Genomic DNA, 128,694 nt, shown 5'->3' with positions numbered 1-128,694 from the left:
GACTCGTAATCCGAGGGTCGCGGGTTCGCGCCCGTGTCGCGCTAAACATGCAACACCATCATTAATGATAAGTTCATTTAGATTGGACTTGTCGTTGTTGAGCACATATCTACAGAAAAGGTTATGTGTGATCTACCCACCAGAAGTATGAAAACCCGAATCTTAGAATCGTAAATTATTAATGAGTTACTGGGAGGTGGGGTAATAGGTTTGAAAAGTAACCCAAGAGGGATACCAAAGTGATTCATGCCAGTGATGGAGGCAATCTATTATAAGATACATGAGTATTTTGCAATATGTAATGGAAATATACGTATATTACAATATATATGTAGATAGGTAAATGTATTTTTGTGATTTTGCATGCTTAAAATAATTAAGGGGCATCATGTAACATGCAATAATGTATTACACAACACTAAGTAACGTGTACATATGGACAAAGGATTTGATATTCATGTTAAGACTGTAGTATAAAGCTAATTTAAAAACATAATGCACCTGTTATTTTCAGTAATGCTAGGAAAAGAGTGTTTAAATTTGGCCAGGTAGAGAATTTTATTTAAATATATAATAATAACAAAGAGTCTCACGCTGTGTCTGAAAGAAAGTTTTGTTTTAACTAGTGTTTCTCATAAAAAAAGTCGTGCAACTTGTTTCAGTTGTAGTGAATTAAGATATTCATGAGTGTGAAGTAGCTCGTTACATGTCCACACATAGTAAAACTAGAGACAGAGTTAGACTAGTGCACCATAGTTCATGATAAGGTAAAGTAAGTGAATTAAGCCAGGGTGAAACAAGATGGATATATTTGTGTTCAAAATTTCTATGGAGGACTATGCAGGAACCAAAAGCACTTCAGCATATGCAATAGAACTTTCAATCATAACTGGTAATTTGACTGCTGAATATAATACTGAATAGGTTGGATAACAACTAGAATAAACAAAGAGAAGATATTTTCAAAAAAGCCAGGTAGCACTGTATCCCGCTCTGTATGCGATAAAACTGTTGCTGTTGGACATTTCCAAGAAGATAAAGAATCATCATCAGCTTTTGTAAATGATGGTTTTGCTTATATAAAAATGGTTTAGAAAGGTTATCATCCAGTAAAATGTCTTACATACAACATGCTGCTGATCAGAGTGTATTTGCATCTGAAAAAAGAGAACATTCACGTAGCAAGTAAAAGACATGATGTATAACATGAAAATGATTCACTGACGAAAATAATAACTTTTTGAAGATTTTAGCTGCATAAGAAGTGATATTTCGTTTTTTTTTTAATTTCGCACAAAGCTACTCGAGGGCTATCTGTGCTAGCCGTCCCTAATTTAGCAGTGTAAGACTAGAGGGAAGGCAGCTAGTCATCCCCACCCACCGCCAATTCTTGGGCTACTCTTTTACGAACGAATAGTGGAATTGACCGTAACATTATAATGCCCCCACGGCTGGGAGGGCGAGCATGTTTTGTGCGACGGGGATGCGAACCCGCGACCCTCGGATTACGAGTCGCATGCCTTAACCCACCTGTCCATTCCAGGCCTGGATTTGTATCGAACCTACTATATTTGTAATGTAAATAATGTATGCTCATATATTAAGCGTTTCATATGAAATGTACGTTTTTCGCTTTGGCCAGGTTTAAGGCACTCGATTCGTAATCTGAGTGTCGCGGTTTCGAATCCTTGTCACACCAAACATGCTACCATTCAGCCGTTGTTGCGTTATATTATGACAGCCAATTCTACTATTCACTGGTAAAAAGAGTAGCCCAAGAGTTGGTAGTGGGTGATGATGACTAGCCGCCTTCCCTCTAGTTTTATACTTCCCAATTAGTGACGGCTAGCGCAGATAGCCCTCGTGTAGCTTTCCGTGAAATTAAAAATCAATCGATTGAAACCCCCATTGCCTTGCGAACACGAATTACAAATGAAAGCAAGGTTGTCAGTTGCTTTACTGCTATTAATTATGGCATTTCTACCACGTGAATAATTTAGATATTTATGTGTGTTTATGTTATAGCAAAGCTACATCGGGCTATTTGCTAAGCCCATCGAGGGGAATCGAATCCTTGATTTTAGCGTTGTAGACTTACCGCTGTACTAAGGGGGTTCAAATATTTATGAATTTCTGTTTTACACATAACATGCTCATTACTGTCATTAGTGAATTTCTTTAAATATGTATGTTATGCGTTTATAGATTATATCGTTCTTTTTGTTTAAAAGAAAGTAGGATTACTTCCTTTCAGTGAAGCCCCCAGTGGCACAGTGGTATGTCTGCGGACTTACACACTCAAACCCGAGTTTCGATACTCGTGGTGGGCAGAGCACAGATAGCCCATTGTGTAGCTTTGTGCTTAATTCAAAAACCAAAAACAACAATCCTTTCAATGAAACTTTATTATTTGATTAACTTATTTACGTATTATTTGTTTAGTGTGTAATCGCCACAATAATTCACTTTGATTTACTTACGCCTAGATTTCGCTACACCTGTCACCAGGCAACTTCCAACGTCATTACTTGGGTATCCCCGTAGTTTTTATAACCTTTCCAAACTGGCTAAATTCGTAGAAAGTAGGAGAACTTCTTTACAGTATGGTAGGGTGTGTGGTAAATTTATTGATTATGAAAGTAGCGTGCATTATACTTATAGTTTAAAATATATATATGTGTTAGATAAATACCTTAATTTTATTACAGCGGTTTCAAATTATTACAAAAATCTGTTCAACATAATGTAGGTTTGACTAAATACTTCGTTAGAAGTATAAATTGAACTTGAGGCTTAAGCCTTTACTTCAGTCTTAATCATTAAGTTTATATAACTGCCGCCATTTTGCCGACGGTAATCTGCAATTTTTTTAGATGTTAGTAGGAATGAACCCTCAAATAACATATCAGAGTATTGCATCTGAAGTGTATCGCGCTTCAGACTGCTTGTTGAAAAGTAGTGCTTAGTCATAATAAGTGATAGCACGGTACTCAAATACACGTAAATGCGAAGATGAACTTTGCAAATTAAGAAACTGCATAACAATTCTGAAACTTGACGTCATAACGATTTATTGAAGTGAAATTTCATATTAAAATATATAAAAGAAGTATTTTATTTTGTCCTTATATGTCTTGTTATGTTAAGGCGCCTTATTACATAATTTATTTCAGTTATCCAAAAGTATTTTAATACAAGTTACCGTCTTTTATTCAGTGTGCAAAATTTTAAACGCACTGTTTTTATCATCAGTGTTTTACAATTAATTGAAGATAACTGTATTATTGCGAGTTTATGTGCAATAAAAACAGCTCTATGCCATTATGACCACACACCAGGAAATAAACTGAAAATGAAACTAATATTGCAGTTTAGAATAATTAACAGTTGTCAATGTTAATTTAATGCAACTGGAAAATTTAAAATGCTGAGGGGTTTTAAAGTAGATTAGAAATTTCATTTTAGAGTGCACTTATTGAAATGCAAAGCTTTTAATAATACCTTCTGACATAATAGTTGAGAACATTTTAGTATGGTGTGACTTAGTATTTGAAAGGTTGAAACTGTTATATGAGAGTGGTTAAGGCATAAGTTTTTAATAATTACAACTTTATTTAAGAAATCATTATTTAAACTTATGCACTCCCTCCATGGAAAAATAAAAGAACAGTTTTGTTTTCCATTTGTATAAAGTAAGCTTTTAACAAAATATTTGATTGAAAACATACAACCTAGTAATTTTTATAAGGCATAATAATTGTCTTTAGTTGATGCCAATGTAATGTTAGGCAATAGACTTTTATGAAGTTTAAAAAGTTAGGACTAGATTATTTGGGAGGTATTTTTTCATTAGTATATTTCTGTCTTTATAGTCTCAGTATAAAATACTTGTAAAATGGATAAAGATGAAGTGGTGCAGCGAGCTAAACTCGCAGAGCAGGCTGAGAGGTATGACGATATGGCAGCAGCAATGAAACAAGTTACAGATATGGGTGTGGAATTAAGAATCGAAGAGAGAAATTTGTTGTCTGTTGCATATAAGAATGTTTTAGGGGTGAGAAAAAGGTTTTGGAAGGTTATTTCCGATATAGAACAGAAAACTGAAGGGAGTGAAAGAAAACAGCAAATGGCCAAAGAATACCGTGAAAGAGTTGAGAGAAATATGCTATGATGTTTTGGTAAGATTCAACATTCACTGAAGTTCATCATTGCTGTTTTCCCAATAACTGTTTCAAAACTAAAGTTCACCTTTTTATATATCAGGAAAGTAATCAGAATCCACGTTTTTGATAGTACTGTTTTGTATTATTCCAACTATTTAACTCTGGTGAGAATAATCAGTTAATTAAATGTTGTTAACTCTGTTGCCACAGGTAGGTAGGACAAAGTATGTCACAACTTTTTGAAAAGCTACATTCAAAATTGAATTAAACTACTATAATATGTATAATAGACTTGCGTACGTGCATAAACTTAGAATTGAAGCAAAGTTTATAGCTCAAATTTCAATATCTTAAGTTTTAATTTCATATTCAGTATACATGTGAATGCTAAGTTTCACTCTATTGTATGACACTTCTTCAGTCCATACTATTCATTTTAAAATTTCCCCTTTTTAAGCTAAACTGTTGTAAGGAAGCTGTTTCATGGAGATATAAACAATAACTCAAATGCTGTCCAGCATTCCTTACACAAAGCATCCTTTTTCATAGTGTTTGTAACTAATAGAAAACAAAGGTGTTAGTTAAGTGACAGCTGTGAAGTCTAAAGGCCTTGGGCTAAGCGATTGTGGAATTGCTCTTTCAATACTGCTACTGGTATGATTATTTTAAACCATTTCTGTTTTATTTAGAGTCAGATAAATTATGTAAATTTTAGGACATTCTATTTTATATATGCATGGAAATATATTGTGTTCTAAATTGAATAATTGAATTTTCTAAAAGTTTATATTCTGAGATCACATTATCATTGCATCAGGTTAGAAACTTGTTTTGACATTGACTTAATTGTATAAGTTCAAAATCTTAAATATTTTAATAAGTAAGTTGTAAAATATCTTTTGCTCATTTATTGTTATAAAATTAACTAAAATGTAATAATAAGAAACTTAAATTTTGCATTGAAAGCATGCACTGAGCTTGAGCACAGTTGTATAATTAAACATCAATGTTCTAACTATATCTATAGTTAACATGAAGCTGCCTGGCATAGTAAATTAATGTTGTATTTAGTGAGGGTCAGAGGTTAATTGCAAATAAAGTTAAAATATTAGTTTAGGCTTGTAAAAGTAAATAAGTAATTGTCTATTACAATGTGCACAAGTTTTAGAATGGGGAAAAAGTTTTTGACAGTTAGAAGGTTGGGCAAATTGACCAAATCTGTATAGAAAGTAGGTTGGAGAACATAAAATATTTTACTCAAAAAAAAAAAAAATGTTTAGAGGTTATGAAAATGAATAATAAAAATATTCATGTGCATAAAAGTATTTTTATTCTTAGCATGAAGGGCACTTTGCATGAGTATTTTAATTCCATACATTTGTGTACAACTCATAGTAAGAATACTAAATTAAAAACCTAGTTTTGTGTATGAAATTATTGTATTGTTAATTGAAAGCTTGCCCTGTTTTTGTGAGGATATGCATACCGACATAATGTGATTAGGCAGCATACCCATAGGTAATTACCTGAAAGCTGTATTTTGCCTTTAAGCTGGCAAGAGTACAATCATGGGTGTTATGACATCTTTGCCTAGTATAAAACAATTCAGTTTTCTGGTGATATATGTATGATTTTGTAATATTTTAAAGGTTGGACATTAGTGCCAAAAACAGTATTTTTACCCACCAGTTTTAAAAAAAAAATGCTCAAAACATTTCTGATGGATATAAGTAAAAACTGTAAAACAATTTGTGTGTGTTTTGTATCTTTAAATTTTGTTAGTGTTAATGCAATTTCAGGTATTTCTGCTGGAAGGGGTGGGATTCCAAATTATTAAAGGGAGTCCATAGTTGCAAAGTCTCTTATAAAAAGTTTTGTTTTTGGGTAACTGAAAGAAATGAAACGTTTTACCATAATAAAATAATACCTGGTTATAATCATTAGACTAAAGTTGGAGAACAGTTAGGGCTAGAGCTTTATTTTTGAATTTTTGATGAATTTTATAATTAAAACTGGAAAATTATAATTTACAAAGAAAACTCATCAACAACTTGTCAGAAGTAGTTACATTATGTACACATTGAGAGATGTACTCATACTGTTTCTAAAAGTGGTTATTTGGTTGAATAGGGTCAGACTTGTTGATTGGTATTTGTTGAAATTGTGGTACTTTCACAGTTATTGATTTTAGTAGAATTAAATAATTTGTCCACCTCTCTCTCTTTCCTTGGACAAGTGAGGCTATACACATTAAAACTCCATATTTATTTCAGGCCTCAACTGATCTTGGGCATCAGGTTATCAAGGTGACTAAAACTTCATCATGACAACTAATATTTTCTCCAGTTTGTGATCAGGACTGTGCTAAATTGCACTTAAAATTTTCAGTGTATTTAGGTTATGTTCCTAAGTTTTTTTTACTGTTGCTAATCAAATTATTGTAAAAAAGTGTGACATTCATAAAAGTCAAGTGTCAGTCTGTCATTCACTTTTGATTGTCTATTCCTGTTTTAGTTGAATTTAATTGAAAACATAGGCACGAGTAATCTAAAGTTTTGGCAGTTTTCTGCTATAGACATTGAAGTGTATTTGCACTCTATCAACACCTGTAAAAATAAGTAAAGAAATTAGTCCAAATCTATGCTTGGGAATTTTTATGAAAATGCCTTTTTTTAAAATGGTGAAGTGCTATGTTTTTAAACACTAATCAGATAGTCAGCAAAGTTAAATATTTTGTATTCCTGTCTTAACAGCCAAAAATAAAGGCAGTGTTAGGTTTAAACTGGCACTTGTAACATGGAAGTACACCAGATTGTGCACATGAAAGCCCCAGATGCCATGGAACATCTGAATATAGGCAAACAAATTTAATTTCTGTGGGGCATTTTCTCCAGAACATGTAAATGATAGTCTAGAATTTTAATAGCAGTTATTTTAGAAATTTTGTGGTAACAAGTAACTGAGGGTCAGGGATGCTGTGGACAGATAACTGAAATGGATTATTTTTTGCTCTGGTGCACTGCTACTTGCTAATCTGTTCTTTTCTGAATTTTAGTCGATGTTCTAGAAAAAATAAGTTATTTTTAAATTGGACTTGGTTTTATGGTTTAATAATCTTCAGTTAGTGATACGTGTCGTGCTATCATGTGTCATTCTTGAGAACTGTGACGTTACAACCTGCCGTTTGAATTATTGTGATGTGGGTTTTACTATAGGCCCTTAAGGGCTGTTTATAATTTTGTTTTATGGCTTTGTTCAAAACAGACCCTTTGTGACAGCTGAAAATTTATGGACTTGTTTTGTTTTGGAGAAAATCAAAATTCAACTATTTGCTATGTTCACTGCGGGGTAATTGAACGCTAGATTTTGGTATTTGCATAAAACCGAATAAATTTTTTTGTTTGATTTTTCGCCAATGTTTGTACAAAATTGATAAACAGTTTAAGTACTTCTAGTGCATGAAAAAACAGTCTTTCTGAATATATAATCATGAGGTAGATACCTTTCTTAAGGAATATATATAGTTCATCCATGTACACCTACAACACTTTGAAGACTTTTTTTTTCTTCATTTATTTAACTTTATAAAGGTGGTAGCATTTCTTTGTGCCACGTAGTAGAAATTAAAATACATATCGCTGTAATTTCCCGTCTTGAACTGCTCAGTTATATATGGCCATTAATTCATAAGATGTAGAAAACATGTATTCAGAACTTTTAAAGAATGCAGTCAAATTAACACTGCTCATTGGTCATGGGATAATTGGTTTATTATATTATAACTTGTAAAATACAGGTATTGTTATAATTGCACTCGAGTCAAACTATATAAAAGAAGCGTTCGTCGTGTTGTTTGGTGTGCACATTTCTAGGGTATATAAAGGGAAGAAAACTGTTTAAAAGTTTGAACAAACGTAGTGTTTAAGACGATTCAGGTGAAGCATGCAAGGATTTCGTCAAAGACATTTTGACACTTCAGCAATGTAGAAAGCAGAAAGCTGATTAAAGATTTGTAAAATAGTAACTTAAGAGTGGTCACAAGTCTTCTAGTGGTAAGAAGGATATGAACTGACTTTCAAACCACATGTATACAATTGGATAGTGAAAAACACTGCCGACATCTGATTTTATGACAAAATGGGCTCCATGCAACTAGTGTATCTGTTAACTGGATGATACGCTTCAGTGTGGAGTATGATTCTCCTGTGAACCAGACATACATTCACGTCATCTGACCACTTCATAAGACTATGGGATCCTTGAGATGGACCGTTTTATGACTATGTAAGAATTCAAACCACTAATCACCTCGCGTAAAGGCATGTTTACATATTGAGAAAGACTGGATCCAGATTCAACTATGATTTCAGGTTAAAAAGCATTAGGTGGCAATGGCGACATGCTGATTAGGGCAAGGATCATAATGATGGTTACACTAAAAAGTTTGCATTACTTTGTGAAGTACGATAAATATTGGTGTATGTAGGTTTGATTCAGTAAGTCGGATATTCATTAAACAAAGCGTTAAAAGACATCCCTGGTATGATCATATTGTAAGCAACTTTCTAGGAGTATAACCAATAAAGCAACAGCTCACTCTCTGGACTTGAATACAATTGAACATGTGCGAAATTCTTTGGGAAGATGTATGACTACGCACATGTTGTTCTGACGGAGGAATGCGCTTGGTCTTTCACTTTAACCGTATATATTACATGACTTGTATCAAGTGTCTGAAACGGTCAAACCATCTACTAAACATACAGAATACATAAAAGATAGTATACAGTGCAGCATACTGAGTGTTTTCTCTCCTTTATTTAGTGAAGTAAATACTTAATCATCTGAAAGTTTTCAAAATATTCCTACACGCACGTGCACGTAAGTTTAAAAGTAAAACAGCTCAGGATCATGGTTCAGTTCCTTTTGACTTAGTTACGTATTCTGCGCCATTACTCTGTGACAGTTTCCAAACATGGGGTGCAGTCTCAGAATGTTGCAAAACGTAATTTAAAAACAACATAAAGATAAATAGTGCAAACTTGTTTACCAGTGCGTAAATAGTTTCTCGCAGAATCTATTATTGTGCACTTTCATGTTGGAATTGTGATGTAGTGCAAGTTTTTAATATTTAGTAATAATGTGTGGATTTTATTTAACGATGTATTTGTCGGTGGAAGAAACAAGTATTACAGACAAGAGGGAAGATGCTAAAAATGTTTGAGAAAGGTTCCTTGTGGTATAATATGTATTCTGTCATGGAAAAATTAGTGTGAAGTTAAAAACTGAAAGCAGGTGGGTGATACCCAGAAATTCTAATTTTGTGGAATGACCACTAGTGACATTGTTAGCGCAAGCGTTGAAAAGAGTATAATATTGTAAAAATACTATGCTGTTGATAACTGTGCATTATTGCTTGATATTTATAAATGAGAAATAAGTTGCTTGTCTTTTTAATATGTGCAGCTACATTATTCTTAAGTAACATCTCGTATCCTGCATAAAAACAATCCTATTATTACTAAATCGTTTAAGAAATAAATTATCTATTGTTAAATGCATAAAGAGTAACATGAAAGAAATGTGTTAAAAACGTGCAACTATTGTAATGGGTTATTTTTAAAGAAAATACGTTCTATGTATAATCACACTAAGTTTTTAACAGAGTATGTTAACTATTTGAAGTTGTCGTGGAAACTATTTCTAAATGATTGTTTTGTAATCTGGGATCATTTTTTGAAAAACAAACTGATATTCGTTGATTAATCAATGGCCTAAATACTAATCATTCTTTTAAATGTGAAAGGAATGATAACCAGGTTCCATTTCTGGATATTTTTCTTGCTATATCAGAAAAGAAATTTTAACAGTAATGTATATTACAAACTCGTCACCGTTATACGTTTTTATAGTAACCATCCTAAACATATCCTTTACGTCTATCATTCTCTGTAATGAAGCTGAAAGGCTGGTATAATAAATTGTAAAGTGAGGTGCTTGGCTAGATGTACAGATTTTAAAATGAAAGTTTGAAAGTATAAGGAGCTGCTTTTGTGCTGTCAAAGAGAGCTCAATGTTTGGGGATGTGGGAGCATGCTTCGCCCCTATTAAAATTTAATTTGCCGTTGCTATAAACGTCAAATATGTTAAAGTGGGGGTGCTATAACGCTGACCGTTCCAAAGCCTCTCAACTGAAAGTTTATTTGCTTTCGTGTTTATCTTGTTGACTGCCAAGTATTTCAGCTGCTACAATACAACTCTGATGCTTCTTCATTTTGTAACTTTTTCGTGACGCCATTTTGGATCGAAAGTGAAACAATTTGTAAGTAGGTCAAATACATGTATGGTGCTGAAATGTAGCGTTGAAGTTGGATATTATTAAGAAAGAATTAACTCGTCCGTGGCACTGTTACCGATCGTCTTGGACGAGTTATCTCGTCTACGGCACTAAACAGGTTAATACTGTGTACAAGGAGATATCTAAAAATTAATACAATTCTCGTTAAAATACAATTGGTTGAAGTTTCAAAACTGCTGAAGAAAGGTTTAACAAAAAAACAAAAGCTCAGATAGAGGAAAGGCTCGTTCTCTTGTTACTATCCCGTGTTAAAACACGTACACATTTAATTTCTATTGAAAATAGCAATTGAAAGAACGTATTGATCCAATTTTGAAACAAAGAAATTCTGTAAATGCAAATTAATTTCATTTCTTAAAAATGGTCTAGAAGTTAATATATACTACTACTAAACATATTACTTTAAAAACACACGCATACTTGTGTTTGAACGATGCGGTTGTTATTTGTCAACAAAGTTTGCACTACGAAAGGAAAATGTATTTGCACACTGCTGATGAAATAACTGTTTATGTTAATGGCTAATGTAATTGTAATTCCAAACACGTTACATGCGTAGTTAAGTGAGTGACATATCAGAAAATAAATTTATTTTGGAGAAATTGGAAATTAAAGATTACGCATCAACTTGCATATGCAATCCAACAGTCGGACTCTTTAAGCAAGCAAACGTTTTCTAGATTGTATAAAACAATTTCGTAATGTAACACAATTGTTTTTCTAAATATTTACCGATTTTAGACAATACAAGAGAAAAATGTTTCATTTAGAAGTTTTAAAGACTAAATAATCAGAATACTAAATAATATAGAACGTACTCCTAGTGGATTATCTGCGCTTGAAAGATTATTGAAATTAGAAGTAACTCCAAACTTTTGCACAGACATAACAGAACGAAAGAAGTTTTCTAACTGCTCCTACTTTTACTTAAAACTGTATTTTCGTCTATAGATTTATTTAACATCATTTTTATATTAACATATCTTCATTTTATTCTTTACTAGCTTTACGTGAAGAGTGATAGATTTCGTTTTCACGTTTTGATAAAAAAAAGTTGTATCAGATGAAAAGGTGTTTCCACTAAAGACTAGAATGTTTTAAATTGTCAGTAACACATGAAAAAAATACTTCATGTTTTTAGAACTAATGACACTTTAAAACCGTAAAGGAAATATAATAAGATTGATATTAATAGATGATGATAAACTTTTGTAGAAAAGTTATCTGTTCGAAATTATCAAAAATATATAGTGATATTTTAAACAAACAGTAATTTCATTTAGTGGTAAATCAAACAATGCAGTGCTATCGTAACTGGTTTTTACGTATGTTAATTACGATAGATACCAAATCAATGTTTCATTTCCAATAGTTTATTAAACCGACAGTAGGAAGCAGCACCACCGTAATGATCGATCCTGAGGTTTTTAAATTGGTGTTAGCAATGCTATAAATATTTTAAATTATAGGTGAATAAAATATTACCCTTTTCTTTAAAAAAAAATATTTTACCAAAACCAAGCACAAACTGATTTAAATGTATATTACTTGGGCTAGTTAAAAAAAAAAACCCATCTGAAATAGGGTCAAAGCGACAATACAAATAAAGTAATGTTTTGATTTCAAAAATAGTAAACACCTGCAGTGTAACTAAACCGAAATTTTACTATATTTGAGTAAAAACTAAAGTGGTATATAATTATTTCTGCACATTTTATAAGCATGAACTAAACAAAGTGCCATATATCTTCAATTATGTAATGGAAAGTCTAAAACGTATACACCTATTTGACCTTGACCTAAACCTTGAGCATTTTAAAACTAACCTCATTGCAGGTTCGGGGTTTGTTTTTGTGTGTGTGTCCGTTACCTCAAAGACGGTTAGACAAGAGTATGCGTTGGGCACGTAAATTTTCATAAAAAATGTTTGGAATACGTTTATACGAAGTTTCTAAACGTATTACAAAGACGTTATTCGTGGAAAGACTAATATGAGTTTTTCATTTAAAATGGATGTAATCACCTTTTTAAAGAGAGCTTATAGTGGTATTTGAAATTTTGTTTTTGTAAATTCGCATAGAAAGAGACTTGAAGAAATAATGTTGATGTAAAATACGATTATTTGAATGAACTACAAGTAAAAGGTTAAAGTGCAAAACCAGTGTATGATAGGTATAAAACTGACAAACGTGTAACATACAAACTTGAACTGCTTTATTAATACAGTAATTTTACATCTCTGTTTTAAGTATTCAACCTTAATAAACGTATCTTTTATTAGGGCAAGCACCATTATACAACACACAAACCTCATTACTTCTTCTACTATCCGTTGTACCACAATATAATATATATAAATAACGTAAAGTAGTGTCTTTCCAAAGTAGTATAATAACTAAAGCAGTATAGGCGACGCGACTTAATCCAACAGCCTGGTCACAACTATAACGGAAAATAAAGGTTAAAGATGGATCGGTGTCAGTATCCATGGGAATGGATGAGTGTGGATCTAGTCATGCTACCAGAGTCACATGGACCAGACGCACAGCCATCCATCCACAATAGAACACAACAGGTAATCTTGACGGTTTCCTCTTGACTGTAGCTCCGCAACACCGCCGCCATTACTGATACTCAAAGTGAACTCTTCGCACTGTGAGGGTAAAAGACGGGATGGAGTTTAGTGATAACCACAGGACCTCATTGTTAATACGAGTCACGGAGAAACATGACACGTTGCCCCCGATGTGACCTACCATAGGTTTGGAAATACTTGAAGCTGGGTTTACTGTTTTGATAAGAATAAAATATTTATCAGTACAGATACGATACGCGAGACATCCGAAATCACACTTGTACCTCTGCCAATATGGCGCTACACGCGCACACGCGGGACAGGACGACCCTGAATGGCAACCGACACTACAAGCTTATTACGTGCAAACTGGGGACTAGAGAACCAATCCTAAGTCAGAGTTGCTACAGCGTAAATCCATGGCATGTTTCCCTAAGGCAATGACAGGGCCCTCCCCTGCACGTAAACAGGATTGTGGAGACTTGTGAAGGTCGTTTTCGACCGGCGACCCTATAAAATATACCACAGGACAAGCTAATGTGCTCGTCGCCTGACATAACAAACCGTAAATGCTCATTATCTTTAATTATTAGAATTATCTACCGCGCATGCGCAACACTGTAAAACTTCACAATTTTTCCCGCGCATTTCTCAAATTGAACAAGAAAAAAATAAAATATAGGTGTATTATTTCGGTAATGTAAAAATACCAATTAGAAATTTACAATACTCTTTAGAAGAAAAACGTGCAAATCATTATAATTACTTTTCGTGAAACATACCATGTAAACTATCAAAAATCATAATAGTAACAGGAACGTCCTCGTTCTCCCGGTAAGATAATTTTCTCAAAACATCGCTCATATAGACAATTTGGCTAATTGGGACATGCTTTGTCCATCGAAATGGCCTGTAGCGAGACTAGCTAACTTGTGTAAAACCGGTTCTAAGTACAGGTCATGGAAGGCTTCACGTATCACCTTCTCACAAAACTCGGAGCAGCGTCCTGTGGTGTACAGGCACGATTGATACGTGTTAAATAAACACTTGGAGATGTTTCTTTGTAAAGATGAAATATAAGTTTTCTAAAGACTTGTAGAGCTAAATTTATACATAATTATATATGTTTAAATATGAACAATATATATATATAGAACATACAGTCCACTTTTGACAATAAGATGGTTAGTTTTGCACTCAGTATTCGTGAGTAAAATTAAGCCAGTTGTCTACATAACTTTGAAACAGTGATAATATACAATTGGAATATTAACCAATCTACGGGGAATGATGAGTGTGAAACAATAGGATATAATTGTGAAGATGATCAAGAATGTTCACAATGAATAAATACTGATTCTACTTAATTGTATCTATTGATTTTTTTTACTCTTATTGTTCCTCTTATTGTTTCACTCATTTAATTGCATTTCAGAAGTAAAAAGAGCAGTAATCTAATGTTTATATACTGTTTCCGTGAGCTTATTTCACTTTGAACACGTGTTTAACGAACAAATAATCAGCAAGCTTGGAAACGAGTGAGGCAGTGCAACTATTAATATGGCTTACGATTTATACTCCCACCTATACGTTGTTTCATTCCGAAAGTCTGAAAAGGTGTTCACTAGCAATTAGTACGTTATGTTAACTTTACTTGCAGCCCGCCCACATTAAAATAATGTTTGGCTATATATACTGCAGGTTAACTCGGTGGCCCTCAAGAGGTATCGGGGAGAGTCACAGAACAAGATACAGTAAAATAGAAACATGTTTTCAGAATATTTATAAAATAAAGATCTTCAAATCTTTTTTTTTAACATAGAAAATAAAATCGAACCTATGAGGGCACGCACTACGTGCTAGATTTTACGAAGCATATTAGAACATTACCACCCGTCTTCTAATTCAAGCACGACAGGGTCCCCAAAACTATCTGCACACTCAGGTGAGTCGTGAGTTGGGAGAATTTGGGAACACCTGGACTAGAAATGTCTGAATTTCATCACCCTAACGAAAATGGTGGAAAGAAGTGTCACGTTTAAGTCAAATTATGGTTTATTCTACTTAACGCAGAATTTTCCATAGTATACAAAATGTGGTAACGATAGCTCAAACTTTATTTTTAATATAAATTTGTTCCTAACAACACGTCACAATACTGACAACTAAGACTATTGATATATTCTGTTTAATACAGATTTTTTCGTTTAACGCAAAGTTATATAATAATAACTTAACCATTTCTTACTATTTAATACGTATGGTTTCAGTGGCACATTCAATGCAGTGTTTTTTTATTTTTGTTTCTCGTACATAATGAGTTTCTTTTCTCAAAAGCACAATACGTGTCACGACGCAATAACTCACACGTAGTTATTCTGTTCAACAGTTTTATTTACAATAGAAAAAGTTATTACATTAGGCTAAGCTTTTTGCTTAATAAAGGTATGTTTAGTTCAGTATGTAGTAAAAGCAGTAACTCGCATTTCTCTTTATATTACGCTTGTAAGTGGCTGACCGACAAGTCTGTAGATTTACAACGTTAGTAACCATGTTTCCACAACGATGGTGGGCACAGCGCAGGTAAACGAAGTTGGTTTGCTTTTCATTTTACCAAAAGCTACACGAGAGCTGTCTGCGCTAACGATCCCTAATTAAGTAGCGAAAGACTACTTGGATTACTTGTTTATCAACGAATAATGGGATTGACAGTTTGTTTGAAGGCTTCTATGCCTCTATGGTTGATAGGTCGAGGGTGTTTGGTGGAACCGGGATTCGAACCCGTGATTAATATTAAACAAACAAAATCATTTATATTGTACACTATATTTTTCATTGCAGAACGTACAATGATGGTAATAAAGACAAAGGAAATTACACAAACAGAAAAAAGTAAAAGAAAGATACACATACATACATAAAGATGTACAAAGCAAACAGAACAGTAGGGTTTAATTACAGGTGTTGAACACTAATGGGAAGCCATTGATTAGTAAACTGTATTAATAACAGCTTAGTTATTAACTCAGTTGGTTTACATGGTTTCAATAACACTATGGAATACACATTTTTTTTCCTGGATAGTATGTGCTATTTCTAAATTGCTTATGTTGTAAAAGTACAGAAAATGGCTATTATTTACTTCAAACTTTGCTTTTGTGACCTGTATAATGAACTTTAGAAATTAACCTATTTTCTATGTAAAAACGGGCAATTTTGCACGTTTTCATTTACATAAGGTGTGAATAAAACAACATATGAATCAAGATTTACATGTATTTATACTAAAGTTATACAAAAATGTTTAGAAGTAAGTAGTTTTTCGAGATTTGCGACTGTAATGTAAATCACTTTCACGTATCAGTCCCCAAATATAGTCTCCCATTATCTTTTCGTTATACCCTTCCATGTCACAAAAGCAAAGTTTGAAGAAAAAATAGGTCTTTTCCATTTACTTTAGGCATAAGCAACTGGAAAGTAACACTTTCTACCCAGAAACAAGAAAAAGTAAAAACTTTGTTACATATTGTGTTTATTGGCTCAACTGTTATTGTTACTGTTTTCCAAAATACTTTTTGTCTTTTTTATCTGCTTGTGTAGATTTCTTTGTTCATTTTTTTGTTATTTTGCCCGTTGATTTTATTACATAGATTACCCACAGGGACCTAGCTCTTGCAAAATCGCTCACTGATCTTTTCAAGATAAAATCGAACTGCGTATATTGAATATTACCTAGGACGTAACACTATTCTATACAGTTAGAATAATGCATTGTTTTCACATTATTAAATATATTATTACACTTTTTTTTTTACTTACGTTACACAAAGATAACATATCTTTTAATAAAAGAAATTGCACCCTGACGTAAAATGTTTCCTTAAAATATATATATATGTTTACATTCATTTACTATTGACTCAAGATAGTACAAACATTTTTCTACAGAATCTATTCTAAAGAAGTTAAATTTGAGTCACATTGTGATGGTTCTTAATTTAACTGAATTTTTTGCTCAACTCCCATTCCCAGGTTCAGTCCATGAAAAAACCTGGGTAACGGTTTCACAATGAAGTCAGATATACAGTGGTATTTCTGGCTTTTTTGTCGTCGAAAACAGAAAACTTCTTGGTCAGAATTCTTTATCAGACATTTCACTTAAATTTTAACATAGACCACGATTACAGTTGGAAATAAGTGAGTAACTTTCAAGGGTATTAACTCTGTGCTATAGTAACGTGGGGAGGGGCACTGTTGAGGAACTCGTACTGTGATACGACTCTTCACACTTTCTACCTTTTGTAGTCGTTATTTTCCACTTTACGTGACTGCCTAAGGGCCAGAACAGAATGATGTCTCGTTCTGGTTAGTGGATCTTATAATTGTACCATGCAGGGAAAGACAGACAGAGTATAGGAAGAACCATCAAGCCATAGAGCGTTCTGTTATTCTGTGAAGTTTTTTTTGTATTTTCATTGTTATTAATGGTTTCAATCTGTGTAAGGTACATTACGTTTGTTTAAAGAAAGGGGTAAAATAATAATATTTTTTTGTTGGAAAGTTTAGATGGATTGTATTACTATAAGGCAGGTAATACCACACCATAACTACTTATTCACGAAATATAATTAGTGTTCATCTCTGTTGTAAACAAAACTGGTCGGTAAATATTTTATTTACGGAATATGAATATCTATTTTTGAAAATGTAGTAATCAAAAGAACTATTCAAGAATGTAGTGTTTTGTTGTTTTTTTTGTAAAAAACGAGAACAGTAATCACTCATTAATGAATTTTTGAAGGTAATAGACCTCAGTCGTAAAATTAATTACGTCTATATAAATGTTCCAACACTAACTCCTTTTGAAATTTCCATAATTCTAATATGAAATTAAGTCGCGGATAATACGTATCAAAGTTTGATAAACAACACAAGCTCTTCGAGGTTACGTATCTCTTTTTTTTTAAGTGTGATCAGTAATTCGCCCATTTTGTTATTGGGGTAAGATTGTTTAGCTTGTTTTGGATTTCGCGCAAAGCTACTTGAGGGATATCTGCGCTAGCCGTCCATAATTTAGTAGTGTAGGACTAGAGAGAAGGAAGCTAGTCATCATCACCCACCGCCTATTCTTGGGCTACTCATTTACCAACGAATAGTGGGATTGACCGTAACATTATAATGCCCCAACAGCTGAAAGGGTGAGCATGTTTGGTGCAACGGGAATTCGAACTCGCGACCCTCGGATTACGAGTCGAGTGCCTTAACCACCTGGCCACGCCGGGCCTTCGGATAGGAAATATTTTGCTTGTAGAAAGGTGACCATAACGTACACAACGATGTACCTTAAAAATGAAAGTGCTCATGAGTTGAAATTATGGGGGAATGACTGCTATGATACACGATACACAATGACACATACAATACTTTCCACCAGGTGGCGTACAACTGCTTTCCATTCGGCAGTGGTGTGGTTAAAGCTACTTTGTCCTGCAAATTCGTGTTTATTACCAAGTTTTCTGCACGAAATGCAAACAGTATTCTTAGCTTGAGATTTTAGCTCTATTTGGTGGCACTTTTATGTGTCGTAGTGTTTCGCATGTTATTACAGTCATACTCTGTGATTCGCAGCCAAGTCTGCACTATCATAAATCCTGGGTACTATCTAGCTACCCTCTATGTCAGCGGTTATACTAACTATGCTCACATATTATCATAAGCCACTTTAGTAAATACACTTTTTTTTCACAACAGTTCTATTTCTGAAACAAGATACTTTCAACTCTACCAAATCCATGGACTCTTTATTGTAACCAGTCTGTGTTCTACTTGAGTGACAAAAGAAATCCTGCGACACTACTTTTTTGGCCAGCGTATTTACTACTTACGTATGTACTACACCATAGTGTTTACTTCTAAAGCACTATTCTATTATACCAGTTCACGGCTCCTTTGTCAACTCCTTGCAAACCAAATCGATTGCTGAAACACTGTGCATTTTGTTTCTGCTAAACTTATTAATATTTGCCTTATCAAGGAAACAGTTGGCAAGCTAATTCTATCATCAAAGAACGTAGAAATAAATGCGAAGTGAGATTAGAGAATTAAATAAATATCACTTGATTCCAAATTAACATCAAAACTAATTAAAAAGACTAATCAATCTTAAATAGTACACTAACGATGGTTGTGATAATACAAACTACAGCACACTCACACCAAATAACACATGGATACACACTAACACAGAAGGAAACATTTGAAATATACTTTCAAAACATCTAACGAAAGCTACGTAGACAGCTCCTTCTGCAACAAAATAAACATCTGCTTTATAAAACAATGTGATATTTTACCCCTTCTGCTTTGCAGTAAATAATATTGATGAAAAAAGTACATGTCCAATTACACATCGTTGGCGGTGGGTGGTGATGACTATTCCCTCTAGTCTTACACTGCTAAATTAGGGACGGCTAGCACAGATAGCCATCGAGTAGCTTTGTGCGAAATTCTAGAAACAAACAAAACAAAATCACAAACTTTACTATAACAGTTAACATGATAAAAAACAAAGAATTTCGCCATGACCAAATAGAAATTAATTTTGTAAAAAAAAAGACATTCGGATATTGGTAGGTACATTTAAAAGCTTTTATTTTTTCAATCTTCTATTCGAACAAGTTTATCTACTTTACTCGTGGAAGCAAACCAATGTTATGTTTCACAAATAACGATTTTAGTTGTTTTTTTTATGTATGGGTTGGATTTTTTATAGTAGGTGTCTGTGACTTGTTGGCGATAAATTTCAAAAATAATCAAACAGTACACAGCTCACTTGTTTCAGAGTAATACACAAAAACAAATCAAGCATATGTACAAGTTCGTAATTACACTATTTGTTGTTACAGTTGTATCTAGAGCTTTAAATAAGCGTCTCCTTTGTGTCAATGTTCTCACAGACTGGTTTAGTTACTTTAGAACACAACTTCACAAGCCGACTTATTCTTCCTGCTCTGTTATTACAATATACAGTCTGTGGTATTTCACTTTAACATCACCAATATAACTATTGGTCACCATAGTTGTATCCAGAGCTTTAATATTTTTGTTCGTTAAAGTCTATACATGCTTGTTCAGTTAGCTTAGAACACGACTGACAAGATGAATTATTCATCTCTACTCCATTATTTCAAAACAATCTGTGATAATTTCGCGTTAAAACTCACCACTATATGCCCTTTATAGCTAAATTCACAATCTCACAATCTAGATTTATTTATTTAAATAACTAACTCGAACTACATTTTGGATGAGTATTTATCGCTCGACCGAGGCCTAGAACGTTCCTTGTCTACAAAATATTATGATGTAATAACAGTCAATTGAAACAATGAGAAAAACTTAAAAGGTTCTAGTAATATGACGCAATAATACAACAATCGTCAATTAACAACAACTGAACTACACAACCTATGACTTGGAAACAGTTACGTAAAAAACGTGGGGTAAACTGTCGCTTCTGAAAGTAACTATCCCCACAGTAGCACAGCGGTATGTCTGTGGACTCGCACCTATAAAAACCGGGTTTTGATACTCTTGGTGGACAGAGCACAGATAGCCTTTCGTGTAGCTTTATGCTTAATTTCAGATAATCAATCAATAAAAAAATAACTCATTTTAACACTTGCACTGTACTTAAATTTAAACAGTCGTGTTCATCTAAAAACGAAAGCCAACAGGTAAATCTGGTGACTATTGTTCTAAGCTATGTTCTTAATGTTGTAATTTGTTTGTTAGATAGAGAGAATTGTGGGTCTTAATAACAATGCAGTGATTTACAAATATGACGAGATATCTAAAAGAAGACTTAGATTTAAAAAAAAAAGATAGTGTGTATGTTTTGATATAATGAATAACTTCACGATAGCAGAGTGAATCGGTCAATGTATTAGCTATCGCGATTACTTTGTGCAAGTTAGTATGATTATTGTTAGTCCTAGTATTGTTAGAGGGTTTTGAATGTCTTTTTAACGTAGGCTTATAATAATCAACGACAAATACACGTTTTCAAGTCTGTAAGAGCATTAAATGAGGAAACACGTTAATTTGTGATTGTTACGTTGAATCAAGGCCGTATCAAGGGTAATGCGAGTAGGGCGCTCAACCATAACGCTGAACCATAGGGGGAGAGGGGAGTTTACATTTTTGAAGGCAAGGATTTTTTTGAGAACGGGCTCAAATTTTGCATCTCGCAAAGGGCGCCTTTAACAACCATAAGGCACTGGGTTGAATTATTTTCACCAGATAATAAAAAAAAACCAAAAACGCTGACACAAAACAATGTTATAACAATATTATGGTTTGTTTGTTTGTAATCAAGCACGAACAACACAATGGGCCATCTGTGCTCTGCCCACCACGGGTATCGAAACGTGATTAATAGCGTTGTAAAGTCCGCAGACGTGTTGATGTGCCTCTGAACAGCACAATATTATGGTGTAGGAAATTTCCCATGTATGTTGTTGTTTAAAGTTTAGGAAGTATTCTTGAAGAAAAGTTGGTAAATTATTTTTTAAAAACAATTTGAGCGTGTTGAATCTATCAATTTTGTGAATAAAAATCAAATTTCAGCTTTTTGGCCTCAAACTTGCAGATAAACAACAGCAATAAATAATAAAAAATTCTGAGCATCATATAAATTATCAACTTTCCGTAATTTGCAAATTAACAAAGATGGAGTCGTAATCTTATTATCTAATCCCATATTATTGTTACCTAGAAACACAACAAGGTGTTTCTATCGTAGTCATGAAAGGATACAAAAAAGAAAAACCTTACTGTATTGAAAAATACGGGAAAATTAGTTCTTAAATTGAAAATGGTAATACACTAAACAACTAAAAGTTTGTACAGTTCCTGTTCCCTTTTCAGGTATACTGTGAAACCATTTGTCAGCCTAAAGAGATCTATTTCTGTATCTCTTGAGCTATACATCATTTGTCAGGAGTCAAAATATTGTGTGTCTAATGCTACAACATGAGGTTTAGCTTCAGTATTTCAAATATAGTCGGCTGGGCATGGCCAAGCGAGTTAAAGCGTGCGACTCGTAATCTGAGGGTCGCGGGTTCGCATCCCCGTTGTGCCAAACATGTTCGCCCTTTCAGCCGTGGGGGCGTTATAATGTGACGGTCAATCCCACTATTCGGTGGTAAAAGTGTAGCCCAAGAGTTGGTGGTGGGTAGTGATGACTAGCTGCCTTCCCTCTAGTCTTACACTGCTAAATTAGGGACGGCTAGCACAGATAGCTTTGTGCGAAATTAAAAAAAAAACAAAAAAACAATCTTCAAATATAGTTATGTTATGAATAGAGTAACATCATCCTTTAAGCCAAGTTCATATTACTCACCAGCGCTTAAGTGCTATAGCACCTGTTGCACCAATTATCCATGTAAAGGTAAGTAAGGACATTACTGAAATGTGATGAAGGAAAACATATCCAAATACCCAAAATGGCTGCCTTACCTTCTTTCCATGTAATAACATGCAATGGTACTGTTCTCCACATTGTTGAGAACAGCAAGAAGATTTCTGGAAAATATCAAACACTGATTATCACCTCTTCACTGATCTGGAAAATGGTGAACTGGAAAATAATTGTCCAAAGTGGAAATCATTATGTTTTTAAGATGTACAACGTACCACAAGTAGGCAGCTGTGACAAATCACATGTGATATCATTTTTTAAATCCAAATCACTAGAAACTGTCTCTATCAAGTGATGCTTTACATTTATTTGTCCAAAGTATGCACTAAAAACTGTAATATGGAGTCACCCATCTACTCCGGTCCTGCTCAACTTGAACTAATCACTTGTGAGGACATGGTCTTGTGTGGATGCACATCTCAGAGATGGATAAAACTTTCATACACAGAAGTTTGTAAATGAACATAGCAGCACACACAGAAACCAACCAGACTAAAAATAACTATGTTGTGTCACCTATAGCTGAGTAAAGTTTCATTAATATTAACAAGAATAACTCAGAAAAAATAGTAAACAATGGAACATTCACAGAAGCTGTATATGTTTTTGGCAGTATTGATAATATTTTTGTACTGCACACTCATCCATCAGTTAGGACATATTCCTGTTTAACACAGTAACATGTTTTAGATTTAATAACAAACACCACTTAGTATTATATTCAAGGTTCAATAGTAAACATTACACAGTATTATGATGTAGACTTAATAGAAAACACTATAGAATACCATGTTTTGGGCTTAATAATAAACACAACACACTAACATCTTCTAGGTTTAATAATAAACACTGCACAGCAACATGTTCTGGGTTTAATAACAAACACTACAGAGTAGCATATTCTAGGTTTAATAATAAACACTACACAACACCATGTTCTGGGTTTAATAGCAAACACTACAGAGTAGCATATTCTAGGTTTAATAATAAACACTACACAGCAACATGTTCTGGGTTTAATAACAAATACTACAGAGTAGCATTTTCTAGGTTTATTAGTAAATACCACACAGTAGCATATTCTAGGTTTAATGATAAACACTGCACAGCAACATGTTCTGGGTTTAATAACAAACACTACAGAGTAGCATATTCTAGGTTTAATAATAAACACTACACAGCAACATGTTCTGGGTTTAATAACAAATACTACAGAATAGCATATTCTAGGTTTAATAATAAACACTACACAGCAATATGTTCTGGGTTTAATAACAAATACTACAGAGTAGCATATTCTAGGTTTAATAATAAACACTACAGAGTAGCATATTCTAGGTTTAATAATAAACACTACACATAAACATGTTATGAGTTTAATAATAAACACTAACTACACAGCAGCATGTTCTTAGGCATACAAAAAGCTTCCGACAGCGTACAGTATATAATGGTCTACTATTCCAGATGCAAAACAGGACAGTTAGGGTAAATATAAATAACATTTAACTCCAGAGGTGTGTGGTTAGTTCCATTTCATTTATCACGTATGTAAACAGTATGCTTCTGTTAGACAAAACTGTTTGCATTTTGTTTTCTTGATGTACAGGTGACGTGGCTATTTGGAAGACCTCTCTATACAGCCCTTTTCCTTCTAACAATCTCCAACCTATCTTAAGCTAAATATAAAAAAACATTGTTGTAATCTGTGAATTGAAATTATCTCCCCGAAAAGCTCAACTGGCCTTTTTTTTTCAAAGTTGCCAAAGTATTTTAAAAAACACCCTAAATTATATGTTTATGGAACCGTTCTTCGGATATCAACGTCAGCTTTCACTTATACATGGATCAGAAACAATAGATATAAGTTGGAAAATAAACTAAGTAACAAGTTCGGTTTGTTTGGAATTAAGCACAAAGCTACATCACGAGCTACCTGTGCTCTGCCCACCACAGATAATGAAATCAGGTTTCTAGCGGTGTGTGGCGGTAGACATACCGCTGTGCTACTGTGGGGCTAAGTAGTACGAAGTTTAGCTCCCAACAACAGATGTGCCGCAACTGAAAACACTCTAAAAATATATATCAGCTATAATTAATCAGTTATCAAATAAGCTTGTTAATTACGTTTAAATATAGCAAAACCAAATATTTCTAAATGAAAAGCAATTCAACATTTCATATTATGTGCAAGGCATGGCTAGGTGGTTAAGACGCTCGACTCGTAATCCGAAGGTTACGGGATCGAATCCCTGTCACACCAAACATGCTCATCCTTTCAGCCGTGAGGACGTTATAATGTTACAGTCAATACCACTATTCGTTAGTAAAAGAGTAGTCCAATAGTAGGCGGTAGTTGGTGATGACTAGCTGCCTTCCCTCTAGTCTTACACTGCTATATTAAGGACGGCTAGCGCAGATAGCCCTCGTGTAGCTTTGCACAAAATTTTAAAAAACAAAACATTATGTGCAGCTTCAAGAGATCTCATGAAACGTCATTAATTTCAGTTGTAATTATGCAAACTTCTTTATGCTCATAGACGGGCGTCACTGATGTTCAATTAATTATTGTAGACAAAGGGATGGAAGGTAGGCTATGGCCAAGTGGTTAAAGAGCTCGGATCCTATTGGCACAGCGGTATGTCTGTAGACTTAAAACGCCAAAAACCGGTTTTCGATATCCGTGGTGGGCAAAACAATGAAAACCCATTATGCAGTTTTGTGCTAAACTTCAAACAAACAAACAATAAAGCGCTCGACTACCTCACCCACCAAACATTATCGCCCTTTCAACTGTGGGAGCATTATAAGTAGGGTCAATCCCACTATTCATTCATAAAAGAGTAGCCAAAGAGATGGCGGTGAGTGTTATCGACCAGCTGCCTTCCATCTAGTCTTTCATTGCTAAATTAGGGACGGCTATCGCAGATAGCTTCCGTGTAGCTTTGCGCGAAATTCATAATAAACCAAGCAATATCAAGACAAGTGGTGCGCATGCGTGATTTTCATCATGTACAGAAACTTCGATTTTGTTCAATCATTTTCAGCACGCGCAGTACAAAAACTGTTCTTGCACCAATGTTTATAACATAAGGTTAAGTGTTTCTCGCTTCTTAATATTTAATTTCCTCAGGTTATGCCCGGTATGGCCATGTGGTTAATGCACATGACTCGTAATCAGAGGGGCGCGAGCTCGAATCTCTGTCGCACTACACATCCTCGCCCTTTCAGCCGTTATAATGGGGACGTTATAATGTGACTTGTCAATCCCACTATTTATTTGCAAAAGAGTAGCCTAGGAGTTAGTGTTGGATGGTGATGACTAGCTGCCTTTCCTCTAGTCTTACACTAAATTCGAAAAACATTTATAATTTATTAAAAAACAAGAAGCATTCACGTTTTTTCAAGTGTCATGTTTTTAAGAGTTTTAACAAAACTTATTGTCTGTTAAAACATTCTGAGGTAAAATAAATTATATTTTTATTAAACTATCTAAAATCACGGAACACGAAAGAGTGAATATTTTTAATAATTTGTAAATTATTAAATCTTGTGTTGATTTTTTAATAACATTTTGTCTACTAAGATGGGGAACGCCAACTTTGGGGATTTGTGAAAATTTTCTTACAATGGTTAGAAGCACTTGACAATGAAATATTTATTTTATGCTTATAACGTGTGTGATATAAAGTTACAGTTCGATCCAAAGCTAGGAGACATATGATTATATTTTCCCCCGAGAAATGTTAGAAAATGTCCACTTTTGGATCTCCGTTAGAATCACATCCTCTCCAAATAATATTTTATATGACGTTGACAAAGGATGATATATATAAACCCTTCAGAAGGAATTGTGATATCATATCCGAATCTCTATGGCATTGTGGGACTTTTGAAGTAACTTAAGCCTATTTCACCACACTTAAGCTGTAATTAGGATTTAAGTACCAGTATTCTACGATTTTTTTGCTTTGAAAAACAACGCAGTTTTCACACTAAGGTATTGTCTTTTGCAAAAGATGATCCTTCATTAAGTCAGTTCCACCGAGCAACCAAGGGTAAGTCTGTTTTGATACCCGCGTTGGACAGAACAAAAATAACCAATTGTGTAATTTTGTGCTCAACAAAAAAACTGGTCATTTAAGCAGGAAAAGCACAGAAACATTTTCACGTAATTCTGAACAATACTCGTGAAGTTTTGGGTCATAATATACGTTACTGATTCTGCTGTTTCAATCAGTGCTTCGCAACGTGATATTACGTAATTTAAATAAATAGAAAAATAGAGAAATATTCGCTATATCTGGATGCGTTCACGACACGATTATGAAGTCATAAATAACACAGCCTTGTTCTGCTGAATTGAAAAACAAATGGCACCGGTAACAACGGTACCACTAGCACAGTTAAGCCGAATAATATGACAGTACCGTTTATTCTCAAAAAGAAAAAAACAAAGCGTAGCTTCGTACTCGGTACTTTCCCCAAGTCTGTATTAATATTAATGCCGCTATTAGTATTAGGTTCCATTTACTCCAACTCTTCATTATCACAGGTGTCATTTGGCATTTTTACAGGGGCAACTATTGCCGGATACCTGTTTTACCCAGCAACTGAAATCGTCAATTCTAACAGTCTTCACGGAATTATCTAAGTTTTCTACATATTTCACTTCAAAAACTTGGAAATTTAAGCGATGTTCAAAGATTTCTTGTAAGACTTAACTAAAATAGAAGTATGGTTTCAAATACTTTTGTATTAAAGCTATGAATTGGATTTATTTTTACATATTTACATGACAACCTATAATTGAATATACGAGAAGACTTCATAAAAGACAGGGGTGATTATAAACGTTTAAGAGCGCTTGATAAACCAATAAGTATAAATCTCAACTTGTCCATTTACAAATGGTGACATTTATAAGTTAAGTGCACGGTATAGAAATTGTACGTTGAATTTAGCTAAAATTGTGAAATTACATTTGGTGCCTCATACAAAAAAAACTCACAAAATACATGAGTGTGTAATACACACACACACACATATATATATATACAAGAAATGACTTACAAGAATAAGTAAAATTAATGTTTTGTTGTTTTGAATTTTGTGAAAAGTTAGATCAGGGTTTCTTGCACTAGCCGTCCCTAATTTAGCAATGTAAAACTAGAGGGAAGGCAACTCTTGGGCTACTCTTTTACCAATTAATAGTGGGATTGACCTTAACATTATGACGCCCCCACTGCTGAAAGGGTGAGCACGTTTGGTGTGAGAGGGAGTCATGTGCCTTAACCACCTGGCCATGCAGGGCCGAAGTTAATATGAGACTCAAGTTTCAAAATATTGCGAAGAATTAGAATTAGAAAATCAGCCCTTTGGCTAAGCATGTTAACTTGCTAGGTAAACATGGGTATATTTATTTTAAAACAAATTTTATTACAAATATCAATTCAAACTCTAAATAGTTGTCTTCTTAATGAAAAATTTCTTTCATAAATGACATTTCTTCCTGTGAGTCAGCGGGCTTAAAATACTAAAATTTTGGATTCGATTCTCGCTGTGAACAGAGCGAAGATAGCTTATTTTGTAGCGTTGCGTTAAAAGAGCAATAAGAAACGTGACATTGTCTCGCAGGGAACTGCTATTGTATAAGACTGCGTTTAGGGTCGAACAATCCTGATTATTAAGTAGTAATGTTTTTTCGCAGAAATTACGTCTTTTTGGGGGTGAATAAAAAATTCACAAATAAATACTTATTATTATCTTTGGTAATATAAAATATTATTATTGAAAAGTTAAAATATAAATTTCTGTCAGAAAGTAGAGAGTCGATCAAACACTAACAGGTCCGATTTTTCGAAAACTCCTGGAAAGATCTCAAGAAAAGCACGTGGAAATACATGCGTATTACGTGAACGCGCGTTCCAGTCCACCCCTTGTTTGACCCCGACTGTAGGTAAACTGCACCTACTTTGATGCGGGGAATGATCTTCAAGGGTATTTATTATCACACTAGACGGACATTGACATATAATATTGACTCTGTCTTCTGAGCAGTGTCTCTATTCAGTTGAAGAGAGATCCGTATTAACTAAATGTCGACTGAACAGATGCTTGTTTGTTTGTTTTCAATTTCGCGCAAAGCTACACGAGAGCTATCTGCGCTAGCCGTCCCTAATTTAGCAGTGTAAGACTACAGAGAAGGCAGCTAATCATCACCACCCATCGTCAACTCTTGGGCTACTCTTGTACCAACGAATAGTGGGGTTGACTGTAACTTCATAACGCCCCCATCACTGAAAGAACGAGCATGTTTGGTGCGACGGGGATTTGAACCTGCGACCCTCAGATTACAAGTCGAACGCCTTAACACCGGTTCGCACAGTTGCTATCAGTGTCTCTATTAAATTGAAGAGAGGTCCATGTTAACAGGATAAGTGTCGTCTGAACAGGTGATATCATTGTCTATTCTATTGAAGAAATACGTATTAACAAAATGCCTTCAGACTTATTACTGAGCCACTGGAAGTGGGGTGGGTGGGTAAGGAGTGGGGTTAAGTTATTTGAAAAGAAAATCAGTAAAAACAATTTAATCAATGATAGTATTTTACGACATGTTTAACTCCACTGGTTCACATGCTGGAATCCTACATAGGTTGCCTAAGATTCACAAAGAATGTGTCCTGTTAGATCGACTGTCCCACACGTAAGAAACTTCTCTTACTGCCTTGGAGATTATCTTAACTCATTTTTTCAAAAGTCATTCTGTTCAATTCTACATTATTGAAGATTTGTATTTTTTATTTATCAATTTAATGAAATATGCCAATTTTGGAAGTAATGTTGTTATGGCCATCTCTGATGTTGTTATGGTCATCTCTGATGTTACTCACTAAGTATTAACATTATGGTCATCTCTGATGTTACTCGCGAAGTATTAATTTTCTACTGAAGACACCATTTTCTTAAGTTGCAATATATGTTGTTGTTTTGAATTAAACACAAAGCTACACAATGTGCTATCTGTACTCTGCCCACCACGGGTATCGAAACCCAGTTTTTAGCGTTGTATGTCCGCAGACATACCGCTGAGCCACTGGGGGCTGCGATATTTGTAACTATTTGTTTTAAGTTCATGAACAGACATATAGTCTTAAAATAGGAAATTCCCTTACTTCATCTCTGTCAAACTTCTTTATGTCGTGTGATGAAACACGTTAATTTCGAGACGTTTCACCTACGTTTAAGCAGTTATAATACTATAGATAGGTATGTAGATTAACGCTTTCTTATTGTATGGTCGCATGAGCAGTCTCTGAAATTCATTTACCATTTGACCAACTAACAAAATAACATAATTTTATCTTGCAAAACTGACAATGTAAGAAAAACTCAGTCCTTTTTTCTTGAGACTTTAATAAAGCAAATAAATTATGATTTTTAAGTTGAAGGTAACCACAATACGAAAACAGACAAAACTTTATTGTTTTCTATTATAAATTTTACACCTTTGTTCTTAATTATTTTACGAAGCATTTAGTTTCCACTGCTGTATGAAAGACTATCATGTACCAGAAGTTGCTTTTGTAACAGCGCCTATCCAAGTCATTTCGTGGATGAAAACATGAACAACAATGATTACATCTTTAGTCTCACATAACCAACAAGCTTTAGTTCCAACATGAACAAAAATGACTACATCTTAAGTCTCGCATAACCAACAAGCTTCAGTTCCAACATGAACAAAATTGACTACATCTTTAGTCTCACATAACCAACAAGCATTAGTTCCAACATGAACAAAATTGACTACATCTTTAGTCTTACATAACCAACAAGCTTTAGTTCCAACATGAACAAAAATGACTACATCTTTAATCTCACATAAACAACAAGCTTTAGTTCCAACCCTAAAATCTTGTATAACAGTAACGTGATATTTTAAACCAACTTGTTTGTTTGTAATTAATCACAAAGCTACACAATATGCTATCTGTGTTCTGTTCACCACGGGTATCGAAACCCGGTTTATAGTAGTGTGAGTCCGCAAATATATTGCTGTGACACTGCGTGGCTAGACGAACTTACAAATATTTTGTGATAAGTTCGCGAGGTTAGGTGATCGAACTATTGACTTGTTTCAACATTATTTAAGACTTAAAGGTGTATTCAAAAGCAAGGTTAAGATATTTAAAATGCATTATTCATTTTGTTGTCTTATTTATCCAGTTTACCGACTTGTGGAGGTCGGCATGTTGAAAGTATACAACTCGACAATTAAAAAGACTATTTCATACATGCATCAGAAAGTATTAGAAACGCATCACAATGTGTGAAGTAAGATTACGTAATAAACGAGCTTCTTACCAAAGTTGAATGTAGAAAGGAGCTAAATTTAAAATAATATGTGAACAAATGATTCATCTGTGTATATGAATGTCACTTGACTTTAGAAGGTCCATTAACTCAAACTTACTTCTTTATTTCATATAGTCACTTGTATAAACAGAATATACCAGAGACTGGATTACCACTATTACACACATGTCCCGTCGCACCAAACATGCTCGCGCTTTCAGCGGTGGGGGTGTTATAATGTGACGGTCAATCCCAATATTCGATGGTAAAAGAGTTGGCGTAGGTGATGATGGCTAGCTGCCTTCCCTTTAGTCTTACACTGCTATATTAGGGACGGTTAGCGCAGATAGCCCTCTTGTAGCTTTACGCAAGTTTCTAAAAACAAAACGAACACACATGTCTATATTTTCTATAGTGAAGGCAAACCCATATGATCAGAACGTACCAAAGTTTGAGTTATCGGTACCACTTTTCATAGGTTGCACTCACTAGAATAAAGTATGGTCCACACCTTATCAGTTGAACTAAATAGGGCAATGTATGAGCCACACATAGTAAGTTGTCTTCTTTGAATTCAACAGGACAAAGTTTGACTCACAACCGTCAATTGTCTTTATTGCACGCAACAGGATAATGTTCGAGCCACAGCTATCATTTGTCTTTATTTCACTCAACAGGAAAATGTTTGAGTAACAGCTATCAGTCGCTTTTATTGCATTCATTCTAATAATGTTTGAGTCATAGTGTCAAACATAAAAAGACCATTTTTTACCATCAGCTGTTTTATTTTACTCAACTCTACAGTGTTTGAGCCATGGAAATACAATCTTTTATATTATCATTCGTGAGAAGTATTAATTACTAACGGTTTCCGATCATAAAACTCATACATTTTGTGTGGCCAACTGGGAAAAAAGAGACAAAAATATTATTACTATTTATACTGATGTAGTTGCCACTCTTTTACCCTCTTTAGTTGCTAGAGATACGTAATAGAAAAGTGTTGCAATATTTCAATTATATGATTTTTATTGGTCATGTTAACCTCACAAACACGTGTACACTAAGGTCAGGTGTAATTTACATAGGTTGTGGTAGTTTATCAGCAACTTGTAAAATTAAACAGAACCTGACACAACAAAACTTTCTTCAAGAAAATGATTTTATACAAAACTAATGCTTCAGATGTACCAACAGATGCGCCATGGTACATAGTTCACGTGAGTAGCAAAGGTATTTGGGTAAACAAAAAATAACTGTAGTCAACGTTTCGGCTCATGTCCAGCATGGTTCTTACATCCTAGTTTGCCATTTTTAATATACAAGAATAGGCAGAGAGTGCTTTTATTAGAAATGAGAGAGCAAATGGAAACACGAACACGTTAATACGTTTAAATAAACTTCGGTAAATAGTGAGAGCAATATAAATCTGGAGAACTGTAAATAAAAACGCGAGCACATTCATTGACGCAGGAACTATATTTTTTCTAGCGTAGGGGTTGACACTGATTGAATAAATCTGTAACCTCTGATAGGACAGAATCGATGTTGTTAAGTTAAAACATAATAACGAAGCGAATGCAGCAGGAACACATGTTTATCTGTTTAAGTAAAAACAATACACACATACACGGTTCTTGCTAATGTTTACAAAGCGAGAAGTCAGAAACTAAACCAGACTGCTCAACACTACAGGCTTTTTTAACTTCAGTACTAGAAATAAACTTTTCTATATTTTCCACAACATCAATAAACGGTACTGTAAGACTAGTAAACAACTACAGAATGTATACAATTAAAAACCAATTAGCATTTATATAGCCTTACGTGAACTGTCTGCAAAGAAGCATATGAATAGTGCAAATTACGTTTTTTAACACCACCAATAGGACAAAATACATTTCACGTCTATAGACAGCAACATGAACAAGCAGAAAATATTTTACTGCAAGTGAAACCGCGAGTACATTGAGAGGATGTATTATGGAACATGAAAACATGGAGAAAAAGTCTTTGATTGTGAAGTAAGACCGTGAACATATTGAGAGGACGTGTTACAAATAGAAACATGAAAACATGGAAAAGCTCTGATTAGAAGTGAATACTTGAGCATATTCAGAAAATAATTTATAGCTAGAAGCGTGGATATGAAAAAAGATATTTGAATATAAATTAAAATATGAGAATGCAAGAAGAAAGTGTTGTGGGGAAAAAATGAAAATGTGACCATTTTGAGAGAAGGTGTTATGCAACAAGAACACACATAAAAACAAATTAATGCAAGTGAAAACACTAGAACGCAACTTCGAAGCCAAAATGATCGACTACATGAAGCGGATTTGCTGTATACAAAAATATTAACACAGAGTTAATGATTGGAAGTAGATATATAAGCACATTGTGAGGATGTGATACGAGTGGAAACGCAAACGCACAAACTGGAGAGGGTTTTTTCATTAGAAAGGAAAACACGAGGACACTGAAAAAATGTGTTATGTACAGAAACATACAGAAACGTTTTATTAGAACTGAAAAATCAGTGCACTGAGGTTATATGTTACTGTCAGTAACGCGAACATATGGTAACAGGTGTAATGAAAAGTAAAAACTTTAGCACTCTGAAATTATAGGTACGAACAGAGACATGAACATGTGTAGATAGATTTGATTACAAGTAAAAACACTAACTTACAGAGATGATATGTATGGACAAATGTGTAAATAGGTTTGATTAAAAGTGAAAACAATACTTTATTTGGAATTTTCGAGCAAAGCAGTGATAGACAAGAGAGAACGCAGCTAGTCAACACCACCTTACCACAAATTCTGAATTAATAGACTAGAAGGAAGACAGCTAGTCAACACCACCTTACCACAAATTCTGAATTAATAGACTAGAAGGAAGACAGCTAGTCAACACCACCTTACCACAAATTCTGAATTAATAGACTAGAAGGAAGACAGCTAGTCAACACCACCTTACCACAAATTCCGAATTAATAGACTAGAAGGAAGACAGCTAGTCAACACCACCTTACCACAAATTCTGAATTAATAGACTGGAAGGAAGACAGCTAGTCAACACCACCTTACCACAAATTCTGAATTAATAGACTAGAAGGAAGCCAGCTAGTCAACACCACCTTACCACAAATTCTGAATTAATAGACTAGAAGGAAGACAGCTAGTCAACACCACCTTACCACAAATTCTGAATTAATAGACTGGAAGGAAGACAGCTAGTCAATACCACCTACCGCAATTTCTGCAGGAAAAAACTAGAGGGAAAGCAGCTAGTCAACAGCAGTGATAAATTATACTCACTAGAGGGAAGACAGTTAGTTGACATCACCTATCACAAACTGTGCAGTAATAGACTAGACAGTGGTTCTTAACTTGGGAGTCGTGACCCCCTGAGGGGTCGTTTGAAGTTTCTCGGGGGTCATGGAAAGTTTGGGAATTATTGGTGAAATCACGGAGCAGTTTGGAGTTATTGTGGCAAGTGCCTGTAACTGTCCACCAATGAGAAACACGCTGAAGTGCGGCAGTTGAACCGCGTCGAGATGCTTGTTGCGCAACCACCTGTCTAATTTTGAGTAAAATTTTTCATATATTACAACGTTTTGAATTGCCTAAATTTTTTAAACTATATAATATTAATACATCGAACGTAAAATTTAAATATCGAAGCTTCATCGTATTTAGTATATTTTCTCATTATATCAACCCTCACACTGAGTGAATCAGTAGGTTTTGTATGATGTTCAGTAATTCCATGGATTTTGCATTTGTTTAGCACTTGTAGCATTTCTCAAGGTCATTTATTTTTAACATTTTCAATAAATTAGGATCTTTATATAGTTTTGTTTTATTCTACCTTTACGCAAAGTTCACCATTACAAAAATTATTATAGGGGTCACGGTAATACCCTGGAGAGTCTTAGGGAGTAAGACCATGAAAAAGTTTAAGAACCACTGGACTAGAGAGAATAAAGGCAGCTAGTCAATACCATCTATCACAAACTCTACAGTAACAGACTAGAGGGAAGGCAGTTAGTTAACACCACCCTCTCACAAACTGTGTAGTGATAGCTTAGAGAGAGAAAAAGCAGCTAGTCAACAGCAGTGATAGACTAGAGGGAAGATAGGTAGTCAACATCTCTTACTACAAACTCTGCGACAAGTACTTTACCAACAAATATTGAGGGTGACTGTACATTAGAACTCCATCACGGTTGAAAGGGGCGAGCTTGTTTAGAGTTATGGGGGGATTAGAATCCGCGACCTGCAGATTGCCCGAACCACCAGCCTGTAAAAACGTTGGCGCATTGAGATCATAGGCACAAACAGAAACACGAACATGACGAAACAGATTTGATTAGCACATTGTCTGGATGTGGTATGTACAAAAATATGAGTACTGAGAAAACCGGGTTTCGATACCCGTGGTGGGCAGAGCACAGATGGCCCATTGAATAGCTTTGTGCTTAATTCAAAACAACAACTTATATAAGACACGAATACATAAATAGAGCTGATACATCTCAACGTTTCAGCTTTATAATGTTAAAAAACGCAAAATAGGGGCTTTTTTTTTTGTGAAGCACAAAGTTACACCGTGAGTAACGAAACCTGATTTTTGGATGCTACAAGCCATAAGTTTTACCACTGAGCCATCGGGAAATTTAAAGCAGCACGTTTGCAAAGGAAAATGGTCATATAAAAAGCAAATAACCTGTTTCAGTGTGTTGTTGTTGTTTGAAGCTAAACACAAAGTTACATAACGTGCTATCTGTGCTCTGCCCACCACGGGTATCAAAACCTGGTTTCCAGCGTTGTAAATCCACAGACAATTGTTATTTCACTTATTCTATTTCTTTCTAAAAATGGCAGTACTTTAAGAACTATTAGAATGGTCCCCAGCTTTTATTTTTTCACAGAGCAACGATGCAGAATGGTTTATTACACAGGTACAGTGTACGCCCACCCTTAGATTTGTATGTACGACACCGTTACGGCCACTGAGCTTAACACGTGAGACTGGAAAGAGGGTGGTTAAAAACTACAAGGTCAGGGTTTCAACAACGTCAAATCCTATAAAAGCTCCACCTTGAGGCAGCATTTAGAACATTTTCAGTGATTTGCATGCGTTTCAATTTCAACTTCGAACACGTTCAAGCAAGCTCTGATCTCCCTTTGAAACAATTCTCATGCCAGTAAAGCCACTTAATATTGTTTTGGTTAAAATACATTAACACGAGCAAGTGTCTGACGTTCTAGTCGTTATGTGCAATAAAAGGCAACTTTTTATCAAAGTTTAAAAAAAAAATATTGTTTAGATATAACCAGCAAGCTGTACGTTAAAGTCACAGGTGCAGTAAAGAGATGAAGGATTTTACATTTTATAAAGTATTGTTGTAATATTCTTACAGCCTTTATTAAGAACTGAACAATATAGCCGCCTCCACTCAGGTCTGTTTGTTTGAAGTTAGGCACAAAGCTGCACAATGGGTTAACTGTGCTCTGCCCACAACGGAATGGAAATTGGAATTTCGCACAAAGCTACTCAAGGGCTATCTGTGCTAGCCGTCCCTAATTTAGCAGTGTAAGACTAGAGGGAAGGCAGCTAGTCATCACCACCCATCGCCAACTCTTGGGCTACTCTTTTACCAACGAATAGTGGGATTGACCGTCACGTTATACGCCCCCACGGCTGGGAGGGCGAGCATGTTCAGCGCGACGCGGGCGTGAACCCGCGACCCTCGGATTTCGAGTCGCACGCCTAACGCGCTTGGCCATGCCAGGCCTGCCCACAACGGATAACAAAGCCTAGTTTCTAGCGGTATAAGTCTGCAGACATACCGCTGTACCAATGTGGTGTCTTATTCGGATGATTAGATTGATATTTTACTGGTCGACTGTGTGTGTGTGCGCGTGCGTGTGTTTTGTACCTGTTTTAAACGTATTATTCATTCAGTAAGCGTGAATTAGAAACAAGTATGATTATTTTCTGTAGACTTTCATGATGCAGAATTATGGGGCCCAATGGCTATAGGGCAAAGCATTGGCCAAAATTTTATGAGTCAAATCCTAAATTATAATACCTCAGAATCCACTTAGTATGCGTGAAAAGTTTCAGGTCTCTAGGATTTTCCTTTTGGGGCTATGGCGGTCACACACACACACACTCTTTTATCATTCTACAGGGTGGCCCGTAAGTCCCTACCCATCCATATATTTTGTGTATCCAGTGTATCTGTGTGCTGTCCCTCATTCTCGCTGCATAATATTATGCGACGCCATGTTCTGCGAGACATTTTCAAGTGTAAATGGGCTTAAGTCGGCCATATTTCTCTCCAAAAAAATTTATAATACATGCATAGTTGAATATAACATGATAACATATGGATTGGTAAGGGACTTACGGGCCACTCTGTAGATTACTTGGAGAGCTACATCTCCTGTTGCAACACATCCAGGGATTGTGGAGGAAAGGAAGAGAGGTTTGCAATTAGAATAGCAAATCTGCCTGGATCTAAAGCATGTAAGTGCTAATGATGCATGCCAAAGGAAAGATTTCAGGAGGCATATTAGAAGGAGTATTGCACGAAATTGGAAAAAAAAAATCGCCTCCATTTAAACAAAAATACACTTTTAAAATTGCAATGTAATAAATTTTAAAGAATAAAAACTTATTTCACAATATACCGTGCATCTTTGTCGAATAGTATACAAAAAAAGGCGGGAAATTCCCAGGATACTAACCTTCCCCACCAAGATACGATACAACGTCAGTGTGATCTTCACTTAACTCTGTGCAGTAAATAAGCTGCACGTTAGTAGAATGTTGCTACTTGAATAAAGCATGCTAAAACGTCGGTCTTTACCACGTGTGGTGTCTCAGATAAATTTTACTTTCTCTGTATTATTATACATCTGGGAATTCACATTTTACATTTATTTGGTTCGAATAGTCCGCTACTCGATTGCATACGACCATAAAGTGATGAGTATAGCACTTGAACTTGTGATATTTTGAGGTAAAAACTTTTTTTCTTTTTCTAAATAACATGATATCTGCAGCAAAATAATTATATATCCTCTGACTAGCGTTGTTCGTGAGAAATGAAGAGGACATGAGCAGAAATTTGCAATTAGAATGAGTGGTCTTTACCTGATACAAACGCAATGCAAATTTATATATGTCACAATAGACAGTCACTTCTGCTAGAGAGTTAACTCTGAAATATTCTACACCATCTTGCTAAGTAGTCTAACTTTGGTTATCTCCTGTTCCAAACTAAATAAGTTTCGTGTAATTTACTTAAATCTTTAATGCAAATGTCTGGTTATTTCCACTGATATACAAGACTGGTCATTACTTAAGTGGTCACCTGTCTGCTAGTAAGGAAAATAACTGCCTAACTTTACATAACACGAGTGACCTTCCAGCTATGTTTTTCATGGCTACACAAAAATTGTTACTTTGGTGAAGGACAGGTTGTTTGTTTTGAAATTAAGCACATAGCTACACAATGGGCCATCTGTTCTGTGCCCACCACGGGTATCGAAACTCGGTTTCTAGTGTTGTGAGTCCGTAGACGCACTGCTGTTACATTTGGAGACATGAATGACAGAGAAAATGGTTGAAGCAAAAATAATTTTGTGACCTTCTTGACTTGTGTGTCACGTTGAAACTCAACATATTTACACAAATAAAAAAAAAATGGAATTAATACAAAAGGAGGTAAAAGCTCATGGTGTGCCAATATTACGTGCAATACAGACAATATAGTCCTTTAGCAAAAAAGTCAATACACATAATAAATTAGACTTTGCCATACATAAACCAGTTCACACAAAAAATTATTAATTCGAGGATTCCCTTCATAAATGAAGTATACCAAATTAAAGAAGTAAGTTCCCAAATAACAAATAAACCTTTTAATAAAGAAAAATAACTACAATTTGAATTTATAAATGAGAAACACATTTTTAAATGAAGAACGTATAATACACAGATGCATATTTTAACCTGAATATACAGTATAATAAGTAGTAATTTTGTACGGGGAAACTCTATCACAAACAATACGATAATCGCAATATACATATGAAGACTTAAATAAAATAAAATATGTTTCATGATGTAACACATACTGACTTCCTTAATGCGCGCCAAAACCACAGCTATGGTTTGGCATAACACAAAATTAAATCTTACTACACATCACACTATTGCTGTGTGAATCCTGCAAGAATGGTCATCGTATTTCGAGTTCTGCTTTAATCAGGTATCTTGCTTGATCTGAAGCTAACGTTAATAAGATTAAGTATATAAAAATGGTACATGGACATGAATACATATATATCAACTAACAGTATTCGGAATTCATATAAAGGGAGAATAAAAATGAAATATAAACTCCATATATCTACAATATACACACATATAAGCAATACATTATATATAACAATTTTATGCATACACATATATACACAAAATTAATTTTACAGAAAAATGAATTAGACAAAATGAACTGCCACTTTTTTTTTTTAATTTTCGCGCATAGCTGCACGAGGGCTGTCTATGCTAGCCATCCCTAATTTATCAGTTTAAGAATAGAGGGAAGGCAGCTAGTTATCATCACCTACCTCCAACTCCAGGGCTACTCTTTTACCACTGAATAATGGGCTTGATAGTACCATTGTAACGCTCCCACAGCCAAAAGGACGCACTTGTTAGGTGGAACGGTGATTCGAACCCGCGACGCTTAAATTACGAATCAAGCATCCTAACCTTCTGGTAATACCGAGGAAAGAAAAATGTCAAATACACACTCAATTCTGATGGGAGCACTACATTCCCAGACTAAAAAGACCTTTCAGAGTTTAGGTTTTCCTTAAGGTTGACTTAGCACCAGACTTGGTAGCAAGCCACTGAATGTCTATTGGCTTGGGTCTTACAAGTGAATATGACTGTCTATACACTGACACTGTCCAAATTACTACTAATGAAACAATCCCATGATTTAACTCAGCCGCATCTAAGGTGAGAGCTCCCACATCTATGGTCATTAGTAGACCAAATTAAACCGTATAAAAAGCAGTTCCAGAAGCAAGCTCCCAAATGGACCGAGATTTAGGCCTTATGATGACCGAGAAGAATACCATCTGCAGATATGTAAACTGGACTTTATTTCATCTCCATTTGACCATACTTAAATCTATGCTGCCCACTACCACCATTCCTGTAGCAACAGTTAACACAACTTACCCTCCAATACAGTTCCATTCCTCCCATTACTATCTCGTTGTTAAATTAACAGAGACCTGAGTTTCAATAAGAAAAAAATAGGAGTTGAGACTCAGAAAATGGTTCTAACATAAGGGTTCTAGCCCTTAATTTATGAGCATGAAAATTAGTTGACATTTACATTATCTCTCCCTTTGGACTTCTTTAAGATAAGGTTTAATGTTATCAAGGTACAATTACAGAAGCTTCACCACACAGATGTTACTTTTTGCCACTTAATATTACGTTCATAAAATGCATTTTCGTGCAGTATTGACTCTACTTTGTTTTAAAACGATGTTAAAATATTCAGTAAAACTGTGTATTTATAAAATATTTCAGTCTGCATAAATAAAAAATATTACATCAAAAGCACATGAAATGTATCCCACGCTAAGTTTGTATATTTGAGCTACTTTACATGAATTTCCTATACTATCAGGTCATCCCATAAGTAATGTCAGAAAATTTAATACAGAAAGTGCATCATCATTTCTCTCTTTGTAGAAGACTTTAATGACTAAAATATGTAGTAGGACGTGTATAAAAATGTTGAGACAAATAAAAGAAACTAACCCATCTCCACTTTTTCAGATCATTAATCAAATAAGCCGTAATGAAGATGGAAATGTCTGAGGAGCACATGAGGCATATAATGCTTTATGAGTTTTAAAAATGCAATAATACAGCAGAAAGTACACAAAACATTCAAGGTGTTCATGGTACGGAGTCTCTAAATGAAAGAAAATGTCTAAGGTGGTATTAGACGTTCAAATCGGGTGACTACAGCTTAAGTAATGCGCTACGTTCAGGTCGTCCTGTTGAGTTTAACGATGACTTGCTGCTGGCTACATTTAAGGAAGATTGCGCTGTAACAACAGTTGAGGAACCAGCAAAGAAGCTTAATTCAACCCATTCAACAGTTCACCATCATATGCAACAGCTTGGAAAGGTGTCAAAACTTGGAACATGTGTACCCTATGATTTGACAGAAGCCAACCTAAGAGCAAGTGTGGACATTTATACTCCTCTGCACTCTCGTGAACGTAACTCGCCTGTTTTGGACAGGTATGTGATTAGAGATGAAAAATGGATATTTTATAAATATTGTTAAGCGCCACAGACAATGACTCAGTGCAGGTAAACCTTACACAGCCCAAAATGGATCTCCACCCAAGGAAAGTCTTGTTAAGCGTTTGGTGGGGCATTGTTGGCGTGATCCAATTAGAGTTGCTGCCACTCAATGTAATGATTACATCAGACTTTTACTGTCAACAGTTAGAACGCTTGAACATTGCACTGAAAGAAAAGAGGCCTGCTTTGATCAACCGTAAAGGTGCTGTGTTACACCAGCATAATGCACGGCCCCATACAGCAAGGATCACATCTGCAAAGATTGAAGAGCTAGACTGGGAAAAACTTCCACATCCTCCTTATTCTCTGGACCTTGCCCCATCTGATTATCATCTATTCCGAAGTTTGCAGAACTATCTTGGTGGAAAAGAGCTTGGAATATATGAAGATGTCGAAACTACCCTTTCTACATTATTTTCTTCCAAACCCCAAGAATTTTATAGAAGTGGCATTCAGAATCTTGTGAATCGTTGGAGGAAGTAATTAATAATAATGGAACATACATTATTGATTAAATAACATTAAAAGTGTTTGAAATCCTTTCTCTTTTTCTGAACCTAAAATCGGACATTACTTAAGGAATGACCTGATATTTATAATTTCACGTGTTTAACATATTTTTCATTCTAAATATCTTGCATTATTATTATTAAAAATTTCAAGTGAAGCCGTGTTTTCTTTCAGGTGTAATGTGAGTTTCCTTGTCACTTTTATCGTTTCATCAGAACTCATTACTTCCAAATATTTCATTGTCAAAATTGAAAAATTGTCTTACTTGGATTAATGAAAATATCGGGTGCAGTCTATCTTCACATAATGATTTCAGTTCAGTATTCACAGTTAATTTCATATCACAGTGCCTTAACATTGATATAAAATCATTCATTTTCATACACACATAGTTTAATTGCTGTGTCCCGTGTAATTGATTCATTTGTTCAGCACAACAGTTATGAATGAAATTTTATAATGCTCATACGTGTGTTTGAGACCTCACACATATTTATTTATACATTTATATTAATCCAGATTTATATCGGTATTATAAATTTTCATGACAGAGAACTTCCGGATCAGTTGATGGGTAGCTTGTCCTGAAGACAAATCACTCCAGACAGTTCCTAAAATGCTTTAGAAAATGTTCCAGGTCTTATTTTGTTGTATCTTAGAATGATGTGGTCTTAAGTTGCTTTGCTTCATTCACAGGATTCTACATTTGTGGCTGAGGCCTTTCTCCTATAAATTATCACAACATCTGAATTCAGGATGACAGGTATTTTCAGGGATCCTAACCCTTGAACAAATATTCAATCCCTGGTCTAGGGTGGCAGGATAATAAGTTTCTCTTAACATCTCATCTGCCACTCCTACTCAATACCAGACTTCCCTATCATATATGATGACTCTTTCAGAATACTCTCAGCTCAGAGAGGCTTAAGACTGCCCCATGGATCATAGTCCTTACCATTAGGTGATTGTCTACTACCTACCAGTACCTGATAATTCCTGTTTGTGGATGGTGACCATCAAATGCACCTTTAGTCTTTCTTGAGTACCCCTTAGTGGCTTTGACCAGAACTGGGTTGGTGTTACTCTGGTTGGTAAAAACCTCGGAGATAACCCCAATCAGTCCCAGGCTCATCAGGTGGAATATCACTATGATAATTCTTGGTTGTTTATGCCTCCCTAACACTGAGGTAAATATTCAGGAGAATAATCCAATCAACAGATTTAGGAGTACCAGATATTACCAACCTTTTCTTCAGAGACCAAGCTGTAGAATCTTGAATTTCCATACAAATGAAGCTCTAAGTAAAGGTGATACATACATAAAATGAAACATTAAAAGCCCTGCTAAACGATATCCTGTGGTCATGGCATAAGTTTTTTCCTACCTATTTACTTTTTCGTATTTTGAGGTGAAACTGATTTCCCTTAAGACTGGTTCACTAAATTATGGAAGATTTGTCAAGGTGTTTACTATGGTATAATTCTTTATCATTTGACTTACTGAGTTCCTGAGATTTAAATACAAACTGAGCGCCAATGTACAATGGATAATTGTTATTTGTAACAATCATTATGAAAATATATACTTAACTTGCTACAAGTTACAGTTTTCTCTATAGAAAAGTTGGGTACGAAAATTATTTATATAACCTCATAAACAAGACAATGAGGTTAAGGCACTCGACTCGTAATCTGAGGGATGCGGGTTCGAATCCCCGTCACACCAAACATGCTCACTCTCTTCGCCGTGAAGGCGTTATAAGGTTACGGTCAATCACACTATTCATTGATAAAAGAGTAGCCCAAGAGTTGGCGGTCGATGGTGATGACCTCTAGTCTTACACTACTAAATTAAGGACGGCTAGCGCAGATAGCTATTGAGTAGCTTTGCTCGAAATTCAAAACAAACCAAACCAGTCTGTTCCAGACTGAATAAATGTTACATTGCTTACTTAAAGCTTTAACATAATTTCTCAGGATGATTAGTGTTATCCATTTGAATGACGAATCCCAATGAAACACAAGAGGTATAATTACCTCAAGAAGTAAACTGATCGTTAGTATAAAAATTATTGTCTACTTACACATACTAGAAATGACTTTGTAAAGATAAAAGGTTTAGGAGAATGACACAGAACAATAGATAACTAGAGCAAAACTAACTTAACGATCTTGACCAATATATTATGTGGAAACTACACATATGCACAAATAACAAATTTTGAAAGTTATTAATTTAATACAAGAAAGGGAAACACGTGTACACTTACATACCACATGGTCCATCTTTATGTCCAACTATTAGCCTGTACATTTACGGTTGTTAATGGAGTAGCTCTTTCCCCTACAATGTGTACACAATCAAGAGACATGGGTTTAATGGGTTAGAAGATGAAAAGAACAATTACAATAATCTCCCCTTTTCCTCACACACTAGCTTCAGCCTCTTCTCTTTATTGTTTGGTCTCTTGTTCCAGACAACCATTGATTTTCTAAGATGATGACTGTTAATATTGTTAGTAAGAATATTTTAGCATCCTCTTTCTCATTATGCTTGATTTGTGAGGTCGTGAATGGACCTCAAGAAAAAAGGAGAGTCAATTGCCCTCTATGAGAGATGGACAATGAAAAACGTAAGTCACAGATTTTGCGCGATCACAGCAACTGGAGTCGACTTACAGTATTATTGTTTACAGAAGAGATGTTGATAAATCTATCCAGTTTATAGAAAGAAGATACGGGGGTAAGCTCAAAGCAAACAATAGCTATCAAACCTATATTACATAGCAAAGATACTTTCATAGTTTTACCATTACAATACGGAAAGATAAAAGATCCTTTTATTTTTCCACGATACATTGATGCTATTTGTTCCGGTTTGACGCGTTTTCCCACTAAATGCATTCAAGCGTTTATGTAGTGATTGAAGATAAACAGTATAAGAGTAAAGTACCTGGATTAGCTGACTATAACTATCATCTTTTGAGATTTATTGATATTGTAAAATTGGTTGGTAACGCGAGAAAATAAAGTGTTTATACTATTCGTAATTTTAATGAAATAAAATTTAAGAAACGTAAAAATATATTTTATACTTATATATATATTTACTGACAGCCATTTTAAAGGTCAACTAAACCGTAAAAATTCTAGCATTCTCTACCAATATTATGTAGTATCTTTGTGAACAGTATTTCAGTGTTTGTCTCAAACAAGCTCATCCACTTGACCAAAATTTGAAAGTCTGACTTTTGCAAACTTTTAGAGGTGAGTTTAGGGTTACGGAAATGTATCTCGCACGCAAACATATTTTAAAAGTAACATTCGTCGTAATCTATACTTTCCTTCGTCATTGTTTCTGTTTACAAAGTAGACACACTAAAAGATCCCTTGAGGATCTTTTAATGCAGGGGTGGGCAACTTATTTTTCATAGTGGCCACAACGTTGGCCACACTATTCAAAAAAGAAATTGAAAAATGTAAGTTTAATCAAAATAATTACGTTTCAACTGACCTTCAGTGTGGAAATTGATGAGGGTTTTCATCAACAAGTTTCATGAAATTTGGCTTAATATCTATGCTTAATGATCATCTTAACTCTGCCTCAAAATGTATGTCAGTAAGCCGAGATCTGTATCTAGACATGAGGAAATCTAGCGTAGAAAATGTTGACTCACACACTCATGTAGATTCAAACATGGAAAATAGTTTTGAAATTGCCGTCTTTAAATTTGGTAGACTCATTTCACAGAACAATGAGCCACATCTCTCTGACAGAACATTTTTGTTTACCTTTTATGCGTTCTACACTTTGCAGGGTAAGCATCTCGTCTTCAAATCCACACTTATCGAAAGACAAAAAAGATGTAATTTCTTTACTGAAATTTCCTAAGTCAAATTGAAATGGATGATGCAAAAATTTCAATATCAGTTTCAAAATTTTAAATTCAGAGGAAGGTGATTCAAAATTTTGAGATAGATTTTTGATCCAGTTTACATAGAGATCATCTTTAGCGTCAGAGAAATCATAGTCCTTATTATTTTCATGAAAACTATTCAACTTTGCAAAATGTATCAAATCATTCTTTTGTAATTGTTCCCTAAGGAGGTTTAGTTTTAATTGAAATTCATGAATAGACTGTGGTTGCTCGTTTATTATTTTATCTCTTCCCTGAAGCTTCATATTCAAATTATTCAAGCGAGTCATCATGTTGCACAGAAAGTGCAAATTACACTGCCATGACAAAATTTTAATTTCAGGGAAATTTTCAATTTTACCTTTTTCAACAAGATATTCTTTAATTTGAGGAAATAAAAAAGGAAATCATTCCAAGACTTTTCATTTACTTCACCATCTTTCATTTGCAAAATCAGTAAGATCATCAAAAGTACAGTCACTGCTTTTCTTTAGACTCAGCAAACTGTCGATGGATGAGAGAGTTTCCACTTATAATATAATTCACAATTTTTATAATAATGCCCAGCAAATTTTTCAATTCATCGGTTTTAGACATCTGAGCACATAAAATGTTCCTGATGCAAAATGCAATGGAAAAAATGGCAGGGTGTACTTCACATTATTTTCAATTAAATGCTGCTTCAAAAGAGAAAAAATCTTACTTTCGCACCAGTCATGGTGGGAGCACCGCCTTTTGTGACAGAAACCAATTTTTTTTTAAATCCAGGTTGAATTTTTTTTAAAGATGTTTTTTTTCCACATGTTCGAACCAGTAATCCACAAAGGCCAAGCATTTCTACCCTCACTTGAAGATCTGAAGTTACACATCGAACCCAAAATATCAACTTTGCAATGTCACTAACATCTGTTCACTCATCTATGCTAACGAAAAATACAAACAGTGTTTTAGTTGTTCAAGCAACTGATTTTCTATGTCTTTTGTTAACTCTAGCATTTTTCAGACAATTGTTCTTCGACTTAATTGCAAATTATTTACCTTTTGAGGAATACCGTCTTTTATTATTGAATCATAATTCTCCAACTGAGTTTCAATGACCACAATCAATATTTCTTTTACTAGTTCAGCATCAGAAAATGGTTTTATTTTTTGAGTTAAAATCCAAGCTACTTTATAGCTAGCTGACGTAACTAGTTCTATCGAGGATAAAAATATTTTTAGGCCTCCCTTTTGTTCATGAAGTTGTGCTTTCAGGCGACTTATTTTATTCATACGATTTTTGCTATCAATTGGAAATCTTACATCAAATTCGTTGTGAAAATTGTGAAAGTGTTGCTTAAGGGTGTTTACTTTGTTATTCCTAAAAACGTTGTTACACAAAATACACACTGGCTTATTATTTGCTTCAATCACTGCAAATTTCAACTCCCAATTTTCATTAAATTCTTGTTTCACAATTTTCTAGTCACGCGCCATTCTCTTTTCGGCAGTAATTCCAGAATCAATTAAATTGTCTTTATTTTCTGAGTGCACACCATCATCTGGATTTTTGTGCCGGGCATGGCCAAATAGGTTAAGGCATTCGACTTGTAATCTGAGGGTCGCGGGTTCGAATCTTCATCACATGAAACATGCTCGCTTATTCAGCCGTGGGGCGTTATAAAGTGACGGTCAATCGCACTCTTCGTTGGTAAAAGAGTAGCCCAAGAGTTGACGGTGTTTGGTGATGACTAGCTGCTTTCTCTCTAGTCTTACACTGCTAAATTAGAAACGGCTAGCGGAGATAGCCCTCGTGTAACTTTGCGCGTAATTAAAAACAAACAAACAAACAAAACAATCATCTTGATTCTTTAGTTTTCGAATTATCCACTTATCCATATTATGGAATTAGAAACAAAATATATTTAAATACTTGAAAGCTGCACAATAAAAATGTGCTTGCAAGCGTATGCAAAACAACGCACACTCGATGAAAAACATCTAAACCAGATTGACATTACAAAATGGGCGGAGTCTGTGGTAGCGATGACGTGAGGCAGTGCAGTTGGTGATTGCCAAATTTGCAATAAAAATAAATGATTGAAAAAGTTGATTCCTAAGCTCGAGCTGGCCACAACTGTGATATTGATATCTACTGGTCACATGTGGCCAATGGCCATGAAGTTGCCCACCCCTGTTTTAATGTGAGAGCTGCAAAAATACTGTTCAATAGAATTGTTTCTTATTAAGGCTATTTTTACATTGTATTGTTCATAAACTACACATACTCTGATCTATTCGGTTTTTCATTATGTTTCAGCTTATAAGGTAAAAAATGCCTAACATTTAGATCAAGATTGTTAGCATTAGCTCTTGAATGAAAACAATGCAGTAATGCAATTATTTTGATGTTAACATCATTAAATAACCTTGTTTACTGTATTTCTTGTACAATGAAATTGATCGATGTTATTTCGTTGTTTACGTCAGCTTATAAAAAAAATAATAATAATAAGTGTTCAGAACAGCACTTTTGTGATTTTGTTGTCGCGGAACTATTCTAAAAATCTAAGAAATCAAATATATTAAAGCGAACTTCTAACTTATAGCGCCATCTGATCGTAACTTTCAGCTTTAAATACTGAATCAAATTTCGTTTTCAAACACTTTTATTTCATTCCTATTTATACAAATGGTTCAAAATCAGATGACTGTGTGGGCTCTGCCATGGTTTGTTGTGGTTCAGTGGTTGTGCACAGAATCTCCTCTACATCTTCTGTGTTCACTGCTGAACTATACACCATTTCCCTTACCCTGGATCACATAGAAGCTAAGCAGTACTCAAATTGCACTATTTACATTGACTCACTTAGTCCTCTACTGGCCCTGGAATTGCTTTACGTTAGTTCACACTCTGTTCTTGCCGATATTCAAAACTGATAGGCCCATTTCTCTTTTGCATCTACTTCTATCCAGTTTTTCTGGATACCAAGCCATGTTAGTATTTGCAGGAACAAGCTCACCAACCCCACAGCTAAATCTATCTGCTCTAGCATTATCACTGCTGTGCCTGTTCTATACATGGAATATGGTCCTGTATTCAAGGCTTGGCTCTCTGTCAGTTGGCAGTCGACTTGGAGTGAGAAACGTGAAGACAAGCTTTACCAAATGGAACCCTTTATTGGACTTTGACCGTCTTGCTACTGTAAGGATCAGAAAGAGGAAGTTGTTCTAACTAGAGCATTGGTCACAGTTTTTGAACTAATTGTTTTCTTTTATATGGGGCTGATGTACCCCACCAGTGTGTTGTCTGTGTGACACTCAGGTGACAATAAGCCACATTTTACTGTCTTGCTGCCATTATAACTCTCAACAACAGCACCTTTTTGAACATGTTTTGCCCCAAGGTTTATCCGTAATGTTAGACAGCGTTATTGGTGATGGTGACACTGTCCACCTTGGAAATGTTTTTAGGTTTTTGAATGCCATTAATATTTTTAATGCTATTTAAGTTTTTTTTAATTTATACACTAGACCTTTATCAAAGTACATCTAGTTCAATTTGAAATTAAAAAATGGCTGTAACATCGAATAACTCAATCAATATTCGAAAGAGCAACTTCAGGAGACTAATGCTGTTAGTCATCCTGGCGAGTTATATTTAAAATTTTGCTACAAGTCTTTTAAAACCTTTATTACTTTACTTTCTGAAAATGGCCATAATGTCAAATGACTCAGAACTAGGACTGGAAAAGCCAACTTCAGGTGACTAACGGTGGGTTTGAACTTATCTGTTAGTCTCCCTGGCGAGTTATGATAATTACAGTTATGCTACAGAAAGTCCTTTACAACTTGTATTACTGTAGTTTTTCTCTTATTGCTTTAGACTAGATGTAAAAATTGTTTTTAATGCTATTTGTGTTTTTTTTAAATTTTATTTTGTTTTACTTTTATTTCCTTTAATGAATTTTACTAATTTTACTTTAATATTTTACTGGATATTTGGTGCAGATAGCCAAGTTGCTTTGTGCCATAAAACACCAAACTGACCAACCAATCTTCTGCCAGATATATGACCTGCATTTTGATCCATATATTTCACATTTAGATGCATTTATCCATGACATCATTTTCTAATCATCAAAAGTACAGTTTTTGACAATATTTAGAGATCAAAGTAAAGTTTTTCTTTAACTGCTACATGATCAAATATTCCATTCTCCCTGAGTCTTCTTGATGCTATATATCTGGACATTTTTCTGTCATTTGGACATGGTCATTTATCTCATGCTTGAGATCAGTAGCATTCTTCCTTGTGTCCCAAAGGCTGCATAAACAAAGATACTTAACATCAATGTCATTGAGTTTAGGTGTTCTGCCTCTTCCTTTTGTATTTTCAAATTTACCTGTCTTGATCTTGCAGTGTTTGGGGAGTACTTGAAGTCAGCAGCAATTTGTTGGAGAGTCCGACTAGTATCACCAAAAGCTTTTACGTGAACTCTGTGCTTTACTGACAGTCTTCTGTTTTTCTGGACTGTGGCATAGCAACAAAACTTTATATACAATATAAACATTGTTTTTAGCAAGGTTTGTTTCTGGAGTGCTATAAAATTGATTTCTTCTAGCATGTACTGGCACCATATGCTGACTTCTTTCTATATAATTAAGACACTGCGTGTAATACCATGACAGTTATTTCAGACCCTAAATTTGAACAGTATGTACATTCAAGTAGAACCCTTATGACATGCTGCTCATACAAGTATATGGGAATTCTAAAAATTATGATTATTCTCACCCTGTTTTATTCAGTTGTCAACAGGGATCAGTAAAACATTACCACAGTTTTGAAATTTATATTCTGTAATGGCATGGAAGAATTAGCCCTATGTAATGGAAAGAATGACAAAGTATTCTCTTCTTCTAACACACTGTACACTAAATTGGTTAGAAAACGAAAAAGATTTTTATATCAAGTATATTTAGGAATTTGTATTTTTGTGTTTTTAATAATAATAAACACATGTCAGTTTATGTTATAGTCTGATCTATCAAATAAAGGAAGCCTGTTACTTGCAGAACACCACCACCATATTGGACAGCAAGAGTAGGACTTTTAAGAAGAGGAACACATGTGAATTCTCCATTTGAACAAGTTCGGCAACTTTCTCATGTAATAATTCACCCAGATTATGTGGATAAAGGATTTATCAATGATATTTCCCTGTTGAGGTTGGAAAAACCTGTCTTATTCAGGTACTCTAGTATTTGAATATTTACATTATACAAACAAATAAATAAAACCTAGCATACTCAACACTGTTCCCAGCAGATTTTAAAGAATTTATTTGTTTATTATTACACTGATAATTGAGCAATATGGTTTGAAAAACTAGTTTTGGCTGTTTTAGTAGTGTAAGCAGTTAGTATGAAAAAATGATACTTTTATAATCTCCTTACAAACTTTAATAAGTACAACAGTATCAAATCAAGTAAGCCTTCTTAATCCTTGCTTTTGGATATCAAAATTTACAGGTTTGTTTTGCAAATCTTAGTTTTAAAACATTTGTTGATTATAAGTCATAATAGTTGATTGTGGAGGTGATATTTTTTAAATAAAACCATGCTGAGACAAACAGGTTCATACAATGAAAATATAATAACCATTGGTTTCCTGTAAAAATATATATATATAAATTGTAAATAGTTTTGGACTGCTTTTATGCCTTTGACTAGTTCTGATTATGTGAATAAATGTTTAAAGAATACTTCCTGCATTTATTTTTAAAGTGACCCAAATACTATTTTATATGAGATGTTTTTTAAACAAATTTATTGACTTGATGTTTACAATGATAACTAAATTATTATACTTTAATAAACATTCCATAAAGATTTGTATGAAGTTTATTATTTTGTGATACTATTGATGGATAATCACATATTATAAGAATGATTTATGTGGAACAGTGCAGTGGTGTATCACGACAGATATGGTTCATGACAAAACAGTTTAGGTATGTAACACTTTTAGATTGCAACTCTAATAATTTACTTTTCACAGTATTTTTTTTCACCTCAGATTTGAATCTTGGACCTGTCACATTTAAGGCAAGTGCTTTGACATTTTCTAGCAAGTCAAACTACTACCCTCTTCCCCTCTCACAAAGTCTTCGTGTAGACCTAATTTTAGGGTTATAGTACAACCACTTGTACTTGGGCTTCAGTGTGGTACTTTTTTTTACATGTGTGTGTGTGTGTGTACTCACACTGTAAATTTTAACCAGATACCTATAACATGTCAGACAAGTGCTCTACCAACTCAGCTAAAGGGTTAAACCTCTCATGCTTGCTAGTAAATCATTTTCTGGGGATTCAAATTAATGCACAGTTAATTCTTAAATATTCTCTTCTTTCAGTAGAGCATTTGGAGCACCAACAGGCTCCAAAACCAAGCTAATCTGGAGCAATACCATCATCCATAAAGTTTAGGTTGTGGTTACAAAATAGAACTCTTTGACCCAAAATAGCAGTGTGTTGAAGCTGGGCATATCTCGTAGTGTCATTAATACAGTAATAAACAGACTCAAAAATGATGAAGGTCCATAAGTTTGCAGTAACATGCTTGTCAAATTTTCTAATTCAGCTTCAGTGGACATTTATGTCTTTTATATTGTTAAATGTGTTACTGGAAAGAGAAATCCAAGCAGGGGCACCAACAGCTTACATTGGCTAAATGTGTTACTGGAGTCAGGAGTCCAAACAAGGGTAGTAACAGCTTGCATAAGTTGCCTATCCTTAATTCCTTATTTATAGAAAGTTTGTAAAAATGTCTGGTTTGAGACTGTTATCCATGATCCTTCACAGAAGTTTATTTTAATGTGGTGTCTGGAAATACCATATAACATCTATTAGAATGAACATGACTGATTGATTCAGTAAATAAGTTGCTGAGACACTCCAGTATTAGTAGTATTATTTAGATGATTTATAAAGAATGTTTACCTTAAGTATCAGTCTGTAGTACATGTATTGTTAAGAATACTTGTGGTATTTATTGTTAAAGTGATACTTGCACATTGCAATAATAGTATATTTGTAGTTGGAATACAAATCAATATCATGAGGGATGGGTGTTGTCTGAATATTATATGTAAAAACAACATCAGTTCTATCCATAGGTATGAGATTATATGCGGGTGGTGTAAATCAATTTCATGTGCCTAATGATTGTTTCTTTTCATATATTAAGGATACCATTTAATAATACGTTTTGTTTATATATCTATTTGTAGTGACTATGTATGTCCAGTTTGTTTGCCAAGCCCAAAAGATGCAAAAAGTCAACAGCATGGTCAAATGTGTACTGTCACTGGGTGGGGAAAGTTGTTTGAAATTGGACAGATATTTCGTAAGTTCTCCCTAGAAATGATGGAATATTCAAGATTTGTTGGTGTATATATGATAGAGTGTAATTGCTTTTTTAATTTTAATTCTACTTAAACATTTTGATTTATGTTAAAAGTAGCATTATATGTTTTAGCATTACTACTGTTCAAAATAAAACATAATAATAGTAATAGTGTGAATATTACACAAGAAAAAATGGTCATAGAAAATTTACTGTTTTGAATAAGATTTCTTTTACATTTTGAGCTAACAAGCCTTATTCAAAGCTGTTTGCAAATTGATATAAAAAAAACAGAAATAAGGGGTTGAAGTTAAACAATTAAATTTTAGGGTATTCATTGTGCAAAAAAATGAAAATAAAGTTTCATCATAAAGTAGTGGCATTTATTGTATGAATGAAAAGAGATATATATACTCTATTCTACTACCAGTTAATAATACAATAAAAATAACTGAAAATAATGAGTATTTATTGTTATACAAGCAAACGTACCCATCCTTAGTGATAGGAAACATTTAAGTTAACCTATCAGTGTAAATTATTTCATGGACTCTAAAAAAGTTAATTGTGTTATGCTCTGAGCTACCTATTCCACCCACTGTGAAAAGTAATTGTTGAGATTTCACTCATGCTAAGAGCCACTTAATAATAACCTACATTTTTATTCTTCAAGTTGGAACACATTTTCAAATGTGAGTAATAGTGTGGTTGATTCCAAATAATTTAGTGTAGAATGTGCTGCTTATGAAATAAAATTGGCACCAACATTATTCATGCATGTTCTCTTGTCATTTCAAAAGTGAATGTTGAGTATTGCCTGCATGAGAAATGACTATGATCTTATATATATGATTATACACAAATGCTCAAAATGTTATTTAAAGAAACAAATGCAGAATTATGTACAGTACCATGTTTCACAGTTAGCTATAACATTTATAACATTTAATGGGTTTGTCAGTAAAACATAAACAAAGTAAAAGTACAAAAACTAACCCAGCAAGATCTTACAATTACATTTTGTTGTAAATATCAGAAACTGAAGAAAATAAGTTCCCTTTGTTGATGAAGTTGAACAACATATAGAGGACAGAAACAAAGAACAACCAGTCATTGTCAATCAAAATTTGACTGGAATCTTTTATTGGTAAAACATCACACAGAACATAAGTCAAATGAAATTATTGTTCTTAAAATATTTTAGTAACTTAGGTTTTATTAAGTTCAACATACAATCTGGTTCTTAAATACTTTTCTTATCTTGGTAACCAATATACTTAAGTATTGAAACTTTCAGTGTCTAATCTTTCATGATCAACATTAGCTTTTCCTTACTTTACTGTCAGCGGATACTCTCCAGGAAGTTTAACTACCAATGATCTCTACAGAAGAGTGCCGTAAGAAAACATTCTTTCTTCCACTATACCGAATCACAGACAATGTTTTTTGTGCTGGTTATGACAGAGGAGGTCAAGATGCTTGTCACGTAATGAATATTTTATATTGCTATGGAAGTTAGTGTATGTAATTGAAATAAAACATCAGTAACACAAAGATTGAGGAATTTTTAGTAAGAAGGGCAGAGGAACTGTGGTATCTTTTGTACATTAGCATTTGGGCTATGTGTGTTGTATGCTTTTCAATGAATACATCATAGTTCTGTCATAATAAGTATATCTTTCGATCTTGAGTATGTATATTGCCATGAATATACACACACACACACATACTAATAATAAACACAAATTTTTATGAGAATAATATGAAGCTTCCAATAGCAATGTATTTGAAGAATGAAAAGCATTTTCGTTATCATAAAAGCATATATGAATTACACAAATGTTACACATAACTCTAAAATGTATATATCTACTCATGCCAGGTATAAACCTGCTTGTAACACACTCTTCTACTTTTTAAACTTCACTGTACTTCTCTAGGTTTAGTATAAAACATGAATAATGTCTGAAGTGAGATCTCACAACACCTTTAACTACAGACTTGTATTGCTGGGTGAAGTGTGAGAGAAACATGTATTCATATACATATTACAACTGAGTAATAGAATTTACTGAATTTAAAAGATTATAAATCTCTCTTTACATTTTTTTTTTAAGGGAGATTCTGGAGGTCCACTGATGTGTCCAAATTCAGATATACACTGGATTCTAACTGGAGTGACCAGCAATGGTGATGGTTGTGGAAGACCAGGAAGGCCTGGTGTATACACAAAAGTTGTCAACTATTTACAGTGGATTATTTCATTGCTAGGTAAATTATAAAGTATTGTGTTGCTAATTTGAAAGACAACTGAAGTTTTATAAATTATATTTTTAAGAACACATGTAAAAGTATGCAAACCATACATACCCTACTTTCTTAAACTATATACAATTAATAATCAGAAAGTTAAGAAATACTAGATCCAGTTGAGCTTGCATGTTAGATTCTGCCTAAGGTGTTACTTTCTGTGGACTGTTAGGCCAGAGAAAGTATCTATTGTTTCGTGCAGTTAATGTATTTTCTACTTCACCTTGTATATGCGAACTATTGGGTTGAGGAATAATTCGTGAGCGTTTTTTCAAGTTAAAAAAATATATTCATAAATGAAACGCTTTCGCAAAATATTTCATGTCATTTGGTAGATAATTTTTTGCTCTAATAGATGGTGTGTTTGATTTTCATATGTCTTTAATTTTTGCTTTCATTTTCAGCTCATTAAATGAAATGTCAAGTGGACAAAATCGAGCATTTTCGACACCATCTGCTTTTCGTATTTAATTTCTTGCAATTTCGTTTACAACAATGCATACTATATACCTAGGTATTACATGAAATAAAGTATCATAATAAATGTTTTGGGTGTAATGTGTTCATGCATTGAAGTATTGTATAGTCTTGCATATAATGCTTGAATGAAATTATTTAAAAACGCTCACGAATTATTCCTCAACCTAATACTTTTCAACTGTTACCTGGAGCAAAGATATTTCCACTTTTTGATGCCTGTTTTGTAATTAGATGTCTAAAAAAGAAAATGTCTTGTGAATGCAGTTTTATCACTTTTACATAGTCATTTCAAGTTTTGGAGAAGAGAGCTCATTTTATATGTTTGAGTGACAGGATTCACTGACAATGTCCAGCCCTTGTTCTTCTCTACTAATTTCTACCTACTGATTATGGGAAAGTTCCAAGACTCTCTGAAAAAGTCCAGTCTTTGTCCTTTTATTCCCATTCCATTTGTTAATCATGTGAATGCCAAGACTCACTGGTGAAGTCCAGTCCTTACCCATGGATACCCCATTTCACTTGCTAATCATGCGTGAGTGCCAGTACTCACTGACAAAGATCAGTTCTTGTCCACCTATACTCCTTTCAGTCTGCCCAATTTTGTATACTACTGTTTATTTTATTACATTTCTACTTTTTTATTTCACAATTCATCAGTCACCATCTTCCAGATCAGCTACACACTGTTTTTAAATAACTTATTTTTTTCAGATTTCAACATTATGTTTTGTCTCTACCATTCCACTTGTAAGAAATCACTACACCTGTCTTATACGATGTTAAATCCTCTAATTTTTGCAGAGATCAATTGAATGTATGCTAGGTGTATCCTTGATTTGTGTTTTATAAAAGCAATTACCTGTATTACTAAGTTTATATATACAATTTATAGAGGTTTAATTATACTTCTATAGCTTCCTTATGTATTTTATAGAAACTTCTAAGTTTGCTTGAAACACATACTTGTATTTCTGAGTTTAGATGTATATTTCACAAAAAAGATATTGTCACTGTTTTGCATGTACATCTTGTAAGCAAACAATTCTTAAAATAATTTTCTGTTATTCTCATTTAGTTCAGCCTTTTTCTTTGGCTAAAGAAGATCAGTGCATAGGAAAACGATGCCCTTTGGGTCTGTGTCTAACAAAAGATAAGATCTGTGATGGTACAAAGGACTGCAGAGATGGATCAGATGAATCGCATTGTGTTATTGGTGTGTAGAATTAAACCAGCATTGAAACTTCAATTAGCAGCAAATATTTAATAATATATACATTGTCAGTAAGAAATAACTCCTTAAACGTTTCTTAAATGCATTTGCTGTTTCTTTGTTTTTTTTTTATTATAACTAGCCTCATAAATCTTCTATGAACTTAAGATTCTTCAAGTATTATAGCTACTTTCTCCAAACCCATTTAATCTATAAACATTTATTTCAACTTTAATACTGGTAATAGTAAAAGGATTATATGTAATAACTCTATGATACTTCATACCTTCAAACTACTGTTAGTAACACTTACATGAGCAATGTTTTTGAAACCATTTGTATAACTTCAAATGTGATGAATGAAAACTAGCAGTTTTATTTCCAGCAACTATAATATCTCACCTCTGGTAATAACTTAAAAATAAAACGATTAATATGAGTATTGGAAAATTTATTATAATAAGCTTAGGCAGCTTCGTCAACAGCTGTTTGCAAATATGATTAAGTTATTTCCTTTCTACTTTATTTGCCAGTGGCCACAATATTCACAAACAAATCCCTCAACCCTCTTTTGGACAGAATCATTCCTAAAGTTCTTAACAAATTATCTGACTCCAGAAATAGAAAACCGCAAGTTTAAATAAATTTATAGTGAAACAACCTAAAGATAGGTCATCATTGTGGTTGAATTTATAAATTTGGGCTATTAACAATTCAATTATTCTTAATTACAATGCAATTAAAGCAAAGAATTTGGAAGAAACCAGCAGAATTTTACCTTTCCAAAACAATAATTTTGAATCTTTTATAAGAAATTGGAATATAAAAGTTAAAGTGTATATTTAAGATAAAGGTAATCAATGAAAAATGTGTTTGCTTTGTTCGTACACAGGTCTAGATCAAGTTCTTGTGGGTACAGTAACAGTTTTACACATATACAAATGGTATTTTCATGTTGAACATTCCAAATTAGATAAAAAAAAATAGTAAAGCAGCAGCACAAAACATTCATTAATGTATAATGTATATCTTTCCCAGAGTAGAGGTAGTAACTTGAAACTGGTCTATTCCTAAAAAGATCACAAAATGGAAATTATGAATTATGTACAGTAATCATAGCCATACTGGAGCTCAGGTTCATTTGTGGGGGGCCCTAACTTTTTCAAAGGAGCCCAAGCTACAACTTGGTTATATTGTTCATTAATTCAGCCTTACTCATATGAACGTAATCATCTGTAAATTTGTGATGGATAAATTAAAACAATGAATCAACAGAAGTATATAATTAATCTTGTAGTATGTTTCACCTTTTTCATATGACATAGGTTGTTTAGGTTTTTCACATTTGAATAACAATAGCCTGTAACCTCTTCCATAAAATTTTTTAAACCAAAATTTCTTGATTTTTGTAACTTCTATATGGGCTTTATTTTTATCTTATTGTTTCGCCCCTCCAGTGGCACGTCTGCAGACTCACACCATTTGAAACTGGGCTTTGACAGTTGTGGTAGGCAGAGCACAGATTGCCCTCATGTAGCTTTGTGCTTAATCCTAAAGAAACAAAGAAAAATATAAACAAATAATTACACTGTATAATCTTTTTACCTTAAATCTTAATCAATAGCATATTGTTATTTTGATTGTGAACTAGATAATCAAGAGTCAAAGATAAATATGCATCACATTTCAGTTGAAAGGTAAACAATAAACAGACTTTAGCTGATTAAAAAAAAAAAATCACCACAAATGAATTTTACAAATTAATAATACATAATGAATTTATCCATAATTTTTAATAAAATAAAATTATTTTTCTTCATTATTTCATTTCATTGCATATGGAATTCATTTAATGATTATTCATCACTTGGTATCCATCTTAAAGAATAACCATTGGTCAAAGTTTATTTTAAAATCATGGTACAGATAATTGAATATTACGTTTACTTTTTGTGAACTGTTTCTTTAGATATTCAGTATTTTTCTGACCAACATTTAGTCCCTAGGTTTTCTTAATACAGGACATCTCATTTCTGGCTATTCATGTTCTCCTTCACTAATTTGTTAAACTCAGTTATTTCTTTTAAGGATAAATCAAATTTTAACTTGTACTTAATTTGTGTTTAAAATTAGTACATAAGGAAAAACAGAAATGTCTTTAGATACCAAACTTTTAATACAGTTTGTTCTTTTGTTGTTTTTTGGTAAGTGGCATTAATGGATACTTATTAATAAACATAAAACTAAATATTAATTTAGTTCAAAATTTTCTTTTTTTTTCTTCTGGATTAAATAGTTTACTGAATTTTTTTTTTGGTACGAGACATATTTGCCAATTTGGTTGCTTTTTCTTAGAGCAGAAGTAAATATTAAATTTTTTTCTTAGTTAAATCACTTTTATTTTGGTCTTATTTTGACTCTGAGAGTAAGATGGATCTTAGTATTTCTTCAGTTTATATGCCAGTTGAGAATTTTTATTTTTTAATGACAATCCTAGGTCTCAATTATTGCAGTTCAAATCAAAGGATAAAACCAAACTTCTATTGTGAATCAAAACTATTTTTTAAATTGTGTAATATCTTGGTAGATCCAGCAGGTGCAATCCTTTTGTAATAACTAAAATTTGTAACTGGAATTGATTCATGATGAAAAGTCTTAACACGCTGAACAGATCAACAATTTCATTCTTTGTGCTTAATTATATGTGTGTGCAGAAGTAAATGAGTTTACTCCCTAGAACACATAAATTAATCATTTATTTTGAAAAATTGTTCATTAACAGGCCTCAACAAAACAATTGGTTGATATTTTGATTGTTAGTATATTATAGTGAACAAATAAAAGCATTTAACTTGTATGATGAATTCAAACTGGAAGTGTTTTCAGCAGCAGAAACAAAACTGCACACTGGGAAATTCCCCCTCAAGCATAAATTCTTTTCTTCTCACTTTGTGTGACTTATTCACCACATGCACAAGCACCTGTAAATGGCTAATGAATGGGCTTTTCAATGCAAAAACAAGAATCTAAGTTACACTATTATGAACCTAAGTTAGTATGATGGTGAATTCTAAGTTCCAGAGAAGTATAAGAATAAAAATTATAAAAACAATCAATAAGATTCATCGAATCATTAATTACGTGGAATTATTTAATTTATAATTACATTGCTGTCAATAACCAATTAATAATCAGTCATTAGTTAATTATGCCTAACTAATTCTCACTATTTGACACTCAGTGATAACTCTGAACACTTATAATGCTAAAAACCAAATTTCAATACAAACAGCAGACACACCACAAATTGTCATTGTGTTTAATAACAGACAAATAATAAATGTACCAACCCATATGCTCCTTGATGCAGACAAATACTCTGACTTCAAGTTTTGTTAGATTGAGTGTACTGAGGATGTCACACACATTAAGGTGAACCAGGTCTTACTTTTAATTAAATTCCAGTAAGTTAATAAATAATGTGTAAATAAGTTCTGAGGTATTAGAGCAACTGCATTTATACCTTGTGAATTTTCCAGTCTTCTACTTTCTGTATTTAACACAGGAAGTCTTAGCTACATGTTCCCATCTTATGGTAAAATACATCTATGTCATGCACCATAAAGCTCTTGAAGTAGAAAGTGCAAATATCCTTTATTTGAAATAATGTCATACACAGTTTAAGTTTTCATGTTATTGGTTACATTTAAAATTGTGTAGAATATTAACATTTTTATCAACTTTAACTAACATTACAAAATAATATAAAGAAATTTCAGTTAGTCCCAAGTTGGCCAAATCTTTTCAGAAATTGGGGTAATTATGTAAACTATTAAAGGTGGGTGTACTCAACTGATAATCTAAGGCATTCAAACCATTAAAGGTTTTGCTTAGCTATGGATTAACGATAATGTGTTTATTTGCCAATTTTTCATCAGTTCTGGTCTGTGTGGTCAACTTACTCATTAAACAATAATCGAATAACATTGACAGTGATGCATAAGTCGAGCTGGTAGGTGTGGTAAGGTTATGATACATCACTGATGTAGCACTCATATGATTAGGTTAGCCATCTTGATGAACGAAACTGAGAACATAAAATGTAGTTGAACTTAAAGGAACAAAAGTTTTTCCTCCCCACCCACACACAGGTCAGTGGAAGTCACAATGTATATAATTTTAAAAATAAAACTATTAAAGATGGTGGAAAGTTGCTGGGGGTACAGCTTTTCAATGGGGTGGTGTGGAAGGGTGGCATGCATCTCAATGGACACCCTTCATTATGTGCTATACAAGTTATTTGGTGTGAAGAGTTCAATGTGAAACATGACGAGATGTAACTGATTATACAAATTCTGTCTAAAGACTAGTTTTTAACATTATATATTGATATAATTCAAGTGATCAAACTTTTCTTATAACAACTGAAGTTGATGTCTTCAGGTGTAATACACAAATGAATGTTGCAACCCAACTCAGTTTAAGAGGAAATTTTACAATAAATTTATTTAAAATCTTATGTATGTACAGTGGTTAACAAAATTAAAAATTTCAAAGCTTTTCATTATTTTCTATGTAACAGGAAAGTTACGATAGAAACAGTTCATAAGAATAGGCATAATCAGATCAGTTACAAATAGTCATGTCATAAAAAAATAAAATTCAAGTTTCAGTATAGTGGCTCTGAGAAGAAATGCTGAAACCTATAATGGCAAAAAATGATTTGACTCCTAACATTTATGTATTTAACTTCTGTGATCTCACTGCATTCAACATTCATCATCACCACTTTCCATTCTTTCATCATCAGTAGAACCTTGGCTGATTGGTTTTGAAGACTTTGTCTTTTTGTGTTTCATCTCCTTTTTTGTAGATTCCTGTTTATGCTTTCGCTTCCTCTGTTCCTTCATTGCTTCTAGTGGTTGTTCTCTCTCAATGAAATCTTCAAAAGATCCATCATTAGACCACATACATTCAACAGATATCTTAAAGTCAGCCATCTGGATTTCAAGAAGTTTCTAAAAGTCAAAAAGTATCAACAGTCTTTTATGAATTCTAATTTTTACATTTTCAAAATGAAAAGTGAATTCCAAACAACTATATACATCTGAAACACAGTCTGCCTCATCTTTCACTAGAATTCAACTCTCAATATCACAGGAATGTTTTGAACATCCTTGATGCAGTGCATCATACATACCCACAGTACTCTATTCTTTCACCTGCTATGTGACTAAGTTGAACATGCATCAGTGAATTACTTAAGCACTGCCTTCCAGCCTAAATCCACAGCCATGATGTGAAACTGCAAGCCTTATAGTTGTAGAAATGTTGATAGAAATGTGTTTCAGAGATAGTAACTGTTTGATATTCGTTTTAATTCTTGAAATATAAAATTCATAAGAGGCAGAATCACCTCTGAAACAGTTTGCTACCCACAATGAAAAGAAGGCAGAAATTACATAATTTAAAATATTCTATTAATAGCTAGTGGCATCAAGCACGAGAAATGAAAAAAAACAAACAGAATTTAAACCCAGCTATATAAGAAGGACCAAATCTGCATTTGAATAAGAGGAACAGACTACTAAATAGGTGGTCATTACTATATGGATAACCACATATCTATGAGAGGTATAACCAGGAGTGGCATTACCAAGTAAGAAGTTTCTGTTTATTATGGAAGATTCTCAGTAGAGAACAGATCATTTTATCTTTTAGTAAAAGAAAATTTAACAAATTCTCATGGTGTAATAACATGCTACATCCATACAGAAAATACCACCAAACAAATACGAGTTAAATAACTAACAGGTCTGGTTGGCAAGCACAAAAAGATTAAATATGAATAGGCAAGGTTGAGGATTGGCTTAACAACTCAAGAATAGCACAACAGAAATACTGTAAAGGAAAATAAGGATAACAATGTCATCCATCTGACAGATCGTGTGAACATTCATAACTGTATCCTAAGAGCTCTGTTAGACATATTACTAGCATAAAGGGTCATATGGGTAAAGACCAATGTAGAATTATGTATGAACATATGCAAGTCCTGAGTAGACTTCCAAACCACACACAGATATTCTAGCTATCAAAAGAGACAGCAGAAGTGTTTTTGTTTTTTAATTGTTAAGTAAAGTTACCTGTTAATGCTTCCACCTACACAAAAGTAAAATGAATGAAAGTGGAATCACAAAGCTGAAACGATAGCAAGATGGTGCAAGTAACATTTTAAAACATGTTCAGTCGTACATATATCAGCATACAAAATATTTTTTTAAAATTGTATTGTTACCAGGATACCACCAAATGTAGAACCTGATTGGACAAACCTGAAATTTCTGTTGTAGGTAAACAGATACACAATAGTAAAGGTGTTCACACAGCATCAAAAGGTGGCTGATAAAAAAAAAAAGATTTCTAACCAGAATATAGGAGGCAGATAGGCATATTTCACAAAGAAGATATGAGAAAAAGGATTTCACCTGGAGATACGTGCTAGAAAGACAGGAAATAAGAGAATGACAAAAAAAGCTTAAGGCATTGGTAGATTGCTAAGGAAGAATAGTGGCAAAACATACATACAACATGAGACAAAATTCCTGCATGTTTTGCAAAGAACCAGACAACAACCAACTGTGAAAATGCAAGTGTTAAACCTCAGAGTAGAAGATGAAGGTTTAAGGATAACAAAGAGGAAAAAGATCTTTCTAGAGAAGTAACATGCATGAAGTTGAAACCGTGGTTGTGCTTGCAAAAAGAAGGCTATGAGAAGAACACAGATCTTGATGAATACCAGAACAAAAGGATCTGGGATGAAGAGCAAAAACAGATAAGATTATCACACACAAAGGAAAAAGATGAACACTGGGTAATTAAAACCATGGTAACAGAGAAGCAGTCAATTGACATGGTATGATAACAAGTGACTCCATGACAATAAATATAAGACACTGCTGTGGATTTGTTTATATTTAGTGACACAGATTTGTGGTGGAGAGAGTTGGTAATAATCCATCACATGCTTGATGAACATCCCAGAATTTAAGAAAATGTAGATGAGATACTACCTTGAAATGGATCTAAATACCAGATACGTGTTGATTTCCTGAAAAATTACACCCCAACTTGACAAAGGTGCATTGGTGAAAAGACGAGTAGCTATCAGCCGGGGAGAAAAGAAGCAGTCTATCCCTACTCCAACCAAAACTGGAGAAGCAAGAGTGTGCAAGGAAAAAGAGGTAGAGATAAGGGGTTGCAGCTCATATCTCAAAGACAAAATCTCAAATAAAAGAACACCTATGAACTTGTCCCAAAGGAATGATAATGAATAAGAAAGCCACAGTACCTAAAACAAAGATGGTGTTTTTGGCTGTATGTGTAGCACAAAGAAGATTGGATGCTCTCAACTCTAAAGCTCAGAGCCAGAGGGGAAGATTGAAGAGTCACATGAACAGTGTTCACCCAGAATCCCAGATGAACAAGATAATTAACAGGAATTGCTGGAATTTGTAAATGTGAATGGTCCACTCAAAAGATATGGCCCACTGGGTAGTCAACCTTGTATGTGCCTGAGACTGGGTGGATGAAATATCTAGTCAACCTTGTGAGAAAGAAAATCTATATAAAGTGAGTGCAGAAGACTTGCAAAAGGCTCTAACCACTAAACCAAACAAGTATGAAGCTGAGGCTAGACCACAGTGAAGTGCTCAAGATTGACAAACTACTTCCTAATGGAAAAAGCTGAGGCATTGATGAGATGACTGGTGAATACAGAAGTGTAGATGGGCATTTTGCAAATCCAGTATGATCATATGCTGATTTTGTTGAAGAAATGCTAATAATCTTATTTTTTCCATTTAGAAACAAGGACTTAGTAAGTATAAACCTATTACTGGTCTCCATTCCATTGTCATCTTTAAAAGAACAAGACAAGGATAAAACAATGAGTGACCTATTCCTTTTGTATCCATAAGAAGATACAGAAATTTCTTGATCCAGAAGTTATTGACATATTGGATTCTATGGAATGCAGTGAAAAAGAATATGGCCTAAGAAAGTCAGTAAAAATGTTATCATATATAGTTAGTCGATAACACAAATTCTTGCAAACAGGGGCAAAGTGGCCTGGACAAAAGACCAGCTTTAGTCATCAACAAGAAGTAAGGATATTTCATGAAACTGGTATTGACCTGAATGGGAAATTCCACCAAGGAAATCACATGTGATTCAGTGTGCATGGCCTATAAACACCGATCAATCAGAGCCAACAAGCAACCATAGAATCCAAATGTACACTATTAAACAAATAAGAAAATAAGGACTCAGCTGAAGGACAAGAAGCCATCAAATTAGCGGAAGTTTTAATATCAGGGTTTACAGTAAAAGTTTGAAATCATACTAAACAGAGCTAACAATGTAAATAATATGACTATCTGTAAACAAATCTGATTTTAGGCTGGAAAGTAAAGCTTCAGCAATATCTAACACATGCACAAGTCATATGGAGAATTATGGGAAGGTAGGGACATACAGAGCTTGAGATCCAGTCACTTTGACAGAGTGAGATCTATTCACGAAAAGGCAAGCGGTGTTTAATTCTGTCTGTTTTGAATAATAAAATGTCCTTTTTTTCCTATCTTTAATTGATTTTCCTTTGGATGAAATTCAAATTAAAATTAAACTTTACTAAATGAAATTGATACTATTTCTTTTAAAGTGAATTTCATTTTGTGCAATCATATTAATAACATACTCACTAGCAATCTGGCCTGCTCTGGGGTCAAGATTTCACCTTCTTTACATACTTGATAGTCTTTTATAAGAGTCACCACACCTGAGTTCAATACAGCAATATTTAATATTAATATATTTACATACACGAGTGCAAATAATTTGGTTAATTCTTATAAAAATATTTAAGAGAGAAACTGTTTCACCACAATTTATCTTGCTCAGAGATAAAAACAAGCATGATTTTTGCAACTCTTATTATAAAATCCAAACATCTTTTTTATCACAATTTACCATTTTAAGGAAAATAAGCACATGGTCTTTGCAACTCTTAATATAAAATTTAAACATTTGGTACACTAATGAACAAGCACAGAGAATTTCATATAAAATCTGTTCTGTTTCTTACATTACTTGGTCATACTATGCCAAAATGATTAACAAGTAAATATAATGTGTAATAAAGTAAGGTGAAAGAAAATACATAAAAAATAGAAGAACTGATAAAGCTCATTGTGTATTTCATTTACCAATATAATTTCTATTACAACAGAGGCTTTTAAATGCATCAAGCCTCAACTAATAGGATATAAAAAAAGTGAACTCAACGTCAAATATAATGTCTCAATACTTTACTGAGGAAAACACATCTATAACAGGAATAATTCATAAGATTCCTGCACTTTTGCAAAAACTATCATTCTCAAATATATATAGTAATATGTAGACATGTTACATACATTTTAGTTACCTGGTTTTGATTTGATTTACTCACACACCTTAGCAGAAATTAATTACAGGTACATTTAACCCAACTTTTTGGCTCCAGCTCTCTAACTTTATAGACTTAAAAGTCAATTACAAAAAGATATAATAATAAAACTATAACAAATCTGTACTTTCTCCTTGAAAACTATTAAGAATTTAAGAGTTAAAAGCTGAAACATTTTTAAAACTTTGAAGTGATATACAATTTGTCATGAAACCTATAGCTCAAAGACTCAAAAATATAACAAGTCTTAGAAGAATCTGATGAAACTATTTCACACCTAACTATTTTTAATGAAAATCACTATATCCAATTGTCACAATCATTAACTTTCAACTATTTTATAGATATGCTAGTCCACAGAATTTTGTTCAAGTGGTCAATTTTTTTCCTTTCAAAAGCACATTCATCTTTGTAATAATCAATAAACCAAACCAGATTGTAATGCAAAAGGGAAAGATGGAATTCACATACATTTTTAGGATTCCTCTACAACACATCTTTTTATAAATAATTGATAGAGATTTTAAACAGCTAAGAAATAACCTAGCTTTACCTTTAGATGTAGAAAATAAGCATCAAGAAAACTGATCATATCCAACAAGTGTTTATGCTGTAAAACATAATTCATCTAATGACATTAAATATACCCACAGTTTTTAGAGGTAGTTGAATGAAAAGGTGTATATTCACAAAGAGTATAATGAAGATCAAATCCAGATTCAATTGTTCTCTGACATACACTACACTAGAAGTAAAAAATGCAGTTTGTACAAGATACGTTAATATTTCTGGCAATATAACACATAGAATGCACAACATTTTAAATACACTGAATGCACAGGTTATTAAGGTATAATAATGTTTATATTAAAGAGATCATACTATATTCCAGTTTCATTAATTTAAGTTCTTTTATTAACATTAAAAAAGAGTGGCCTTTTTTTCATCATGTGTTCTTTGTTTTTTCTCTCTCTTTCTTTTGATATAAGTAAGAAAATAGCATGCATATAACAATATCAGTAAAACTACCTTTCTGGAGACTAGTAGGCATGCCTAATTGTCGTAGATGTTGTTCTAGAGAGTGAGGAAACTGCTTGAGGGGACCTTCATCCAAAACCACTGTATCTGTAGCTACATTTCCTGCTCGTGCATAATCACTTACTGTGTAGTCACTGAACCAGCTAATAAAAATGCCAGTACATGACAGACTACATTTAGAAAATAAACTAAACATGTTTAAAATAAGGTGCTAAATTATGTAACTTCATAAAAAAATTACTTATTATTATGTCTAAAAAATTCCTGAATATGTAAATTCATTGTGCTTAGAAGCACACACACACACATATATTTATACATTATATAAACTACATTAAGAACTGTAACATACATAGCATATTTAATTCAAGAAATATTGCTTTAACAAACTTAAGCAAGTCAATCAACCACAGCACACATTTCATGTAGCAAAACAGTACATATACACACCAAAATACAAACAAAACACACACATGCCACATATATTCCCCTTAATCTTTCTCAGAAAGACACCATTAGGAACACTATTAATGCAAGTCTTAAGCCTAGCCATATTAACACTAGCTGTAGAAATTATTATTCAACAGAGTGAAAAATTCTTTATTTTTAAATTAAAATATTATATATACAAAGGTTGATATTAACATTTACCTTAAAACTTCTTCTTTGTTTTTATTTGTAAACAATAAGCCACATTGGCCTCTCAAATGTTTACTAATAAGATGCAAGTTATCTTGGTATTCATCCTCTGGTTTGTGCCCTAGGGCAAGAGCCATTACCTTGTTTTTTCCAAAAAAAAATCTGACAAAAAAAGATATGAGAGATTAACAAGCAGAATCTCCACTATTATAGATATTATTTACTACAATCCTGACATTTCTTTACTATATATCATTAATTATTTTATTTTTAACAAATTACAAATACTTCTGCTTGGTTATTATAACAATTGGTTTACAAACCCTTTTTTTAACCTAATTTAACTTGCTTTTTTTTTCGTTAGCCTGTGGTCAAAGGAAAAGTGAGTGGTAAGCTAATAATTAAAAAAAAACAATCCAAAATGAACTCCAATATCTAATTTCAATAGTACCTTTCTAGTTAAAGCTAGTAATTTATAAGAAAAACACTTTAAAACCCCCATAAACAACAAAAATATTTTGTTTCATCCTTCTAGTAGGTGGCATGATAAGCCTACTATGATGTAAAAACATTAAATTTCACATTCAATTAAGCAAAAGTTAATCTGACTGAAATGTTATATGTTTCTCTTTCTTTGATGTTATTAAAACACTTACCTGCTGTGTTTCCATTCTTGCCGAACATCTCTTAATTTACTGTTTCTCATGTTTTGAACAGAGAAAACAAACACGTGAGCATAATTGTTGACACACTTTTGTATCTGCAAAATCACAACAACCTTGATCTAAATTATACAGGTGTTAAAATATCAACATGAAAAGTCTGTATTGTGTTCAATACAACATTTTAAATTACTGCTTTGGTATCATTATTAGTGTTCTTGGTTGAAAAATTCTCAGTATCCCTGATTGACCTTTCTACAGAGTTTTTTTTTCCAGTGAATCATTGAAATAACATTTTAGTACCAAACTCATTTGAACAATTTTTTGCGTTTTTTTTTTGCATTATATTAAAAATTTCATTTCCTTCTATCTGTAAAATTACAAACTATTATTTTGAAACCTTAAATTTGATTCAGATATATACTCTGCATAAAAACAAAAACATGTTTAATTCATTACACAAACTGTGTTAAAGTAGCAGTGATATGTTTTTACAGTAAACATAAAATATAATTAATCCAACACTTCACAAACAAGTTATCAGTAAACTTTCACAATGAAGGTTTACCGCTAATCAGTGATGTTGAGAAAATATTTTACGTAGAAGAGCGAACAATGTTTCGACCTTCTTCCGTCATCGTCAGGTTCACAAAGAAAGAAAGAGGTAACTGACCAGAAGCTGACCACATGTTTGAAAGGGGTTGTGTAATTGAGTGTTAGATGTTTGAACATATAATTCTATTTTATTACATTTCATATAGGTATAAAAGCATCCATTTATATTGGTTTATTTTGGGTTTAAGTTGTTGTATAAGTAAGGCTTCTTTAATTTTGCATTTGTTTATGTTTCTTTCTTTATTTAGTATTTGAGTGTTTTATATTGTTATGTTGTGTTTATTTGACTTGCAATGTTCGAAAACGTGTGAAGGTGACTTTTTGTGTTCTTTGAATCTGGTTTCCATTTTTCTACTTCTTTATCCAATATAGAAGTTGTGGCAGTTATCACATTGTATTTTATAAATAATGTTGGTGTGGTGTTTGTCAGTGTAGTTTTTACATAGTATAGACCTCAGTTTTGTGCCTGGTTTTTGAATAAATTTGGTATTAACTGGAATGTCATATTTTGTTACTAGTTTTTGCCAAATGTTGGTTATTTGTCTGCTGATGTCGGGAATATATGGTATGCAACAGTGTATGGTTTCGTGATTTTGCTTTCTGTCTCGGTGTGTGCGTATAATGTTTTCTACGGTTTGTGGAGGAAACTTGTTGATGTTGATGAAGTATTGTTTTATTTTGTCCAATTTATTGTTAATTTTATCTGGTGAGCATAGTTTTATGGCTGTGTTTATTTCGTTTCTTAGTATGTTGAGTTTTTGTTTTGTTTCATGTGCTGAGTCCCAAGTAATGTATAGTCCAGTATGGGTGATTTTTCGGTGGATTTCTGTTTTGAATTGTGTGTCGGTTCTTGTAATTTTGAGGTTAAGAAATGATATTTGATTGCTTTTTTCCTGTTCACATGTGAAGTTAATGTTGGGATGTATAGAGTTAATGTGATTGAAAAAATTAAGTATGTGTTCTGTAGATCTGAATCCCGCAATCGTGTCATCTACTTATCTGTACTAGTATAGTGGTGGATGTAATGCTGTGTTAATTGTTTGTGTTTCAACTTGTGTCATAAAAATATTGGCTAGAACTGGTGATACTGGGTTGCCCTTGCTTAGGCCATTTGTTTGTATATAGTTGTACTTGTTGAACATGAAGTTTGTCTTTATCGTGGTGAATTCAATAAGGGTTGCTAATTGGTTGCTGGGAATGTCTATAGTTGGGTTAGGGTCATGGATATAGAGTTCTAACGCTATCTTGCAGGCTTCAGTGGTTGGAACTTCTGTAAAGAGGGATATAACATTGAAACTGGCCATTAAGGCTTTATGATTAAGTTGATTTAGATTAGACTTGAAATTAAAAGTCTTTGATGAATGAGCTGGCTGATGTTACATATTTGGAGAATGCCCATGCTATGTATTTACCAAGATTGTAATTAAACGATTCATATGTGGACTTTATTGGTCGTAATGGACAATCTGGTTTATGAGGTTTGGGGATGCCGTATATTTGCAGTGTGCATGAGTCAGTTTTACGAAGGTAGGAATAAAGTGTTTGTGAAATTGTGTTGGCTTTTTTCATTTTTAGTAGTATTTTGTTTAGTTGTGTCTTGTGTGTCTTTGTTGGATTTGTGTGTATTGGTTTAAATTTGTTCGTGTCTGATAGGATGTTCTTCATTTTTTTGGATGTATTCATTCGTGTTCATTATGACTATAGCGTTACCTTTATCTGCTTTTAGAATTTTTATGTTTTTGTCTTGTTTTAGGTTTTTATTGGAATTAATGTCTCTTTTTGTAAGCTTGTTTTTTAGCTTTCTGTTTTGAGAAATTATGTTGATAGTTTTGTGAGAAAATTCTTTGAAAAAATCGTTTAAGATGTTGTTTTTAGGCATTTCTGGAAAATAAATTTTTTAATTTTACCTGGGAAGTTTGGCTGTTGGATGTCAATAAAGAAGCCTTACTTATACAACAACTTAAACCCAAAATAAACCAATATAAAGGGATGCCTTTATACCTATATTAAATATAATAAAATAAAATTATATATTCAAAAATCTAACACCACCCTCTACATTCTGAAACTCAGTTACACAATCCCTTCCAAACATGTGGTCAGCTTCCGATCAGTTACCTCTTTCTTTCTTTATGAACCTGACGATGACCAAAGAAGGTCGAAATGTTGTTCGCTCTTCTATGTAAAATATTTTCTCAACCCAAACGAGCCGGTTTTGCATATAGTATTACTGCTAGTTCATTTAAGTGATTTATAGTTTGCAATTGTCTTTTGAATTTTATAGCTAATAATCTAATGTTATTAAATTAATTGCTACTAACTAGCTAGGAGTAAAGTATAGAACATAACAAATAATAAATAATATAGAAAATTAGATCAATAAGGCCTCTTGAGTGTTCATGCCACTGATCTTGAAGTAAAACTATGATGCAAAAAAGTTTTACCTAGTCCTAAATTAAATATTTTACTTCCAAACACTTCAAATGAAACTTTTTTCTTCCTGATAATGTATCTCTCAGTAAGGCCAAAATACTTTTTACCTAACCCTGAATTAAATATTTTACTTCCACACCTTCAAATGAAACTTTTTTTCTCCTTATAATATGTATCTTTCCATAAGGCCAAAACATGTATTTTGGGAAAAGCCAAATGAAACATGACCCAACTCCAACACCACTATAACTCAAGATAGATTACTAACTTAATAATCTACTATAAATGACATTTGATACAAATCACATTCTTTAGTTAAACAGACGATGCAGAAGTATATCAGATAAGAATTTAAACACATACAATACAAAGCAATAATTACATCATGATTTAAACAAAAGTACCTTGTCTTTTGCCAGTTAATTATTAAAAAAACTACACAAAAAAGAAAACATTTTATCCTTCAAGAATGTCCTTGCACAAATCCAGGACAGTTTCACAGGACAATGTCTCAATTTCATGATCACCAACTCTCACTTTAAAACAAACTTTTGAAGTTCATTGCTATTCATAAATACAGTTTTGCAAAAAATTTGCCATTACTCTGATAAAGCATAAGATGCACACTTCATGAAAAATTATAAACATATCATTTCAATGCAGTAATGCATGAAACTGACAACCAATGTTTCAATTGTGAGCAATTGTTCTAAGTTTTTTTTACATGAATAATCATATTTTTGTTTTGTGTTCAGAAAAGAAAAAATTCACGTCTTGCATTTTCCAATCATATTTTTAAAAGTTTTAGTCTCTTACATATTCGACTGTAAATGTGTTTGACAGTTGTTCTATTAAGATAGAACCATTTCTTTCTGATGAGATGCCATGATGATGCAACAAAGTGCCAAATGTTTTGCAACAATGCATAATTTCTCATCTTGAAAAATACAAGCTATAATTACCAAGTTACCTAATTAGATTTGCACTTGGTAACAAACTCTTCTAAAGTAATTTTCATGACATGATAAAGTTCTCACTTCGAAACAAACTTTCAAGATGTCTTTTAAAAATAAATAAAAAAAAAGATAGATTATATAAAAAATATTTTGCCAAAACATTGTCTATATCGTCCCCTGCACACCCATTCTTGAGAAAAAATAAAAAAAAACACCCTTTATTGATTTCCCTTTTAAACTCTTGCAAAGAACACTTTCACTACTGCCAACATCATCTCATTCCATAATTCAGTTATCCTGTTAGAAAAATAAAATTCTTAACTGGAACCTAACCTGTCTTATCCAAATCTTAAATTTTTATCCTCTCATCCTATTACCTTCAGAATATAGCACAAACAAATCAGAGGCATTTATCTTGTTATTTATTTATCTAGAAAGAGTACTATTTCACAATGTTTACTTCACATATAAACATGATGGAAAGGGTGGAAACTAGCAACATCTGGGTGCAGTGATCATTGCTCTGTTAGCTTCAATGTTTTACTGCATGTGGGATAAGGTATAATAATATTCTGGTTACAAATTCAAAAACACAAATTTTGGAAGGATGCATCATGAATTCTGTTGTGAATTAGACAGCCGAGTTATTTGGAGACACTTATAAATGTGGAAAACTTTAAAAATAAATCTGTACATATTGAAGGTAAACATATTCCTTCATATTCCAACAAAGCAGGTTGGTTCAAAATGTTTTTAAGAGAAATTAAAAAACACATCATATATCTAAAACCTTGAAATTGACTGGAATGAAAAGATTACAGAAGTTTAAGAAAATTGAAGTAGGAAATTAGAACATCAAAAAGGTTCGCTCAAAATGTAAAAACTGGCAGTATAAACTTATTTAAATACATTAAGGATAAAAAAACTGTTAAAATAGGGCTAGGATCATTGATGGATGACAAAGAAATTCAAGTATCTGATGATTATGAGATTGCTGGGTTGCTAGATTTTAATTTTTTCTTAAGTTTTTACTAATGAATATTTAAGCAGTATTCCATATCTTTAACAGTTCACAAATGGAAACAAAATCAAACAAGATAACTGCATTAATTCCAATCTGGTTAAAAAATAATTGGAAAGTTTAAAAAACTATAATGCTTATGGACCACATAATACTTCCCCAAGGATTTTGAAGGAAGCTAAAATTAAAAACTGGCTATGCGAGACACTTACTATAATTTTTTGTCAATCCTTTAGCAGTAGGCAAGTACTACAGAATTGGAAGTTAACTAAATTAAGTTATATTTTCAAGGGAAATAATAAAAATTGTCACAGTAATTATAGGCCAATTAGTCTTATATCAGTTGTGGGAAAAATATTGGAAAGTCTGTTTAAACTTTGTTAAATGACTTCACAAAGCATCATTTGAGTTTTATTGGTTAATCAAAATGGTTTGAAAAAGTTAGTGTTATGCAAATGAGAGTAAGGTTGTACATTTGATCCATTTGTATTTTCAAAAAGCTTTTAACAAGTTGCCACATAAAAGGCTTGTGAAAAGATTATTTCTATGGGCATGGGAGATAAGTTAGTAAATTGGACAGAAGAGTCACTGATGGAAGAAAGCAGAAGGGTGTTACAAATAGAGTTCAACCAAATGGGATTAATATCACAAGTGGGATACATCAGAGACCTGCCTCTGAATGAACTGTTAATAAATTACTTAAATTTGCAGATGATAGTAAGGTCTTGGGTGTTGCTAGATGTGAATAGGATGTTACTGATATAAATAAGGATTTAGATCATTTAGTGAGAAGTGAAAACATATATAGAATACTCAACTCACCTCCACAACATTAACAATAAGTAGTATCTATTTATAAGTTATAGCGAAACAAAGACTGTTAGTGTTAGACTTTTAACTTTTACTTTACAAACATGCTAAATTCCTACCTCCTCGATAAGGCGTTGTTTTAATTCTAACCCTTTCTTCCTTGTATTTGTAAGAGAAACTGAAATTAAAAAAATAAGTGTTTATTAATAACTGTTTTGACTATTTTAATTACTTCTTCAACCAAATATATATACATGAATTATTAAATATAGTACATACTTTGTTTATTTCGCTTTGATTTCGGCATAATTACACTATTCACTAAAGTTCAAGCGTAACCCACGTGTTACATTACCAACCCTAGTTACAGCAATATCCCATAGAGGTCAATGCGTGTCAAAGTTTTACACCAATCAATGTATTATCAAGACGACTGATATGGGTGTTAAAACTTTAATTAAAATAAAATACAGAACAACGTTTCAACTTTCTTAAGTCAACTTCGGGTAACAAAAATTTACTTTACCCTACCCAAATCAAACAGAATTCCTTTTTTGAAACCTCAATGTTAGGCCCTCAAACACTTTAGGTAAAATTACTGCTTTTTTTTTTCTTAGTTATAATAATGCAGTGTTGTTTACTTCATTTAAAAAAGATAATTTTGTTTATGTGTACTTGTTTTAATTTTAAAAAATACTATTATTTATAGTAGCTGTAATTTCTGATTTTCACTTTTAACTACCACAGCAGCGGTATGCTATCGTCAGTCAAATAATTACTGTTAACTTTTAATTTGTTTGTCATTTTAATCATGTGATCGAAATACTTCAAACATGGTTTCTAATTGCATCCGAAATTGTTTATCAAGGTACAACAGAAAATACCGAACAGTGTTCCAATTGAAATATTATCGTCTCTTCGTTTGTTTAGCAATAAAGTTGCTAAGAATCAGGGCTTGCTCCCTCAGTATATACACTGTAAGTAATCTTATTTACACCCAGTTCTCTGAAAGGGTCTTAATGAACATTGAAAACAACTACTTAATGGTAACAAGAACATTTTTTGCAGTATTCTGAGGCTGGATGAATTTAACAGAACTATCTGCTGTAAAAAATTTTCATCTTTTTCAGCACTACATTTTATAAAGTATTTCATTAATGGTTTCATGAGACATTCATTTCTAAGACATTCATTATTGTCATTTTTAGAACTCAGGTATGTCCTCAATACTCACACATAGCAACTGAGCAAAATTCAAATTTTCATCTGTGTGTCCACTAAATATCACTTCTTGTGCAGCTAAAATCTTCAAAAAGTTATTATTTTCGTCAGTGAATCATTTTCATGTTATACATCATGTCTTTTACTTGCTACGTGAATGTTCTCTTTTTTCAGATGCAAATACACTCTGATCAGCAGCATGTTGTATGTAAGACATTTTACTGGATGATAACCTTTCTAAACCATTTTTATATAAGCAAAACCATCATTTACAAAAGCTGATGATGATTCTTTATCTTCTTGAAAATGTCCAACAGCAACAGTTTTATCGCATACAGAGCGGGATACAGTGCTACCTGGCTTTTTTGAAAATATTTTCTCTTTGTTTATTCTAGTTGTTATCCAACCTATTCAGTATTATATTCAGCAGTCAAATTACCAGTTATGATTGAAAGTTCTATTGCATATGCTGAAGTGCTTTTGGTTCCTGCATAGTCCTCCACAGAAATTTTGAACACAAATATATCCATCTTCTTTCACCCTGGCTTAATTCACTTACTTTACCTTATCATGAACTATGGTGCACTAGTCTAACTCTGTCTCTAGTTTTACTCTGTGTGGACATGTAACGAGCTACTTCACACTCATGAATATCTTAATTCACTACAACTGAAACAAGTTGCACGACTTTTTTTATGAGAAACACTAGTTAAAACAAAACTTTCTTTCAGACACAGCGTGAGACTCTTCGTTATTATTATATATTTAAATAAAATTCTCTACCTGGCCAAATTTAAACACTCTTTTCCAAGCATTACTGAAAATAACAGGTGCATTATGTTTTTAAATTAGCTTTATACTACAGTCTTAACATGAATATCAAATCCTTTGTCCATATGCACACGTTACTTAGTGTTGTGTAATACATTATTGCATGTTACATGATGCCCCTTAATTATTTTAAGCATGCAAAATCACAAAAATACATTTACCTATCTACATATATATTGTAATATACGTATATTTCCATTACATATTGCAAAATACTCATGTATCTTATAATAGATTGCCTCCATCACTGGCATGAATCACTTTGGTATTCCTCTTGGGTTACTTTTCAAATCTATTACCCCACCTCCAAGTAACTCATTAATAATTTACGATTCTAAGATTCGGGTTTTCATACTTCTGGTGGGTAGATCACACATAACCTATTCTGTAGATATGTGTTCAACAACAACAAGTCCAATCTAAATGAACTTATCATTAATGATGGTATTGCCATATAGTTTGTTTGTTTGTTTTGGAATTTCGCACAAAGTTACTCGAGGGCTATCTGTGCTAGCCGTCCCTAATTTAGCAGTGTAAGACTAGAGGGAAGGCAGCTAGTCAACACCACCCACCGCCAACTCCTGGGCTACTCTTTTACCAACGAAAAGTGGGATTGACCGTCACATTATACGCCCCCACGGCTGGGAGGGCGAGGATGTTTACGCGTTTGGCCATGCCAGGCCATTGCCACATAGCAACAATTAAACTTAATTAACTCAGTTATCATTTTAGGCATCTTGAAATACATATTCACTTGCGGAATTCAGTCAAACTGAGACATTAAGCTGAAATTCAAGTTAGTCAGGATTAATACTTGTGCTGTTACTACTTCATGTCAACTTACACACAGTAGTAACAAGTAATGTTTTGTAAAGCTTTTGAATAATTAATTAGTTGCAAGAATGTCATTGAATCTTTTGGTAAAACTGAATGGACCTGGTGTTCAAAATATGATAGGGAAACCCCTTATTTGTAAAAATTGAGAGTGAGTTTACAAGCTATGTTCAAATTATTGTAATGTTTGTTTGTTTTTTAATTTCGCGCAAAACTACGTTCGCTGTCCCTTAATTAGCAGTGTAAGACTAGAAGGAAAGTGGCTAATCATTACCACCCAACGCCAACTATTGGGCTACTCTTTTACCAACGAATGGTTGGATTGACCGAAATATTATAATGCCCCCATGGCTGAAAGAGCGAGCATGTTTGGTGCGACGAGGATTCAAACCCGTGACCCTCAGATTACGAGTCGAGCGCCTTAACCATCTGGCCATGCCGGACCGTGTTTTGTAATATAGAAAATATTATATTGTATGTAATAAGCTGTAATTATTAAACATTGCAACATAATTTATATGGAATAATTTAGAAATAGAAACATCATAATTTTGGGTTTAAAAGTGTCCATTTTATTGAAAATTTTGAGTTTGAATGTTTTATCAAGATAGTATGCTTTATTTTTAGTCATAGATCGATTTTCCAGAGTAAATTCTAGTAGATAAATTGGTACAGTTGTTTCAGCTGTTTTTATAGTAGTCTTTAAACTAATCTTTCAATTGATAAAAATATTTTTTAAAAAGTTATCAACGCCTTCAAGATTTTTAGTAGATCTGGGAATTCAATGCTTTATTTTAGTAAGTATTAATGAGCTTTCAGCTCTGTCGACCCACAGTGGCAGAGTGGTATGTTTACAGACTCACACCGCTAGAGACCGGGTTTCGATACCCGTGATTGGTAGAGCACAGATAGTCCATTGTGTAGCTTTGTAATTAATTTCAAAAACAAACAAACAATTTCTACTCTGTCCACTGCAGGGTAACGACCCCGAATTTTAAAGTTGTTATTCTGTAGACTTACCACTGTCCCACATGGGGACAAATTGGGTCAGCAAAATATTGATAATTTGGTATAAGAATATTCTCAATAGATATCTACAAGCACAACTGATGTGTAAAGCTTTAATACAGTTTTTCTCAGTAATATTCGTTATGTATGAGAATTCAGTTTCGAATTCATATAAATGTATAACATTTAGAATAAAGTTACCTCCTATTGGAATTCCTTGTATTTGTTAGAAAACGTGTCCGCTGAATTTCTCAAATGTACCACCAAGTAAAAAATACACATCCTGCAAAAATTCGTTTAATGTGGAACAACGCTAACTTTTATGAGTGACATAGTCAGAGAAACATTTGTGTTTACTAATACAAAATATTGAATTACCAGAATTGCTTAAAGATCTTGAAATTGTTAAAGAAATACTTTTTATTATGTCTTCAATGGAATTTGGTTATCTGAAGTTAAGCACCAAGTTGCAAATTGGGCAATCTGTGCTCTGCCCACCATGGATATCGAAACCCGGTTTCTAGTGTTATAAGTCCGCAGGCCTATCGTCATTAGGAAGACAAGAGCGAAGATTACTAGAATTAAAAGTGTCGAGTGTTTTAATTTCAAATCCTTTATCTTACTCTTTATATCAAATGAAAATAATGGCAATAAAAGAACGAGAATTAGCAAGAAACGATCGCTAAACAGAAAAGTCATGTAAGATTGGCTAATGAAAAAAAATGAAGTAACAATATAAGGAAGGAAGCGGACATGTCACTTGATCATGCTTTTTATCGCATATCAGACTAAGCTGTCTCGATTTATACAAAGAATAAAACCCCAACATTACTGGCTACCTCACTCTGTCTGTTTGTCTAAAGCTTATCGATATGATAGAATATCAGTTTGCTAAATTATACCTTTTCTTTAGATTACTATATTTTTTATAGAATGATGTAGGTGGGTTACTAGCTTACAGAGTGTATTATACAGCTTTATAAATGTTGCTTAGATTAATAATGAAATGCGTAGTCAGAAATTGTGAAGATTATTTTGCTCTATTAAAAGATGATGAAATTATAGTTAATGCTAGAACTGAGTTGGCGCTAGGCCTGTTGAAAAAAGATGATGAACGAAGGTAAGAAATCTCGGTTTTGGCTGTTCACCTGTTTTTGAATTTGGGACGCTCTTGATAGCTGAAAAGTAGAGATCAACACTAGAGATAGGGTTTGCTTTGTTTGTTTGTTTTTGAATTTCGCGCAAAGTTACTCGAGGGCTATCTGAGCTAGCCGTCCATAATTTTGCAGTGTAAGACTAGAAGGAAGGCAGCTAGTCATCACCACCCACCGCCAACTATTGGGCTACTCTTTCATCAACGAATAGTGGAATTGCCCTTCACTTTATAATGCCCCTGCGGCTGGGAGAGCGAGCGTGTTTGGTGCGACGGGGATGCGAACCCGCGACCCTCGGATTACGAGTCGCACGCCTTAACCCACCTGGCCATACCGAGTTCCCTGGAGACAGGGTGACTAAGCCACGTAGGTCTTCGTATTGGCTTCTGATGACCTGAAAAGAAGAAAATCCGGATGGCTATTGCATTGCTTTAACACACGTATCCGTGCAATTCCTGCATAAAGAGTGCAGTTGTAGTTTGTTAGCCCTGGATACAAACCTATATTTGTTTATATTTGTTATGTAGTTGGAGAGCAGAAAATAATTTAGATATTATTTTACAACATCTAACGAGATGTGAAGAAACATAGTAAATAGAACAAACTATCAATAATCTTGATATTAGAGAAGCTACTTTTGACACATTCGTGTATACTCTTTGGTCTCAAGTTGAAGAAAACGCACGAATTTGTCAAAGTTAGTTTCTCTAATATCAAAATTGTTAATCTCTGATCCATCTGCTGTGGTTTTCACTAATTGCTACATACGATATTGTGTTATTTTATTAATGTCGTTGTTGTTATTAATAGAACGTACTTCATAGTCTTATAAAACTGTAACATATAAATATATATATATATATCAGGTCCGTACGCAGAAAGAGGAGTTCTAATTTGTGAAATCAAAAGCCAAAGATATTGTGCAAAATAAAATCAACTTCATAAAGGGGCATGCGACTATTTAAAGCCAAAAAATACTAATACCTCCTCAGAAAAATGTAAACTGCGTGAAAACAAGTATCACAAGCAGCTGTGCTGTAAGTATTAGTTCGTTTCATATGAATTGGGCATTGCATAGGTAATATTTAAAGCGCCATATTTTCAACAAACACCAGTGTTATTAATCGAAATATGCTTCAATTGCTGCAATGCATTTCTCTTAACGGGAGACAATAAACCCAACAAAGGCTTCGATAAATAGTCTTTTGATTCCTAAATTATTCGTTCCGGAAAAAAAAAAAGCTCCAAGTTTCAGAAAAGGTAATTATCAGTTGGAGATAGATCAGATGAGTATGGTGGATGCTCCAAAATTTCATATTTTAATTCTCTCAGTTTTGAAATGGTGATTTGTGAGTTATGGAGTATGGCGTTACCTTGCAGCAAAATCGGTCCACTTGTTTACCAATCATGGCTGTTTGGTGGTTAATTTATTATGCATTTTATCAGTTTGTTGGCGGTAAGATCGTGGTGTAATTGTTTCACCTGGTTGCAGGAAGGAGTAATGGATAATTCCCTCTGCATACTACCATACTGTCATCATAACGTTTTTTGGGTGTAAAGGCGGTTCCGGCGCATGTCTTTAAGATTCACATGTGTCTAACCATTGTCTTGATCTCTTCCAGTTATCATTGCAGCTAACGATTCGCTTCAAGAATGATTCAGTCTTGTTCCTAACCAGTTTCTTCCCTTCTGTCAATTCATGCGGGAGCCATTTAGGCCTTCCTCGGGGTTCATATCGCCTGAACAAAATTTTTATAACCAATGCCGAATAGCCCGTTGAGAAGTAGCCCTTTGTTCAAAAGCTCCATTGATGATTTTAGCGGCCTCAGCTGCATTTTTTTCCAAATTTGATCTCATACAAAAAAAAGTAGTCTAAATTCTTTTGAAGACGTCATCTTGCATAGAATTCTAAAGAAACACAAAAACAATTGTAATACAACTTGTCATAACAGACAAATGAAAATAACAGCACTCTCGTCAATGATGAATACCATACAGTCAAATTACTGTATTTAACTTATCCTAATCGCAGTCTCTCTTCAACAAAGCGAAAAACGTACATTTCATATGAAACGCTTAATATATGAGCATACATTATTTACATTACAAATATAGCCGGTTCAATTGAAATCCAGGCCTAGAATGGCCAGGTGTTTAAGGCACTCGATTCGTAATCTGAGGGTCGCAGGCTCGAATCCTTGTCACACCAAACATATTAGCCCATTAAGCCGTGGGTGCGTTATATTGTTACAGTCAATTCTACTATTCACTGGTAAAAAGAGTAGCCCAAGAGTTGGTGGTGGGTGGTGATGACTAGCTGCCTTCCCTCTAGTTTTATACTTCCAAATTAGGGACGGCTAGCGCAGATAGCCCTCGTGTAGCTTTGCGTGAAATTGAAAATCAATCAATTGAAACCCCCATTGCCTTGCGAACACGAATTACAAATGAAAGCAAGGTTGTCAGTTGCTTTACTGCTATTAGTTATGGCATTTCTCCCACGTGAATAATTTAGATATTTATGTGTGTTTATGTTATAGCAAAGCTACATCGGGCTATTTGCTAAGCCCATCAAGGGGAATCGAATCCTTGATTTTAGCGTTGTAGACTTACCGCTGTACTAAGGGGGTTCAAATATTTATGAATTTCTGTTTTACACATAACATGCTCACTACTGTCATTAGTGAATTTATTTAAATATGTATGTTATGCGTTTATAGATTATATCGTTCTTTTTGTTTAAAAGAAAGTAGGATTACTTCCTTTCAGTGAAGCCCCCAGTGGCACAGTGGTATGTCTGCGGACTTACACACTCAAACCCGAGTTTCGATACCCGTGGTGGGCAGAGCACAGAAAGCCCATTGTGTAGCTTTGTGATTAATTCAAAAACCAAAAAAAAACAATCCTTTCAATGAAACTTTATTATTTGATAACTTATTTACGTATTATTTGTTTAGTGTGTAATCGCCACAATAATTCACTTTGATTTACTTACGCCTAGATTTCGCTGCACCTGTCACCAAGCAACTTCCAACGTCATTACTTCTGTCATTACTTGGGTATCCCCGTAGTTGTTATAACCTTTCCAAACCGGCTAAAACCGTAGAAAGTGGGAGAAGTGCTGTACAGCATAGTAGGGTGTGTGGTAAATTTATTGATTATGAAAGTAGCGTGCATCATACTTATAATTTAATATATATATGTTAGATAAATACCTTAATTTTATTACAGCGGTTTCAAATTATTACAAAAATCTGTTCAACATAAAAATAGGTTTGACTAAATGCTTCGTTAGAAATATAAATTGAACTTGAGGCTTAAGTCTTTACTTCAGTCTTAATCATTAAGTTGATATATCTGCCGCCATTTTTCCGACGGTAGTCTGCAATTTTTTTAGATGTTAGTAGGAATGAACCCACATAAATAAAATATCGGAGTATTGCATCAGAAGTGTATCGCGCTTCAGACTGCTTGTTAAAAAGTAGTACTTAATTATAATTAGTGATAGCACGGTACTAAAGTGCACGTAAATTCGAAGATGAACGTTGCAAATTAAGAAACTGCATAACAATTCTGAAACTTTGACGTTATAACGATTTATTGAAGTGAAATTTCATATTAAAATATATAAAAGAAGTATTTTATTTTGTCCTTAAATGTCTTGTTATGTTGAGGCGCCTTATTACATAATTTATTTCAGTTATCCAAAAGTAGTATTTTAATACAAGTTACCGTCTTTTCAGTGTGCAAAATTTTAAACGCACTGTTTTTATCATCGGTGTGTTTTACAATTAATTGAAGATAACTGTATTATTGCGAGTTTATATGCAATAAAAACAGCTCTATGCCATTATGACCACATACCAGGAAATAAAATGAAACTAATATTGCAGTTTAGAATAATTAATAGTTGTCGATGTTAATGTAACTGGAAAATTTAAAATGCTGAGGGGTTTTAAAGTAGATTAGAAATTTCATTTTAGAGTGCACTTATTGAAATGCAAAGCTTTTAATAATACCTTATGACATAATAGTTGAGAACATTTTAGTATGGTGTGACTTAGTATTTGAAAGGTTGAAACTGTTATATGAGGGTGGTTAAGGCATAGGTTTTTAATAATTACAACTTTATTTAAGAAATCATTATTTAAACTTATGCACTCCCTCCATGGAAAAATAAAAGAACAGTTTTGTTTTCCATTTAGTTGTATAAAGTAAGCTTTTAACAAAATATGTGATTCAAAACATACAACCTAGTAATTTTTATAAGGCATAATAATTGTCTTTAGTTGATGCCAATGTAATGTTAGGTCACAGACTTTTATGAAGTTTAAAAAGTTAGGACTAGATTATTTGGGAGATATTCTTTAATTAGTATATTTCTGTCTTTATAGTCTCAGTATAAAACTTGTAAAATGGATAAAGATGAACTGGTACAGCGAGCTAAACTCGCAGAGCAGGCTGAGAGGTATGACGATATGGCAGCAGCAATGAAACAAGTTACAGAAATGGGTGTGGAATTAAGCAACGAAGAGAGAAATTTGTTGTCTGTTGCATATAAGAATGTTGTCGGGGCGAGAAGAAGTTCTTGGAGGGTTATTTCCAGTATAGAACAGAAAACTGAAGGGAGTGAAAGAAAACAGCAAATGGCCAAAGAATACCGTGAAAAAGTTGAGAAAGAGTTGAGAGAAATATGCTATGATGTTTTGGTAAGATTCAACATTCACTGAAGTTCATCATCGCTGTTTTCCCAATGACTGTTTCAGAACTAAAGTTTACCTTTATATGGATCAGGAAAGTAATCAGAATTCACATTTTTGATAGTACTGTTTTGTATTATTCCAACTATTTAACTCTAGTGAGAATAATCAGTTAATTAGATGTTAACTCTGTTGCCACAGGTAGGTAGGACAAAGTACATGTCACAACATTTTGAAAAGCTACATTCAAAATTGAATTAAACTACTATAATACGTATAATAGACTTGCGTACGTGCATAAACTTAGAATTGAAGCAAAGTTTATAGCTCAAATTTCAATATCTTAAGTTTTAATTTCATATTCAGTATACATGTGAATGCTAAGTTTCACTCTATTGTATGACACTTCTTCAGTCCATACTATTCATTTTAAAATTTCTCCTTTTTAAGCTAAACTGTTGTAAGAAAGCTGTTTCATGGAGATATAAACAATAACTCAAATGCTGTCCAGCATTCCTTACACAAAGCATCCTTTTTCATAGTGTTTGTAACTAATAGAAAACAAAGGTGTTAGTTAAGTGACAGCTGTGAAGTCTAAAGGCCTTGGGCTAAGCGATTGTGGAATTGCTCTTTCAATACTGCTACTGGTATGATTATTTTAAACCATTTTTGTTTTATTTAGAGTCAGATAAGTTATGTAAATTTTAGGACATTTTATTTTATATGTGCATGGAAATATACTGTGTTCTAAATTGAATAATTGAATTTTCTAAAAGTTTATATTCTGGGATCACATCATTGCATCAGGTTAGAAACTTGTTTTGACATTGACTTAATTGTATGAGTTCAAAATCTTAAATATTTTAATAAGTAAGTTGTAAAATATCTTTTCTCATTTATTGTTATAAAATTAACTAAAATGTAATAATAAGAAACTTAAATTTTGCATATGAAAGCATGCACTGAGCTTGAGCACAGTTGTATAATTAAACATCAATGTTCTAACTAGATCTATAGTTAACATGAAGCTGCCTGGCATAGTAAATTAATGTTGTATTTAGTGAGGGTCAGAGGTTAATTACAAATAAATTTAAAATATTAGTTTAGGCTGGTAAAAGTAAATAATAAGTAATTGTCTGTTACAATGTGCACAAGTTTTAGAATGGGGAAAAAAGTTTTTGACAGTTACAAGGTTGGGCAAATTGACCAAATCTGTACAGAGGTAGGTTGGAGAACATAAAATATTTTACTAAAAAAAAAAAAATGTTTAGAGGTTATGAAAATGAATAATAAAAATATTTATGTGAATAAAAGTATTTTTACTTTTAGCATGAAAAGCACTTTGCATGAGTATTTTGATTCCATACATTTGTGTACAACTCTTTGTAAGAATACTAAATTAAAAACCTAGTTTTGTGTATGAAATTATTGTATTGTTTACTGAAAGCTTGCCCCGTTTTTGTGAGGATATGCATACCGACATACTGTGATTAGGCAGCATACCCATAGGTAATTACCTGAAAGCTGTATTTTGCCTTCAAGCTGGCAAGAGTACAATCATGGGTGTTATGACATCTTTGCCTAGTATAAAACAATTCAATTTTCTGGTGATATATGTATGATTTTGTAATATTTTAAAGGTTGGACATTAGTGCCAAAAACAGTATTTTTACCCACCAGTTTAAAAAAAAATGCTAAAGACATTTCTGATGGATATAAGTAAAAACTGTAAAACAATTTGTGTGTGTTTTGTATCTTTAAATTTTGTTAGTGTTAATGCAATTTCAGGTATTTCTGCTGGAAGGGGTGGGATTCCAAATTATTAAAGGGAGTCCAAAGTTTGCAAAGTCTCTTATAAAAAGTTTCGTTTTTGGGTAATTGAAAGAAATGAAACTTTTTACCATAATAAAGTAATACCTGGTTATAATCATTATACTAAAGTTGGAGAAAAGTAGGGTTAGAGCTTTATTACTGAATTTGTAATGAATTTTATAATTAAAACTGAAAAATTATAATTTAGAAAGGAAACTCATCAGCAACTTATCAGAAGTAGTTACATTATGTACTCATACTGTTTCTAAAAGTGGTTATTTGGTTGAATAGGGTCAGACTTGTTCATTGGTATGTGTTGAAATTGTAGTACTTTCACAGTTTACTTATTGATTTTAGTAGAATTAAATAATTTGTCCACCACTCTCTTTCCTTGGACAAGTGAGGCTGTAGACATTAAAACTCCATATTTATTTCGGGCCTCAACTGATCTTGGGCATCAGGTTATCAAGGTGACTAAAACTTCATCATGACAACTAATATTTTCTCCAGTTTGTGATCAGGGCTGTGCTAAATTGCACTTAAAATTTTCAGTGTATTTAGGTTATGTTCCTAAGTTTTTTTTACTGTTGCTGATCAAATTATTGTAAAAAAGTGTGACTTTCATAAAAGTCAAGTGTCAGTCTGTCATTCACTCTTGATTGTCTATTCCTGTTTTAGTTGAATTTAATTGAAAACATTGGCACAAGTAATCTAAAGTTTTGGCAGTTTTCTGCTATAGACATTGAAGTGTATTTGCACTCTATCAACACCTGTAAAAATAAGTAAAGAAATAAGTCCAAATCTGTGCTTGGGAATTTTTATGCAAATGCCTTTTTTTAAAATGGTGAAATGCTATGTTTTTAAACACTAATCAGATAGTCAGCAAAGTTAAATATTTTGTATTCCTGTCTTAACAGCCAAAAATAAAGGCAATGTTAGGTTTAAACTGGCACTTGTAACATGGAAGTACACCAGATTGTGCACATGAAAGCCCCAGATACCATGGAACATCTGAATATAGGCAACCAAAATTAATTTCTGTGGGGCATTTTCTCCAGAACATGTAAATGATAGTCTAGGATTCTAATAGCAGTTATTTTAGAAATTTTGTGGTAACAAGTAACTGAGGGTCAGAGATGCTGTCGACAGACAAACTGAGACACTAGTGTAGGGTCCAATTCCTGGTACCAACAAGATAGTGATTAGGTTAGATATGCATGGCTTGCAAGTATTTGGGCTGACTGCTAGATCTGAAATTATTTTGTTGAGGCCTGATTTTTTTAGTTTTACTTTATGAAGCTTGATAAATGTTTATTTAACATAAAATCGCTTTTTAATGAAATATTCCTAATAAACGTTTGTCTAACTTTCCAAAGCTTTTAAGCCAGTTTGAGTGAAACTTCATGCACTGATTAAAGGTGGTTTTCATAGTAAGAATAAAAATACTTGTCATATTTCATTTGCATAACCTCTAGAACTTAAGTGAATATCACAAAGTAATTTTAATTAAGATTTTATAATTTCACATTTTTTGTACCTTAATAGTAACTAGTGAAATAAATTTTTTCTAGTGACTGCAGATTGTAACAAACAGTTATTCATCTGCTAGCTTCTGATCTTTTTTAACATTTGCTTACGTTTAGCTTAATTGTATATTATAGACAGCTTAAATTAAAGAAATGGGTTAAGATATATTATGCAACCTCAAACTTGTGCATTAGGCAAATAAGTGATCAAGATGGTTTGCATTTATTTTATATGCTCTTTAGTTTCTAGTTTTTACATTTTATTTTTTGTTAATAAATCTAAATAAATACAGCTCTGACCTAGCTATTGGGACATATTTGTACTTGGAAATATACTTTTTTTTCTTATTCATGTTGCTGTCAAGTATGCATTGTAGAACATTTAAATGTATTGGACACTAAAGATGTCCTTAATAGTAGTATGGCATACTTGGCTTTCCAACAAAGTTATAGGAAAGAAAATTATATTACTGCTCAATGCACTGACTTCATAAACTCACCTCTGACTGCCAAACCTAAATGAATTTATTGTGCCCATATTTTTATATTTCTTTCAATTGGTTATAAATATGTTCAGATAATTAGTTTATATAAGTACATTTGAAACTAAGTGGAAGGAGTCTTAATAGGGAGGTGGGCAAGTTTATCTTGGCCAGTTGAGAATATGAGGCTCATATACTATATTCTTGACTTGTCAATTTCTACAGTTTGTATTTTTAATTGTTTTTACACACACCTGAAACCAGTAAAAATATTCTAAAAAAAATAAAAAACATAGGCAAGATAAGTTGTGGTACATGAAGTTAAGATTGATAATTTAGTTTATTGCATTCAGGTAATTAAATTCTTAAATTCCTTTGTGCATATTCAAAATGTAATTAAATCATTCAACTATCAATGTATTTTAATTAAATTAGCATTATCAAGTACTTTAATTCAGAGTTTCAAATTATCCAAGTTCTTCCTTTACTTTGAAAGATATCTCTGAAACAGACAATTAAAACATCAGTTTTGCCATCATGTGATGTGAATTCAGTTAAAATATCTGATTTTTGGCTTTTTTTATATACTCAGCGTAATATTGTCTTGAACAGTCCAGAGGAGTTTCTACCCTTGGGAGGTCAAGTTCCAAACTTAAGTATTGTATTAAAATGGACTAACATTACAAGAAGTTTATTTCTTTTTCCCAATAGGTGTCATGTCTGCATTCCAAAGTAATATGCAGCTGAATAATTCTTTTGTAGACTTTGGTGGCATGCTTATGACTAATGAAAAGGGAAGATTTGTCACTCATCTTTGTAGCTTACCAAATAGTAATATAAGCAATAAGTTATATTTCTAACAGAAAGCTAATTGCTGTTAAGTCTATTGTTTATCAGTGTCCCTAATACTTGGAATTTGATAGACATTTAAATGGCATTTAGGTCTTACTTTTATATTAGTTATGTATTATGTTTAAAAATTTATACTTAAGTTTTAGTTAATTTTTTATACTTTTCAAATATTATTCTGAGCTTCTCTCAAATATTGAAAAGGTGAGTGTAAACTTTACCATATCTGCTGATGTTAATGTCATATTGCCTTCACAAACTTGAAGTGAGTGAACATCTGTGTAAATAAATGTGTGCTTGTACATGTACCTATTTTTGTACATTTCTTGATCATTCAGTACCAGATTACTTGACTTAAAATGTCATTCATCCATCAATTTATTGTTATGCAAATTATTGGTCATTTTATCCAATTTAACTAGTGGTCTACTTGTTTTATTTGTCACTTTGTGGTGTATCACAAAGTTTGGAATAGTTTGTTATTCTTGAATTGGCTTAACCTTGAAACAGTTTTCATATTTTTTTCAAACTAGTGATATAGTTTCTTGAGTGTTTAGACATGGTGTATCATCATCCACAATATAAAAGGTAACTATCTGTTGATTTGTCTTTCTGCAGTCGGGGGTAAAAGTTTTTAGGCTTAATGAGATATTTGCAGCTGACATTTTCAGTACACAGTTGATTTTTAAACTAGACATCTTTTAGTTAGCAAAGGACCAATCAGCACACTTGTAATGGTGCCAGAAATGCATCTGGTGAAAAGTATTGCATTTATAGATGAATTGTGCTTTACCCTGCAGTTAAAAATAACTTTTGTTGAAGGAGATAATATAGCATTAGATATAGGATAATTTTAAATAATGCAAAATGCATATGGTGGTGAAAGTGACATGAACAGAATTATTAATGGAAGTACAAACTCATCTTCCAAAATGGTGCCATTAATTTCCTGTGAACATTTATTTTGTCATATGCTGCTGTAGTTGATAATGTCTGGCCATTAATCAAACTAAGTATCTGGACAATAAGAGACATTTTTCATTAGTCTTGGATATAAAATTGATGTTTGGGTTGTTTTTAATTTTGTTCAAAGCTACATGACCACTACTTGAAACAGTTCTCTAATTTAGCAGTTATTGACTAGAGAGAAGATAGGTAGTTAACATCATTTATGACTAACTCTTGGGTTACTTTTTTACCAACAAATAGTGGAATTGACAACCAAAGTCTTACTCCTCCTCAGCTTAAACAACCTCATCATTGACATAGTTATAAAAGGTATATATATAATAAATGAATGTACTTGGAGTATCTGTACAAACTTTGGTAAGGTTTTGATGAAGGTGCACAAGTCTTTTGAATGCAAATTTATATATGTATGTATGTATATATATATATACTGAAGATTTGTCCAAGTACAAGATGACATTCAAGTTCAGTTAGAAATGATTTCTTTTGTCTTGCTACTTTCAAATTACAAATACATATCTTCTAAAACTTTTGAAATGAATATCAAGTATTTGTTTTTATCAGGAAAGCTATATTTTACTTTATTTATGAACTTGGTTGATTTGGCTGATCTTATAACCACCACATAAAAATATTGAAGTGCTCTGTTTTTCATTTTAAAATGGGTGCATATTGCAACACAATTATATAATATATAATTTTAGAGCTTCAGGTAATAGTTTTTTTTCAAGTAGATTTTTTCTTGAATTTTGACCTATGCCAACAAAAAAAACAAACATTTATTATGCTGGACATCTTTCTGTGAATTGTGGATCGTGTTACTGGAACAATCATGTTATATTATACAAATGTACTTATGCATGGTATTTGCTGTCATGGATTGCAAGTATTTATTTCATATGAAATTACTTAAGTTTCTAATTTTTACATTTTAGTTAATTTTAGAACAAAAAATAAGATAATTTAGTATTTTAAATTTTTAATATATTACACTTGTACAGTCCAAATTGACATTGAAGTGTAATCCCAAATTGGTATAACAATGTGGTTTCTGGATATTTTATTTTAATTTAATTATCAAATTTAGAATGCAAAATATTGTATTTCAATGCATATAAAATAGAATGCACTAAAACTTGTCAAATTATCTGACTTTTTTGCTGAAGTAAAAATAGCTTAATGGAATTCATACCTGGTCAAGCATAGCTTCAGCAGCAGCAAAAGGTGATGCCCCAGTGTTCAAATATGCTTAGACTAAGGACTTTAGACCATCTAGTTGTCAGTTAAGGAAAATCTGTTCTTTCTACTTGTTACAAGTAAGTTACATTTGAGAAAATTTAACAGTTCTTAAACTGCATTCTTTGGAGGTGTGGCATGTAGTATTTCTTTTATTGTTATATATTCATAAAGGAAAAGACTTGCTATAAGTTGATTTTTCAGCTTGGGATTGTGTATAGTACAAGTAAAAATTACAGTTGTGCGATACAGAAAGTGAAGTTTGATTACTTATGTATATCCTTTTAAAATTGGATATTAAAGTTTGAACAGTAAACTATTTTAATGCCAAGTTTACTGATATACATTGATACTTTTGCTTTTAAATCAAGAAATAAACTAATGTTTAATACTAAAATTTAAATTGTAATCTACAGTTTGATACAAAGTTTATTGGCATACATTCATAAAATAGTTCAGTCAAATTTTGGATATGAATATACAGATGTGATGACATCACCTCTGACCCTTACTTGTCTCAGTAGGGTTAAATTTGCCAAAGATACTGCTGAGAATTAACTCTAATAAAGTTGTATATAAGTCACTAGTGCTGAATGCTAGATTTGGATGAGCAGAATAGCTGATTGGACTTGATCTCTTCAAGAACATTCCTACTCAACCTTAGTTGCACTGTTTTTATTATGAAACATAAGTTGAACAAAAATTGTGTAACTTGTGTAATTTTTAATTTTATTATAAAAAACTTTAAAAGTTCATTCAATATTAAATACACTTGTGTAACCTTGTAAATAATGTTAGCTGGTGAAATGTTTTAACTATGTGAAACCATATTCATTTGCAAAGTGGACCTACACATAGGTAGCTAACACCTTCCATCTATCTTCTTGTTTTTCCAACCTAATGTTCTGGATGTAGCTACAGGATTTAAGCCTTTTAAACAACACTTTTATTAAATGAATCATCTAATTTGAGAAGAAAAAAGTCTTTGGGGCTTTCAACAAACAGTTCTCACTGCTATAATTATCTGAGGAAAATTAATAGGTTTAACAAAAGGAACTAATGTGTATAGAGCTTAGATTATACCTCAGAACTGTAAAATTCCTTTGCTCTCTTTTAAGCCTAACTGATGACTAAGTATAGTTTTAAACATTTTTTGATTTACTCAATAAAAAAAAAATATTTGGAAGCTGTAGATTAATTTCAATAATATTGTAATATGACTGCTAACTCTTGATAAAGAGGGGTTGATGTGTTACCCATTTATCTTGGATCTGTCCCACTAGAACTAAAATCAACTAATTAATGTCAGTACTTTCAAAGTGAATGTCCAGGTTTTGTTTACTTCTGTTCTTGGTTAATTAAATGTTGTCACTTGAGTGGACTAGGAGGACATTGTTTATCTTTTTTATTGTTTTAATCCCATTATTTTAGTTTTCCAATTTATTCTGTGACCTTATCTTGCAAGATGGGCTATTGCAGTGTGCTGTATGTAATCTGTCCAAAATCGCAAGATGATGTGCCAGTGTGACATAGAAAATATATATTAACCTTTTATTTTTTTATTTGCTTTTAAGTTAAGAAATAAAATGATCCATAATACTGAAACTTGAATTATAACCTACAGTTTAATTCAAGGCTTATTGACATATCTTCATAAAATATTAGTTCAATGAATTTTGGATGCAAGTCTACAAATGTGACATTCCCTCTGACCCCTTCCTGTCTTAGTACAGTAAAATTTGTCAAGGGCACTGCCCAGAATTAACGGTGATAATGAAGTTATAAGTAAATCACTAGAGCTGAATGCTATGCTTAGATTAGTATGTAAGGATGAGCAGATTGGCTAATTTGATTCGATCACTTTAGTGGAAGTTTTTTAAATGGATGGTTTATCTTCAGGGTTAGGTGTTGGCTTGTTTGCCAGGAATATTAATTCTACTGTAAGAGAAGGTTTAAAATTAGGGCTATAGTGGTGGAGGCCAGGATAAATTAAATCTAAAAAAAATAGAGACGTTTAGCATAGGAAATGAGGATAGAAGTAGTTAAGAAGATATGATTAATTGTTACTGTTGTCAGAAGAACAAGAAATAAAATAAAGAAATTAAGAGAACTGGTAGGAATGGAGGATTTTGATATAATGCAGAAAACTAAACATGGTTAAACTTAAATATTTTGATAAATTTCTTTGAAATGCAGAATTACAAGCTATTTAACAGGGATAGAGTAATAAATGAAGTTGAGGATATCAAATATACTAACAAGGATGTTGGGTCCATTTGGGTTTCTATTAGTGGATATAAATGGAAAAGATTTTCAGTGAGAATTTATTACAGGCTACTAGATGATACTGATGAAATTAGTGAGAAACTGAGCAATGATTAAGATTTCAGCTGTTAATGAAATTGTGGGTGATTTTAGTTTTGGACATATAGATTGGGCAGTGCTAGCTAGAGTCACACCATGAGAGAGTGAAGTTTTTGGAAAGTATTCAGGATGGCTTCTTTTTATTCACAAATTAGTCAAGGAAGTTAGTATAAATAATGCTTTTTTAGATTTAACTTAAGAAGTGATAGTATGAAAGTTAGAATATCTGGGTGCAAGTAATCTTTGCTCTATTAGGTTTAATGTTTTGCTGTAAGTGGAGATAAGGAATTGTGGTATTTTGGTTACAAATTTCTAGAAAGCAAATTTTAGAGGAATGCTTTAATAATTCTGTTTATGAATTAGGCAGCTGAATTATTTGGAGACACTGATCAGGTGTGGAAACTTTTTAAATATTCATAGTAAACATTTCTTATGGAAATAAGAGTAGCAGAAAGTAAAAATTAGTTGGCTTACAGGTAGTATGAGAAAACTGAAGAAAAACAATTTAAGAAAATCAAGTTGATTAGTATGATTGGTGATTTGGAGATCAAGAAAGTTGGTCAAACAGGAAACAAGGACATCCAAAAGTGTGAGGTAAATTAGCTAAAAATGTTTTTAAAAAAAAGTTAGGAAAGAGGTAGAACCCTTGGAGTGATAATCATATTTGATGAATAAAATGGCTTTTTTTGGGTTTTTTTAACTATGAAAATTTAAGCAACATTCTACACTTAATAAATGTAAACAAGATAACTGAAGTCAACATAAAATTTGGAAGTTTAAAGAACAGTAAGACTCCTGACCTGTAAAGTATCTCCCCAAATGTTTTGAAGGAGGGTGTGAGCCACTTGCTACTAACTTTTTATCAGTCTTTGAATAGTGGATAAGTACGAGCAGAATGAAAGTTAGGTGATGTCACTTCTTTTTTCTAATGTTTAAGTAATTGCTTTATTAATGGTGTTCTTGAAGTTATTTCCTCATTTTATTTTCCTATGCTATTTAAATACATTTTTCACTTAACTCCCAAACCTACTTTCCTTTCCAGGGTCCCACTATTTGTTTTACAATTATTTCTTTCCAGGAAGTGTATATGTAGCTGTTGTGTCCCAACCAGTAAGTGGCCCTTTAAAAAGAAGAGAATGACTCATTGGTGGGTTGTGTTGGAAATAGCATGTTAAAAAACCTGATGTCTAGTTATGTAATATTCGTATTTTAATACATTGTATTCTGTTGCTTGTATAATAGTTTGAGTTGTTAAAAGTTCCATTCTAGCAAATCTAGAAACTGCCCCAGTAATGACAGGCTCATTAGTCGTGCATCAGTTGAGGAAAATGTTTTAAGACGTTTGATAAAAGATACTTTGCAAAGCCATTTAACAAAGTTTAGAATTTTATTGGACAGTTGACATGGTTTCATTTTAAGAAAATCTTCTCTTAAACTTTTGGCATCCTCTGTAAAGGTTAATTCTTATTTATATGAAGGTAAAGGTGTAGATTGACAAGTCTGGATTGTTTGGTTTGGAATTTCTTGATAAGGTGCCACATAAAGGCTTGTAAATAAAATTCTCTAGATGTGAGGGATATATTAAATTTGAATAGAATAGTGACTTAATGGAAGAAAGCAGAGGGTTGTTATAAATGGAATTCAGTCAAAATGAATGTCTTTAATTTGCCTCAGGCATCTCTTAGGACCTTTGTTCTTTTATATTTGTATCAGTGGCACAGATGAAGGAATGGTCAATAAGTTATGTAAATGTGGAGATAATGCACTGAGATCTTGGGTGTTGATAGCTGTGAACAGGATCCTATTGGTTTAAAAAAAAAGGTTTAGTAAGTTGGACGAATAAATAACAAATGGCTTTTAATTATAACAGATGCAAGATAACATGTGGGCTGTCATTAAGTTGAATTGTAAGTATAAATTGTATAAGAATAACCTTAACTGTGTTGTAAAAGATGGGGATTTCAGTATAATAGTTGGTCATTTCCTTAAACTATCCAAGCAGTTTGCAGCTTCTTACTCTAAGAAGGACACTATAAAGGAAAGTTAATAGTCGTGATGCATCGTCATTTTTCTGACTTAACAGTGAGAATAGTAGGACAGGTACATAAATATAAATGTAGGTAGGGTAAGAGTCTTATTCAGAACAGTTATTTTTCTAATAGGGTGGTTGGCCTTTAGAATGTATTGCCTTTGGATATTCTGGAGGCAAAAATTTAAATTAAAAGAGAAAGTTTAAGTACGTAAGTGGTAAGAGTTGACTTTAATGTTTTTTTATTATTAATTTAAAAATAGTTTTATTTCAGGAGAAAGGACAGCCAAGATGGACCAGTAGGTCCTATGTTGCCAAAAGAGTAGTGATTTGATGCATTTTAGATTGATTATTGTCAGTAGCAAAATATGCCACATTGGATATTGATCAGCATCTAAGATCATTTATATGGATTTGGCTTTTTCTATTGATTTTGTGCACTGGATTTAGGGCCTGGCATGGCTTAGCGCGTTAAGGCGTGTGCTTCATAATCTGAGGGTCGCGGGTTCGCGCCCGAGTCATGCCAAACATGCTCGCCCTCCCAGCCGTGGGGGCGTTATAATGTTACGGTCAATCCCACTTTTCGTTGGTAAAAGAGTAGCCCAAGAGTTGGCGGTGGGTGGTGATGACTAGCTGCCTTCCCTCTAGTCTTACACTGCTAAATTAGGGACAGCTAGCACAGATAGCCCTCGATTAGCTTTGTGCGAAATTCCAAAACAAACAAGCACTGGATTTACATTTTTAATGGAAATGATGACAGGCCTAAAGAATTAAGAGTATTGTAAGCTTAAAGGTCAATTGGTTCAAATTTCTAAGGGAAAAAAATTACTGGGACTTGAGAGATAACACTAAATTACATAAGACAAATGTGTATATTACCTGACAAGTGTATGAAAGAAGCTTGAAGGGTTCATGAATTTGTATTTATTTATTCAAGAATTTACATAGTTGTTAAAACTAAATATGTTTGTGTTATAGGCCCAATATTGTGACACACCTGAAAAAGCATAAACATTGTTCTTTTCTAGTACATGGTTAATATTTTGGGTATGATAATGCATGTAAATTTTCCAGATACTCTTTGCATGGTGAAATTACCATGAGTATGTAGTGGTAAAATTATACATTAGTACACATAACTTCAGCTGTGTTTTTAAAGGTCTTACTCAGAACTGTTACAACTTGAATTAAATGTAAAATAGCAAGTATAATGTCAACCATGGTCTAGGTGCTTTGTACTGTTGCTTTTTAGGTTGGTTAGAATGCAGTACACACATTGGTTAAAAGGCTATATAAAAGCAAATTATTTGATGGCTGTTAGTTAACTAGATTTATTAACGTGGTAAAATGCTGTTTTCATTTGTTTTACTGATGTTATAACACATCAGAATTACATTAAGGATATTTAACTTATTATTTAATGCCATGTTAACCTGCTTGTCATTCAGAAAAACTAGCATACAACAATAAGGAATTAAGTAAGAAATGTAATTGTTAGTTATGTAACTAGTTGTCGATCTACCAGGCTGTTCACAAAAAACAAATTCTGAATTCAAAAATATGTGATCTGAGAATTTATTTTAAACATAAAATACTTGGACTACTTGGTGCCATAAAGCAAAACAAAGGATTCAGAATTTTGCAGTTGCTCCATTTTAATGTATGAATATCACACTGTAATGGAACTTTTGCTTCTATGATTCTGGAAAACATTTTTTTTATTGCATAATGTGCAACCCATAAGTTTGGAATTTTTATCCTGTGTACATGTAGATTTATTATAGGGGTCATGATTTTCCCATTTTGCCTCTGTTTCTTGTTGTGGAGAACTATTTCTGAATTCTCAGGATTCAGATATGATGTCGAATATGCCACACACAGATTTAATGCACTAGTACCGTTTATATAAATATAATTATGTCCATGTAAATACTCCACAGGTTGTGAATTTGTGGATGGATCTTCACCAAAATTTTCAATTTTGTCTCATTGATGGATCTTTATCAAATTTGGCATGAAGGTTTGTTGAGTGTATGAGAAGGTACATCCAAATTTGTTTTCACATTTTGTGTTTTGCTATTTTTATTAGTGTTTTGGTGTGTTTTTTTTTTTTTATTATATATGAAGGAAAACTTTTCATGTCCTAAGATAGCCTTTCATTGATCATGAATTTACATAACTTTTGTCCAAGGTATAGGTATTCCATCTAGTTTGATCTAAAGAGTAAAATATTTTTAAAAAATCATATGTAATTGAAAATAATTTCTTAACTTGCATTTGTAATCTTTCTGTAAGGTGACCTTTTCATAAAAAAAATTGATTCTATTTAACTAACTTCAGCTGTGGTTTGAAACAATTCATTCAGAATCTTGCACACAGTTAAGAATTTAACATATATTCATGTTACAGGGTCTTTTAGACAAGTACCTGATTCCTAAAGCTAGCAATGCAGAAAGTAAAGTTTTCTACCTAAAGATGAAAGGAGACTACTATAGGTATCTGGCTGAAGTTGCAACAGGAGATCAGAGAAACAGTAAGTTAGTACTTGTGTATAAAAATCAGTTTGTTTATTATCAGAATAATTTAACCTTAGCATGAAAATTTACTACACATGGATTGTTTTTGTTCAAGTAATGGATTCTAGCAGAAAGAATTTATCTGATATCATGTGTGGTTAAAATGTTTAATGTAAAGCAATGCCTTCATACTTTTCAGTGTAAAGTTGACTTACTGACAAAAGATTTGGGCAAAAGTATGGTTTATTATTGTATAATGCAAAACTGTTCAGTTACAGTATGCTTAAACATACATGGCTTTGTTTTTTCTTCCCCTAATTATGAAATGTGGATTAATTATTTTGGATAGTACAGTCTGGCATGGCTAGGTGGATAAGGCACTCAACTCATAATCTGAGGGTTGCAGGTTCGAATCCCTGTCACACCAAACATGTTCACCCTTTCAGCTGTGGGGCATTATAATGGACAATTAATTCCACTATTTGTTGGTAAGAGCAGCCCAAGAGTTGGAGGTGGGTGGTGATGACTAGCTGCCTTCCCTCTAGTTTTACGCTTCTAAATTAGGGACGGCTAGTGCAGATAGCTCTCAAGTAGCTTTGTGCAAAACTCAAACCAAACTATTTTGATTAATAAAGACATTAGCAGTCTAACTGTGGTTAACTGCCCTCAGTATTAGAATCTCCCTAGTTCTTAGGTTTTTAAAATAGTCATTCTGCTGCCAAGAAACTATTTCATCTTTATTCTGGCTTCAGATTGTTTCATGTACTTTTAGTAAACATCGAATCTTGCAGAGGTTGCATATTTTAGATATTTAATATTAATGACAAGTGGGCTAGCAATTTGAATTAAATTTCTGTATGTAATGTATCTCTTACACTAGGGAAAGAATTATTTTATAACTTGCACATTTACAGAATCTGACATTTTATGTAACATAGATCTCGTTTTTTTAGATATAAATTTATTTTGCATGGTCCCTTTATTTGAATTGCAAATTTTGTGCATAATGCTTAACTTTATAATATTAAATTAACTGTCATAAACATAAGTGTTCTCACATTAATGCTGAGAACTTGCCCAGAAATTCACATCACAGGCCTGAATAAAATGCAAATTTTTCTCTAGTTTAGCTTGTCACTAAAAATTATTTTTCTTTTGAGCCTGTGGCTAAGTTAGTGGAAATAAGTAATGAAAATCATTGTCGCATTTACTTTATGGCATTTTGGAGGTTTCATATCATTGGTTAATTTGGACACTTACATTCAGACTTGACTGGTTAAATGAAATCAAGCACCAGCAAACAAGGCAGTGATTGGTTAGTAGCTTTCATTTATGTGAGTGTGTAGTTTTAAACCAGTAGTATTTTGCTTGAAAATACATGCACACATTCTTTTTTGGTAACATTTTGTATTTTCAGTGTTCTCATGTGGGAATGCAAATAAGTAACTTTAATTCTGTTGATTGAATGGACATACAAACTTGTTCCTATGGTACATGGATTTAAAAACATGAAAATAAAGTGGTTGTTCAAGAGGGGGTTATAAGGTGGTAAGATTATGGATATTACTTATGTTGAAAAATAAATTTTTAATGTTTAATTGTCACATTGATTGCCTTAATCTAAATTTTACTGGAGGGAATACGATTTTGAAATTTGTTAAAAGAATAATAAAAGCAAAGGGAAACCAATTTTATTCATCTTTTTTTGAAATCTTCTGATTAAATATTTATATAGGTGGATTTAATGGGTTGCTGAAAGAACAGGTTTTTTGTGTAAGACAGTGAACATGGACTCAACTATTAAAGACTAGCTGTACTTGCCTGATGTTGCCCAGATATTACCTGAACAGAAGGCCAGTATTTATTTCCAAACAAAGGTCTTATGTTCATTATGGTTTTTGCAATTGGTACTGTGCATGCAGTTGCTGTCTCTGTAAAATTGCCACTCTTGATTAGTCTTTGCTCAGGGATGTAACTTGTCTTTGTTGGCTGTCAGGACATGTTCCACTTTCTTGTGGAGTTCTGCTCTTGCACAGGTTTTGTTGCTTGTGATTGACAATCAAAATTGTTTTTTCTTGACATTTTACTTTGAGATAAGTAATTAGTGGCAGAAATATTTACTATACTTAATTTTCTCCTCCAAAAATAAAGTAAATTAACACTCCTATGAAAAGTGGGGCCTAATAGGCCCCAGAGCAACTTGAAAGCTTATTAATATTAGGCTAATAATTTTGTATTTAAATGAAATTGCAATTTAAATTCATTAATGAATGGATTAACGAGATTCCCACTGTCCCTATCTACTATCTAGCGAAACCACAGCCAGGGGAACGGGCTTGGAGAAATCAGGACTAGAAACGTCTTTTTGTAGGAGTGTTAAAACTAAATTTTTGCAGAATTTCATGGGCTTGTCTTATCTACACTGTAAGTCTTGTTTGTCAGTAAACACAACAGCATTGCATGGAATATTCTGATTCTTTGGTAGCAGCACATTCATCAATAAAATATGCATTTCACTAATATTGTTTACTCTTAAATTATGTCAAAAAGCCAATCTTTTTCCTTTGGAAAATATTTAGACTACAAAGTTCTCATTAGAGCTAAAAATGTGGTAACACATGCTAAACCAAAGTATGCTGACTCCATATCTGTAGGCTTGCTACTGTAGGGGCTGAAAGGTGCAAACTGACCTTTATTTGAGATTGTTTTCATACATCACTGAAACTATTTTAGATTAAACTTCTAATACCAAAGATATGTATGAGAACTTGTGGAAGCAGTCTTACACTATTATTTCTGTAGCTGATGTTAATATAGACCAACTGTAGGGTTGGCAAATCCTGTCCCTAATTTTAAAACAAACTGATAAGTTGGTTTACTGTTTAACATGCTTAAAAGAAATGTGAAGCCAACAAATTTTGACTAATTTAAGCAGTCTCTGACAAGAAAAGTGCAACTTTCAGAATATGAAAAGTCTTTACTAGAGAAAATAAATGTAATGAGTTTATCTAATAGTATAAACCTAACAGCCATTGTTGAGCACACAAGAAAAAACACCTTCACTCACCCTAAATTCATCCAAAAATTTAGGAGCTAAATAAGAAAGTGGTTGGAGTTTTAAGTCTTTTTTTTTTTTTTTTTTAAATTGGTGTACACTATGGAAGTGTGTGGATCATGTTTGTTTTTATAAAAAAGATAAGTATATACATGTCTTGTTAGGGTAATTTTAAAAATTGGAAGTTGCATTTAAACATCTATTGTAAGATGAGGATTTTTTTATGTGTATGTTGTAACTTTTAACTTATTGGTAAAACTGAAGTTTGTAGACAATTTAACAGAACATTTTCAAAAGAAGGATGTAGTCCTTGTTAACATTTATAATTGAAAGTTTGTGCTTCTCAGAACTGTTTTATGTATTACATGAAAGTCAAAACTGTGGCAAATTATCTGTGATGATGAGAAAACCCACTCATAGAGAAAAAATGTATGTAAAAACTGGTATGGGTTGAGAAAAGTTGTGTAGAGGAATGAACAACATTTCGACCTTCAGTTGTTGTCAGGTTCACAAAGAAAGAAAGAGGTAACTGACAGATAGCTGACCATGTTTGAAGGGGGTTGGGTAATTGAGTGTAGAAATGTAGAGGGTGCACTTAGGTGTTTAATTATATTTATTAATGTAGGTATAATGGTGTTTGGCATAAGCATGGGCAACCCAGTATCTCCAGTTCTAGCCAATATTTTTATGACACAAGTTGAAATACAAGCAATTAACACAGCATTACACCCACCACTACTGGTAGAGATATGTAGATATGATTGCGGGATTCAGATCTACAGAACACACACTTAATTTTTTCAATCACATTAACTCTGTACATCCCAACATTACCTTCACATGTGAACAGGAGTAAAGCAATCAAATATCATTTTTTAACCTCAAAATTACAAGGATCGATACACAATTTAAAACAGGAATCCACTGAAAAATCACCCATACTGGATTATACATTCCTTGGGACTCGGCACATGAAACAAAACAAAAAAACTCAACATACTAAAAAAACCAACTAAACACACCCATAAAACTATGCTCACCAGATAAAAATAACGATGAATTAGACAAAACAATACTTTATAAACATCAATAAGTTTCCTCCACAAACCGTAGAAAACATTATACGCACACACCTAGACAGAGAGCAAAATCAATTAACAAAAGTAAATATATTCCACAAATTAAAAAATCACGAAACCATATACTACTGCATACCATATATTCCCAACATTAGCAGAAAAATAACAAACATTTGGCAAAAACTAGTAACAAAATATGACATTCCAATTTAATACCAAATTTATTCAAAAACCAGGCACTAAACTAAGGTCTATACTATGTAAAAACCACACCAACATTATTTATAAAATATAATGTGATAACTGCCACTACTTGTATTGGAGAAACAAGTAGAAAATAGAAATCAGATTCAAAGAACACAAAGTCACTGTCACACATTTTTGAAAACTGAAAATCAAATAAATAACTATATAGAATACCCAAATTTTAAATAAATAAACAAATGCAAAATTAAAGAAGCCTTACTTATATAACAGCTCAAACCCAAAATAAACCAATATAAAGGAACACCTTTATAACTATTAATAAATATAATCAAACATCTAAGCATGCCCTCTACATTCTTACACTCAGTTACCTTCTTTGTAAACCTGATGATGATTGAAGGTCAAAATGTTTTGTTCCTCTATGTAAAAAATTTTCTCAACCCATACCAGCCCTTTTTACATATTGTGGCAAGTTATAGTTTGGCATAGTAATCAGGTCTAAACTTTAGGTTTTAAAAATATTACACATTCAAAATTCTGTCACTTTGTTATTGCAAATGGATTTAAGTTGATCTGGAGTACAAAGTGCTATCCTCATTCTGTTGAGGTAGCATTTGATTAGACTACATACATTTTTCTTGAGCCAATTTCACCATACAGTTAATATTCATTGGACTGGACATTTCATATTAAAGATTTGTTCATGTACAAAGATCTTCATAGTGTAAAATTTAATTAGTATTTGTTCTGAATCTGAACAGTTATTTTTAATTGTACTTTATGTTGATATATGATTAAGTAATTTGTACAGTTTTACAGTAGTCAGGGGTCAATGAGGTGATAATTCACCACAAAACACATTCACTTGCAAGCAGTGGATGATCACATATTTTTTTGAAGATTGAATTTATCATTAATTATGTGCATATAGAATGAAAATGCATAGAAAATTAGCATCAGTAAAATGTTATGTTTACTTGAAGTAAACATACTTTTATTGTGTATTTTGTATTAAAATGCCCATAGGTTTCAGTAAAATGATTTTTATGAAGACTGACATTGTCACTTTAACATGCAATGTATATTATTGATAACATACATGTACAATAATAAACTGCTTAGTTTATTAATATACAGGTTTTGTTAGCTTACTACCAGTCATGCCAGTAATATGTATTTTTGCATTTATAGGTTGATAATGCATGCTATTAATATTTATTGTATTTAGCCTTACTCATTTGACTGAGTGGCTAAATAATCCAGAACAAAAATCATTACAAATGTTCCATTACAAAGGTTTCTGTTGTCCTTTGAGTTCTAACTTGATTTTCATATAAGGTTATTGATCTTTTTATTGTAATTTTCATACTTGGTAATGGATTTGTGTAAACTTCAAAACATTGAAATGCATTTAGCATACATAGGAGGTAGCAAGTTTTTTTGAAAATACAACTACTACTAGTATTTACAGATGGGAGTTGTATAAATGCATTTTTCATTGAATATTATTTCCAAAATATAATAGAAAAGAATAAGTTTGTTAAGATAGAAAAGTTATTACACAGTATCTGAATATTTACTCCTTGAAATGGAAGATATTTTTTGATTTTGTTGTTATTATTTGGAAAATTTTATAAAAACAGCATGAAATATCCATTTGCTATTTTGCTGAAACATTCAGTAATTTTGAAAGCTAGTTAACTTTTAAGTTTGATAGTTTAATTTGACTTTGCATTAGTTATATAGAATTAGATGTTAAATTTTTTCTGGATTTTTACAAGTGTTTGAAAGTACTTAGTTTGGAAAAAGTGATTATTTCTTTATGGAAATAGAAAATAGGTTATTTCGAGTTACTGTTACTATAAATATTTATTTAAAATTTCATCTTAAATTTGAGAAAATGTTGGTGCTTTAGTTAGTTTTTTTTTTTTTTTTTTTTTGTAAAGGCTGTTAATGGGATTATTCAGTGAGATATATTTGGCCTTTGAAGAAATTGCATATTTTGTTAATTGTACAGAACAAACTGTCACTTGCTTTTGGCTTGCAGGTGTTATTGATGAGTCTTAAAGCTTACCAAGGAGCATTTGGTATTAGTAAGACAATACAGCAAATCCTATTTGGTTGGGCCTTGCTTTGAATTTCTCTGTACTTTATTATGAAATACTGATTTTGCCTGAAGGCTTGCCAGTTGGCAAAACAGATACACATACTAAAACTGTTTCCCTTTTTTCTTGATTTCTAGGTGTGGTTGAGGAATCTCAGAAAGCTTACCAGGAGGCTTTTGATATTACAAAGAATAAAATGCAGCCAACGCATCCTATTCGTCTGGGTCTTGCATTGAACTTTTCAGTATTTTATTATGAAATTCTGAATGCTCCTGATCGAGCCTGTCATTTGGCTAAACAGGTAAACAGATGATTAAATATCTGGTTTGATACTAACCAGTATATTCAGTTTGTTAACTGCATGCAATTGTCAAATGTGATATCTCTAGATCTTGCATATCCACCATTAAAAACTCCCAAAATTCCTCCATTTTCACTTGACAGGAAACATTCTGCAAATTGCTAAGTAGTACAATACAGCATTTTGAGTGAAAACAATTAGATATATGTAGTTGTTGAAAAACAGCTCAATAAAAACTGAAATGTTTTTGTCATGGTCCTGTACATGTCTATATGTTTCAAGAGTTGTGTTTTGATATCTTTGACCTGGTAACATTTGTCATTAAAAAAAAAAAAGTTCTTGGCATACAATTATTCTTTTGGTGTTAGTAAACAAGTATAATGTTTTTAACCTTGTAAAGACAAAGTAGGGATTGATACACATAATCAAACTATAGTTACAAGTAATGTAGAACGTTTAAATGCCACAAAAACTATTGAAACAAAGATAAAACTACAAAACTGAATGACGAGGGAGTGGGGTATTTGGAAGAAAATCTGTTAATTCAATGAGAATTAGAAAATGATATTTTTGTAGACATTCAGGAAGCAGGAGCTTAAGAGCTATAGAATTTTTCTAGAAATCCATGGCCCTTGAATTTATGGAAATCATTTCACCTTAATAATGACCTACGAACCTAAAAATACTATCATGTTCTTCACTAACTAGTCATTTCAGTATTTAACAAAATACATCCTATATATATAGTCATGTAGACCTCCTAGCATGTACACCAAAAACTGTTTTGTCTTCAGTAGGCACAGCAAATTTGAGGACTTGCAGTATTGGCTAAAAAACCAGACACTTTTGGTTTGCAATCTTGTTTTTATGGAATCTGTTATGTTGACTTATTTTTCTAACATGGTGTGTTATTCATTATACCAGACTTCTTGTTTTCAGGCTTCTTCTCTACTTTCGGTTGTGATGTGCAGTCCTTTACTTGTTACTACAGTTTAAAATACTTTAGAGAATATCAAAACAAATATTACATCATTCATTCATTCTTATTCTTACCTAAGTTATAAAGAAAAAATTACTATTAAGTATATTTAATATTTTTTATGTTGATACTATTTTATGCAAGTTATTTTTAACAGTGATTTAACATTATTTAACAGTGATAGAAAATTGTTTTAGATATGGTCCTGTAATGATTAACACTAAAATATCAATAATTAATTAAAATTTACATTATGTAATTCATATAAAGTGTTAAAACTAAAAATAGAGAATAAATTTAACGTGTAAGCAGCTTGACAAGTATATCAATTTTTACTTTACAAATACTAACAAACCCAGTTTTCCAGGTAATTGTTTTTTGAAGAAAGATGGAGTACATTGCAGATATTATGAATCAAATTAGAAAAGGTGCTTCTAAATTATTGTGAAAAAACTCGACCAAGAGGACAATTCTGTTTTTCACACCTGATAGTATTCAAATTGTCTTTTGTTCTGGGTGTAATTGAACAGGAGTGAGGATTAACATTATCTTTGAGTCGTGATGTTTTATAAAAGATTGTACTTTGGTGGTTTATTTTTATCAGTAGTAAAACTTGTTTGCTTCCTAAACATTTGGTCATGTTATGGATACTGGTTTTGTCTCAAAGTATCTGTATCATTTGTTTTCTGTTTCATAACTTGGACTGAAAATTAAATTGTTATTCCATGTGTAATTATGGATGTTTTAGTGTATACCTTTTCTCAGAATATATTAAATATCAACCAAAGGGTAGTCCTTATTGTTTAGGTAATATGGCAATAGATGTTTATAAAATTAAAAATCGTGCTGTATAGTGGTTTTAAAATACATGTTGTTTTATCAGGCATTTGATGATGCTATTGCTGAGTTGGACACATTGAATGAAGATTCCTATAAAGACAGTACACTAATTATGCAGCTTTTGAGGGATAACCTGACGGTAAGTAATACTATAAGATAACCTTACTATTGTTCTCAATGCATGGGTAACATTGTTGTTTTTTTTAAATATCTGGGCCAAGTATCAGCTGTTTACAGGGCCCCTCATAAAAATTGACACAAAAAAACATACAAAGATTAGAAATGCTAGTGATCACCAAAGAACATTGAACTTTCAAATTGAACTAACAAAATGTGAATAACAGGTTACAGAATGTCTATTTTTAGAATTTGTTTAAATTGTACTTGAGGAGGGACAGTAACATCTCGTCATTTGGGGGTTAAAATCTTGACTTTTAGTGTGATAATGTCACCAGCAGTGCCAAAAGCCTGTTCTGTCCATGCTGGTTGAAGGTGTGATGATGACTTGGTGTCGGAGCTGTTGTGGGGAATTGAACTTCATTTGACTTTCAAAAGTTGGGTGGATCTGGATTCTGTGAATGGAAAATTAGTGGCTCATAGAAAAAACATTGCAGTTCATACAAGGAAGTTGAGGCATTGGCATTTGTCTGCTTTTAAAATAAGATAAACTGGGGTAATATTATAACTTTTTGAAGAAAAAAAGGCACAATGTTAATGTAAAATGAGTATTATAGAAAAGTTCATAGTATGCAAACCAACAAAACAATGAATGGTTTGTAATGTGGAAACAAAGGGGAGAAAGAGAGCTGAAGGGGGGTTTGGTGGAGAAATAGAGAGTAAAAGAGTATACTGAATCTTTGGCTCAAACTACACTTGTGGGTCATCTACCTTTGAAACAGTGTAGAACTTGTTTGGGGGTTCTTGATCAGAGATAATGAACTTGTATTAATAATGAAAGCAACTTAACTTTTGATAGGCTTGGCTTTCTCTTTGTCAAGAAATAAGAATTTGTAAGACGCATCAGTTAAGGTCATGACTGCATAAACTTTGGTTTCTTTACAGGAGACTAATTACTTATCCATTTATTTTAATAGAGAATTTCTCTGTGAGCAGACTGTTGATATTCAGGTCAAAATGTTTCTTCAAGATCTTCAGTGTTGGGATGAAATTGGATGCACAGGTGTTTGAGTGATTCAAATTCCTTGTTTTATGCCCAGATGGCTCAAGAACACAGGAAACATTTTCCTGTAGGGGTCGCTTGGATTGATCATAGGCATAGATTGTCAGAGCTAGTTTTTGCTTGACTAGTCATTTGAGCATATTTGTGAAAGCCATTTCACCATGTTGACACATCCTGAATTAACTCTTTTTAATGACGAACTTGGTATAATACCCAAGTTCATCTACACATTTGCACTATAACTTTTGATACGTTACGTTCATCTTCACAAAATTTGGTAGGCTTTAGGTAAATATTACAAGTATTTTATACAGAAAATTAGATATTTTAATGAAATACTTTTACCAAATACTTTGTAAAAAAATATCAAGACTGTTTCATTACATGTCGGAGTTGTAAGTGATTTCATTTTATGATTGAAGAAAATCTTTTCTTTGTACCAGAAATTTATTTGTGCAAGTTCTAAAACAACCTAAATACATTTTAGATGTTTGTTTTCAGTGAGACTGTTTTCTGCAGTCGAACTATGCGAGGTTTGTCACTTGACCAACCTTGTAAAAATCATTTAAAAAAATTAAGATATAAATATAAATAACATTTTTCAAGAGAGAGTGACTACATATTATAACATGAAATTAAAAATGTTTATAATCTGTGTGTAAATAACTTGCATTGAAACAGTGCAAACATATTACATACCCAGTAATATAAAACTGACCTTTAGTCTTCCTGTCTTGGCTTAGTTTTAGTGGAGTGATATTTTATACATCCATATTTCAATTATTAAACTTGTTTTTCTCAATATTAAACAGTCAGTAACTAAGATGTATTTAATTTTAAGAAATATGAAACTTTGAGCAGTATGCAATCTTGGTTTCTGGTCTAAAGAGGTGACATTCTAGGCTGCTGATTAGTTATTCACATGTGTATTGAAGTAAGTGTATATGAAGGACCATTTACAAATATGGAAAGAGAATAATTGGGACTACAGTGTTTGGTTTCAGTGTACATAAACTATATCTCAGCGAAATAAAACGATATGAGCTTATTATATATTCTAGTTTGTAAATATTAGTAATTTGAGCTCCAAATTTCTGTGAAACTATAAACTTGGAATTTGATATCACAGACATCAAATTTTAAACAGTGCTGCATTCGATATACTACATAACTCACTAAAATCTATATATAGGTGTTATTTTAATATTTACTTTTAAATTGAGAAATTAACTTTTATATAATTTTAAAGTTTGAATTATAATCTAAAATTTGATTCTGAACTTGCTAACATAAATTCATAAAATATTAGTGCAGTAAAAGTATGAATACGTGTCAATAAATGCAATTATATGGCCTTTGACTAGTGACATGTAGTGAAAGATTTAATTTCTTCTGGATAAGATTGATGCTAGGTTTAACTTTTCTCGGTTTGTTTTTCCAAAATTTTGCTTAAATAACATTGTATTATATATTACCTTTAATATTGACTTAATGAGTAATTTAATGATTATATTTGTTACTGTTACACTGAAATATTAATTATATTTTTCTGTATTTAGTTATGGACGTCAGATACCCAAGGTGATGGAGAGGAAACCACAGAAACTCAAGATAATTAATCCCATTAAGACTGAGCATTCCCATATCTGCCATAACTTAAACCTAAAAGACAAAGCCTTTTACTGTTATAACTTGCACACCACCATTTCTGAATTAAAATTTCAGATTTAATAGTGTTGGAACTTGTCAGATCTTCAGAATAAATTTCCCTGTGGTTATTTTTAATGCTAAGTGGTTCAACTAAGCATGTGTTCTTGGTCTTACAAAAAGCACCTTTGTGTGCTTGTTGTGTATTGTATTATTTCAACAGTTGAACATGAGCTTGTCTTTACTTGTGAACTTCCAAGAGAACAGTAAATCACAGGGAAGTAACAGATCAGTTATCTGTAGTCTTGTTGTGCTAATCAATTCTTTTTAGATCATTGATGAGCCAAAACAGTTTTCTATGTAATGCCTTTTTCTTTTGTGTTGTAAGTTTGTGTAAAGTGTAGGTAAGTTATTGAAGTGCACTGAAAAGGGGGATCTTTTAAAAGATTCACCAGAATTTGAAAAATGTAGTTTTCTTTAGGCCTAAATTTTTGGCAATATATTTTGTAAGATGATGTGTTTTAAAGTCTTGGTAGTTTTGTTTTGAACTCTACTAACTACTGTGCACAATCACAATTGAAGCATTTCCTCTGGTATTTAGGCAATACTTATGTGTTTCTTGCAGACAAATTACTAGTCTCTTATTCAGCTGTGTAGTGTATGGGTCTTCTGCTCTTCCAGTATGATTGTCTTAGTCCTGCTTGTTATGTGATGTATAAGTAAACATGTTGCTTGTTTTTTGTGCATGCCTATTTTATAGTTTCTTCAATAAAAGTTGAGTTGTATGGAAATAAAACTACGAATGTAGTTTTCCAATTATCAGTACAACAACTCTAATAGTAAACAGCTTTAAAAATATGAAACACTTAAGCTTTCAACTTTGTGTAACCAAACTATTTAAATATATTATAGGAGTTTTTTTTTTAAATTAAATGGTATTATTGTGTATAGATTTAAACAGTTTACTTTCAGCTCAATTTAAACTTGGAGTACAGATGCATACACCTTCAATATAAAATGTATTGTCTTCCTCAGAAGAATCCATAAACTTGTGATTTTCCTATCAACATTAATATATTGAAATTATTGTTGGGTTCATAAGTGAGCATAATCTGTAATTAATGTTATAATTTAAAGCATTTCTTTATTCTGAATTCAAAGTTTAAAAAATTAGGTTTTTTATTTTAGATATATTTTTAAAACATTGTTCCATTAATATACTTAACACAACTATCTGTGATGTAGGGATTTTTTCATAATTGTACTGACTTTAAAGTGGTTTTTGGACTTTTAATGACACAAGTCTAAAAGTACAAAAATTAAATTAAAAGGGCATTTTTATTAGAACAGTTACATGCATATGCATAAACTGACAGTTTAATTGTGTTCCAAGTGGTTGATGCAAAGCATAAATGTAGTAAGAAATATTAATGTTTTGTATTTTATCTCTTGGTATACTTTATTATATCAACACTGTCTGGGAGCTAAGTTGTTTTACCCCTTTATCCACTGATGTAACTACCTAGGTCAGTATAAAAAATCTTTATAAATAATAGCTATTGTTCTTTAATTTACATAGAAAACTAGTTGTGGTATGCCTGGCTTTGTACTAAACTTTGCTAATAAATCTTTTAATATGTAAAAGTAACTGAAAATTTAATAGTTTTGGAGTTTTTTCAGATCCTTGTCTTTCTTTATGATTTAAAAGAAAATGTTTTAAAGAGGTTTTAGTACATCTTCTTGAATAATGGTAAAGGCAACCATTGTCATTTTTAATAAAATAGAATTAGTTGAAAGTTTGATCTTGTGTTTGGTTTATTTAATGACATATTAGGATATATTTTTTATTTTCCTGATGTTTTTAGAGATATTGTTTTATGGTGGGTAATGTTCATGGTTTTTCTGTTTGAAGAGAAAAAATTGTTTTTTGTGTATGTACAGAAATAACTAAATTATATAGTTATGCTATAAGAGAGGGATTAAAAGGAATGTTTTAAGATTCTAGTCTTGTTTAAAACACAGACTCAGTTGCTTATGTGTTATTGAGCATAGTAATGAATTTCTTAGCACTAAATAACCGTCCTAATTTTATGATGCTTTTTATTTCCTGATTTTTGAATTGAAAGTATTTTGTGTTTCTGGTTCTAAGATTTAGAGCAGTATTGAATTGTTACGTTAGCCTTGTTACCAACTTAAAATCTACTTGTGTACAATATGAAAATAGTTGGCATATACCCTAAACCTGCAAATTATTTTCTTGTTAATGAAAAATTTATTCAAATTATTATTGCTTTATGCTGAAAAGCCTAGCATGGGAAAATTTTGGCATTTAATGTTTGTACAATCCCCTTTTAATATTAAAATAAACAGTTGTTTTTAAGGTTAAAAATTAAGAACATTTTTAACAAATTTAGTTTTTCAAAACTCCAGCAAAATCTAAGTTACTTGCATCCAATATTAAGCATCAGAAAACAAAAACCAGTCTGTTTTGTAAATTGCAAGGTCTGCGTGGGAATAAGAGAAAGCATATTGACGTTTTGTCTTTAAACAACACTGGAGTAAATTTATAGTTACCATCTTAACCTTACTTGGTGTAATAATCGTGTGTTGTGTGCTATTAAACTAAGCATGGTTGGTTACATGGTTTGAACAGACTCGAATTTTATAATGAATGTTAAATTCTACTCTTTCTTTTGACCATCACCTGGGATCACTCAATTTGCATGAAAATGAACATTAGGTTTATATTAATTAGAAGTCAACCTTTCAGTCCATAAGCAAAATGCATATGGGGCAGATGGAAAAGCTTAATTTTTCATAAATATTGTATAATTCTTTGTAATTGTGAAGAAAACAAACTGTTCAAATGTTGTATGTGTAATAGTTTATTATAACTTTTTATAATCCAGTAAAGGGGCAAGCACGTACTGTAGGACAGAACATTAGAACTGAAAAAATCCATTGAAGGGGGACTTGTATGTTAACTAGGTAGTTTTGTTCAAGACTAATTTCATATCATTTATTACTTTTAAATACGATTTTGTGGAGCAAAACAAGTATGGAGAAGGATGTAATCTTGGTGGTTTTACTGTCATATGATGGATATTAAATGTTTTGTTTACTTATGTTCCTAGTTGGTTGAGTGTTCTTTTGGTTGGCTGGACGTCCATGGACTTTTCGACGTCAACCATTTAGGCCCCATTCTTAGTATCCTGTTTCATAATGCTCTTTCCTGAGTATCAAAACTTGTTGCATATACATTAGTAGTATATAGTATGTCTAATAGCTCTTGTTTTGCAGAATTCTGACATCATCAGGTATTGTATACCAATTTACACATTGTATGTGGTCATTGTTCTTTATATCATTTGACATGAACCAGTTTATACGTCACATTTTGTAATTTGTTTTTTACATCTTAAAACTTTTTAAAGCGTGTGGTGTAAAAGACATGGATGTTTTTGACCAGGTGTTTAGAACAACCTGGGGGTTTTGTTTGCCCTTTATCCACGGGAGAGTTATAGTGTGACAGTTAATCTCAGTAATCGTTGCTAAAAGTGTAGCACAAGAGTTGGCAATGGATGGTAATGACTAGCTGACTTTCCTTTATTTTTTTACTTCTAAATTAGAGATAGCTAGCGCCGATCGCCCGCCTTTAGTTCCTTTAGCTTTGCGTAAAATTAAAGAAATAAACCCAAGCCTGTTTAATTTGTGGGTTGTGTTTCCCTCTTCTTCTTTTTTTTAATACAGAACTTCAGGGTCAGAGTATCTGTTTTAATTTTCACTTTTGATTCCGCCTTTGCTGGTACTTAACTATTATATGCCATCTTTTAATTGTTCAGTGACCTTGTCTGTAGACTGGACGTCTGTCCGTCTGTAATTTTCTTGTGGACTCTGGTATTTACTTGCCTCCTTTCGTACTGAATTGCATGAAGTTAACTATGCTGGAATTCGCGAGAGGTTACTAAAAATAAAAGTGAGCCTATAGTTGATAGTTTGTGTTAAGAAACGTACTTGTGGGAATTATTATTTCAGTGATTGGGAGGGTGATAGCTAATGATCCGAAATTTTATTTGGTTGGTTGGAACATAAGACTCGTTACGTATTTGTTTACTCTACTTTGTACAAAATGGCATAACTTTGTGTTCAGGCCTGTCCGCAGGATGTTTGAAGGAGGGCGTCTGATTTTCGAAATTAAAAGCCAACACGTGCGAAACACGATCTCCATACCAATGTAATAGGGTGTTGTTTAAAGGCATTCCCACCAGAAAAATTTTTTTAATAATGGGTGCTATGAGATTAAATGTGGGAGCAATTTTCCATTTCGCACGAAATAAGCTAAAGTAATCACATGGCTGTTTGATAAAACCAGCATTCCATTTGTGCGAAATTCAAACCAGTCTTGCCTGTGATGCCGTTTTCAAAGTACATGCTGGAGGGATTTGGACATATTGGTAGTCAAGTTAGAAGATAACTTTCTCAATGATATTTAAATTTCTATTAGTGTTTCGCTATTGCAGCATCATTAGCCTTCGTAATATCGTAATGGCGAAACGTTGGCTGAAATGGGTTATTTTTTGCTCTGGTGCACTGCTACTTGCTAAGCTGTTCTTTTCTGAATTTTAGTCGATGTTCTAGAAAAAATACGTTGTTTTTAAATTGGACTTGGTTTTATGGTTTAATAATCTTCAGTTAGTGATACGTATCGTGCTATCATGTGTCATTCTTGAGAACTGTGACGTTACAACCTGCCGTTTGAATTATTGTGATGTGGGTTTTACTATAGGCCCTTAAGGGCTGTTTATAATTTTGTTTTATGGCTTTGTTCAAAACAGACCCTTTGTGACAGCTGAAAATTTACGGACTTGTTTTGTTTTGGTGAAAATCAAAATTCAACTATTTGCTATGTTCACTGCGGGGTAATTGAACGCTAGATTTTGGTATTTGCATAAAACCGAATAAATTTTTTTTGTTTGATTTTTCGCCAGTGTTTGTACAAAATTGATAAACAGTTTAAGTACTTCTAGTGCATGAAAAAAAGTCTTTCTGAATATATAATCATGAGGTAGATACCTTTCTTAAGGAATATATATAGTTCATCCATGTACACCTACAACACTTTGAAGACTTTTTTTTTTTTCTTTATTTATTCAACTTTATAAAGGTGGTAGCATTTCTTTGTGCCGCGTAGTAGAAATTAAAATGCATATCGCTGTAATTTCCCGTCTTGAACTGTTCAGTTATATATGGCCATTAATTCATAATAAGATGTAGAAAACATGTATTCAAAACTTTTAAAGAATGCAGTCAAATTAACACTGCTCATTGGTCATGGGATAATTGGTTTATTATATTCTAACTTGTAAAATACAGGTATTGTTATAATTGCACTAGAATCAAACTATATAAAAGAAGCGTTCGTCGTGTTGTTTGGTGTGCACATTTTTAGGGTATATAAAGTGAAAACTGTTTAAAAGTTTGAACAAACGTAGTGTTTAAGACGATTCAGGTGAAGCATGCAAGGATTTCGTCAAAGACATTTTGACACTTCAGCAATGTAGAAAGCTGATTAAAGATTTGTAAAATAGTAACTTAAGAGTGGTCACAAGTCTTCCAGTGGTAAGAAGGATATGAACTCACTTTCAGACCACATATATACAGTTGGATAGTGAAAAACATTGCCGACATCTGATTTTATGACAAAATGGGCTCCATGCAACTAGTGTATCTGTTAACTGGATGATACGCTTCAGTGTGGAGTATGATTCTCCTGTGAACCAGACATACATTCACGTCATCTGTAAGACTATGGGATGAGATGGACCGTTTTATGACAATGTAAGAATTCAAACCACTAATCACCTCGCGTAAAGGCATGTTTACATATTGAGAAAGACTGGATCCAGATTCAACTATAATTTCAGGTTAAAAAGCATTAGGTGGCAATGGCGACATGCTGATTAGGGCAAGGATCATAATGATGGTAACACTAAAAAGTTTGCATTACTTTGTGAAGTACGATACGTATTGGTGTATGTAGGTTTGATTCAGTTAGTCGGATATTCATTAAACAAAGCGTTAAAAGACATCCCTGGTATGATCAATTTGTAAGCAACTTTCTAGAAGTATAACCAATAAAGCAACAGCTCACTCTCTGGACTTGAATACAATTGAACATGTGCGAAATTCTTTGGGAAGATGTATGACTACGCACATGTTGTTCTGACGGAGGAATGCGCTTGGTCTTTCACTTTAACCGTATATATTACATGACTTGTATCAAGTGTCTGAAACGGTCAAACCATCTACTAAACTTACAGAATACATAAAAGATAGTATACAGTGCAGCATACTGAGTGTTTTCTCTCCTTTATTTAGTGAAGTGAATACTTAATCATCTGAAAGTTTTCAAAATATTCCTACACGCACGTGTACGTAAGTTTAAAAGTAAAACAGCTCAGGATCATGGTTCAGTTCCTTTTGACTTAGTTACGTATTCTGCGCCATTACTCTGTGACAGTTTTCAAACATGGGGTACAGTCTCAGAATGTTGCAAAACGTAAGTTAAAAACAACATAAAGGTAAATAGTGCAAACTTGTTTACCAGTGCGTAAATAGTTTCTCGCAGAATCTATTATTGTGCACTTTCATGTTGGAATTGTGATGTAGTGCAAGTTTTTAATATTTAGTAATAATGTGTGGATTTTATTTAACGATGTATTTGTCGGTGGAAGAAACAAGTGTTACAGACAAGAGGGAAGATGCTAAAAATGTTTGAGAAAGGTTCCTTGTGGTATAATATGTATTCTGTTATGGAAAAATTACTGTGAAGTTAAAAACTGAAAGCAGGTGGGTGATACCCAGAAATTCTAATTTTGTGGAATGACCACTAGTGACATTGTTAGCGCAAGCGTTGGAAAGAGTATAATATTGCAAAAATACTATGCTGTTGATAACTGTGCATTATTGCTTGATATTTATAAATGAAAAATAAGTTGCTTGTCTTTTTAATATGTGCAGCTACATTATTCTTAAGTAACATCTCGTATCCTGCATAAAAACAATCCTATTGTTACTAAGTCGTTTAAGAAATAAATTATCTATTGTTAAATGCATAAAGAGTAACATGAAAGAAATGTGTTAAAAACGTGCAACTATTGTAATGGGTTATTTTTAAAGAAAATACGTTCTATGTATAATCACACTAAGTTGTTAACAGAGTATGTTAACTATTTGAAGTTGTCGTGGAAACTATTTCTAAATGATTGTTTTGTAATCTGGGATCATTTTTTGAAGAACAAACTGATATTCGTTGATTAATCAATGGCCTAAATACTAATCGTTCTTTTAAATGTGAAAGGAATGATAACCAGGTTCCATTTCTGGATATTTTTCTTGCTATATCTGAAAAGAAATTTTAACAGTAATGTATATTACAAACTCGTCACCGTTATACGTTTTTATAGTAACCATCCTAAACATATCCTTTACGTCGATCATTCTCTGTAATGAAGCTGAAAGGCTGGTATAAGAAGTTGTAAAGTGAGGTGCTTGGCTAGATGTACAGATTTTAAAATGAAAGTTTGAAAGTATAAGGAGCTGCTTTTGTGCTGTCAAAGATAGCTCAATGTTTGGGGATGTGGGACATGTTTCGCCCCTATTAAAATTTAATTTGCCGTTGCTATAAACGTCAAATATGTTAAAGTGGGGGTGCTATAACGCTGACCGTTCCAAAGCCTCTCAACTGAAAGTTTATTTGCTTTCGTGTTTAACTTGTTGACTGCCAAATATTTCAGCTGCTACAATACAACTCTGATGCTTCTTCATTTTGTAACTTTTTCGTGACGCCATTTTGGATCGAAAGTGAAACAATTTGTAAGTAGGTCAAATACATGTATGGTGCTGAAATGTAGCGTTGAAGTTGGGTATTATTAAGAACGAATTAACTCGTCCGTGGCACTGTTACCGATCGGCTTGGAAGAGTTATCTCGTCTACGGCACTAAACAGGTTAATACTGTGTGCAAGGAGATATCTAAAAATTAATACAATTCTCGTTAAAATACAATTGGTTGAAGTTTCAAAACTGCTGAAGAAAGGTTTAACAAAAAAAACCAAAACCAGATAGAAGAAAGGCCCGTTCTCTTGTTACTATCCCGTGTTAAAACACGTACACCTTTAATTTCTATTGAAAATAGCAATTGAAAGAACGTATTGATCCAATTTTGAAACAAAGAAATTCTGTAAATGCAAATTAATTTAATTTCTTAAAAATGGTCTAAAGTTAATATAGACTACTACAAAACATATTACTTCAAAAACACACGCATACTTGTGTTTGAACGATGCGGTTGTTATTTGTGTCAATAAATTTTGCACTACGAAAGGAAAATGTATTTGCACACTGCTGATGAAATAACTGTTTATGTTAATGGATAATGTAATTGTAATTCCAAACACGTTACATGCGTAGTTAAATGAGTGACATATCAGAAAATAAATTTATTTTGGAGAAATTGGAAATTAAAGATTACGCATCAACCTGCATATGCAATCCAACAGTCGGACTCTAAGCAAGTAAACGTTTTCTAGATTGTATGAAACAATTTCGTAATGTAACACAATTGTTTTTCTAAATATTTACCGATTTTGGACAACACAAAAGAAAAATGTTTCATTTAGAAGTTTTAAAGACTAAATAATCAGAATACTAAATAATATAAAACGTACTCCTAGTGGATTATCTGCGTTTGAAAGATGATTGAAATTAGAAGTAACTCAAAACTTTCGCACAGACATAACAGAACGAAAGAAGTTTTCTAACTGCTCCTACTCTTACTTAAAACTGTATTTTCGATTATAGATTTACTTAACACCATTTTTATATTAACATATCTTCATTTTATTCTTTACGTGAAAAGTGATAGATTTCGTTTTCACGTTTTAATAAAAAAAAAGTTGTATCAGATGAATACGTGTTTCCACTAAAGACTAGAATGTTTTAGATTGTCAGTAACACATGAAAAAAATACTTCATGTTTTTAGAACTAATGACACTTTTAAACCTAAAAGGAAATATAATAAGATTGATATTAATAGATGATGATAAACATTTGTAGAAAAGTTATCTGTTCGAAATTATCAAAAATATATAGTGATACTTTAAACAAACAGTAATTTCATTTAGTGGTAAATCAAACAATGCAGTGCTATCGTTAATTACGATGGATACCAAATCAATGTTTCATTCCCAATAGTTTATTAAACCGACAGTAGGTAGCAGCACCACCGTAATGATCGATCCTGAGGTTTTTAAATTGGTGTTAGTAATGCTATAAATATTTTAAATTATAGGTGAATAAAATATTACCCTTTTCTTTAAAAAAAATATTTTACCAAAACCAAGCACAAACTGACTTAAATGTATATTACTTGGGCTAGTTAAAAAAAACTATCTGAAATAGGGTTAAAGCGACAATACAAATAAAGTAATGTTTTGATTTCAAAAATAGTAAACACCTGCAGTGTAACTAAACCGAAATTTTACTATATTTGAGTAAAAACTAAAGTGGTATATAATTATTTCTACCCACTTTATAAGCATGAACTAAACAAAGTACCATATATCTTCAATTATGTAATGGAAAGTCTAAAACGTATACACTTATTTGACCTTGACCTAAACCTTGAGCATTTTAAAACTAACCTAATTGCAGGTTCGGGGTTTGTTTGTTTTTGTGTGTGTGTGTGTGTGTGTGTGTCCGTCCGTCTGTCTGTCCGTCCGTTACCTCAACACTGTGCTTTTTGTTTCTGCTAAGCTTATTAATATTTGCCTTATCAAGGAAACAGTTGGCAAGCTAATTCTATAATCAAAGAACGTAGAAATTGAGAAAAATATACCTGAATGCTAGAAACCCAAAACTGAAACAAACAAAATGTAGAAATACTATGCGAAGTGAGATTAGAGAATTAAATAAATATAACTTGATTTCAAATTAACATCAAACCCAATTAAAAAGACTAATCAATCTTAAATGGTACACTAACAATGGTTGTGATAATACAAACTACAGCACACTCACACCAAATGATACACGGATACACACTAACACAGAAGGAAACATTTGAAATATACTTTCAAAACATTAACGAAAGCTACGCAGACAGCTCCTTCTGCAACAAAATAAACATCTGCTTTATAAAACAATGTGATATTTTACCCCTTCTGCTTTGCAGTAAATAATATTGATGAAAAAAGTACATGTCCAATTACACATCGCTTAATAAAACCTTTTGCCATCACAAACATTACTATAACAATTAACATGATGAAAAACAAAGCTTTTTGCCATGAGCAAATAGAAATTATTTTCGTAAAAAAAAGACATTCGGATATTGGTAGGTACATTTAAAAGCTTTTATTTTTTCAATCTTCTATTCGAACAAGTTTATCTACTTTACTCGTGGAAGCAAACCAATGTTATGTTTCACAAATAACGATTTTAGTTGTTTTTTTTATGTATGGGTTGGATTTTTTATAGTAGGTGTCTGTGACTTGTTGGCGATAAATTTCAAAAATAATCAAACAGTACACAGCTCACTTGTTTCAAAGTAATACACAAAAACAAATCAAGCATATGTACAAGTTCGTAATTACATTATTTGTTGTTACAGTTGTATCTAGAGCTTTAAATAAGCATCTCCTTTGTGTCAATGTTCTCACAGACTGGTTTAGTTACTTTAGAACACAACTTCACAAGCCGACTTATTCTTCCTGCTCTGTTATTACAATATACAGTCTGTGGTAATTTCACTTTAACATCACCAATATAACTATTGGTCACCATAGTTGTATCCAGAGCTTTAATATTTTTGTTCGTTAAAGTCTATACATGCTTGTTCAGTTAGCTTAGAACACGACTGACAAGATGAATTATTCATCTCTACTCCATTATTTCAAAACAATCTGTGATAATTTCGCGTTAAAACTCACCACTATATGCCCTTTATAGCTAAATTCACAATCTCACAATCTAGATTTATTTATTTAAATAACTAACTCGAACTACATTTAGGATGAGTATTTATAGCTTGACCGAGGCCTAGAACGTTCCTTGTCTACAAAATATTATGATGTAATAATAGTCAATTTAAACAATGAAAAAAACTTAAAAGGTTCTAGTAATATGACGCAATAATACAACAATCGTCAATTAACAACAACTGAACTACACAACCTATGACTTGGAAACAGTTACGTAAAAAACGTGGGGTAAACTGTCGCTTCTGAAAGTAACTATCCCCACAGTAGCACAGCGGTATGTCTGTGGACTCGCACCTATAAAAACCCGGTTTTGATATACTTGGTGGACAGAGCACAGATAGCCTTTCGTGTAGCTTTATGCTTAATTTCAGATAATCAATCATTAAAAAAATAACTCATTTTAACACTTGCACTGTACTTAAATTTAAACAGTCGTGTTCATCTAAAAACGAAAGCCAACAGGTAAATCTGGTGACTATTGTTCTAAGCTATGTTCTTAATGTTGTAATTTGTTTGTTAGACAGGGAGAGTTGCGAGTGTTAATAACAATGTAGTGATTTACAAATATGACGAGATATCTAGAAGAAGATTTAGATTTAAAAAATATATATAGTGTGTATGTTTTGATATAATGAATAACTTCACGATAGCAGAGTGAATCGGTCAATGTATTAGCTATCGCGATTACTTTGTGCAAGCTAGTATGATTATTGTTAGTCCTAGTATTGTTAGAGGATTTTGAATGTCGTTTTAACGTAGGCTTATAATAATCAACGACAAATACACGTTTTCAAGCCTGTAAGAGCATTAAGTGAGAAAACACGTTAATTTGTGATTGTTACGTTGAATCAAGGCCGCAGCAAGGGTAGTGCGAGTAGGGCGCTCAACCATAACGCTGAACCATTGGGGAGGGGGGAGTTTACATTTTGAAGGCAAGGATTTTTTTGAGAAGGGGCTCAAATTTTGCATCTCGCAAAGGGCGCCTTTAACAACCATAAGGCACTGGGTTGAATTATTTTCATCAGATAATTGAAAAAAAAACGCTGACAAAAAACAATGTTATAACAATATTATGGTTTGTTTGTTTGTAATTAAGCACGAGCAACACAATGGGCCATCTGTGCTCTGCCCACCACGGGTATCGAAACGTGATTAATAGCGTTGTAAAGTCCGCAGACGTGTTGATGTGCCTCTGAACAGCACAATATTATGGTGTAGATAATTTCCCATGTATTTTGTTGTTTAAAGTTTAGGAAGTATTCTTGAAGAAAAGTTGGTAAATTATTTTTTTAAATAATTTGAGCGTGTTGAATCTATCAATTTTGTTAATAAAAATCATATTTCGGCTTTTTGGCCTCAAACTCGCAGATGAACAACAGCAATAAATTATAAAAAATTCTAAGCGCCATATAAATTTCCGTAAATTGTAAATTAACAAAGATGGAGTCGTAATCTTTTTATCTAATCCCATATTATTGTTACCTAGAAACACAACAAGGTGTTTCTATCGTATTCATGAAAGGATACAAAGAAGAAAAACCTTACTATATTGAAAAATACGGGAAAATTAGTTCTTAAATTGAAGATGGTAATACACTAAACAACTAGAAGTTTGTACAGTTCCTGTTCCCTTTTCAGGTATACTGTGAAACCATTTGTCAGCCTAAAGAGATCTATTTCTGTATCTCTTGAGCGATACATCATTTGTCAGGAGGCAAAATATTGTGTATCTAATGCTACAACATGAGGTTTAGCTTCAGTATTTCAAATATAGTCGGCTGGGCATGGCCAAGCGTGTAAAGGCGTGCGACTCGTAATCTGAGGGTCGCGGGTTCGCATCCCCGTTGCGCCAAACATGCTCGCCATTTCAGCCGTGGGGGCGTTATAATGTAACGGTTAATCCCACTATTCGGTGATAAAAGTGTAGCCCAAGAGTTGGTGGTGGGTTGTGATGACTAGCTGCCTTCCCTTTAGTCTTACACTGCTAAATTAGGGACGGCTAGCACAGATAGCTTTGTGCAAAATTAAAACAAACAAACAAACAGTCTTCAAATATAGTTATGTTACGAATAGAATAACATCAGCCTTTAAGCCAAGTTCATATCACTCACCAGCGCTTAAGTGCTATAGCACCTGTTGCAACAATTATCCATATAAAGGAAAGTAAGGACATTACTGAAATGTGATGAAGGAAAGCATATCCAAATATCCAAAATGGCTGCCTTACCTTCTTTCCATGTAATAACATGCAATGGTACTGTTCTCCACATTGTTGAGAACAGCAAGAAGATTTCTGGAAAATATCAAACACTGATTATCACCTCTTCAATGATCTGGAAAATAATTGTCCAAAGTGGAAATCATTATTTTTTTAAGATGTACAATGTACCAGAAGTAGGCAGCTGTGACAAATCACATGTGATATCATTCTTTAAATCCAAATCACTAGAAACCGTCTCTATCAAGTGATGCTTTGCATTTATTTGTCCAAAGTATGCACTAAAAACTGTAATATGGAGACACCCATCTACTCCGGTCCTGCTCAACTTGAATTAATCACTTGTGAGGACATGGTCTTGTGTGGATGCACATCTCAGAGATGGATAAAACTTTCATACACAGAAGTTTGTAAATGAACATAGCAGCACACACAGAAACCAACCAGACTAAAAATAACTATGTTGTCTTACCAATAGCCGAGTAAAGTTTCATTAATATTAACAAGAATAACTCAGAAAAAATAATAAACAATGGAACATTCAGAGAAGCTGTATATGTTTTTGGCAGTATTGATAATATCATCCATCAGTTAGGACATATTCCTGTTTCTGATGACAATTAACTTTTTATTATATACAAAATTCTTAACTTTATACGTCTAGAACTAAGATAGACTCTGAATATGATGAAGAAATTAAAATAGGTGATAAACTGTGGCTGGTGCATGTTTATGTGTTAAACATACTATGGCTGATATGTTATTGTGTGAGAAGTTCAAGGATTAAGAAAATATGCCATTACTGCTCCAATTCTGATTGCTTTCTTAAATTAAGATATGTTAAATATAGCGTTTTTGCCTCAGTCTCTAATCTTAATGGCCCGGCATGGACAAGTGTGTTAAGGCGTGCGACTCGTAATCTGAGGGTCGCGGGTTCGCATCCCGGTCGCGCCAAATATGCTCGACCTTTCAGCCGTGGGGGTGTTATAATGGTACGGTCAATCCCACTATTCGTTGGTAAAAGAGTAGCCCAAGAGTTGGCGGTGGGTGGTGATGACTAGCTGCCTTCCCTCTAGTCTTACAGTACTAAATTAGGGACGGCTAGCACAGATAGCCCTCGAGTAGCTTTGTGCGAAATTCAAAAAACAAACAAATTAATCTTAATATGTTCAATCTGTTTGTAAGTTTTGAAAACACAGGATTAGACACAAAGATCATATTTCCATTAGAGCCTGTTAAAAGTTGTGAACATTTTGATTTTTATACGGTGGTTCCTCTGTTTTTAATTACAAGATGAACATTACTAACAAATTAAGAGTTAAGAAATGGCTTTAGAAAACCATCTAAAACAGCTGATCACGTAATGAAGTTAATCAAAACCATTATTGAAGGTTTAATAATAAACGGTACACAGTAACATGTTTTAGGTTTAATAACAAACACTACTTAATATTATATTCAAGGTTCAATAGTAAACATTACACAGTATTATGATATAGACTTGATAGTAAACACATTACACAGTATTATGATATAGACTTAATAATAAACACTACAGCAACATGTTCTGGGATTAATAACAACACTACACAGCAACATGTTCTGGGCATATTCAAGGTTAAATAATAAACACTACACAGCAACATGTTCTGGGATCAATAACAAACACTACAGAGTAGCATATTCTAGGCTTAGTAGTAAATACTACACAGTAGCATATTCTAGGTTAAATAATAAAAACTACACAGCAACATGTTCTGAGTTTAATAATAAACACTAACAACACAGCAGTATGTTCTTAGGCATACAAAAAGCTTCCGACAGCGTGCAGTTTACAATGATCTACGATTCCAGATGCAAAACAGGACAGTTAGGGTAAATATAAATAGCATTTCACTCCAGAGGTGTGTGGTTAGTTCCATTTCATTTATCACGTATGTAAACAGTATGCTTCTGTTAGACAAAACTGTTTGCATTTTGTTTTCTTGATGTACAGGTGACGTGGCTATTTGGAAGACCTCTCTATACAGCCCTCTTCCTTCTAACAATCTCCAACCTATCTTAAGCTAAATATAAAAAAACATTGTTGTAAACTGTGAATTGAAATTATCTCCCCGGAAAGCTCAACTAGCCTTTTTTTTCAAAGTTGCCAAAGTATTTTAAAAAAAAAACACCCTAAATTATATGTTTATGGAACCGTTCTTCGGATATCAACGTCAGCTTTCACTTATACATGGATCAGAAACAATAAATATAAGTTGGAAAATAAACTAAGTAACAAGTTGTTCGGAATTAAGCACAAAGCTACATCACGAGCTACCTGTGCTCTGCCCATCACAGTTAATGAAATCAGGTTTCTAGCGATGTATGGCGGTAGACATACCGCTGTGCTACTGTGGGGCTAAGTAGTAAGAAGTTTAGCTCCCAACAACACATGTGCCGCAGCTGAAAACACTGTAAAAATATATAACAGTTATAATTAATCAGTTATCAAATAAGCTTGTTTATTACGTTTAAATATAGCAAAACCAAATATCTCTAAATGAAAAACAATTCAACATTCATATTATGTGCAGGCCCGGCATGGCCAGGTGGTTAAGACGCTCGACTCGTAATCCGAAGGTCACGGGTTCGAATCCCTGTCACACCAAACATACTCATCCTTTCAGCCGTGAGGACGTTATAATGTTACAGTCAATACCACTATTCGTTGGTAAAAGAGTAGTCTAAGAGTAGGCGGTGGGTGGTGATGACTAGCTGCCTTCCCTCTAGTCTTACACTGCTATATTAAGGACGGCTAGCGCAGATAGCCCTCGTGTAGTTTTGCACAAAATTAAAAAAAAACACACCTTATGTTCAGCTTCAAGAGATCTCATGAAACGTCATTAATTTCGGTTGTAATTATGTAAACTTCTTTATCCTCATAGACGGGCGTCACTGATGTTCAATTAATTATGTTTCAAATGTAGACCAGGGGGTGGAAGTTAGGCTATGGCCAAGTGGTTAAAGAGCTCGGATGCTATTGGCACAGCGGTATATCTGCAGACTTAAAACGCCAAAAACCGGTTTTCGATATCCGTGGTGGGCAAAACAATGAAAACCCATTATGCAGTTTTGTGCTAAACTCAAACAAACAAACAAACAAACAATAAAGCGCTCGACTACCTCACCCACCAAACGTTCTCGCCCTTTCAACTGTGGGAGCATTATAAGTAGGGTCAATCCTACTATTCATTCATAAAAGAGTAGCCAAAGAGATGGCGGTGAGTGTTATCGACCAGCTGCCTTCCATCTAGTCTTTCATTGCTAAATTAGGAACGGCTATCGCAGATAGTTTCCGTGTAGCTTTTCGCAAAATTCATAATAAACCAAGTAATATCAAGACTAGTGGTGCGCATGCGTGATTTTCATCATGTACAGAAACTTCGATTTTGTTCAATCATTTTCAGCACGCGCAGTACAAAAACTGTTCTTGCATCAATGTTTATAACATAAGGTTAAGTGTTTCTCGCTTCTTAATATTTAATTTCCTCAGGTTATGCCCGGTATGGCCATGTGGTTAATGCACATGACTCGTAATCAGAGGGGCGCGAGCTCGAATCTCTGTCGCACTACACATCCTCGCCCTTTCAGCCGTTATAATGGGGACGTTATAATGTGACTTGTCAATCCCACTATTTATTTGCAAAAGAGTAGCCTAGGAGTTAGTGTTGGATGGTGATGACTAGCTGCCTTTCCTCTGGTCTTACACTAAATTCGAAAAACATTTATAATTTATTAAAAAACAAGAAGCATTCACGTTTTTTCAAGTGTCATGTTATTAAGAGTTTTATCAAAACTTATTGTCTGTTAAAACATTCTGAGGTAAAATAAATTATATTTTTATTAAACTATCTAAAATCACGGAACACGAAAGAGTGAATATTTTTAATAATTTGTAAATTATTAAATCTTGTGTTGATTTTTCAATAACATTTTGTCTACTAAGATGGGGAACGCCAACTTTGTGAGAATTTTCTTACAATGGTTAGAAGAACATGACAATGAATTATTTATTTTATGTTTTTAACGTGTGTGATATAAAGTTACAGTTCGATCCAAAGCTAGGAGACATATGATTATATTTTCCGTCGAGAAATGTTAGAAAATGTCCACTTTTGGATCTCCGCTAGAATCACATCCTCTCCAAATAATATTTTATATGACGTTGACAAAGAATGACATATATAAACCCTTCAGAAGGAATTGTGATGTCATATCCGAATCTCTATGGCATTGTGGAACTTTTGAAGTAACTTAAGCCTATTTTACCACACTTAAAAGCTGTAATTAGGATTTAAGTACCAGAATTCTACGATTTTTTTGCTTTGAAAAACAACGTAGTTTTCACACCAAGGTATTGTCTTTTGCAAAAAATGATCCTTCATTAAGTTAGTTCCACCGAGCAACCAAAGGTAAGTCTGTTTTGATACCCGCGTTGGACAGAACAAAAATAGCCAATTGTGTAATTTTATGCTCAACAACAAAAAAAACAACAACAGGTTATTTAAGCAGGAAAAGCACAGAAATATTTTCACGTAATTCTGAATAACACTCGTGAAGTTTTGGGTCATAATATACGTTACTGATTCTGCTGTTTCAATCAGTGCTTCGCAACGTGATATTACGTAATTTAAATAAATAGAAAAATAGAGAAATCTTCGCTATATCTGGATGCTTTCACGACACGATTATGAAGTCATAAATAACATAGCCTTGTTCTGCTGAATTGAAAAAACAAATGGCACCGGTAACAATGGTACCACTAGCACAGTTAAGCCGAATAATATGACAGTACCGTTTATTCTCAAAAAGAAAAAAACAAAGCGTAGCTTCGTACTCGGTACTTTCCCCAAGTCTGTATTATTATTAATGCCGCTATTAGTATTAGGTTCCATTTACTCCAACTCTTCATTGTCATAGGTGTCATTTGGCATTTTTACAGGGGCAGCTATTGCCGGATACCTGTTTTACCCAGCAACTGAAATCGTCAATTCTAACAGTCTTCACGGATTTACCTAAGTTTTCTACATATTTCACTTAAAAAACTTGGAAATTTAAGCGATGTTCAAAGATTTCTTGGAAGACTTAACTAAAATAGAAGTATGGTTTCAAATACTTTTGTATTAAAGCTATGACTTGGATTTATTTTTACATATTTACATGACAACCTATAATTGAATATACGAGAAGACTTCATAAAAGACAGGGGTGATTATAAACGTTTAAGAGCGCTTGATAAACCAATAAGTATAAATCTCAACTTGTCCATTTACAAATGGTGACATTTATAAGTTAAGTGCACGGTATAGAAATTGTATGTTGAATTTAGCTAAAATTGTGAAATTACATTTGGTGCCTCATACAAAAAAAACTCACAAAATACATGAGTGTGTAATACACACACACACATATATATATATATACAAGAAATGACTTACAAGAATAAGTAAAATTAATGTTTTGTTGTTTTGAATTTTGTGAAAAGTTAGATCAGGGTTTCTTGCACTAGCCGTCCCTAATTTAGCAATGTAAAACTAGAGGGAAGGCAACTCTTGGGCTACTCTTTTACCAATTAATAGTGGGATTGACCGTTACATTATAACGC

At 33.0% G+C, this 128,694-nt stretch overlaps 2 protein-coding genes and 2 pseudogenes across 14 annotated transcripts; 3 read left to right on the top strand and 1 right to left on the bottom strand.

Moving 5' to 3' along the window:
* The first annotated feature begins 2,454 nt into the window (after window positions 1–2,454).
* On the top strand, window positions 2,455–8,878 carry LOC143223548 (14-3-3 protein zeta pseudogene; annotated as a pseudogene). 5 transcript variants are annotated; one of them, XR_013012953.1, is made up of 3 exons: window positions 2,472–2,611; window positions 3,873–4,178; window positions 6,437–8,878. The product of XR_013012953.1 is annotated as a 14-3-3 protein zeta pseudogene, transcript variant X3 (transcript). The 5 variants fall into 5 exon arrangements; XR_013012952.1 differs by lacking the exon at window positions 6,437–8,878 and having other exon boundaries at window positions 2,455–2,606; window positions 3,873–5,395; XR_013012951.1 differs by lacking the exon at window positions 6,437–8,878 and having other exon boundaries at window positions 3,873–5,395.
* A 39,005-nt stretch (window positions 8,879–47,883) lies between these two features.
* On the top strand, window positions 47,884–56,133 carry LOC143223547 (prostasin-like; annotated as a pseudogene). The gene is made up of 5 exons (XR_013012950.1): window positions 47,884–47,977; window positions 50,853–51,029; window positions 53,069–53,184; window positions 54,531–54,670; window positions 55,302–56,133. The product of XR_013012950.1 is annotated as a prostasin-like (transcript).
* Window positions 56,134–61,663: 5,530 nt separating this feature from the next.
* On the bottom strand, window positions 61,664–75,288 carry LOC143223546 (mRNA turnover protein 4 homolog). Of its 6 annotated transcripts, none has more exons than XM_076451639.1 (7): window positions 75,146–75,285; window positions 74,986–75,044; window positions 69,026–69,147; window positions 68,382–68,531; window positions 67,722–67,873; window positions 65,947–66,023; window positions 61,664–62,202 (listed from the first exon to the last, which is right to left on the bottom strand). In XM_076451639.1, exons 1-7 carry the CDS (start codon window positions 75,171–75,173, stop codon window positions 61,954–61,956), a joined length of 837 nt encoding a protein of 278 aa, XP_076307754.1. In that variant the 5' UTR covers window positions 75,174–75,285; the 3' UTR covers window positions 61,664–61,953. The 6 variants fall into 6 exon arrangements, with proteins under 6 accessions (XP_076307754.1, XP_076307755.1, XP_076307756.1 ...); XM_076451640.1 differs by having other exon boundaries at window positions 69,026–69,129; window positions 75,146–75,283; XM_076451641.1 differs by lacking the exon at window positions 68,382–68,531 and having other exon boundaries at window positions 75,146–75,288.
* Window positions 75,289–82,929: 7,641 nt separating this feature from the next.
* On the top strand, window positions 82,930–112,426 carry LOC143223545 (14-3-3 protein zeta-like). Of its 2 annotated transcripts, none has more exons than XM_076451638.1 (6): window positions 82,930–83,049; window positions 84,306–84,620; window positions 98,288–98,411; window positions 104,978–105,141; window positions 107,004–107,099; window positions 109,700–112,426. In XM_076451638.1, exons 2-6 carry the CDS (start codon window positions 84,327–84,329, stop codon window positions 109,757–109,759), a joined length of 738 nt encoding a protein of 245 aa, XP_076307753.1. In that variant the 5' UTR covers window positions 82,930–83,049; window positions 84,306–84,326; the 3' UTR covers window positions 109,760–112,426. The 2 variants fall into 2 exon arrangements, with proteins under 2 accessions (XP_076307753.1, XP_076307752.1); XM_076451637.1 differs by having other exon boundaries at window positions 83,020–83,077.
* The last annotated feature ends 16,268 nt before the right edge of the window (window positions 112,427–128,694 follow it).

The sequence above is a fragment of the Tachypleus tridentatus genome, chromosome 8 (assembly GCF_004210375.1).
Source record: "Tachypleus tridentatus isolate NWPU-2018 chromosome 8, ASM421037v1, whole genome shotgun sequence".
Classification (NCBI taxonomy): domain Eukaryota; kingdom Metazoa; phylum Arthropoda; class Merostomata; order Xiphosura; family Limulidae; genus Tachypleus; species Tachypleus tridentatus.
The sequence above is the reverse complement of the archived record's forward strand: the minus strand, read 5'-3'. Positions and strand labels throughout refer to the sequence as shown.

Bases quoted from the DNA above. Each gene is read 5' to 3' on its own strand.
- LOC143223546 (XM_076451639.1), bottom strand. From the start codon at position 75,173: ATGCCGAAATCAAAGCGAAATAAACAAA. The intron at 69,148-74,985 runs GTAGGAATTTAG...ATTTAGATCAAG, and splicing joins AACAACGCCTTATCGAGGAG to GTTGTTGTGATTTTGCAGAT. The intron at 62,203-65,946 runs GTGAGTATGTTA...TTTGACTTTTAG, and splicing joins CAGAGCAGGCCAGATTGCTA to AAACTTCTTGAAATCCAGAT.
- LOC143223545 (XM_076451637.1), top strand. The intron at 84,621-98,287 runs GTAAGATTCAAC...TTCATGTTACAG, and splicing joins AAATATGCTATGATGTTTTG to GGTCTTTTAGACAAGTACCT. The intron at 98,412-104,977 runs GTAAGTTAGTAC...CTTGATTTCTAG, and splicing joins AACAGGAGATCAGAGAAACA to GTGTGGTTGAGGAATCTCAG.